At 44.4% G+C, this 119,370-nt stretch overlaps 2 protein-coding genes across 5 annotated transcripts; one reads left to right on the forward strand and one right to left on the reverse strand.

The window, feature by feature from the left end:
• Nucleotides 1-20,902: 20,902 nt before the first annotated feature.
• Nucleotides 20,903-33,939, forward strand: VIM (vimentin). Its single transcript, XM_033165113.1, has 9 exons — nt 20,903-21,551; nt 22,984-23,044; nt 28,823-28,918; nt 29,030-29,191; nt 30,909-31,034; nt 31,678-31,898; nt 31,991-32,034; nt 32,524-32,606; nt 33,574-33,939. Exons 1-9 carry the CDS (start codon nt 20,995-20,997, stop codon nt 33,610-33,612), a joined length of 1,389 nt encoding a protein of 462 aa, XP_033021004.1. The 5' UTR covers nt 20,903-20,994; the 3' UTR covers nt 33,613-33,939.
• A 10,841-nt stretch (nt 33,940-44,780) lies between these two features.
• On the reverse strand, nt 44,781-91,884 carry ST8SIA6 (ST8 alpha-N-acetyl-neuraminide alpha-2,8-sialyltransferase 6). Of its 4 annotated transcripts, none has more exons than XM_033165435.1 (9): nt 91,757-91,884; nt 91,374-91,484; nt 78,792-78,890; nt 66,294-66,380; nt 50,625-50,769; nt 48,948-49,057; nt 47,878-47,970; nt 45,460-45,934; nt 44,781-44,883 (listed from the first exon to the last, which is right to left on the reverse strand). In XM_033165435.1, the coding sequence occupies exons 1-8, from the start codon at nt 91,849-91,851 to the stop codon at nt 45,466-45,468; spliced, it is 1,209 nt and encodes a 402-aa protein (XP_033021326.1). In that variant the 5' UTR covers nt 91,852-91,884; the 3' UTR covers nt 44,781-44,883; nt 45,460-45,465. The 4 variants fall into 4 exon arrangements, with proteins under 4 accessions (XP_033021326.1, XP_033021327.1, XP_033021329.1 ...); XM_033165436.1 differs by having other exon boundaries at nt 44,781-44,889; XM_033165438.1 differs by lacking the exon at nt 91,374-91,484.
• Nucleotides 91,885-119,370: the final 27,486 nt, after the last annotated feature.

Genomic DNA, 119,370 nt, shown 5'->3' on the forward strand with positions numbered 1-119,370 from the left:
TGTTATACTTCTGCTGTATATACAGGTAGACCCTGCAGTGTGAATCACTAACTTGCTTGCGAGAGAAAGGGGACAGGTGGTCAATTGTGCAGGAATGGGGTGCTGGACTAGTTGCAGCATTTACACTGAAGCTGCTTTGTTTGGTGAGGGAACCCATCCTCTCTCCTACACTCTAATGTGCATAAAACCCAAAACCTTTGGGTCTTGCAGAATGCTGTGCACTGGACTTCGCAAGCCCCCACAACCAGATGTTTATCAGCCCTTTACAAGCTGTGATTTTGCCTGCATGTTCCTTACCTGCCAAACTTTGACAGTGGGGGGTTGGGGAAGATAAGGACCTGTCCCACCATGCAGATCCAGTTCCCCACCCCTGACCAAGATGGTGGGATTGTACATAAACTGGGACCAAGTGTATATAGCATTTCACATAGGAAGCATCTTATTATCCATTTTTTAAAAACAGTCTCTAGAGCAATAAATCCTAGTTTTCACAAAATAGCCGTTGTTGCATACCTATAGTTTTGACTGTGCAGAAAACGTTTTTCTTTTTTAAAATTAAAAAAACCCACCTAAGCTATAAAAAATGCTGTTACAGAAAAGTGCAACACACTACAAATCCAGAATACAATGAAATGCTTGTAGTGGTGGGTTTTTTTTTAAGCTTTCCATAGGATTGGACACAGCATAAACTGAAATATACACTCCTGCCAAACTGGCTCTTCCTTGCTCAATTGCAATATATCTGGAAACTTGTGTTTCTAATGGGCTTTTAACATCAATACAGATGGTTTTAGCAGACCCTCCAAGTGTCCCTATTTCCCATGGACAGTCCTAGATTTACAGAAGCCATCCTGGTTTCTGATTTGATCCCAGAACACCTCACTTTTCCTCAGGATGTCCCTATTTTCATTGGATAAATGTTGGAGGGCCTAAGTTTGGGGACCCCCTGTACTAACTGGTTGCTTTGAACATTTTAAACATATTGTTTTGCAGCTACATGGAACTTTTAGGCTATCTGGAGTGAAACCATTCATCATCTGAACAACTAGAGGTGTCCCAGAATATAGGGACAAAATGCTATTCATTTCTGAAACCTACATTTACATTGTAAGCCCACAGATAGAGATTTTGAACAATCGCTGCCATGCCTGTGAAGGCCACAATTTACATTTCTCTTCTTGTGGGATTGCTTCAAATGAAATCACTTACAATAAATCTAAACTTTAAGGTTGGGAAATTTCTGTAGTCATACAAACTGGAGCAGATGTAGAGAACTGTGTAGGAGAAGCATAGCCTTTTATGTGTTTTCTATTTTACTCTAGAGACATTTGAAGGGTTAAATGTCAATTGAAATTTAAATAGCAGATGACAATGGCATTGTTTGCATTCTGATCCCCATGAAAAATGTGTTGTTAATTTTAAAAAAAGAAGCATGGTAGTGTTGGTGTGTCTTGATGCTATAACATGTTCATATTAAATGCTTGCTTTAAAAATGTTGTACCTGGGAAGTGTACAACACTTCTCAATCCGGCCTGCAGACGGTCTGGGAATCAGCGTGTTTTTACATGAGTAGAATTTGTCCTTTTACAGGTATTTAAAATGCATCTCTGGGTTATTTGTGTGGCCTGCCTTGTGTTTTTACATGAGTAGAATGTGTGTTTTTATTTAAAATGCATCTCTGGGTTATTTGTGGGGCATAGGAATTCGTTCATATTTTTTTCAAAATATAGTCTGGCCCCCCACAAGGTCTGAGGGACAGTGGACCGGCCCCTTGCTGAAAAAGTTTGCTGACCCCAAGTTAGTATATGCACTTCTGTAGATACAGAAACATCTGACGAGCAGATGGTTGTAATTTCTTTGGATGGGTAAATCTTAAAATTAACTTGCTATGAATCAATCCGCTTGTTTTCTAAACCTTCACAGCCCATGCTTTCAGATTTTCCAGGTTCAAATTTCCATTCAGTCATAAAGCCATAGATAACTGGGCTACTCTCTCTCTCTCTCTCTCTCTCTCTCTCTCTCTCTCTCTCTCTCTCTCTCTCTCTCTCCATCTCAATCTAACCTACCTCACAGGGTTGTTATGAGGTTAAAATGCAGAAGGGGGATAATTATGTACACCCCAGGGGAATATAGAGGTAATAAATAAATCAAGCTGAGTCTTTACATTACAATACAATGTTGAAAAAACCCAACTCATTAGAGTGTTGCCATTGATAAGTGCAAATTCCCTTGGGCATTGCAAGTTTCCACATGGACTTGATGCTGACCAGCAACTTGTGAATGCATAATAAAGTGTCACATACACACGATCATGCTTTGGAGGCATCTATTTGTGGTTGTCTTGTCACTGGATTTTCACATGTCACGGGTCATTTGCCAGAAAAACTTTTCTCTGCAGTTTCCAATAGACATGACCATACGTGTGACATTTGCCCATGAAACATTAGCTCTTTATGTACCTCGCTTCAGAATGGTGAACAAAAATTGATTCATACTTTTTAGTGAAAATGCTTATCCAAGTTATAGGTAAATTCTTGAGGTCGCAAAACTGTTAGATGGGTCTCAGCATTTAAGACACAATAACAAGAAAGCATGCAAACTACCATTGACATTAATTAATTAATGTACAACACGCATACACATTTGTCAGAAGCACTGTCTTCCGTCATCTAACCAGGACAGGCAATGTTTGAGAACCTTTGGGGCTGTTCTCCTTACAGCCAAGAAAAAGCCCTGGTGTAGTTTGCTCCCAGCTGCAGAATTGCACCTCTAGAAGCAACTAAATTATCAAAGCACTGATGTTTTCAGTGCTGATGCAAACTACAGAGCTAAACCAAAAGAGCTAAACCCCACCCCCAATTATTGGAAGCCACATTTTAGTCTCATTCTTTTTATAGCAATGGTTTTACTGAGTAACATTGTTTCTTAAAAGTTCTTTTTTTCTGCCTAGCAGGAGAGGAAGGAAGTTAGTGGTGAAACTGTTTCGCTTCCTATGCTTTTTAAAAAAAAAAATGCAAAGAGAGAAAGAATAAAAGTATGATAACCAAGCGGTTTATGCAAGAGGAAAGGAATTAAGAAACAAGATTACATTCTAAAGGGGAGCCTTTTAACTGAAAACACAAGGTGGATACATTGCTTATGCTAGGCACCTTCCTCAAATTCTGCAAACAGTTATGCATCATAAATCATTACTTTCATCCAAGGGGAGTTTATCCTCCGCTTGCATTGTGTATGACAGATTATGTGAAAGATATACTTTCTGGGAGCACATGATACCGTATAAAACATCCCCCCTTCATATTTTCACTGATAAGTTGTGGTTTCATTGAAAACAGGTTTAAAACTCCACGGACATCAATTAAGTTATATTCTGAATATTTTGGTGGTGTTGCATAGAAGCAAGTGGACTAAAGATTATACCAATCCTTGTATAAACTTATAGCACATAGTGGAGCCCATCAACAGAGTCATGACTTCAGAGCCCACTTTAAATTTTGTGGCTGCGTTTGTGTATCAGACCTATGCTACAAGTTCACAAATTAAACATCCTTGAGCATCCAGGACATGGGAATACTTCCTGAATCAAGATGCATGAACCGCAAGAAGAGAAGTCTGACACTGTAAATTTATTTTTCTCAATACAATCCGAACTTTGGTAATGAAAGTCTGCCCTCCTATCTGCACAATCTAATTAAAGCATGCACTTCTATCTATGTGCAATCTATCATCACTTCTTTGAGAGGGGCCTCCGGTCCCCTGCGGACTGCCTTTGAACTCTTCCCTTGCCCTGCCTGTTTTTCCTGCATCTGGTGTCTATTAATTTGGAGCATCTCTGTTATCCCAGCTGGCCTCTCTATTTGCACCTGCTCTTGTTCACCTGTCACAGTCATGAGCAAACGCAGAATGTTGACATTGCCCAGAACCTGTTTGATTACACATGCACAATAGGAGTTCTAATGCCGAGGATGAAATTACATAACTTGAACCATTGAATAGAAAGATCAGCTGCTAGCATGGTGCACTGACCAACGATGCTAACATTTCCCCCTGAAGATGTGGCCAAATGCCTGTATTTTCAGATGTTAGATAGACTTTTTCTTCCAGACAGCAGCTTATTGCAGAATTGATGATGCAAGCATGCAGATTTCTGGTTTTGATTCAATAATAATAATAATAATAATAATAATAATAATAATAATAATAATAGTTGTTGTTGTCCTGTATACCTGAAGGAGCGTCTCCACCCCCCACTCTTCAGCCCAGACACTGAGATCCAGTACCGAGGGCCTTCTGTCGGTTCCCTCACTGCAAGAAGCAAAGCTACAGGGAACCAGGCAGAGGGCCTTCTCGGTAGTGGCGCCCGCCCTGTGGAACGCCCTCCCATCAGGGGTCAGAGAGATAAACAACTACGTGTCATTTATAAAATACCTGAATGCAGCCCTGTTTTTAATTTGTGACTTTGTATTGTATTTTAATATTTGTTGGAGGCCGCTCAGAGTGGCCGGGGAGACCCAGCCAGATGGGCGGGGGTATAAATAAATAAATAATTTATTATTATTATTATTATTATTATTATTATTATTATTATTATTATTATTATTATTATATTGTTTGTTATTTATACCCCACCCATCTGCTGTAACTTCACTTGTGCCTGCCACCAAGTATAACTGAGAAAATGCTACGCTATCTTACTGGACACACACACTACTTTTGCTGTTAGCTCTGTTAAGGGCTGCAGGGGTGGAAGTCTACACCGCTTGCTAATTGAAAGGCTTTGTGTAGGTGGGAGAATTGCATCCCCCCTACTTCTGCTTGGCAATGCTGTTGGAGTGATCTATTTTCAACACTTCAAAGACAGACATCACACTTCTGAGGGCGAAGAAGGCAATCACGTTAAAGGGGGGGAGAGAGATTAGACAAGGGAAGCCCGTGGGCTCTTCCCAGTAGGGTGTTACTGGAATTCATCAACAATACACTTTTTTTTCACAGATTTGTGTTTTGCACCATGCTGAGTGCCATGGACATGAGCAAGAGAAAGAGAAAAATAGGTTTCTGGTAAGGTCAGTCCACATCGGAACCTGACATTAACAGTTGCCCATTTCTTCTAAGAATTTTTGCAGAAGGGAAATTTTGTAACCAAACTTAGAAATTACTAGCATTGTGGGCTTGCAGGAAACATCATAAAGAAGGAGGGGGGGGGAACCCTTCCAACTGAACGAATGAGTAGCCGATTCTCCCCAAAGGACAACTTTGAGAACACAGGACCAGAAATCATTTGCCTTCTCTTTGGCATTTGTGCATGATGTGATATACTGCTTACTGGAATCTGCTTACTGACACGACAATATTGCAAATGTGTTGTAAAGACAAATGAAGCAGATGGGTTAAATCTCCCATGATTCTAGCAAAAGTACCTCCCCATCACTTTCATTACTTACTCTCTTTTGACTGGGGAAAGTGGAGCAGTGATTGCATTTATCTAAATTCAAGGAAGTTTCCTTAGGAATGCAAGCTCTGGAATCATAGATGTTTTCGACTCAGAAGCCCACTTCAGTAAATGGGAATATTCCGGCTGATGTCATCATCCTGTAATTTAAGTTACAGCTGATACTTCCTTCTTGGGCTAGGCAAATCTGCACAAAACTAGGTGGTCCCATCTTGGATTGTTAATTTGTCCAACTCTTCATGAATCAAGCAAAGTTCCTCTCGAAAATGTTTTCTGGTTTGGAGTGTGAAATGAGGTTCAGCATGGATAGGACCTATAAAATCTATGCATGTCCTATATCTGGGCTGGGGTAATTTACATTTTAGGTAATTTAAGATGGTCAGTGGACACCACTGTTAACTGCCATTTAAAGCAGTCTCAGCTCATCCTCTGCTAAAGTGCCAATAAACCATTTTATTTATGTGCTGCCTTTCCAAAGTTAAAACCATGCTCAAGGCAGCTTACAATATAAAAAAAATTACATAGCTACAAATGTAACAAAAATAGTCCTAAACAATAAATAAAACGTAAAAAGGACACAACCAATTTGAACAATTTACACATGAATATTAAGATGCAAAAAAGAAGGTATACCCCCCCCCCAAATACAAAAAATATATATAAACAAATTGGGAGTGGTGACAGAGAAAACATGTGGAAGCTACTCCTGTGCCAAGGTAAAATCTTCATCTTAGCCCCAAATCTGGTGCCAGAAGAAGAAGAAGAGTTTGGATTTGATATCCCGCTTTTCACTACCCGAAGGAGTCTCAAAGCGGCTAACATTCTCCTTTCCCTTCCTCCCCCACAACAAACACTCTGTGAGGTGAGTGGGGCTGAGAGACTTCAGAGAAGTGTGACTAGCCCAAGGTCACCCAGCAGCTGCATGTGGAGGAGCGGAGACGCGAACCCGGTTCCCCAGATTACGAGTCTGCCGCTCTTAACCACTACACCACACTGGCTCTCCTGGAAGGAGAGGCAACAGAGAGAAAAGGGGCACCCCACCCACTTTGAGCCCTGGACTCCTGCTATCTGTCCCTCCCAAAGGCACACACACCCAGTGTCTGGCACCAGTGCAGGAGTGGACAGGAGGGGAGAGAAAATAGATACCCCACTCACTTCTGACTCTGGATTAGGGATGGGGGGTGATATTTGATTCAGTCCTCATTTAAATGCAAACCTATATATTCTGCCCTTTCTGAAACATTATAAGAACCAAAACACAGCGCTCCTTTAAAATTTGTACTTCTCCAAGTTTTGCAATGCAGTTCTCCAGCCAAGCGACATGCACAAAAATGCATGGGCCGGGGTAGAGTGTGCATACAACTGCATATGAAAATAACATACAAAAACAACATTAGTGAAAATAACAAAACAAAAACCCGCATTATAGTGTATGGAAATGCTTTTTTAAAAAATGGATAAAGTGGGGGAAATTGCATGCAATCCTTAGGAGAAATTAGCACTAAAATGTTGATAAATTTTCATGGGAAAACTTTTATGGAAAATAATTATGATGATAAACTAATTTGGAAATCTGGAGACCTTAATTTAAAAGAGAAATGGAGAGAAGTAAAAACTGACTGATCTGCACATCCCTAGTTTGGACCCAATCCACCACTGCCCCTGCCCACTGACAACCACTCCAACCATGTACACAAAGGTAAAGCAGTCCTTGGTAGAAGGAGGGGGGAAGTATCTCCTTCCCTTGACACATAGGCTGGGTTAAAAGGGATAACAGAACAACATTCATGTCCTGTATACAGAGCAGCTCCACTGAGGGGCCTATTAGCCTCCATACCTCCCTTTGTCTACCAAGCCAAACAACCCCCAAATAGCCAGATCAGCAGGTAGCCAGTTTGCTAGTCCTCTTGGCACAGAGAATTTGGCTTGGGCACTTGGCATCAGGAATTGGCCGAAAGCACTGCCGTCATTTAAGGTGGCAGCCGCTCTGGCTGGCTTGGGGCATCTCAAAGGAAGAGGCAGTCATTGCCAGATAAGCAATTCCATTACTGGGCTCTGCCTCGTCCTCAGGAATAGCGTCATCATTTCCAACCACCTAACAAAAACATTCTACTGTTAGTTATGTTCTGCATAGGTGATGGAGGGAGGAGGGTCAGATCTAAACACCTTTCCTAGAAAATCTATTGGGCTGCTGCTTAACCACCCCCTTAAGTCAGATTTCTGTTAACCTTCCAAAATGAAATTAAACAGCAGTTGACTGCCAGTTCTCCTGAATGGGGCATATGGTTCTACCATTGCTCTGCACAACACCGTTAAAAATAAATTCCAGGCCTTCTAAAAGGGATGCAAATCTTTAAATCTGGATTGTTGTTGTTTTTTAAAAAGGTACAGAGATAGGAAACCTATGGTCCTGCATATACTTTCTTTCTTGGTTATCTGTTGCATTTATATCTCACCTTTCCTCCAAGGAGCTCAAGGTGGCATACATGGTTCTTCCCTCCTCATTTTATCCTCACGACAACACTATGAGGTAGGTTCATCTGAGAGGCATTGACTATCCCAAGGCACACACACACACACACACACACACACACACACACACACACACAAGCTTCCGGGCTGACGGCATTTGAACCTGGGACTCCCAGGTCCTAATCTGACACACTAACTACTGCACCACACTGCTGTTGGATTACAACCCCCACCATCCCTGACCAATGTGTCATAGCCCTGTCTCAAATCCCATTGCCAAACAATGGAGAGCAGAGCTGTATGGGAGGCGAGGCCAAATAAACAAGAGATATGCTTACCTGCAAGAATAGTCCACATGCGAAGTCCAGTCCATTTCAAGGGTTGGGCAAACAGCTGCCCATGTAATCCAACAATCCATGGGTCATGGAATCCAAATGGACATGAAGCCAAGGGTCCAAACAGGGAGTGAGGGGCAGCAAGGTAGAGCTGGGAATCACAGGCATTGTTTCCAGTGTCTGACTACTGCCAGAAGCCAGAAGCTAGCTGGTTCTCATCTGTGCCTTCTCCTGATCAGCTGCATGTAGAGTCACTCCACCTTCTGTACCTTCAGGCTGCTGTCTAGCAGGGGAAGCTGACTCCTGGCCCACGACACCATGGGCCATGCTGACTATGGTTTATGGGATCTGTAGCTCAACAACTTCTGGAGAGCTTTTGAGTGCCCATCATTGCTATGGAAGGAAGGTTCTCTAATCCTTTAAAAATGGGGATGGAAGCCAAAAAGAACAGGAGCTGTCACCTGCTAACTCAGTCCTCAGGGAGCTTCAACAATTCAAGCTGTTCCCCTCATCCATCTCCAGAGAACTAAATGAGAGCTGTTTTTCACCTACACATTTTTAAAATATACCATGGCCGTTGCAAAAAGGTGCAAGCATCTTTTCTGAATTGGTAGGGAACAGAACTAGCTCACATCTGCAATTGTGGACTGCAACAATCTAGCAGCAGCTTAGGGTGATACTAGATGTTGCTCATGTCTACATGTAAGTTTCCTGCATATTTTATTTTAATGAAAAGGAATCTCAAGTGGCTGCAGTTAGGACTTAGGAGTGGAGCAGGAATGGGGTGTGTGTGTGTGTGTCATTAACTATTTTCCCACTAGCTGCTTTTCTGATTAATTTTCTGCTCCAGAGGCTGTTTTTCATTTTTTTAAAAAATACAACATATAACAGCAAAGTTGTATTTATTTTAAAACAAAAACAAAAGTAACATGGTATAAATGCTAGACATATCTAATCTGGTCTTTAGCAATTGTCCCAAAAGGGCTGAGAGCTACATTTTCTATTTTTTTGTTGTTTCACTGAAGAGAGCAGTGAAGCAGGTGTATGTCATAAGGGACCTAGTGAGCTGCAAACCTTAAATCATTTACATCGAGCTTCTATTGATTGCAATAGGGTGATGCAAGTCATCTGGGGGTTGTAGCCATAGAAACCAAAGTGCTATTGGCCTAGGATAGAACAATGGAACTTGGATCTTAGTCCCACAGATATGCAATGCAGCATCGCATTGCCTTGACCCTCTGTTGCTGCAGCAGTAGCCTAAGGGCGGATATGAGCCGGAACGTCTTTTCCCAGGGGTGGAGATTACAGTGGCACCATCATAACAAGATTTGTGGCCTGTGCTCCACTCAGCAGCTTGAGCAGAAGGGTCCCCAAAGGCAGTTGGGCTGGCTTAATGCTTTTCGAAGAAAATGAAGCAATGTACATAAGCATCTAAACAGCTTCTCCCCCATCTATCCAAGTTAATTAAATCTAGAGTCTAAAATCATCTAACTACCCCAGGTTTTAAACAACAGCAGTGGGAGCCAGAATGCGGCAGCTAGACTGGTGACTGGGAGTGGCTGCTGAGACCATATAACACTGGTCCTGAAAGTCCTACATTTGCTCCCTGTACGTTTCCGAGCACAATTCAAAGTGTTGGCGTTGACCTTTAAAGCCCTAAATGGCCTCGGCCCAATATACCTGAAGGAGCATCTCCACCCCCATCGTTCAGCCCAGACACTGAGGTCCAGCTCCGAGGGCCTTCTGGCGGTTCCCTCACTGCGAGAAAGTGAAGTTACAGGGAACCAGGCAGAAGGCCTTCTCGGTGGTGGCGCCCGCCCTGTGGAACGCCCTCCCATCAGATGTCAAGGAAATAGACAACTACCTGACTTTTGAAGACATCTGAAGGCAGCCCTGTTTAGGGAAGTTTTTAATGTCTGATGTTTTATTGCTTCTTAAATATTTTGTTGGGAGCAGCCCAGGGTGGCTGGGGAGACCCAGCCAGATGGGCGGGGAACAAACAAACAACAAACAAATTATTATTATTATTATTATTATTATTATTATTATTATTATTATTATGTATCATGTGTAGGCAGGCTTAAGAGGAGGTAGTAGATCTACCAAGCTTCATCTGAATGTCTGCTATCTTTCCCACATTCTACATTACTACTACTACTACTACTACTATGGGATTCACTCTTACAAGATATAATGATGGCTACCCACTTGGATGGCATTCCAAGAGGATCGGACAAATTAATGGAGGAGAAGGCTAGCAATGGCTACTAGCCACTTTGACTATCTCTTCCCTGCACTCCCAGAGGCAGGATTAGGCCATTGAATGCATTGAGTTGCTGGGAACTGTAAGTGGGGAGAGCGCAGTTGCATTTCGGTCCTGATTCCAGGCTTGCCGTAAGCACCTTAACGGGCCACCGTAAGAACAGGAGGCTGCATTAGATGGGTCTTTGGCCTTATCCAGCAGGGCTCTTCTTACGGAGAAACAGCACAAGGGGGAAATATTACTGTTCATCCCCTTCCCTCTTTTTTGGTCTTCTGTTTCAAACTGCAGCCTTTAACACAACTGCTTTTTTTCTTAAAAAAAGAAAAGAAAAAAGTTTTGGAAGGAAAAGGAATCACATAATTTAGTGTACTGTGTAATTCTAAACCAAGGCTCTCCAACTTTCTGGGACTTTGGGAGACTGCCATGGGCACCACCCTTCTCTTCCCGCTCCCCACAACTGCTCCCCACCCCTAAGAGAAAAACGTGTCTGCACGCATGCACACACGCACACACACTTTGCTTTTTCATTGGGTCTGGATAAAAGTTAGATGGATCCTCCTGAATTTGTATGGTTTTGCACTCTCAAATTAATGGGTTACGTTGGTAGATTGTGCAGTAAACACCGCAGACCCAGTGCTTGCCAGCAGTGCAAACAACATTTATCTTAGATACAGATCCTTCTTGGTTTTTTTTTTTTACACAGGGTGAGAACAAAGCCACCAAGAAATCACAGAATACTTCTGTGACACAGAGGTAACCTACGACTGGGGGGTGGGGGGTGCCTTGTAAACTTTATGAAGATCTATGCCTTGGAGCTATATTCCTGGCGATCCCAAAAAGCACTGGAGCCCTGATTTGTACGGTTCAGTAAATGGAGATAGAGGTCATCTCTGATTTGATAGTGGTTTGGGGTCTGTGGAAAAAAATGTAAAATTCATGAGGATCCTGGAAATAGTAGCTTATCCCCTTACAGAACTACAGTTCTCAGCACCCCTAACAAACAGTTCACAGGATTCTTTGGGGGGGGGGTTGGAGGAAAATGTGCTTTAAATGTATAGTGTGCACACAGCCTTAAATGGCACATATACACATGCACATGTACCTTTTCTCCCCTTCTCAAGGACACAATTCCCCCTCCCCCTTCACCTCATTCTTTCTGGCGCTTCACTCCCTTTTCCTGCCAGCTCCTGTGGTGCCCTACTTTCTCGCCCCACCTCCTCCCAGTCACCCTGTTTCCTCCCCCCCAAGTCCCTCAGACTGCTCTCCACTTTCCCTCCCACCCCTTTCAGAGACTCTGTTTTATGTTCAGCTGCTCAAGTGCCAATCTGAGCCTTCAAATGCGAGTGAGAGCAGAAAGAGGAAGCGGGAAATGATATTGCTCTTCTCACTTCCTGCTTTAGTTCAAGGTCTTTTTTGGAGAGGAGGAAGTAACCACGGTGCAGGGTGGATGGGCTCAGAGGCTTCGCAGGCACCATGTTGCCTGCAGACCCCGTGCTGGAGCCCCTAGTTCTGAATTCATTCTAAAACACATTACTAATTTTAATGAATTATATCTGGACATTGTTGACTGGCCAGCACAGCATATAGGTGCAGATGTATTGAGTGGCGAAGCTGCATGCTCCGCTACTGGGGGTGAAGAGCAGGCGGGGCGTGGTGCACCATCCACAGGGGCATGGCACGCGTTCTGGGGGCGTGATGTGCTGCTGGTGGGGGTGTGGCGCCTGGCGTGCACGGGGTGCATGGCGCATGTCCAAGGGGACCGTCGCGATGGCACCCTACCAGAATAGTGGTGCCGGAGGCGGTCCGCTCCCTCCGCACCCCCGTTCCTCCACCAGTGGATGTATCTGAGGCAGCCAAAAGATCTTGATATCTGCAGATCACCTCTTGTCCTCCAATTATGCAACATCTGGTGAACGTATCATTTCATGGTGAAGGGTGTAACCTGGAGGCAGGGGCAGGGGCTGGTTCTGGGGAGGGGAAGCCCAACGTCCCTCCTGTTTATGCTTCTACCCCCTGTACCCACACATGCACACTGTCTAAATGTAAATCATAATGCGGTCCTTGGGGACACAGGGGCACTGTTACTTTACTTACATTGCTTTGTAAAGCAGAATTTACATTGCCGACACGCCATAAATAGCAAAAATAATAGCAGCTGTTGCTCGAGACAGATCAATATGAACATCTGCTGAAGCACTGACAAATTACCCTGGGTCCGGCCCTCATCATATTGGTGCACCAACACAGCTTGCAACATTTGCAGTGGTGATGAAACCCTTGCACTTTATCCTTCGTATTTATTGCAAATTCATTGTGACTCATAATATTGAGCCACTGGACTCTTGAGCAAGTCTATGCTAGTCAACGGGGATTATGTGGCATAAGGGTTAGAACGTCCTATATCGCAGCTACGAAACGTCTTGTGGCAACTCTTTCCAGAGGTACATTGGTCTGTGTTGGGTAAAATAAGGAAAGAATGGAGGTCAGAAGGCAGTTGGATAAGGTTCTTTCCGTTCCATTTCTGGAGCTTACAAAAGTAAAGCTGAAACAAAATCAAAAATTCTTTCCAGTAGCACCTTAGAGACCAACTGAGTTTGTTCTTGGTATGAGCTTTCGTGTGCATGCACACTTCTTCAAAGTAAAGCTGAAAGACCAGAGGAACTGAGCACAAGAAACCAAACACAATCACTATGGAGATGGCACCAGTATGGTTTGCGTAGAATGAATCATCTGGAGGGTGCTTCCTTTCTGAATAAGAAAAAGAGTGAGAGAGTCATAGATGTACACCAGACCAAAAAGAGAGAGAGAGATGGTTTTGAACAGAGGGGGGGGGGAAACCCCAGTCATTTCCGTTGCTAAATCACCAGCTTACTGCTCAGAGATCTGTTGTGTGTGTTTGGGGGGGATACATGGCAACCGGGAAAAAAAGTATTTGGTTCCATTTACTAAATAAATTATTACCAAGAAAGGAAAATAAATGTTGCTTACCAATAAGTACCAAAAGATTGAATTAACTGAGGTGTATTTTTTCAAGATTGGCACCTTGAAAGCTTTAGTGTGGGACAAATTAAACCCATAAACATGCACACACCAGTACTACTACCGGCAATTACATGGGCCATCAGCTCCAAGAATGTTCCTGAAGAAATGGAGAAGGAAAAACTTTTCTCCTACGCTTGAAGGAAATAACTGCAAGACCAACGCAGTGATCCAAAAAAATATAAACACTTATTTCCCTTGTATTTATTTCAGAACCTCCAAGTGTCCCTATTTTCCAGGGACATCCCCGATTTAAAGAAGCCATCCCAGTTTCTAATTTAATCCCAGAATGCCCTGCTTTTCCTTAGGATGTCCCTATTTTTATTGGAGAAACGTTGGAGGGTATGGAGTTATCCAACCCTCAAGCCGTCTGAAGGCAATCCTGTATAGAGAATGTTTTTTTTATGTTTTATTCAGTTTTTATATATGTTGGAAGCTGCCCAGAGTGGCTGGGGCAACCCAGTAAGATGTGTGGGGTATAAAGAGTAAAATTATCATTATGGAATGGGATGTTCCTATTTTCATTGGAGAAATGTTGGAGGGCATGTTATTTGCTATATCTAAGCTGCCATATCTAAGCTGGAAGAACAGTGGACATCCACAGGTTGGGTATGTTAACAGTGACAGAAATAAAGCAGACAGAAAATAAACTGGTAGTACTTTACTGAGGGTGAACCAAACAAATCAATGCAACATGAGGAGAAATATGCAGAGGTTTGCCTTATTCTACAGGCCTACGCAAGGGGGGGAAATAGGCATGGCCACAAACCAAGTAGAGTTTGAGTTACCTCAGAATGATGGAGCCCGTCTGAGTGGTTGCTAGGCAACACACAACTGTCTGTTTCCTTGATTTGGGAAACCTATACTGCAGAAATAGGGTTGGATCCTGGTCTTGCAGAAATCATGACTAACGTTAAGTCTGGCTACTAGTTTGTTTCTAACGGTTGCAAGATAGTTGGCTGTTGTAAGAAACATACTGAATCACAGACATGAGCACTTACCAGTTCAGAGGCTATTTGGCCTGAGAGGAGAGCCTGTTCTTTCGGTGATTCAGCAGCCTTGCCCTGATCCCTTTTTCTTTGGAGAGGATCATTGTAGGGGTTTCTTTTTCTTTTGCCTGTACCAAGAGTTTTGGGAGGCTCACAAAGGATTATAGCTCAAACTTGACAGCTTAACTAAAGAGCTCTCAAAGAACTGGACAGCTCGGCAAAATACAGTCCTGGGTGCCAGTACAGTTAGGCCCAGCAATGTTTTCTGTTCGTGTGACCTCTGATCCCCTCTGAATGAGAGAACAAAATGGACTACTGTATGGGGCTTGTGCTACCAATACTCCTTCAATTCAGGCTTGTCAGCTTTGTTTTCTTGACTGCATGACACAAATAAAACAAAATAAAGTTAGTCCAGAGGGCTAAAACAAATCTCTTTATTTAGTTGCAAAACAACCTTATTATACTCCTGTGTGTCCTATCTAGAATCAAAAGTTAGTCCTTCACATTGACAAAGCAGTTCTGGGGTGGGGGTGGGGGTGGGGGTGGGGGAACTCCAGACGAAACCGGAGCAATTCTCAGTAACGGAAGTCAAAAGTTTAAACTGGGCATCTGCTAATAAGTGGTGCCCTGCTGTCGGCACATCTAAAACCAGCACCATTTTTCTTCTGCCAAGGCCACAGTTTTTAGAACAATTGCCTTGGAGTGAGAACCAGCATGGTGTAGAGGTAGTTTAGTGTGTTGGACTAAGACCTGGAAGACCAGGGTTCAAATCCTATGAAGCTCACAGAGTGACCTTGGGCCAGTCACTTACTCTCAGCCTAACCTACCTCAAAGGGTGGTTGTGAGGATAACATGGGAAAGGGGAAAGGAACCATGTATGCCACTGTCAGCAACTTGGAGGAAAGGTGGGATATAAATGTATATAAATGCAACAAATAAATAAATTCAGCACCAGCGTATCCTTCAAGATGTGCCTGCACTACCATTTCCATCATCCCAAACCACCAATTAAAACAAAAATCCTGCTAGGACATTTGCAAAGCTAAGCAGGGTCTGGTATGCTTTCAAATTGGATGAGGGGCTGCGTGTTCACATCCCTGCATTCCAGGGGGTTGGACTAGATGGCTCTCAGGGTCCCTTCCAAGTCTACAGTTCTATGATTCTGTGAATGAGGCTGATGGGAGTTGAATAACACCCAAAGGGCTAGAGGTTCCTCACTCCTGATCTATCGAATTACCAGTGGGATGTGAAATTGTAAGGCTTAAGCCAGCCTTTGCCAACCCAGCACCCTTTAGATTAGGTGTAGGGGATGTTTGGTCCTCTCAATGTTGCTGAATGACAACTCCAAACAAGCATGGTCAAAGGCTAGGGGTGATGGGAGTTTTAGTTCAGCAGCATCAGGTGGCCCAAAGGTTCCCTGTACCAGCTGTTTTGGACCATGGCTCCCAAAAGCCCTAGCTGCCCCTATAGGAACACCATGAATGCATATAGCAACACTGCTCAAGTTTGACTGAGAAATTGTTCGGGAACAAGTTGGCTATGTTTGGGGAACAGAGTGAGCAAAGGCTGTGTACTGTGAAACAGTCAACCTTTGCATCAGCATTGCTTATGGATCAACATTCAGTATCAGCAGAAGCAACTAGGTAATGAATTGGGTAGTACATGGACTCTGGGGTTTGCTAAATGTGTCACAAGCCCAAAAAGTTATTAAGCCATAATGAAAATGGATATTTGGCCTTATAAGGTTATGAGCTGCCTCCGCTATCTCTTAAGTTGTTGTTGTTGTTGTTCAGTCGTTCAGTCGTGTCCGACTCTTCGTGACCCCATGGACCAGAGCACGCCAGGCACCCCATCCTCCACTGCCTCCCTCATGCCAGTCACTTCGAGAACACTGTCCAACCATCTCATCCTCTACTCTTAAGTAACTTTTGTCAAAGCCAAGGCATAGGTAGCTTCCAAGTGGGAGCCAGGTCAGTATTAAAGACAAGCAGAGAATTAGAGCAAACTGTTAGCTAGAAATTAATTACTGCATGTAATAATACAAATGGCCTCCTCACCCCATGATAAAAATCTTCCATGGTGCCTATTAAAACTTGCCTCCTAAAGAGCTTGTTTGCAGCCCTTTTCTTTTGAAGAGGGTACATGTCCTGAGTGCTTCGGGCTATTTTCCCTTCACACTTATTTTGCTGAGGTGTACACCAAAGGAACACTAAGAATCATAGAGTTGGAAGGGACCACAACCCCCTGCAATGCAGGAATCTTTTGCCCAACATGGGGCTCTACTGGCTTGGTGAACTTCTGTACAGGGTGTGAGATAGTGTCCAACCAGGGGTGGGGATCATTCGACCAACAGCTCTTATAAGGCCCAGCATGGGTAGAAATTTGGACCGCAAGGGAATTTCCCTCAATTCATGCCCACTTGACCTATACCTGGTGTGATATCAAGTGTGGGGCAGGTAAGGACACACTTCCAAAGAAAGAATCGCATTCTTAAAGTTGACTTCCCATTGTACCTTTGCAAGTAAAGCTCACTGATGCTGCCAATCAGCTGATCCATCGCCCAGATCCAGTTCCCCACTCCTGGCTGTGTGCTGTGTAATGTGATTGGGCCATGTGCTCCCTGATTGCCACAGGATTCCCCTGGATTCCTATGGGGCACTGTCATATAGGAAGAGTCGCTTAGAAGAGAAGATGAATTATAGCAGGCAGAGAATGGGTTGAGCACTTCCTTCCTGTCAAAAGCTGCTTTGGTGTTGAACATTTCATAACACCGTTGGGATTTCAACATGTTCATGGTCAGCTTGTATCTTGGTCTTCATAAGAGTTATGGAAAAGTAGGGCAGGAATGTGAAGGTCGTCTCCACTGCTGCAATTGCTGTTGTTTTGTCCACACACAGGAATAAGGTTACTCTGTCTCGTCATTTACCTTTAGCTATTCATATGCTGAAATTTCACAAATGCTATGGATTTGAACTGGAATTAGCGATGCATTATAAGCAAGTTCTACATGTGTAAGCAAATTGTCCTTTCTGTCCAATTCTCCCTGCTCTGACTCAATATACTGTATGTACCATTGCCATTACTGGGATCGACATTTTGCAATAGCTCCCGTGAGCAGCATTTTCAGCATCCATCCTTTTAGAGACAGTCAGAAGCTACATTTGTAGTGGCCTGACCAGAGCTGATTCAGGCTAAATGTGACACATGGCAGCAGCATGCAGATGACCAGCTCATGTGCCAAATGTTTGCAAGCAGCTGGAATTTGATTGAGGTAATCAGAATAGACCAGTAATGGGGATCCTCTGGGCCTATTAAGGCCTGCTCATTTGGGGTTGTATATGACTTCAGGTGTGGGGCAGATGAGTGTGGCTTAGCCAAAATAGCCTGAAGTCTAACAGGCCTGATTAGGCTCTTGGGCCAGAAGGTCCCCACCCCTGTCCTTCCTCACAAGAAAAAAAGAAACCCCTACCAGTGTTTCTCAAACTTGGGTCTCCTGTTGTTGTTGGACTACAACTCCCATCATCCCTAGCTAGCAGCACCAGTTTGTCAGGGATGATAGGAGCTGTAGTCCAACAACAGCTGGAGACTCAAGTTTGAGAAACACTGTACCGTCCTGAGCTCCCTCGAAGGAGCATGGATTATAAGAGCAATAATGACACATATAATAAGTTCAATATTTTTCATCTGTCTTTTAAATTGTAGTTTGCAAAGAAAACCATCTCAAGAGAGCCGTCTCAGGGTGCTTTAAAGATTTAACAAATGTAGAGGAGCACATGGGGGGGGGGGGGAGAACCACTTTTGTCAACTGCATAAATTATCAGTAAAGAATTCTGCATGAGACACTGGGCTTTTGTTTTCCACTGGCTAGCTATGTATGGTTATTATAATCTCAGGGGCCAAGTTTGTGTTGCTGTCCTTCAGCCAAGGATGTGGCATGTCAATACACCTCTTCACTGTTTACTGCGCTGAAACGCCCCTTGGCTGTAGAGATGAAGGCCAAATTGGACAAATTCCTTGGCGACTATGCACAGAAGTGGCACACCTCAGGCCCAGGGACCCAATGTTGCGCACACACCCCCTAGTCCCAGCCTCTCTCTAGACTGTCTCTCCAGACCTCATGCTTCACTAGCACTGCATCACATCCTCGCCAAGTGTTTTTGCCTGGCTAGAAGGTGCCCTTGAACTCTAATAATGCTTGGTTGGATGGAGGATAAGAGAACAGAGTGAGAGTGCATGAAGCTTACAGAACAAAGGCTCCTGCCTCTTCTGCCTCTGGCTCCACTCACCACTGCATCCAGCTCTCCTAAGATTTTCCAGATGGGAATGTGGCCCTCGGGGGGGGTGAAAAGGGTTATACAGAATAGTCAGGTATGCTAACTGATGGGAGGAGAAGCGGGAGAGAGCTATTGCTCTGCTTGCTCTGCTTCAGGCTTCTTAAATGCAACTGGTTTGCTGCTATAGAAAACAGGACACTGCCCTATGTGGACCTTTGGAAAGATCCATCAGAGATTTTCTTATGTTTCACTTTTAAGCCCCCTGGGGTTTACTTCAGAGTAAAACAAGCACAGGGCTGTTATGACTTATGCTGCCTCAGCAAAGGATAACCAGTTGCAGCAGAATCCATGTCAAAAATATGTACGTTTTCAGGGGGGGAAACATCTGTGGCTCCCTAGATGTTGCTCGTGAACAACTCCCATTGGCTAGGCTGGCTGGGGGTGAAGGGAAAGGTCTTTCCTGCAGGGTTCAAAGCTCACCCACTCCCATCATCATCCCATTGGCTGTTGGTGCTGACCTTTAAAGCCCTAAATGGCCTCGGTCCAGTATACCTGAAGGAGCATCTCCACCCCCATCGTTCTGTCTGGACACTGATGTCCAGTGCCAAGGGCCTTCTTGAGGTTCCCTCGCTGCCAGAAGCCAAGTTACAGGGAACCAGGGAGAGGGACTTCTCGGTAGTGGCACCCGCCCTGTGGAATGCCCTCCCACCAGATGTCAAAGAGAAAAACAACTACCAGACTTTTAGAAGGCATCTGAAGGCAGCCCTGTTTAGGGAAGCTTTTAATGTTTAATAGACTATTGTATTTTAATATTCTGTTGGAAGCTGCCCAGAGTGTCTGGGGAAACCCAGCCAGATGGGCAGGGTATAAATAAAAAAATTATTAATTATTATTAATTATTATTATTATTATTAGCTGGGCTAGGTAGGCACCCATCATCATCTGGGGGGGGGCACGTTCCCGCACCAATTTTTGCCACTAGCAGCTGGTTACTCAGCGAGTCCAACCGAGTTCAGCGGAGTTTGCACCAGGGCAAATACGCTGCCGAGTCTGGCGCACAGCTTTAAAGGGAAGTTGCAAATGCCCTTCCCTTTTCGGATGCGTCTCCAATCGTGCAGGAGAAGCATCGACCAGAAAAATGCAGCCCAACTGCAGCGAAATGTTTTTTGTTTGTTTTTTAAAAGGAAAAAAAGAGTGAGAAACCAGCCAGCCAAATAACGGCCCCAGCGCCTCAGATAGGGCCCCGGCTGGTGCCATGTGGAAAGGATTGATAATGACGTGCGCAGCCTCTTGCGTCTCTGCAGCGCCTGTCCCGAGGAAACCTGGCTCGCTTTTGCTCGCGAGGCAAAGAGGCTCCTTCTCCTCGGGCCGGCCTGGAGGCGCCTCGACACGCGGGGACTTCCCACAGCAAAGGGGAACTCCTTCGCCACTCAGCCCAGCACCTCCCTCTCTCGGATTCGTTTTCCTCGCTTCTCAAAAACTCTGCGCGAGGAAAAGGGGACGCGACGGTTCCCCCATTAGCTTGGGCGTCCTTCCCATCCCGCCCCCCTGGTATTCATCCTGCAGCCAGTTCCTTCCACTTTCCACAGGCCCCGATCTCCACGTCTCGCCTTCAACCTCTCCACATCTGTTTCTCGTTGGGATCCCTCCAACTTCTCCACCCCCCTGTTGCGGTGTCGTCGCCCCCCCCCGCGTTCTCCGCCCCCATCCTTTTCTCTCTCCCCTCCTCCCTCCTGCACCCTGCGCAGCCACAAATCAGGCGTTTGCAAGGCCAGGGGTGTGTGCACCGCCTTCCTCCTCCCCACCCCACCGTCGTGGCTTTTCTCCCCTATTAATCATCCCCCTCCCTCCCCTTGAGCAGGAATTGCCTTTGCTTCTGCTTTTCTTTCTTTTGCAATCAGAGATGGGCCGGGATTGTGGGGGACCAGCTTCGCCCCGCCCGTCCCGGGGGACCCCGTCGGGCAGCAGCGGTTGGCCGCTGCGCGGGGCGGGGCTTGGCTTTTGTTGGACGGGGCGGGAGGGCGTGACTGGCGTATAAGAGGCGAGCGGAGCCCGCTCGGCCGCTCTCCCGCGCCTCTTCCTCCTGCTGCGCCCATCGGCTGCCCTCCTCGACGGCGCTGCTCTCTCGCTCTCTCCCCGGGATTGCCCACCTTCCTCTTCTGGGATTACAACCATGAGTACCACCAGCAGCAGCCGGAGTTCCTACCGCCGCATGTTCGGGGGCGGCGGGCGGCCCAGCTCTTCGAGCAGCGGCAGCCGCTACGTGACGTCGTCGAGCCGCTACTCGCTGGGTAGCGCCCGGCCCAGCAGCGTCCGCCTGGTGTCGTCGGCGCCCGGCGGCGGCGGGGTCTACTCCTCCAAGGCCATGCGCCTGCGGAGCAGCCTGCCGCCGATGCGGCTGCTGGGCGATGGCGGCATGGACTTCACTCTGGCCGACGCCATCAACACGGAGTTCAAGGCCAACCGCACCAACGAGAAAGCCGAGCTACAGGAGCTCAACGACCGCTTCGCCAACTACATCGACAAGGTGCGCTTCCTCGAGCAGCAGAACAAGATCCTCCTGGCCGAGCTCGAGCAGCTCAAGGGCAAAGGCACGTCCCGCCTGGGCGACCTCTACGAGGAGGAGATGCGCGAGCTGCGCCGGCAGGTGGACCAGCTCACCAATGACAAGGCCCGCGTGGAGGTGGACCGCGACAACTTGGCCGAAGACATCATGCGCTTGCGTGAAAAGTAAGGCGCGGGTCCCCCTGACGGGGCGGGTGGGGTCCGTGGCGAGGGCTACGCTGGGTGAATCTGGGGCTGGGGTGGTTGAGTAAACTACATTGGCCCCAATGGGACTTGAGGTTTGAGTAGCGGCTTGCCCTGCCAGTCTTCTTGCTCTCCGAGTAGTGGCCGCGTCTGTGATGGCGCGCGCGCATCCTTTGCAAACAAAGGAAATAAGCTTCTCGTTTCAAAATGCCTGCAAATTTGTGTGAATGGAGCCAGGAGATTGATTGATTGGTTAACATTTACTCGTTCAGGTTACAGCCCTCGTTCTGTTTGTCTCCATCCATCCCTCTCCCCTTAGGAATGAAGTTGTCGCACCAGCGCTAAGCAAATATTAAACTCTGAGCGTTCATTCATTCCTTTAATTCAGAAAGCTTGTGAATTCAGTCACGTGGGCTGTTCAGAATGGTCACATTCAATTTGTGACTCTGGGAAGTAATCGCATGAAGGACTCGTCATGTGAAAAAGTTCAGAAAACTTTTCCACAGCTGAGACTGCGCTGGCTGGAGGCACTGAAGAGGCAGCTGGGCAAGCGCCTTTGTCTTAAGAATCTGCAGTGTGGTGGGTCCCGTCATTCACACACTGCAGCACAAAGAACAAGGGATGAAGTTCCATTCTTGTTTTACTCTGATACTCTAACAGGGCAATTCCATTAAAGGGGAATTACTTGCAAATAAACATTCAGATGTGTGGCTTATTCCCATGTAAGTGCGCATAGAATTGGGCTGCTAGCCCCACCCAGTTCAATAGACTTTGGCTTCAATTTGAATTTTTTGCTAGAAGCAAGGCCCATTGCACTGGGTGGGACTTTCTTCTGAGTAAACTTGTAGAGGATTGTGGTGCTAGTTGGCAATTCCTCACACTTACTTCTGTGTAAAGTTGCATAGATTGGATTGCACTATTCTAAAGCTCTAAAGTTGCATGGTTACAAGTGCCTGGTAATTTGCCACGTTGGTATTAGAATTATAAGGTCTAGATCAGGACTAACTTTGAATTTATGGTTTGGGGAGCTGCTGTAAACCTCCAGTTTTAACAAAATGTGAATTTGCAAGGTCAGGCAAACAATCCACAATTGTAGGTCAGCTCTCCCTCCCACTCAGCTAGTTGAATAAGTGGGGTAGCCTTCCCCCCTTCCCCCCTTTTTTGCTGGGATTATGTTTATTGGTGGATTTAATGCTGCTGCAACAGTTCTGCTCCAAGTCTGGTCACACTGTAATGAAAACTGGAGCCACACAAATGGAGGCATGGGGTGCTTTTGTGTGGAAGACCTCCTCCCCTCCCCACACTCTTCCCCTTTTTGCTTCTCTTTCCCTCATGGGTGTGGCTGACCATCAAATCTGAACTTAACTTAGTCAGCTTTTTTCATTTCCTTGAATGGGTCCTTTAATTTTTCCAGACTTCAAGATGAGATGCTTCAGAGGGAAGAAGCTGAGAACAACCTGCAATCTTTCAGACAGGTTTGTAATTTTTTTTTTACTCTGTTAAAAAGTTTTAAAGCATTAGTTAAATTCTAGTGCTTAAACGCTTACAAGTAAGAAGCAGAACGGAAAGCCACCTGGTGGTTGAAAATGGATAATGGGAGTGTTCTGATTCTTCGGTACAAATTCATTTGCCTTAGTAGTTCTTTCACTTCCATTGTGTTTTGACTCTTACAAAACAGTGTTTCTGCATTTTTGAGCAGTATTAAAAGATCATAAGAAGAGACCAGCTCAATCAAACCCAAATGTCAATCTAGACCAGCTTTCTGCTTTTGCACAGTGGCTAATGGGATTCCTCTGGGAAGCTGGCTACCTTTGTTGCTCCCCAGCGACTTACAGTCTGATGCACACTGCCTTTGTTCCTGGAGTTTTCACATAGCCACGATGACTAGTAACTATGAAGATCTATACTGGGGTAGCCAACATGATGATGTTGGCCTAAACCAATTTCCCCCAACCATTGGCCGTGTTGTCTGGGACTGATGGGAGTTGTAGTCTAACAACATCTAGATGGCACCAATATTGGCTAACCTTGATCTAGACACATTGTCATATAACAGCATTGTTGCATTCAGATGCTGAAGATGAAAGGACAGCATATTGCCGAAGGCCAAGTAGTAAGTTTGTGGCCGAGAAACTTTTTAACATAACTTGCTAGTCATGTCAGGCACTATGTTAACACCAGCTGTGTCCAGCTTTTTGAGCTGTGCTTGGATTCAGCAGAGGCACTTACAAGCACATAGCACTCTTGCAGGGGCCAATAATTGTTTGTTTTATCAACGTCTAGCCTGTTACCCAGAGAAGATCTGTGGAATCGGGTTTTTCAGATTGGTAAGGGTGAAAGGGAGCCATCTGTTCGCTTGGCTGAAAGGTATTAATGGTTTCTATGGGATTCACTATGGAATGCCGATGCAGGCATTAACAGCGACTGTGGTGGCAGCAGATTGAAATAATAGGAGCCTTTGTGTTCTGGGGGTGCTTATGGCAGACTGCATTCTTGCTGGATGTGTAATGATGCAAGCATATTTTAGAAACCCATAATTTAAAGCATTGGCCACTTGAGCTGGTCCAGTCTCTAAGTGATTATTGAACAAGATTGTCCACTAATTATATTGCTGACACGAAGACCGACCTAAAATCAACAAGGATGTTAATTTAGGACTGCATAATAAATAGTTCGGACATTCCTTCCGTCCCACTAGACTGGTTCACTGGGCATTTGAAGTAAATAGTGTTTGGAGCCTTTTAAACCTTAGCCATTTTGCTTTGAAAAATAAAGCTTTTCTGCGTACCTATTTTTAATACAATAACTAATTTTCAAACCTCTATTTCAAAGTAGAATGTGAGATGGAAACGGATCCTTTTAAGTAAAGCCATCTCCATAAGACAGTGAGAGTCTGAGTTTGTGCAAAATTCATGAAATAAGTTGCATTTTTTCAGTTAACTTAAAATAAAAATGTTTGCAACTTTGCTGACTACCCCCCCCTTTTTAGCCAGATTCTCAGTTTGTGGAAGAAACATCCTTAGCCCATACTCCTATATGCAACCTTGTATAAGCCCACTGAATCCTGTTGGAATTACTTTAGAGTTGAAGTAGGATTTGAGACTTTCAAGTAATAGAAGAGGAAGGTGAAATTGGGAGATGGCTGGGTACACAAGCATGAATGAGACATGTGGCTTGCAGAGTTGTCTTCTACAGTTACTGGTGTGAGCCCCCAGAGTGACCCTAAACTGAGTCCTGATACTCTCTTTGGATATGTCTAGTACTGCAGAGAGCTTCAGTCTCTGTGTAGCTCAGAGCTCCTTTGTGCTTGGCCTGATAGTTCCATTTGCATGGTTGTCTTCCTCTGAGTGTGGGGAATCCAAGAAGGGTGACTTACGGGATAACATAGCACATTGCTAGGACCACATCTGTCATGTGGGTATTCTCCAAGACTTCCACTCAGGCAGAAAAAGATTACCAAATACTGAGCCACCTTGACTCATTCCCCTTGCTTTGCTGGGACTCTTGATCTGTCCTACATGAGCCACATGACTGGGGGAAGCTATATATAAAGGGAACAGTCCACAATGGTGTGTCCTCTTTCCTCATGTGTTTGCAATGTTGATTGAGGATTATTTAGCCCAGACCCATAATGCAGATGCAACACCTAGAAGCTTATTCTGTTTTTACTTTTATCTCTGCCATACTGTAAACCTAAAGCGCACTGGCGATGTTCTAGCATTCTTGAGCACATGGAAGAATATGATAAGAGATGCTCATGCACAGAAGATGTAATAAAGTGAACCTTTGGGTACAATATCTGATCTGGTAAAACACCATGTAGGAAGCTGCATGCATTTTGCTGGCGAGACGTTACATTTGGTACAATACCACTGTATAGCTTAGGCATTTGCAAGAGAAAAAGCAGGATCTTGGAACAGAACTACTTAGGGTGGTGAAATCATTAAAATTCTTAACATTAGGCTAAGCATTGGCTTTTGGAAGCCCCTAGTCTGATTCCCCACTTCCACCTCCTAGCTATCTCCAGGTATGCTTAGGACATCTTGTGGGAAGGAAGAGAGAAACCAGTGTTGTAGAGAGGTAGAATGAAAGATACTTAGGGGGCATTTGACTTGGGACAGGGTCATAGCTTGTCCTAGACAGAAGGGTCCTGGATAAGCTCTTTGGCAGCAGGCCTAAAACAACTCTGCTGGAGTTCACTGGGCTAGCTTGACTTGATATAAGAGCTTCACATACTCAGGCTGGTCTGCCTGTAAGAATTGCTTCCTCATTTTACTGTGCATGATTGACAGATGGAGGCCATGGAAGAACCAGCACACACATCAAAATAGCCTAACTGCTACAACTCTGTGCAGCAGTGAAGTTGCCAGATACCTTTACAAGTTTAAATTAGTATGGATCCCAAATTTGATTGTGACCTCCCAAATATATGGGTTTAAGGCTGTGATTAACCGTGTGTGTGTGTGTGGTGTCAAGCTTCCCTCCCCATACTGTAATTTAATGGCTCAGAATGAAATCGGAGCTCACAATGAGCATTTTCAGCAAACTGTCTTTGAAGTCTGTAAAGTGAGACTTGAAAGAGGTGAGGATGTCCTGCTGGAAAGAGCTTAAGAAGGATAAGCTTCGTTCCCCTTGGTTGAAACATGGGGAAGGAAAATGTGCAATGGCATGCTAAATCCCTGAAGTTGGAGGGGGGGGGGCAAAGCTTGTATTCCATAAATGTCTTCTAAAATGGGTGAGAAACCAATGGCCTCTCCAGCTGCTGTAGGATTCCTCAGCTCCCATCAGCCCCAGCCAGCAGAGCCAGTGTTCATGCAATGATGGGAGTCGTGGTCTTGCAACCTCTGAAGCGTCCAGGGGCTCCCCACCCCAGTCATTGTCTTCAGGCATAAAACCTCAACTCTCTGTTACTCAGCAACGCTTTGTTCCTAACCAGCATCTCTTGTCTAGTGACCTGCTTCAGCACAATGCATCTCTTTATGTATATATGCAGTTAAGCTCTTAGCCCTCGGCACGTGTTAACTTGAGTAAGTAGAGCATAGTTACATAGAGTGGGACTCTGCTTTTACCTCTCCCTCCCCCAATTGTGTCACCCTCCCCCAACAATGACATGCTCCGCGTGTAGAAAAAACCACAGTGTGCAAGGAGCTCCATGCAGCTGGGATACTTGCATAAAGAGGTGTGCCAGGCATGTGGTGCCCCAACTTGCACCTGCACATGTGCTCTTCTATAGGCAGAGTGAACCATGTGATTGTTGAAGGTGCAACACCAGAGCTAAAACTGGCTCTTCTCTGCAGTCTATGTGATTATGCCCTCTAAGGTTCCTTCATAGCTCTTTGCTTTCTCCATAATTGTGTTCCACGGAGAGCCTGCACCTGTTGCTTATTGGACTCAAAGGAACTCCTTCCCCAATACTTCAAGCCCAGACTGTCATCTCAAGTCAAGCTGCAAGAGTGCCCTCTGGTTACACTGCATGTGGATGTATATATGTATTTAGTGCTAGCCGCAACTGGGCTAATACTTTTGTTGCCTGAGCTTGTGTTGCTTTCCCAGATTCTCAAATAAAAATCTGCAATAGCCAAGTTACTTTAGCATCGGGGTAGCCAATGTGGTACTCCCCAGGTGGTACTGATGGGAGTTGGGAGTACAGCAGCATCTGGAAGGGAGCACATTGACTACTGCTGCTTTAGCACCTGAGACCGAAAATCGCACAAGAACATCTCCCCTTTCTAACAGTAAAATAAATAACAGTTTGCTCGACCACTTATGACACTCCAAAAGCATCTTCTGGCAATGGCAGTCTTTCACTCTTTGCCTAAAGGTGTTGTTTTTCAAAGTTTTGAGGGGAGAGCGGGTCACAAACACTAGCCTGCATTAGTTTTCAATAGACCGAGCATGTTCATTTTTCAGCTATACTTGCAACAGGTGCCTTGAGAGGAGGATATGAATTCTTGCTATGGGCTCACACTTGTCTGGGATAAGCCGTGAGCTTTCAGGCATGAAATCTGATTTCTGAAATGGCATTGCTCAGTTCCTGTGTGAAATAACTGGCAGCTTTGCACAGTTGCAGAGAAAACAAAAGTAGGTTCTGAGATGAGCTCTAATCTCTTTTGCTTACTGCCAAGTACACACAACACAACATTATCTGCCTTTCTGTTGTGGCTGAGCCCTACTGTATTTTGCCGTCCTTCTCCAGCCCAGCTAATCCTTTGCCTGGAGTCTTAAATGACGCCAACTATCTCTTTTGTGTAACAAACCTGCTGTCCTAAATGGAATGTAATAAAAAAGTTCATGGACATTCATCAGTACCTTGTTTCAGGTGCATTAATATTTCAAATAACTTACCTGACATAATATCCTAAAGTTCCTAAAGTACTTGTATGCCTTAGATCCTGTTGCAATGAATTTAGTGTGCAAATAGGTTACTTTAACCACACAAAAACATGCCACACCATTCATTTCATCTCGGACTGCATACAACTTCTATCTAAACTAAACTTTTTTTTTCTGGTGGTCAACTGTGTTTAGTCTAAGTTGGCATCACCTAGATACAGTGAAGCTGGCTTTCCAGAAAAAAATATTGGAAAATTTCTGCTACTCCGTATTGATCTGATTCTGCATGTTTCAAACTGGTATTCATACGCCAAACTAAAAGTATGTCATACTAACTTTAAAGTTTTTTCAGTAGCCAAAAATAGTTGAACTGAAATACTGAATTAGTTAGGGAATTCAATAAAGTGCACTTGGTGTACTTAAAATATTATAATCAAAAAATTTATTGGAAATTACTGATAATGGAATGATTAAGACATGACATGACAATAGTATTTTTTTTTAATTAAGAAAACAATTGAAGGTGCCAATAAGATTTATACTTCCCTCTCCCTTGACTGAAAGCTGTGCAGCCTTTCTGAAGATAGCTCTCTAGAAAAAGTGATTGCAGTTTCAGATTTGACTAGACTTCCTTAATCATTAATTGTTATGAAACAATGACTTTCTCAAAATGGAAAATTGTATGCAAGGGGGGAAAGCTGTGGAGAGCTTTGGTTGGATTCTGTGCTGCAGACAATTTTCCATGGAGAAATGTCAAACCCCCACCTCAATTACTGATTGAAGGAAGGAAGTGAAATCGAGCTGCTTCTTATTTAGACAGTAGTTTGTTCATTGCAGACGTTTTTGCTCCATATTACAACATGCTCCCAGTTAGCTTATGAACGTTTCAGACACATTTCCCCCTGTTGTTCCTCCCTCAGGATGTTGACAATGCCTCCTTGAGCCGTCTGGATCTTGAACGCAAAGTTGAATCTCTGCAAGAAGAGATTATCTTCTTGAAGAAGCTCCATGATGAGGTAATTTTTGAACTCCCACCAGCTTTTCAGTGTGATTCCTTAGGGGGAAAATGAATTGCATTGGTAAAAACGTTCAATATCTGGAATGTCATCTTTTTTTTTCCCTTGAAGGAGATCCGCGAGCTTCAGGCCCAGATCCAGGAACAACATATCCAGATCGATGTGGATGTTGCCAAACCTGATCTCACTGCTGCCCTGCGCGATGTGCGTCAACAGTACGAAAGTGTTGCTGCTAAGAACCTCCAGGAAGCTGAAGAGTGGTACAAATCCAAAGTAAGCGAATGGCCTGACTATCACCGCCCCTATACACTATGTTGTTTCAATTAGAGGATTTCTTTTATTAAAGAAAATAGACTTTAGTTCAGCAGTTGTTCTACATTTTGTCATTTGGATGCAGAGTGCTAATCTTAGTTGTCTGAACATGAGGGCCATGGAACTATTAGGGATCTACAGTGGGCCTTGATACTACAGAAAGCCCTGCCTCAAAATGGCAGAATAGCCTACTGTAGATTTCTTTTAAAATAAAATAAAATAGTGTGTGTGTGTTAGAAGATAATATGTCCCACACTTTCTGTCACAAAAAGGATTCTGAGAGGTGGCTTACTTATTTAATAAAATGAGACCAATAAAAACAATCCATTAAAAATAAATCGTAATTAGTGATGAGAGCATTTCACTCTCGTTTTAAGAGAGGGACACTTACAAGCTGTTCTCAGCTCAGGTTGCATAAGGTGTACGCTGTTCTCTTCCCAACCCCCAGTGCCCAAAAGAGAATACCAGAAACAGTTAAGAAACAACTCATAGTCCCCGAGTAACACAACACAGAACTTCAGAAACCACGCCAGAACTGAATTGGGTGAACACGTGAACTTGGCAAGTTTGCCCAGGGATGCAGTCTTAGCTTCTTATCGTCAGCATTAGAATTCTTCTTTTAATTCTTGTTTATTGCCTACCCTTAACCAGCAGGTCTCGGGGTGGGTTACAACAATTTAAAATTCAGAATTAAAAACAGTTAAGACAGAATGCAGTTGTAGGAATAGGGTGGGCCATGAAAACGCACAGATTATATCTGTGTTAGAATCACTGATTTTATTTATATTTCAGGTTTGTTTGTTTTTTTAAAAAAATGTTGCTTGGGTTTAACCTCTTAGAAATTTTCTGTCAAGTAGCCTAAGCGTTACACAAAATTTTCTTTATATTTTCTATACTTTAAATTTAATACATACTTTCAGTTTTTAAAATAAGGGCGGTCCCTTATCACTTAATAACATGTAAAAGTTGAGAAAATGTAGGTGCAGCTTTGTAAGTTCAATGCTTCTAAGAATTATACCACATTTTTCCGTGTATAAGACACCCCCATGTATAAGACGCCCCCTATTTCTGGGGACTCCAAATTAAGGAAACACCCCTCAGCACTACCCATGTACAAGACAAGCCTCAATTTTAAACCTAATTTTTTGGTTAAAAAAAAACAAACCTAGTCTTATACACAGAAAAATACGGTATTCCCCATAAAACTAGAATCAAAACTTACTTTCTTTGTTGTTCTGTGACAGGATCATTTGTCTCTTTGTACTTTGATGTGTCTTGAAGGGATAGTTGCAGGCCAATAGCATTAAAAGAAAAGTATTGTGTCCTGTTGCTAAGGAGCATCGGGCGAGCTGCAGATGGGTTTGGTTATGTTGTTAAAAGCAGTTGGAATTCTGTAGGGACTTCTCTGCATGGTAAACAAATGTCTCGCAAACACATATATCGGGAGGTCACGTTGCAATTGTGAAACGAGCTCGTTAAAAAAGACAGGGTTATAGCATGCAAGTCTTCATGATGCGGAGCCTAGTCCATCAAAAGTAAGGTGAGAATCAGTTGGGTTCTGCAGATCAATCATGCCCTTTTGTACCAGAGTTTAATTCTCCCAGTCCTTAATTATGTGTCTTAACTAAAAAGTGGACTCTTGGAAAAGTTCATCTAGTTAACCTTGCTGTGGTGTTAGTTTGCAGATCTGTCTGAAGCAGCCTCCCGGAACAATGATGCCCTGCGCCAGGCCAAACAAGAAGCGAATGAGTACCGCAGGCAAATTCAGAGTCTCACCTGTGAAGTGGATGCACTTAAAGGAACTGTAAGTGAAAGATGACGCTTGGAGGGGAAGACGTTGGCAGGTGGTGGTGGTATTTTAAGAAGAGAAGTATGCTTAGGTCTGTATTTCTCAGCCATTCTTTCGGAATAGTGCAACTTAAATATTACATGTTTGTAAAAGAGTCCTTTAAACAACAAAGTTGGCATATGCCCTAACAAAGCTGCCTTACGTGGAAATGAGCCTGTGGTTCATCTGTCTCTGATCTCAAACTGGTGATAAAACTAGGGCCAAGATCTCAGGCCCAATTTTTCAATTGGAGATTCTAGGGATTGAATGTACTGCCTCGTTATGCATGTGATCTGCTGCTGGGCTGTTGTCTTTGCAGAATGTTCTGCACTCGTAAAATGAATCTAATTTTATTCTGCACATTCTTGTAGCAAGTGAAGGAGCCTTCTCTCTTCCATGTTTGCACTTGGGGACATATAAATCTGCCTTAACACTGAGCCAGGCAGTTGTATTTCACTCAGGATTGTCTACTGGAGTGTAAAAAAACTCACTGAAATTAATAGACCTTATTAACTCGGGTCCACTTGCTTGGATACAACCTATTGATTTCACCATTTTACCCATGAACTGAATGCTATTGCTTGAAGCCTCAGTGTATGCTTTTGTGAAATCTCTGCAGAATGAATCCCTGGAACGCCAGATGCGTGAGATGGAGGAGAACTTTAATCTTGAAGCTGCTAACTACCAAGACAACATTGCCCGACTCCAGGAGGAGATCCAGAACATGAAGGAAGAAATGGCTCGCCATCTGCGCGAGTACCAAGAGCTGCTGAATGTAAAGATGGCTCTTGATATTGAGATTGCCACTTACAGGAAACTGCTGGAGGGAGAAGAGAGCAGGTACTAGATTCATCCGGTGGACCCTCAGCAGGCATATCTGAAAACAGTCTCAACCGCCTTATCTAAATACGTCTTCTGTCTTCTGTTTTCAGAATCACAATGCCCATTCCGACTTTTGCTTCCCTGAACCTGAGAGGTAAGCAACTGCCATCTATATCTGGTAGCTGGATGTCCTTGGTGTATTAACCATTTTTTATGTAAATAGTACTAACATTGAGTTTAACTCGGCAATAGAAGGTCTCGGGTTTTGGCATCTGATGTATGTAAAGGGTCTGGGCTTCCTTTGATGCACTCTTGAGTCCTTGTTGCAATGCCCGCTTTGTATCAGATGTGTAATCTGGGGCTAGAATTGCTGAAGTGTCCTTCTCTGGGTGGTGGGTGGTCCTGCCTTTTGCCAGTGGGTGGGTGTGGATGGTCCTGACTTAGGGTTCACTTTGCTGTTTGCTTTTTCAAACATTGTTTTGTTGGTAACCTAAATGGAGAGCTTTCAAAAGGCCTGATATATCATTGGTTTTGCATAGCAATATTACCCAAGCACTGATCTAAGATCAGCATTGCCGTGGTATCTTTCTAACATGAGTGAGAATTCTCTACAGAGTTCTGACTGTGCCATTCTTATCTACAGAAACAAACCTTGAGTCTATCCCAATAGACACCCACTCCAAGAGAACACTTCTTATCAAGACTGTTGAAACTAGAGATGGACAAGTGAGTGCTACTAAAAATTACAGATGTGGGGTTTTATATATACATATTTACATTTATGCTATTAAACGTATCTTCTAGGGGTGTGGAACATACTACTTTAGCATATTGGAATATATTATGGTGGTAACCTTGCCTCTCTTCTGGACTGGCTGTGTGTGTGTACACACAAATACTGTCTAAATGGTCAACCTTTTATGCCCAGGATGCTTAATGAAAGTCGTGTCTGCCTCCTAATTTGTGAAGGATCTAGATCCTGCGTTTGCAGTTGATTCATTGGAATGGTTGGAGGGATAGCTACTGGTGACAGAGCATGAAAACTCGGATGAATAGGACTTAATTCTACAAGGATTCCGGGTTAAGACTAGAATCCCATCCAAAAGTCATTAACAAGACTATCTAGTCCTGATTTCTGAGCCCTTAAGTCAGGCTGCTGTCTCCATTCAAAACCTCCACAATGTGAATAATTTTTCCATTGATTGCTGTGCTTCAAATGCTGTGTGGTGTAGCAATTCCAAGGTCTGCTCTGCATTTGTTGGATACATTGGGCAGGTTTAAGCATGTGGTGACAGAAGGCCAGCTGTCTCTAAATTGCTGAGTTGCCTTGCTTTAAACTCCCCCCCTCCACCACCACCCTTTGCTCCCAAGTAGGTATCTTGAGCAGGTGGTGGGAAGCTGGGAAGGCTTTCTGGTGTCCCTCCATATGCTTTGAGGTAGCAGAGGGGAGGGCGAGGGGAGGTGGGAGCAATGTTGCACCAGCCTGTTGAGTTGCACCTTCGCATTGCTGCCTGTACAATCTGTGGACCATGTGGCAAGCCCAGATAGTGGTGTTTGTGCAAGTTTCCTAGTCCCTAGCTTCAAGTGGAAAATATTTCAAGCAGCAGTTAAGCTTGCCTGTGAAAGGTTTAGGAGCCGAGATCAATTGACAATTAAATACCCTTCTAATGCTTTACGATACTTGTCTTAATAGGTTATCAATGAAACTTCTCACCATGATGAACTGGAGTGAAGAAGAGAGCAGCGCATCTTCCTTGTGCCGAAATGAACCCCTTACCAGCAAAACTAAAAAAAAGAGAAACAGCTTTCCAAGTGCCTTTCTGCAGTTTTTTCCAAGAGCGCAAGGTGGTTATGCTAGAAGATATAGGTCTTAGATCATGCAAAACTGACTCTCTTGATGGATTAGAAGAGCTTTAAAAAAAGGGAGTCTAGTTCAGATAGCACTATCTTGTGCCGCAATACTGTTGTTTTTTTAAGTTTCTGAATTGAATAAAACTGCTTTTTCAGCACAGTATGATGAGCAACCTCTCACTGCTTCAATAAACATTTGGGAAATTGCTTTCTCATGTCCTCTTAATTTGCAGCAAGTTTTTTAGCAACAATCATAGATCTACTTTCATTGTAGCAGAAAGAAATGCTTCCAGGGTGTTTTTTTTAAATGGAAAACGCATGTGCACACACATTTACACCTGCTCTTTGAAACTTGATGTCTGTCAAGATTAGCTCTTATACAATAATTATACACTATTGAGGGGATAAATGTATTTTCCTTGGGGTATAAACACATGACTATTCCTTTTCCAGCACCCTCATTGTCACATTTGTTTTAATACAGGAAAAAGGTGTCTCACATTGATCTCTGTGTGTCTTGCGTGCCAGTTTTCATGGCTGGTTTAGCTTCCATTCATTTGCTCTTGCAGCTGAGCGCTTGTTTTGCTCACATCTGCTTTGTCTGCGTTGCACAAATTATTTCCCTGGTGGGCTTATGGTGCCAGCATCACTGGCGGAGAACAACGCTCAGCCCCTTGTTCCCTCCCAGCAGACTTTGGCCCTGTCGGGACCACACAGCCAATTGCTAGTTTGTCTCACGCAAGTCAAGCCTCCGGTAGTGTTAGCAGAGTAAATTAATATAATCATTTGTTGGGTGATCATGTGGCTTACCCCAGCCTTCGAGAGCAGGCCTTTAAAAATTATAAATACCCCTTTTTCTGTTTATTATGGAGCGAAAGCTCTTAATGATAGCTTGAGAACAGGTGGGCAGATTTTTTTTCCCCTTTAAGGACTGTGATTTAGAACAATATGAGAACCAAAAGGTTGCTGGGTCTTACTGCTTAGTTATTATAGCCATTGCTTACTATAGGCATTTAGCATTATAAATCCATTTTGTTTTTATTATGCCCTTTAAAAAAAATTCCAGATGTGCTTAACAATGAAAATGAAGCTGCACTGAAATTATGTCCGATTCCCTGTTTTTCTTAGTGACACCCATTCATTTTAAACAAACAAGCTAGACTGGATTGAATGTAGCTGGGAGGGCACTCTCCCATATTCTTATTCTGTTTTCCCGTTGTTGAAAATATCCCACCTAAGTGACTTTATAAAAGATACCAGCCTCCAATTACTTTTTTACTAAGCATCTCTTATCGGGCAACCTTTTCTTATCTTCAAAGCCACTATTTCTGATTGAGCAGCATTAACATTAATGCCACACATTAATATTTCATTTGTATAAATTGATATGAAAGGGGTAGGAGAGGAAAATATGGCATTTGAAGACCAATGCTCATATGGTGTCCACATGCAAATTATGTTATATTAACATTTAGGATGGTATTTATTCACTCCCTGTGAGCATGGCCTCTGTTTCAAGCCTGGCTTTCAGAATTCCTAGTGCTGGCTGTATTTTATCAGCCCTCCCAAATAGTCATCCTGTCTTTAGACACACACATACTAAATATATATCCATTCTGCCCTTCAAGTCAACATTTCCAGGGTGGTTTGTAATAACTAATAAAAAACAATGAAAACAGTGAAAGGCAGCACCAAAACAGCAGGTTGGGGGGGGGGGAGAGAATATACCTGAGATTAAAAGCCAGCCCACTCTCAAGGCTTATGCTTCACTGAACTCTTGGGTCATTGATTGACAAGGTTGAACAGGAATTCAACCCTCCAAAGGTGTTTTTTTTGGCCTTTTCCTCCATGATTCTCATCATGGCACTGGCTCAGGAGAATCCTAGGCCAGCTCCAGTGGCTTTCTGACCCAAGTGGCGATAGCATTTTGGCAGCAAGAACGGATTGCAACAGAGTCAAAATCCTTGCACTAATACAATTGCAAACTCATAAAGCCAAATAAAGTCGTGGCCTGTTTCATCCTGCAAAGGTGTGTTGGTTGTGCTCATTCCTGCTGCCCTCCTGGGCTGCCACCTGTGGCTGCCGCACAAACAACATGATAAATGTCAACTGTGGCGGATGTCATGTGCACACCACTTCCCAAGGCAGCGGTTGGAGAGCAAACAGGAGTGTCTGCGAAGTCAAATCACACGCACATTGCTGGAGAAAAGAAATGTGACAAAGCTGACAAATGTATGTGACTGATCTCGCCAACACCTAGTGGCACTCAGCATTGTCAAATGACCAGCACCTGGGTAGAAGGTACACCAGCAGCGACCCCTCATGCAAGCAGAGGACAAACATGTTTTAAGTCCATCCAAAGAAAGAACTAGATGTGATTCTAGCGATATTGTTTTCAAGAGCAAGAAGAGAGCTACCCATCAAATCCAGGTAAGAATGGAACAACATTGTGAACCCTGTTCTGAGCCTCCTCTTAGTTTTGTAGCCCACTGCAGGAATGCCTGCTTCACAGGCTTTCCCAACCTGGTGCCCTCCAGGTGTTTTAGACTGCAATGCCCATCAGGGATGACAGTAGCTGTAATCCAAACATGTCTGCAGGCCACCAGGTTGGGGCGGCTGATTTAGGTTATTTAAATACCAGGTGGAAACTTTTATTTCCCTGGGCTTTTCTTTATTATTTGTTGATATGTCATTGCTTTTGCCCCACTTTGCTCTTGGATTGTTTAACCGTTATTATATATTGGACAGTTAGCTTTATTGACTCTTTTTAAAGGGGGGGGGGGAGTTGTATGAATTTTTGAGCTCGCATTGCGGGAAAAGAGCATGAAACGTTTTAAATAAATGTAAGTAAGCACAAAGGCCACTAGGTGGCTGATGAGTCAAGGCCACTGAGGAGAGGCATCACCCAGACAAAGCTATTGAAGGAAATTAGATTCCACTCCGTTTTTCATCCTAGTTCCACATCCACACCACCCTGACTTCCACAGCCTACAGATGCAACCACAATCAGAAAATAGAAATTGCCAACAATCCTGACAGCAACTCTGTATTTGTCCTGCCATGTTTTTAACTCATCTTCTTGTATGCTTTTCATTTTCTTTCTCCGGAGGAAGGGAGATGTGGCGATTGCTATCAAAAGAGCCACGAGGTGGCACTGTGCAAAGACGTTTGGCTTGAACTTGGAGAAAGAAACACTGAATTGTTACTCCATGCAGGGTCTCGGCTCCCCCTTAATTCTGCAGCATATCCCCCACTCAGGCTAGGGTGTGTGGAGAAAGAATGCACGGTTTCAACTAGTGCCTGCATGTGCTGTGTTTTTGCCTGTGTCAATACGTGCAGCTGAAACGCAAACATGTCATTGATGCAATACTGGACCACCCACCCATATTTCCACTTTGTTAGTTGTTCTGCGATGCTTCTCCAGTTTTACTGCATTATTGCCATCCGGAGGGGCACTCTTGCACTACTGCACAACAAAGAGCTCCATCGTTAATGATTTTTCACTCTTTGTGAGCTGCGTGCTACAACTTCCCAGCATTGAGCATGCAGCTTCTTTCGTTCGTGCCCATCAGGAGCACTCCCCAAACACTGTCGAGTCAAAGACTGTAGCTGGGGGAGGCAGCCTGCAGCATCAGGCCAATTTCATGCTGGCACCAAGGAGGAAATATAGCAGGGGCAAATGTGTGTGTTGTGGGGTGGGAGAAAGGAGAAGTAGAGTGAGAAAAAGGAATGGCAGTGAGAGGCCATTCTATTCCACCTACTGGCTCTGACCCTGTCCTGCCCCCTAGGGGAAAGCAGCCCACAGCAGCAGCAGCAACAAAAAAGTTGCCCATCTACCCTCAGGATAGGAAAGTGCAAATATGAAAGGGGGGCGGGCGGGCAGCAAGTCGTTCGCATGGCAGACTTCTTGCCTCTTTCTTGCCATAGGACACTTTGTGTTCTCCTGGTTGACAGGAAAGCCCTCTCTGAATTAGAGACAATGTGGTGTAGAAATTATTACAGGTGTGTTTATTGGTTGTGGGTGTACCCCAAATAGTGAGGCGATGAAACCAAGATGATTGGGGAAATGCTCAGAGCTTGGGGGGGGGGGGACTTTTGATTGGCAGGTCTAGTTTTTAATCATGTGAATTATGCCCCCAGTGCACTCCAGTCAGTGATTTGAGGTGGATGTGAGGAAGTAAACACATGGGTCCATTGTGTCATGAGACAAAGGTTCTTGAGAGCAGAAGCAGGCAAGGCCTAGGCAGTGTGGCCTACGAGGCCTACACAAATCTTTCAAGCCTAACTGTTAGCAATGAAATGCTGTGTCAGTGTGACTCGTAACTCATCTTGGGTTCCCCATGTAACCAGCCTTCAGAGTCTGTGCTCAGTTTGTCATGTAGAGTGTGTGTGTCTCAGCCAGTATATTGTGTTGTTGCAGAGAGAGTGACTCCAGGACTCCAGTTAATCAGTAACTAAGATCTGTGCCTCTGTGAAGAGTCAGCTAGCTGTTATGAGCACTCTGTGTATGCTCTTTGACTATGCTGTTTGTGAACAAGTTTATTTTCTTCAGTAAAGTTTTATTCTGTTTATGAAGAAGACTGCTTTGGTTAATTTACTGCTGCGCGACACATTGTTCTCCTGTTGGGCCAGTCTCTCTCAGTCCTAGCCTACATTGCAGGATTGTCATGGGAGGGCATGCATATAGCCACAAGCTCCTTGGTGGGAAGGGGAGAGTAACAAGAAATACACATCAGGGGATATAGTATTTGGAGCATGTGCTCACCTTTTTGAGAGCTTTCTGCACAGCAAATCTGGGGGGGGGGAATTATTCCCTTGCCTCCTGTCCCAGAAACCAACTTTCTCATCCCCCCCCCCCCATCTTTCCGATGTGGCTGTTCCAAGCAATTGCTCCAATGCAATCCTAGCTTAACCAGCAGCAGAGAAACTAACATTTGCACTTCAGAATATTCGGCAATTATTTCATATCAACACGGCTAATAGCAAATTCCGTGGGGGTTTCCTAGATTTGCAAATGAGTGTATTAGGCCGTCAGTCAAATTGCACCTCATCAAATAAACATTTCCAGTAATTGAAATGATATGAAATGGCTTCTTTTGATGGGGGAAAATGCAAATATAATTTAGCAAAGCTACAAATCCACAGCCTCCCACTTCTGTGGATTTTCCATGGACGGAACTGTACATTTCTGTGTACAGACAAGCTAGTGGAATATCTCTCTCATCTGCAGCGACCCTTTCCACAGGGAGGAAATGACCGTCCAACCCTATACATTTGCGCTCCTACAGGAGGCAGTGATGACTATCAAACTGGCTAGCTTTAAAAAGGGATCAGACAAGTTCACAGAGGATAAGTCTGTCAATGACTATTTGCCACGATTGGGGTTATGCTCTGCCTCAACGGATCAGGAAGGCAGTATGCTTCTGAATACTGATTGCTGGGAACCATAGAATGGGGGCAGTATGGCCATATGCCGGTTGCTTGTTGACAACCGGGGGTGGGGGTTAATAAGAATACTGCCTTCATGTCTTGCTTATGAGTGGCCTAGAAACATCTGCCTGGCCAATGTTGGAAATCTTATAGGAACCTTCATATAAAGCTTTGGTTTTAAACTGGTGGGTTGGGACACATTATCTGGGGGTAGCCTGATCTAAGTAGCTTCCAGGTTGGATCAGTGCAAGGCCCTCTATAATGGGCCATCCCTGAAGATGACTTGGAAACTTCTATTGGTTCAAAAGTTAGCAGCAGATTACCGGCCGGGGTTTCCTTTAGCTCTCATGTAACACCTGTTTTAGAACAGCTGCCCTGATTGTCATTTGAGATGTATATTGATTGTCATTTGAGATGTATATTCTAGGACCCACCTTATTTCTGCGGTTGTAAGTTGTTTTAGGCTGTTTTTAGCACTGTGTTTCCATGTTGCAACCCATCCTGAGACCTCAGGGTGAAGGGTGGGTAAAATAATAATAATAATAATAATAATAATAATAATAATAATAATAATAATAATAATAATTGCAAAAGCAGCACTACCACCATACAGATATAGGGCAAAAAAGAGGGAGGGATGTTTGGTTAAAAGTGGTTCCTGAGTCTGAAAAGGCTGGAGACTCCTGCTACACAACCTACTCCATAAATTAACAGCCTCTTCTGTGGGCAGATTGCAATCAAGATCAGCACAGCAACAAAGCTTTATTATTTATTAACTTGGATTTGATTTGTGCTGCAATGTGTATGTGCATGCTTGTGGTTGAATGAGGGTCAAAAAACCCAAAGTCAAATGTCCTGGAAGTTCCCTGGATTATGCTTCACTAGGTTTTCTTATTTTGATTTTTACAAAAAAGGCTGACTGCTACTGAACAGAGCAAACATTTTTAAGGAATCAAAGCAGATGCTCCTCTCATTCCCCCCCCCCCTCATTATTTCTAGGACCGAGAGCATTAATTAATTAAGCAATGCAAATGAGAATTTCCCAGCAAATTTTAATCAGAGCTGTCACCTGCAAAAACAGTCTTAGGTGCTGATGGCACGGTAAACAATTTATTTCCCTCACTTGATTCAGGATGTGCTTAGCAGAATTTTGTCAAGGACTGTTAATATTCCCTCCCGCTGTTCAAACAGGGGAAACAATTTAATATTTTTCAGTGAGACAGTGGCCTAGTTTGCACAACTCAGTCCTCATACAAGCAAGAAAAGAAGCTTGGAAGTCACAGTGAATAGTTAACCTGTGAGCCAGAAATTAGAGTTCACGGCTTCCAAGCAAGACCTGCAAGCCAACTTTAATTATGGTTTCATATTCTGGGTTGTTTACAAGTCACTAGCTACCATTCTTGGTTTGCCCAGGATGGGAAGGCACGTTTGGTGTTCCCCATAAGAGCACAATATCTTAAGAGAGTTCGCTGCCCCCTCTTTGATGTCACTGGATGGGAAGAGAAGATCGTTTCAGTTCACATCTGAAGGTGAACTTACCTAATTCACACTGTTTGCACAAACTTCATCCAGCTAGTCCTTCCTGCTTCTGTCTTCTTTCCTCAGCATTCTCTTCTGCCTATAACAACTTTTTCCTTTTTTTAAGGGAAATTCCCTTATTCCGAATAGGATTCCTCGCAAGAAAAGGGAAAAGTTGACAGCTATGCCTATAAAGCAGAACCGGTCCCGTCCACACCTTTCCACTGGGGCTTAAACCCAGGCCGCGGGGGGGGGGGGGGTGAGGAGCCAAACTGCCTCACTGTGTGGTCAAGACTCATTGCACTGCTATTAACTGCAAGTTCCTGGCTTGTTTCCCTGCTTATGCAGTGGGAAAAGTAAAGGCGGCAGCAAAAGGGCTGTGTGAGGCTGGATGGAGTTTCAATCATGCAAACTTGGCCAATGTAAAAAAATTATTTAAGCTTATTTGTTCTCCAGTTAATCAAAGAAAAGCAGGAGCATTGACTAGTGGCCTGATTCACACATCCAAACAAATCCATGACTACAAAGCAATATCATGCATGTCTACTCGGAAACAGATCCTGATGAGTCCAAAGGGGCTTACTTGTAGGTAAGCATGCATAGGATTGCAGCCTTAGGGAATACTGATTAAGAGGAGGGGCATAGCTCAGTAGCCTTTGCTTTATATGCAGACGGTTCCAGGTTCAAGTCCTGGCATTTGCAAGTAGGGCAGCAAGAGACCCTTGTCTGATATCCTGGGGAGCTGCAGCCTGTCAGTGAAGAAAATATGGCCCCAGATGTGCCAATGGTCTGAGTCTGTGTAAAGCAGCTTCCCGTCTTCTTGAATGTCCAAGGTCCATAATCTTGCCTGTGTTTCCCTACATGATGTGCCATTGTCAAAGGCCTACAATGCTCATCGTTGGTTTTGCTACTGGTTGCATGGTTATGACGACTAAGCTGAAGAGAGGAAGAGCCACCAATGTTCAGAATCAGGGTGTATAAACCTTTCAATGGGTCGATGCTTCCATACAGGTTTTCAGGAAACCTAGTGGCAGAGCCCACCCAACCATTAGCCTCACTGAGGCAGTCAGCTCAGGCGGCAGGCTGGGGCAGCTGGAAGGGGTGGCAGACCTGGAAAGAGGAAGTCCACTTCTCCTTTGGCTGTGGATAGGAGTGGCTGCCATTGCCACCAACCCAGTAACCCTGAGGGAGACAGTCCCCCCCCCACTGCTGCCTGCTCCTGTCCAACCTCTTTTCTTCCCCGCTGCCTTCAGCATGCCAGGGCTTCCCTGGGCCATCTCCAGTTGCCCCAGGCAGTGGAAGAGGATGAAGCAGGGTGTGCAAAATATGTGTGTGTTGTGTGTGTCCCATTGTCTTGGGCTGACCCTGCCCAGTGATTCCATCAAGGTCCATGATTTGGGTTTCATTGTAATAAATGGAAGTTGTGCAAGAGCACCATAGCTAGAGCAGAAGAAATCCCAGGTGAGGCATGTTTTTCCTGTGCAATCCTATGCACATTTACTTGGAAGTAAGTCCATTTTGAAGCTTACTGTCTAGTAAGTGTGTTTAGGACTGAAGTCTTACTGATCTGGCTGAAGGCATGTGTATAATCTAGTGGAAGACATGGCTATAACAAGGCGTTGTTGTTTTTTTAATTTCCAAATAAAATTGCAAAAATATTCCAGTTCACATCTAGTTAGTGCAACATCCAATGAGTGCAACATCCACTGTATACACCATGACATGAAAGCAAACAGTCTTTGGCACTGAGGCACTTCATCAATACAGAGCATCAACGACATCATCTGGCTGACAATACAACTTTACCTCAAAGTACAATAAAATTAAAAACAGAAGTGTGACACAGCACTCCTCTCAATACATCACACAGAAAGAGAAGTTATCCATACATTAATACAGTCAGATGCGTAGCAACAGTTTCAAACAGACCATAATATCACATTTAGATTTTAAAGCATCAAATGTCTCCTGGCAGCACTGGACCTTTCGATGGGGGAGATTTCCTAGAGCAGAAGACTATCAATGGCTACCAGCCATGATGGCTATGTTCTACCGCTGCTGGGAATCCTAAGTTTGAAGAGTGCTGTTGTGCTTGGGTCCTCCTTGTGGGCTTCCCATTGGCAGCTGGTTGGCCACTGTGAGAACAGGATGCTGGACTAGATGGGCCATTGGCCTGATCCAGCAGGCTCTTATTATGTTCATACAGTATCATGAAAAAGGGAGATCCCAATACAGTGAGAGTTGTAGGAGAAAAGAAGTCGCAAGTAGTTACTACAATTTTCAATTACAGGTAGGTAGCCATGTTGGTCTGCCATAGACAAAAAAAAAAAAAAAAAATCCTTCCAGTAGCACCTTAGAGACCAACTAAGTTTGTTCTTGGTATGAGCTTTCGTGTGCACGCACACTTCTTCAGATACTATTCTTCATTTTTTTGCCCAAATTAAGTCCAACATAGAACTAGCCTCCATTTCTGAAATTGCTATGTCCATGTGCATGTGAAAAAGAACCCTCCCTAACTTTCCTCACTTAGGGAAGACTCAATTCACAGAGTTATTTCGGAAGCCATGCTCCTTATTAGATGACAGAGCTCTACAAATGGCCTGGAAATGTTACTCGAGGGGCATATGATGGCTTTTTATTAGGTAACATTATGGACCTTATTCCCTCTTGACTCATATTGATAGAAGAAAATTTAATCAGGGCTTTTAAATAATTTAATTCTAATAGGTAGTCAGATGAAATGAGCATTAAGAATTTAAACGTAGAAGCCCAGTGTGAAGCTCTTCTGTAAAGCATGCATCAGTTAGATACAGATGTAGCTTTTGAAAAATATACCTTGATTCACAGGTGCACAAGATGGAGCCTGGAACCACAGCAACCTTTCGTGACAGAAAACTGGTAAGTCAGAAATTGTCATGTGCTGATGGGGTCTGTGGATAGCTGCCCCATGTGGCGAGAACATGAAGTTCAGGTGGCAGTTTCTCTGGCCTGAACTAAAACTATTCACTTAAACTAGACAGAAAGGAACATGAGAAAGTGTCCTATTCCAGTTAGCCCTTTTGAGCAACAAGGTCTTCCTGAGCTCCTGGCTCACCAGAGAGTCCTGCCCACAGCCCCATCCTAATACATAGGCCAACTTTTAACCATCTAATTTTGTTTTACCTTCTAACTTGCCTCCCTCGATTATGTCATCTGTGTAGTCTATAATTTCCTCCCAGTAGGGCTAGCTTCCAGAACTTAAGTCTAGTTGGAGGCAGCATCACCTTGGAGGTCAAACTGCAAGGAGGTAAGCCATAGGCAGAGGGGAGAATTCTGTGCTCCTCACACAGGCAAGGGGAATAGTTTGCATGTCTCACCCGCAAGTCCCATTTGCTCTTAAAATTTAAACACTACACTGTATGACTGGAGGATGCCTGGCTTTCAACAGACAGATCTGCTATCCACACACCTCTTCAGCTCAACTACGAAGTGGGTGTGGGTGTCTCTTTAAACGCAAAAGGGGGGAAAGGGGAGGCGGAAATAAAATTGCTTGTATTTCCTTGTTGCCCTTTGTTGTTTTTAGACAGTCACCCCCACAATTCCAGCTCCGATGACACAAGTGAGAATAAAGGATAAATTAGCTGGCCTGTCACATCTTGTTCATGCTGCAAATGCTGGAGATGCTCAAGCAGGTATCCAAGCCCTTTCTCCGTGTTTAAAGAAATCATTATGACAAAATGTAAGAGAGCTGGAACACAGTCTTTTGGATACAACAATGAGGAGGTAAAACTGTTTGTGGGCTGCGGCGCTTCAGACTGCCAGCTGAAGATGTAACCACTTGTAATTGTTTGCAGATCAGCAAAACGGTGCAGTCATGTTATAGCTGCAAGATACTAAGACAGACCGCTTCTTAGATGGCATAAACAAAAACAAGAAATAGTTTTACAAATGTAACTGCCAGCTATCATCCTGAGATTTGGCTTTGTTCTCTCTAGTGGATGTTTTTGGGTTTTGTAAAAATTTTGTTTCCATGTAAGAAAAAGGGCAGGTTACAATAATCTAAAGTCACACACGCCACTATGGTAGGAAAAAAGGAAAAGACTGCCATCCTCAAGTGCAAAATACTTCTGAATTATAGTAGCACAATTTAATGCTCATAAATTGACATTTGATCAAATCCAAACCGCAGCGGTGCATACAAATTCTCCTCTTAGCAATCATCACTCTGGAAGTGAAACAAGAAAATACACCACTATTATTATTTTGTGAGCAAACCGTACCACATGTGCATCACAAGCTACAGTTGGCATTTATCTGCCTCTGGGTTAAAAAGGGTGAGGGGTTAAAGAAAAGTCCAAATGAATAAATCAGCTTTCATCACTTCACTGATGAATGAGCAGTCAGACACGTCACTTCAGTTTTGTCTCAATTTAAAATCCCATATTGCTTCTCTGGCATTTGGTGATTAATCAAATATAACATAATATTGGCCACTCTCTCTTTTTCTTTTAAAGCAAGAAATGACCCCCTTATAGGGCTGCCCTGCAATTTACATGGCAGGCTCCATCATTGCAAGAACATTCATTTCAAGCTGTCATTTTCTGCCTAAAACATTTGAAGTGGGGAAACTTTAGCCCTCCAGATGTTGCTGGATTGCAACTCCCATCGTACATGACCACTGGCCATGCTGGCTGGGGCTGATGGGAATTGTAGTCCAACAACATCTGGAAGGACACAGGTGCGAGGCATGGGACTCCCCCTGGCTTAATGAAACGCAGGGCATCCCCACAAAGAAACCTACCTTGGCCTAGTCAGTTAGACATTTGCCAAACTGCAGCTTGAGGATACCCCTTCCATGGAGCTGGAGAATCTGGCTGTACTCTTTGGGCATTGCATGGAAGCCGGGCTTGGGTAGCTGGTTGTCGTAGTAGTGGTGGCTGATAGGCGTGCCCTCGGTGCTTTTTGAGAAAGGCCAGAAGCCATAGAGCTTCACGTTCTCGCACAGTTCCACAGCCGCACTGGTGATCATAAAGCCTGAAGACAACCGATAGGCTTTGACGCCCTTAGTCCTCCAGAACTGGGCAAGATTTCTGAGATATCTGGGGTAGAAAAATATGGCCTCCTGCTTTGCGCTGAACTCTTTCAGAGTTTGGTGCACTTTGAAAGAAGCTGCTGTGTTGCTCCTGAAGGAGAAGGCAGGGAGCAAAAGGAAAGCTTCACCATAGCTTGCAATGTTCTCCAGGAAGGTGAGCTTCTTTTCATTCAGTTTGTTATATCTGCAGAGACGCAAAGACATGTGAAAATTTTTCATCAGTACAGATAGTCTGGGTGCGATTGAGTGGGGTCCATTATTATATTTTATAAACCGCTCACCATTGGAAACAGAATGAGAATTAAACCCCAGCTGTAAAAACAACAGGAGCAATATCCTGTTCAGTCCTGTGAGACTCTAGCTGCATTCACATGATATTTTGTTCCATTTTCCTGACATTTCCTTAATTTTCATATTATATTTGAGCTTTCACATAATGTAAAAGCCGCTTCCAGAAACAGCATAGGATATAGCGCAATTCCATATTATTTGCAAACTGTTCCCCCAACTCTGGAAGCAAATAACATGGAAAAGAAGACTAAATGTTGTTCTGTAAGGAGCCAATCACCCCATTTCTGTTTATTTGCTATTTCTTATCTAATCAACAGGGTTTGTATGGCAAAACTAGCTGCTGTACTGAGTTATGGTGGTGGTGTTTGTGTGCAATGCTAAGCCAAACCATAGTTTAGCAGTATATAAATTTAATAAATAGTAACAAACTCAACAACAAGCAAGTGTGGTGGTGCACAGTAAGAAAAACGAGGCCACTTCACTTCTCTCACAGTCCTGCTGCTGCTCCGCTACTAAGAAGTAAGCTATGGTTTGTCTTATGTTATGGATCATGAGTGCCTGAGCTCATGGTTTCCCCCCCACAAAGTAACCACAAGCACTAAACCACAAGCTTGGAGCGAAACCACATGACTGGATTCATTCGTAACACTAAAGCAAACCATGGATTAGCTCTCAATGGTGTGGCAAGGGAGAAGTAGGTGTGTGTGTGTTTTTAAAACTGTGCACTAGCATGATTGCTTGTTCATGTTAAACCATACAAAGTTTGGCTTAGTGCCACATGTTAGCTAGGCCAATACTATGAGCTACTTGGAGACTTTCTCTCTCTCAAGTGGTTTATATAATTTCTATGCACACACACACACACACACACACACACACACACACACACAGTGAATGTGAAAGAGAGCAGATTCTGGAAGCAGAACCTGACTGCCATTTAGATCTGCGATGGCAGAAGTCCTCTGCAACTGATCATTTCAGAACCTTTGCAAAAGCAATCTGTCCCACCTGCTGCAGTCTGCTGGAAAAAGGGGAAAGAGACAAAGGAGAGGCTGAAAGAGAGGAGAGAAAATGGGGGTGGCAGAAAAAGAGAGAGTGAAGGTTCAGACTAAGGATGGGCAAAACCCTCATGTTTAGTTTCTCGTTTTTCCAATCTTAAGTTCGGTTCTTCATGTATTAACAACAGACCGTTGTTTCATGTCCTCATGAAAATTCAGTGTATCTTAGTGTGAATTTCTCCTAATATACATATTTTTGTACATAGTTTATGCCAATGAGCACATTTTTTCAATGTCATTTCCCCTAATATTTGCATTTCTATGCACACCCCACCCTGGTACAAATTACTTGGCTGGAGCACAGCATTGCAATATTTGAAGAAGTGTGAATTTAAAGGACGGTAGTGTGTTGGATAATGTGAATTAGGTAGATTAGCCTTGAAATGGGAACTGAATCGAATTCCCCCCCAACCCCTCGTTCTGCCCCCCTGCCCCACCATTAGCATGCAACCCACCCCCCGATGACCACCCCTGATTTAGATGGTGGCTATGACTTTTGTAAAAACCGTCCTAGCCTCACAGCTAAGAATTTGTGGTAGCAAAATATCAAATGGCTGCTTTATTCCTTTCACCAAAGCTTCAGCTCATTCGAAAAGCACAAAAAGCTTAAGGGCTTTCAATCTGCATTAGGCTGCCAGTTAAAGGGGAGCTTGGGACCACTAATGAAGCAATTGCAATTCAGTGGCTGTAGTGGTGACATGCCGATGTGTTTCTCTAATGGAGAATCAAGCAATTAAACACGAGTCACACACACAAAAAACATTGCAGTCATACTCACTTCTGTGCTATGATGCTCGGGTTGACAGTCACGAGGTTTGTCTTGTTGCCAACATCTTGACTGATGCTTCCCATTGTCGGGGGGAGGTTACACCTGAAGTTTTACAAGAGCTGTTTAGGAACCACTTCAAGCATCCCATTGTTACAGCATCAAGACATCTCTTAGACATGTCACTTGAGTCTGGTCCCTACAGCTGCAGTCCTAGGCACACGTAACTAGGAAGCAAGCGCTATTGTCTGCAATGGGACTCTCAACATGCATCTGCTGTAAATATCGTACACACAGAGGCAAGGTAAGGGGCCTGCTTCAGGTGGCAGGATCCACAGGGACAGCAGATCCTGATGTAGATATTTACACACACACACAACAGTGGTGGGGAGAGACAGGGCAGCAGGGTTTGCTAAAAGACCAGCATTTTCTCTCTACTGCCGTGCTTCTCTTCTGTCCAAATTATTTCTAGTGGAGAATAGGAGATCCTTCTTTCTGTGCATCTATACACATAGTAGCCATTCTCTAAACAAAAGCAAACCTAAGAGTTAAACTAGATGTGGCACTAAATGCAGATACCATTGCCAGGTTTAACAACAACAAACAACAACAACAACATTTTTGTCTGAACCACAGCAAACAGGGAGGGGGTGTTGAATTTCCTCTCTCTCGCTACTATTAGCCTCAGCTCTCACAGACCCTAAGAGAACAGAAATGTCACCTAGGAACTGACCACAAATATACTCGTGTAAGCTACTTGCATATTTCAGAGCACATTTCTGCTCTTCAAAGTGGCCAGAAATTTGTCCTTAAGTAGAAATCATGCACTTCTGATAACACGTCTGAGGCTTATGAAAACGGGCAAGAAAAACTGCAAAAATAAGGATGCTGGTGTCACGAGTGCCTATGTCCCTGTGCAAGCTATTGCATGCGTCAGTTTGGAGTTTCTTTGTTGTTCAGTCGTTCAGTCGTGTCCGACTCTTCATGACCCCATGGACCAGAGCACGCCAGGCACGCCTATCCTTCACTACCTCTCGCAGTTTGGCCAAACTCATGTTAGTAGCTTCGAGACAGTTTCTTACCTAAATACAAAGTCGGATTTATCAATTTCTGCTCCACAGCTGGAGTTCTTGAGGATCCCCCCATTTCCAACCACGGCACAGTTCTTGAATGGGTAATCCAGGGGCTGTGACTGAAAACAAAAGCAACGGGTGCACTCTGTTCTTGCATAGCAGAACCAAGAGTTCATAAGTCCTGTGTCCACCATCACTAATTCTAATAGGCTGCTATAAAAGTTATTTATTGACCATTGGTCTGAAAATGATGACGGAGCCTTCAAAACTTGGGGACGCTGGAATCAGCCAGATATGCCTAGGAACACAGGAAGATCTCTTTATACAGGATTTGGCTGCTATTCCTTCCAACCCATTATTGTCTACATTGACAGTAGCTCTCCAGGGTTTCAGGCAGGGGTCTATCCCCAACCCAACATGGAAATGCCATGGATCGAACCTGGGATCTTCTGCATGCAAAGCAGATGCTCTACCACTGAGCTATGGTTTCTACCTGGGCCCTGAGATCATCAGCTGAGACCCTTCTTCTTCAAGGGGCCCCGCAATCTGAGATGCAGAGGGTGACTCCAAAGGAGATGACCTCTTCTGTGGAATGTCCTTTCCAGAGAGGCTCACCTTGGTGCCTTTGTTAACATTCTTTAGGCACCAAGCAAAAAAACATTTTAGAGCCCCAGGTCTTTTAAGTTCTACTCAGAATAGTAATTACTGAAATTAATGGACCCAAGTTAGTCATGTTAATTAATTTCAGTGAATCTACTTTGAGCAGAACTCACTTTGAATTCAACACATTGATTATACTTTTTAATTTCTATCTTAATTGGAGTGTTAGGGTGGTGGCTTTCAACTGTGTGGGGGTCATTTCATGGCTCTCTATATCCTAGACATTTGCCTTAAACTGTGTTAATTTCTGCTTTGATGTGGTTGTTTCGCTTTACACGTTTTTTTGACTGGGCTTCTTTGGGAACTTTGGTTCTAATTGGCCCATCACCCAGAGAACTCTGGCTATTGGTTTACTGATAAATGAAGAAAAAGAGAGGAATATTTAATAGAGCAAAAGAAAGTATTGAGGGACTCCACCACAGAGGTTTCCTGTAGATGCCCCACTTTATTGAGTATTCATCTTGATTTGCTTGCATGGAGGTTAAACTATGCCGACTTCATTGTCTGTTTGTTTGTTCTGATTTATTTGTGGAGAGCTTATATGGCACAGAGCATTCCTCCTGCTTTCATCCTGAGCTGCTTATTGGGTACTAATACATCTCCCAATTAATCATTCATTCATCCCACCCTTTCCAATGGATTTCCCCATCACTTTCCTAATCACAAAAGCCCATTGTTGTTGATTTTTTAAGTGATTTGTTGCACTAGGGCAGGCATAGGCAAACTCCAGGTGTTTTGGGACTACAATTCCCATCATCCCTGACCACTGGTCCTGCTAGCTAGGGATCATGGGAATTGTAGTTCCAAAACATCTGGAGGGTTGAGTTTGCCTACGCCTGCACTAGGGCAACAGATTGCTTTAATCCACTTTAATTACACAAGCCTTCATTTCTTGATATGTGCCTGACTCCTTCCTGCAAAATACTGAGTCTGGAGGCACCCACAGAATACCAAAGGATTGAAGGTGTGTGTGTCTTTTAGATTACATTTTTATGGCCATGAAACCATCCAAGGGGCTCTTATTACCTCAGGCAGCATCCTGAATATATCCTCCGTGATGTGAATGGTTTTCTTGTTGTCCACTTCATAACTCATGTTGCTTCCCAGCGGGGTGTTATTTTGAGAAGCGATAAAGTTGTGAGCAGCATCGCAGCACGAGGCAAGCTCTGACCTGCACAACAACAACAAATAAATAAATGATCAGCATAATAAATGTTGTGGAGGCGTCAAAGAAACATAAAACAAAACCAGCTTTATTACTCATGGCCCTTGGCGGCACCCAGTGCATCCGATTGTAATAGAGGAGGGAAGAGGAGGGATGCAAGACCACGAACAGCTCTGCTGAGAAGCCAGGCTCCTCTCTCCATCACCTGTCACCTGGCAGAAGCCGCCCCAAGAGACTCCAGTAAAGGAGGAAAGAAAAGGGGTGAGCCCCCCCCCCGCCATCCATACAGCAAAGAGGCATGTTTTTTTCTTTGAATTTTTCCACGCCAGATAGTCATCAGAAGAGCTTGGAACAACGAACTTGCACCTGACTTTCCTTATTTCCTCCTCCCTTCCAATCCACTTTCCTTTTGTGTCGTATCCTTTTAGGCTCTAAGCCTGAGACCGTACTTTTTTTCCATTTTAGCTGATCAACACAACACTGAAAACTCAACTTCAAAGATGCTCCCTTTAACTGATGGTCATCAGATTGTGAGGGGTCATTTATGCCTCCATTTGCCCTGCTGTTTTGGAAAACAGCAACTAGGTTTTCGATTGCTGTTCTGATTTAGTGCTAAACATTGGGGGGGTTGCGGGGCGGGGGCGGGCAGCATCAGGGCAAAGGCAAAACCACTTGGACGGAAGTGTGGAAAACCCCTCAGTTAAATGGAGGCCCTCCTAATACTACAGCATTTGCCCCTTTGCAGAAGAAGTTTGCATTCGAGGCGCCAGGGAAGTGCTTTGAATACAAAACTACTTCCCTGGAAAGAAAGGAAGAAATTCCATTTTTAAACTGAACATTTGTGTCCCTCACTCCCCGAGAGAGTGCTTGAATTTAATGTAGGAAGTGCTTTGCATCCATGCTGCTTCCACCAGCTCTCTTGGTTGTCTGTTGTACCAGCAATTTTTTTTTTATTTAAAAAAATCATCCCTGCTTTGACCAGCCCAGTCACTACCATGAAGAATATGGTGCAAAGCTGCCAATGTTAAGTCATGGCAGAAAAATATGAAATTGAACCCATGAAGTTGACCACTTAGATGCAGCTCTAAGCTAAATTCCTGCTTTCAAAGGGTATTCTGGAGTGTTCGCATGCAATCGAGAGAGAAGTTCAGGGCAGCACATTTGCACGTTTGGGCTTTCAAGATCTCAGCTTCAAATGAAATGCCTTTGTGACGGATAACATTCATTAGCAATGATGGTGCGCAGCTCTTCTTTATTACCCGCAGCATAAAAGGGAATGCTTCAATATAATCGGAAACGGTCTAGCATAAAAGAAGATTTCAGAACTAATAAGAAAAGAATTGTTTCTAATTAATGTTATGGTTTAGCTAATGTGATAAAACACAGCCAGGCAGTGTGATATTAATGCAATGCAACGCTGTGCCACAGAGGGAATAACAGAGGAGTAGCTTGAAATTATTCATTTTTCTTTCTTGAGAGATCAATAAACACAATAAAACTTGATGACGTTCTGCAATATACACATTCTCATTGGGGGGGGGGGAATCATATACAATGAGTAGAGGTCCCTTCGGTTAAATTCCCAGCAACTCAACCATCCTTGACATTGGACTTTGCATGAGATTATTATCGTTTATAATGCTTTATGAATCAAATAAGTTGCTTTTCGAATCATTAAAATGTCCAAAGTCAAGCAAAATAAAAGAACAGAACAGAAGAAACACTAAGGTTTAAAACAAACACAAACTCATAAAACCAGCGACGACAAAATTTTCATTAAAATAGACTCAGGCTGACAATGGCACTCTTATTAAACTGAAAGGTTTTCACTGCTGGCAAACTCACAGGTTGTGTGAGGCAGGCAGCATCAGACCAGTTCTGATGTTTACAGAAAAAAATAGCATTACTGTATCTAATGAGCAAATACCTTTCTGTGTACCCTGGAGTTATTCCTGCTGTTTTTGTAGACTGAGCTCGTCCGTCTTATATCTCTTTCTTGAAGCCAGATGCTATGGATCAACTTTGCATGTTACAGCACAAATTGCAATTTGCTCCATAGCTATTGCCATGCAATTTTATTCTTGTTAAGGCAGAGCTGCCCGATTCTGTCCTGCCAGGTGATGGTGCAGCTAGGTAGGTTTAGGCCCTGGACTTCATGGTCTTAATAGACAGTTAAGACAAGTTACACAGCCATGTATATAACTACAGATGTGAAGCACCCAAGCATGTAAGATGGCATCGCTTTACATTCCAACCCAGGCATAGGCAAACTCAGCCCTCCAGATGTTTTGGGACTACAACTCCCATCATCCGAAGCTAACAGGACCAGTGGTCAGGGATGATGGAAGTTGTAGTCCCAAAACATTATTCCACACCATTAATTTCAGTTGAAAGGATCGTTCATTTCAATACAAAGGAAATGCAATGCAAATGGGGGGGGGGACACCTACAATTACGTATCATTTGCAGACTGAAAACAGCAACAGTGAAAATACTGAGCATATTTGTTGGATTGATTTTCATTCTGGATATGGGACAAACAAGGCAAAATGGACAATTTCAGCTTCTGTTTCCATTGGGATTCTCTGAAATCTCTAAAGCAGCAAATAAATATTTTTTTTGTCCTCCCAACACCACCATTCTGTACTTGACAACTGTTTCTACATTCCTGATACGTTGGAGAAAGAAAGATCAAGCTAACCATGATTTGTTAAAAAATAAATAAATGAAGTTTTGCTTTTTATTTTTTAAAAATTCGCTTAAATCACAACACCATCACGACTACAGTTGGCTTCCGATTAGCCTGATGCTTAAGCACATTTACCTGGGAATGAGCATCGTTTTGCTGTAGGTATAATTTTAAAGTAACAATAACAAAATCATCTGTAACCATGGATGTGCCTAGCTGGCCAGCCCCCCAAGTAAAGAAGAAGAAAGGGAAGAAGAGGAGACCAGTCCCAGTCCCAGGGGGCCCTGGCACATCCATGCCAGCCAAAGTGATGTTGTGGGGTCTGTTTGCCACAGCCCTCATCCCCTGCTGCTTTCTGCACAGTCATTTGGGTCCCCTGTGCTGTGGCTCAAGGTCCAGCCTTCGCTGCCTCCCTGCTTCTGGGCTCAAGAACACAACTGAAACGTGTCCAGTTTGCAGCACAGCACAGAATGTATTCTGGAATAAAGCTTAAAATACAGGCAGCGAAAAGGAAGAACACATGTAACAATGCAATATTTATCCCATTTATTTCAAGGAAAACCACTGATTACAGCAAAGACAACAAAGGATCTTGTGGCACCTTAAAATTCATCATGGCATAAAGCTTGTGGTTTATGGCGGCTTACGCCTTAATGAATTTGTCAGTCTTTTAAAGTGTCAGAAGAAGACTCTCTATTGTTTTTTGCTGCAAGAGGCTAACACCCTCTGGAAATCATTTCACTAATTACAGCCCTCAGTATAAGCTTGTGGGACAATTAGAGTAATTCAGCCTTAGGAGAAGCTTGCTCACCATCAGTTACCGTATATAAATGACAGCCATACAATCTTTTAAGAAAGAACTGGCGTTCCTTGCTTGTTGCACTTGCTCAGCAAGTTTGCCCAAACGGTCTCTCAAACATTTATTAATCCACTGCCGTTTAGAAGCTTGCTTCCAATGACATGCTATGCACGGCTTCGCTGCTGCATTCAATCGACTAAGAAGGTCTTTAGGCAGAAATTCAGGCTCATTAGATGCAAAATGATGGAGAACCATGGCTTTGGGAGTTACCTATAATCTAATGCTTTAAAAAAAATTATGGCAGTAACCAGCAGTTGTGGTCACTTCTAGATGGTCTGTTTACTGAGCATTCATCCTGATTTCTTTGCAGGGAGATTAAATGACATTCACTATTTATTAAACATTCATTTGAATTGGTTTTCAGGAAGGTTAAATGGCGATGTGGCAAAGCAAGGATTATCTCACATGTACCAATGCATTTTCCCATCCCTTTTCTTATCATGAAATCTTATCTTTTAGGGAAGCAGGTTTGTTGTGCAAGACTTTAACGACACAACCTGAATTTAACAGTATGTGATTGAATCTCACTCGAAAATACTGATGGTCTGCAAACACCCCACGTTCCAGAACTCCCACACTATTGGATATTCCTACCAAATTGGATAGTCTACATTCTGCACATGATATAATGGTATTAGGGCATTTAAAACATCCACAATTATACTGACACCATTATAAATGTGCTCCATTTATTCTATTACGGGGAACCCATTGCTCTGTCCCAACTTCTGCCAACCTCATAGTTCGAAAGCACACCAGCGCAAGTAGATAAATAGGTACTACTGTGGCAGGAAGGTAAACGGTGTTTCTGTGCACTCTGGTTTCTGTCATGGTGTTCCGCTGCGCCAGAAGCAGTTTAATCATGCTGGCCACATGACCCGGAAAGCTGTCTGTGGACAAATGCCGGCTCCCTTGGCCTGAAAGTGAGATGAGCACTGCAACCCCATAGTCACCTTTGACTGGACTTAACTGTCCAGGGGTCCTTTACTTTTAACTTTTATCTATTATGGGGGTGAGGATTATGAGGTAAGGAACTTGAAGGGGGGTAATTTAAAGAAATGCTAAAGGGGAGAGTGCTAAGAAGCCCCTTCCCATTGTGCCTCCAGGGTTGTATTTTGCAAAAAGTAGTGATGGGGGCTAATTTGCAATTGGGGGAGGGGGATTGAAATATGGACTCCTGAAGTTCAAAAAGGCTGATCCTTTACTGAAGAATCATAGCTCAGTAGTAAAGCACAAGCATGGTGGGCAGAAAATAACAGGGTCCACTAGTGGACTGCGTGGAAGGGCAGAACTGAGAGCCGAGTCACTGCTTACCAGGAAGGGGGGAAGAGCAGGAAGTGCAAGGAGGTAGGCACAGCACAAACACAGCGGCAGGAGCCCGCCTGCACCATGCTGACCTCCCCACCACCTCACCCCTTCCTCTTTCCTTCTAAATAAGCAGCAGTGACTCAGCTTGTTGGGAGGTAAAGTGAGTCCCACCAGGCCACCTGCTTTTGCCAGGGTCAATCCCAGGGTCAATGCCTAGCATTTCCCGGAAAAGGGCATCCCATACCCTGGTGATGGCTCATAGCCCTGACTCGGTGCAAGGCAGCTTCCTCTGCATCTGCGCATCATAAGCCTCTGATGCAAACAGTTTTGAAATGTCAGAATCAAAGGGCACAAGCGGGTGTTCCCTTTCGTTTCAGTCCAGGTGCTTTCCAATCGCATATTAAATGGGAGAAGTCTGGTTTTTAGAGCAAAGGGCCACAGATGAGAGTTGCTGAGGCTTCCCCAAACCTGCTTCTCCTTCTCCCCACAGCCTGTCCCTTAAAAAGTACCGGTACTTTTCTCCCAGCTAAGGAGGCGTGACTTTATCAGTTTTGGTTTCCTATCTGTTTCTCATCCCCGCCCTGCCCATCTTAAATTCAGTTCCCACATTTCTACATCAGATTTGCGGGTTGCTGCTGTTTTGATCCTCATGAAATTCACCAGTGTTTTAGTGTGAAATTCTCCTAACAAGACACTTTTTTTTTGCAAGCAGTTTCCTATCACATTCCATTTTTGTGTGCTACTTTCACAAACACGCACATTTTCTATTTTTGTTGACGTTACTTGGAAGGAGACCTGCATTGTAAAATTCAGACAAGTGTGACTTTCAAAGGATGGTTGCATCTCGGTCCACTTGTTGTTTTGGGAAAAGTGAATTAGGTAAATGTGCTGAATTTCTTCCCTCCCTTTTGCCTCCCTGCCCCCCCCCCCAGCTGAACTCACTCTCCCAACTCTAGCTCAGCTTCGGAGAAAAGCATGTTGTTGCAAGTGCTCAGTATACCCTCACAAACTTTCCTTTCTCTAAAACCTGGACCCCCTTCCCTATTTTGTGCACGACTGGACTAATGTGGGCTTAAGTAAATGGGTCTCTTTCCATAGGATGTAGATTGTGTCTATAATTATAATTATTATCAAATAAGAGTATGGGGAAACTACACAGAACTATACATTACATTTCTAAAAAAACATCATGCAGCTGTCTAAGGAAGAGTGGCTTTGGGAGATGCTGGTTTTGAATGGAGATGTGTTGGGGGAAAGAGTACTTAACCCGTGTCCTCTGTGCTGCTTCTGGAATTGCTTCCCCCAAGATTACTCCCTGCCCTCCCCATACTTCAGACATTTGTAGGCAAATGCAAAACTCCCTGTGGAACTGTTGGATGAGGTGGGAAGCAGCAGCTAAGTGGGGTTATAGTGGAGAAGTGGCTGGCAGGGAAAGGGATAAGCACTCCCCCCCCCCCAAGGCTGATTTGGTGCTTAATATCACCCACACCCAAAGCTACTTTCCTCCTGCTGCTTTTGTTTCATGTGCATCAGGTTCTGCCCTCAACCTTTCCTTCCTGTTTCAACAGTTGCTTTAGCTTAGAATTATAATGGCCCTGTATTTAGGACAGAAACAGACACCAGAAATGTAGGTTAATTAGTATGTCGTGTGGTTCACTGAGCAGCCGGAGAGAATTGATTTGTGACTGTGCTCTGTGATTGACATTTTCCCCTGTTTCAAACTTTTGGTTTTAAATTATGTGTCAGGGAACATTTGCTGGTGATGGATGTGTCAAGCCCTCTCTGCATGCTCACCACTTCAAGCTGCTCATTAATTAAATATTGGTCTTCTTGCATGTTCGATACAGTGCCAATAATAGATGGGAAGGTGTGACAGGCTTCAAGAAAGCAAGTCACTAACATGGTGATTATAGCAGTGTAAGCCCTTTACACCCTGTTAATATTTAGAAGGAACTGTGAATAGCTTTGATTTCTTCTACTTCCAAGTTTTATCTTCAGGTCTGTATTTATGAACTTGCTACAGATGTGTCTTGGCTGTCCTCCTTAGCCTGTTTAGATCCAATATAAACTCAGCCCACTGTGTTCATGGTATTTTTTTCTGCTGTGCATGGGAGTGCAGATCCCACACTGATGCACATATCTGTATGCCTTGATAGCTCTTGCCTAATGCCAGAAAACACTGACAGAGCTGTTTGCTGGTGGCTTTACCTGTGCCTGGCAACAAGCATTGATGATCAACATGCAAAGCCCAAGGTCTGTCCTTATCATACGCTGAGCAACACGGCAATGAGTAATAAAAATTAACAAAAGCTGACTTCCGGCGAGAACGCCATTATCGGTGGTTGAGGGTCGTCTCGGCTGCGAGACGACCCTGGCTTCCCCAGGGGCTAGGAGCTCCGCTACCGCGCAGCGGGCTCCGATAAGCCGAGGGCCGAGCGTCCCGCAGTTCGGGCTCTCCAGTGGGCCCCATTGCGCTGACCCTTTCTCGGGTTCCCCTTGTAAAAGGGGCGCCCGAGTGAAAGGGCAACGGTGCGGGGCTGTGGAGGTTGCCCCAGCCGGGGAAGCTAAGTGGCGGCTGCCGCCGACGGATGAGCGCCTCGTTCTGACTTAATTGGCAAAAAAAGAGGAAGAACCCCGTAAGCTGTAAGTACAGAGTTTAATTGGCTACAAAATTGGATTAATTGGCTTTTGGGGAGAAACGTTAAAAAGGAAGTCCGTTTCTCTCCCTGTCGATAATTAGAATGTAACAGTGTATCTGGCTGTTGCTGCACTTGGCTGATACAATGTTTCTATGGATGTTTGTTTGACAAGTTTGATCTGTTAAAAACCCCTGTTAGGGGAGGAATGAGACTTTTAAAGCATTTCCTCTCAAAGTCGGTGGAATATAAAGAGACAACTTTTTGCACTCTGATTAGGGGGAAATGGCGGCTGCAACTTGAGACGTGAAGATGGAAAAGTACTGAACTTTGTTATTTCCTGCCTACTTCTGCCTTTTTTGGTTTCGCTTTTAAAATGCTTGAAGACCCGGGAATGACCCAAGGACAAAAAACAATGCTCCTGAAACTAGAACTGTTGAATCAGAAATTAGAACTGTTGAATCAGAATGTTACTGGAAGATCTTTTGAGATTGGTAATATTTTTGAGAATTTTGCTAAGGAACTTAAAGAAATAACCAGAGAACAATATGCAGTGCCCATGCAACTCCAAGAAGAAGAAAAACCCTGTTGGCGTGAGAGGCCCAGGGTGGGACATAGACACATTATAACAGCTTTCTGGGGTGGGAGCCCAGAAATGCAGGAACAAAAATTTTGGGAACTACAGTTAAAATTTGATTTCAAGACTGAAATGGAGATGCTGGATCGCAATGTATCATATTCTTTGAAGAGCTCTGCAAGGATGCTTTGGGACAAGGTTTTGGTTCTGAGATACAAAGCAAAAGATGACATTCTGGACAATGGTTTTGGAAAGGGATGGGGGGAAATCCGGTGGGTGATTGCGAGGGGGGGGGGAGAAAAAATGGCAAGGAGAGGGGTAGGGTGAAAATCTTTGATGTTTAATCAGGAAGGCTTATCACGGTACCCCGAAGTCAGAGAGTGAAAAATTGATTTGGAATAGAGAAGAGATACTTGGATTGTTTTTATGAAGGATATTGGCTTAATTTTTTATAAGGTAAGAATTAGAAATACTAGCAGCAGTCTTAGTGGAATAAGAGATAGATAAGGTTATAAGAAGTTAAGATTTGTATTAAGAAGTTGTTTTTTGATATTTAGATGATAAATGATATAAGATTTAGAGATGAAGATTATGAATTTAGGTGAAGGAATTGTTAAAATTGATAGAATGTTACTAAAGTAAACTAGAACTGAAAGCAGAGGAGAGAACGGGGGAAGTCCCCTTAATTAGATTGGAAATAAGATTATAACTAAATTGATGGAGTGTTGGTGTTCCGGTGTGTAGGTATGTATTTTTTTTTTGTCTTTTTGTTGTATTTGTTATTTCTTTGTTGTGTTTGTATTTGTCTGATGTGGAAAACCAATCAATTTTTTTGAAAAAATAAATAAATTAACAAAAGCTGACTGGCATGCAGTTTGCTTATTTTTATTTCAATGTCTGTCGTTTCTTCCCTTCCTCCCAGCTGCCCAGTGGGCACAGCACTTCCCCACCCCCGGGCACCAGCAACCCACGCTATGCCACTAGCTTTCTCCCCTTTTCAACAATACTTAAAGAACCAATTCACCCTGTTGCATGGAGTCAGTTTGCAAAGCCAGCCTCGTGTTTAGGGATGGCTCATCTGCACATGGTCTATATACCATGGATAGAGTGTTGGAAGTACAACAGGAGAGATCATCCAGTTAGTAAACTAAGGGTTAATTCTGTCAACAGTCAGCCAACTGGTATTTGTGTTGGTGCCACCTAGATCAGACCACTTCAAGTAACTCATGCCTTGACTGGCTGTCATAGCTGTCAACTTTCGGATCTGAAAATAAGGGATCAGCAGCCTCACGTGACAGTCACATGACAGTGGTGGGCGAAGCCAGAAGCAAAAGTGGGCGGAGCGAGGAGCCGAGAGGCGGCGGGGCGGAGGCGGCGGAGTCCGGGTCCCTCTAGTCCCGGTTCCCGTGCTGGGGCTCGGCGCAGCACTTGGAGGAAGAGGCGATCTTAAAGCGCCGGGGAGTCGTTGCCCGGCGAGACCGGGAGTTCGCCTCCTGCCCCCTGCACGGGCTGCAGAACAACCAAGAATGCTCCCCCCCAAAAAAAAATTCCACCAGCCGCCCCGCTTACCGGCTCCGGAGGGAGGCCGCTCTCCCGCGAGGGCTCCGCTAGGCAGAGAGGAGCGAAGTGCGCTCGCCCTCCTCCAGCGAAGGATCCCCCCTGTGCGGCTCATCCTGGCAAGCGGCACGGGAGCGGATCGAACCCAGGCGCCGATCCCGCCGCTTTAGTCTCCTCTCGCCCAGAGAACGTTGCGACCAATCGCAGGGCGCGAGGGGCATGTCCTTAACGTGGGACCACCCACGCGCCGCCGGAGGGCTCCGTTCTCGCCCCACCCCTCGGTCAGCCAGAGGGCCAATCGCGCCGAGCGCAATAGGAATGGCCCAACCCGGAAATTCAGAGTGCGGCCACAGGAAGCGCTCCTCTCCGTAACTGTGCGCTGAGAAGGGAACGGCCAATGGCCTGGCCAGCGCGCCCACAACCCGGGGAAAAACCGGGATTTTGATTAATCCGGGATAAAAGCGGGAAACGCGTATAAAAACGTGAGAATCCCGGCCAATACGGGATACTTGACAGCACTGCTGGCTGCATAGTTCGGACAGTTTCTCCCCTTGCATGTTTTCCTGCTATGAACAACGCCTGACCTAAGAAAGACCAACCCCCTCTGTTTATACCTCCTTGTGCTATACACTGTTCTTTACTCAGTAAAGTTTTATAAATTTCTTTTCTGTCAGGACTCTGCATTATTCAAATGATTCCACTAACATGGGGGACCTTGGGCCACATCACCTATACCTAAACCATATTTTACCAGCTCTGCATTCTCAAGTGCTTTTGCTTGACCAAAAAGTGTCTTTTAACTGTGAGAATGCCTCTTGCTTGCCTGGATGGAGAGAGATTCATGTGTGCATAAGAGCCAACTCCTAGGGGCCAAGGTCCCTTCCTGCCTCAATAAAATATTTGAGGGTCCCCCCAAAGTTGATGGGCATTGTCATTTAAATGGTGTGTGCATGCCATGTCTTGAAATCGATTATACAGGGCATGGTTGTTTTGAATCCCCCCCCCCTGATATTTTACTCAAGTTGGCACCCCTGTGTGCATGTGTGGAAAATTTTGGCTTCTGCTTGGCTGGAACGCAGCCTACTGTAGAAAAGGTTGGAATCAGTTGCCTCGTCCACTTTTGCTTCTGACCACCCCCAGAGCTGGCATGTGACCACCTCTGTAAGTTTGTCCACAAGAGAATGCTCCCCACCTCTGGCCTATCTGCATAAAAGCCTGCAAGTGTCAGCCAAAAACCTACAGTTGACTTCCAGATGAAAGCCAGGCGCCTGCTGTGCACATCATATTGCATGTGTGAAATTACACTTGGTTGGAGCATCCTTGCACAGGCAGTGAGAGGCAGCAATGGAAATGGCGTGGATTGCCATTTCCAAGCATCATCTCCGCTGGCTCAGTGCCTACGTGCTGGGAAGCCAGAAGAAATGAGAAGAGTCTCAGTTATGTCACAGCTGTAAGGAGAGCAACTGAGCAGAATCCTATGGGCATCTACCCATTCATTACTCCCAGGTAAGCATGTAGAAGACTGCAGCCCAAGGGTCACGATGAGCTTCCTCTAAGCAGCAGTTTTCTTTTCAAGACATTTCCATTGCGGAAACAGACTCCTCAAGAATGTTGGTGCCCCAGATGGTTGGTTGATCTACTTCTCTAATGGGGGCACACAGACATCAAGCCACAACATGTGTGTCCTCACAATTACTGAGAAATTCAGGGGATGTAGTCGGTTCTAACAGGAGAAGCCTGTTTTCTCAGATGTATTAAAAGATCAGAACTCTTGCCAGCCTCTGATGTGTTGTCAAAGCAAGATCTCTGTGAAATTTTAATATCCTGTTTCTGAAAAGTGCAAAAAGGAGAAGAGATTTTTTTGGGGGGGGAGAGTTACATGAAAACAGGCACTTGTTAAAGAAACATTTCTCCCTCAGAACCACCGGCAACTCAGTTGGTTATGTATGCAGAAACAAAAAGTCACACTGCCTCATTCTATTAGAAGAAAAGCAGACCGAAAACAAAAACCTTGGATTCTGCCTCATTTTTTTAAAATTATCTTCCAGTTGCAGAACCTATAGTTTGAGTTTATATTTAAAAACACAATTAAAATAAGTAAATCTGCGGGTTGTTTTTGAAAAGCAGCTAATTGGTAACCTTCTACAAAGATAATGTCACTGCTGCTGCATGCGAGTTATAATGAAACGGCTTTTCAATCTGTTTATCTGGTACTGTTTAAAATTAGCTTCCATTGCTCATTGCCACACATCTGCATCAAGAGTTTAGGGGCATGACCCAAAGCGCATCAAACTCAGAGGTAATAGTCCCAGTAACTTCAGACTTCAGTGCAGCTTAGAGCATTAACCACAGGGCATCACCCTCGCAAGCTGGCGCCTCTGGCATGCCCAATTCTAGTTCAGCTGCTTTGCAGAGTTTCGCCCACCCCAAAGTGTTAAGAACATAAGAAGACGCTGCTGGATCGGGCCAGTGGCCCATCTAGTCCAGCATCCTGTTCTCTCAAATGTCTGTGGCCAACCAAATGTCTGTGGCAAACCAGCAAGCAAGACCCAAGCACAATAGAACATCCCTTCCTGTGGTTTTCAGCAACTGACATTAAGCAGCATTGGGGACTCTGACCTAAGGTTACCAGATTTTTTTCAATGAATCCAGGGACACTTCAAACAAACAAACACTATACGTTCAGGACGTTGATGCTGCAGCGATGGAGGTGGCAGAGGGAAGAGAGGTTTCACACTGCCTTTCGGAGCAGCCCCATCCCAACTCTTACTTGCGTGTAAGCAGGAGGGGGCGGAGATTCCTCAGCTGGGAAGGGAGGCTTCCCGTTGCCTATCTGAGAGATCCCTGCCCCCTCCTGCTGGCACGCAAGCTCTGATACAGCGTGAAGTCTCCCTTCACAGCTGAGAGATCCCCACCCTGCTCCTGCTTGCATGCAAGTAGTAGTTAGGAGGCTGCTCCGATAGGCAGCATGAAGCATCCCTTCACAGCTTAGTTGCTGGGGTCAGGGAAGGTGGAGGCAGCCTGGAAGCTGCATCTTAGAGCCCCTGCACCACCATCATATGGGGACTTCCGAGCAGCTCCTGAAGCCAGCCAGAGCCAACTGCTAGGGCTGCTGAGACTGCCGCTGCTGCATTTCCCAGGGACATTAGATGAAATCTGGGGACATTCTGAGGATGGAATTTGTCCAGGGACTTATTCACAAATCCAGGAACTGTCCCTGGGAAACAAGGACCTCTGGTAATCCATCTCTGACCATGGAAGCAGAGAGGAGCCATCAGTAGCCCTCTGTCCCATGAATATGTCCAATCCTCTTTGAAAGCCATCTTAGGTTGGTGACAATCACTCTCTTCTTGTGGGAGAAGAAGAATAAGAAGAGTTTGGATTTGATATCCCGCTTTATCACTACCCGAAGGAGTCTCAAAGCGGCTAACAATCTCCTTTCCCTTCCTCCCCCACAACAAACACTCTGTGAGGTGAGTGGGGCTGAGAGACTTCAGAGAAGTGTGACTAGCCCAAGGTCACCCAGCAGCTGCATGTGGAAGAGTGGAGACGGGAACCTGGTTCCCCAGATAACGAGTCTACCGCTCTTAACCACTACACCACACTGGGGAGAGAGTTCCCTATGCGCTGCAGAAAGAACTACTTTCTCTTATCTGTCTGGTATCTTGCAACATTCAGCTTCCGTGGGTGTCAATGCATTCTAGTTTTATTAGAGAGGGAGAAGAACTTTTCACTATCCACTTTCTCTAGACCTGCATATTTTTATTGACTTTTATCATATGACCTCTTTCTAGCCTTTTCTCTTAAAGAAAAAGTCCCAAACGCTGCAACCTTTCTTCAAAGGGGATTCGCTTCAAAAAAAGGAGAGAGACTTTCTGTTCCCCATCAGGCAACGGTGTTTCCACCTGTCTTGCCCCACCTAGCCGTTCCCACATTATGACTTGGAGAACAACAGCAGTAGCAGCTGGGAAGAAATGACTCCAGGGATTATTATTTTTATTAAATAGTTTTATAAATTGTGCTTCTTTGTTTCTCAATCTGATCCTTGTACACGGTTTTGTGTTTTGTGGTATTTTATGCGTTTTGATTTGCTGTTACTTTCATTGATTATAGATTGGTAGTTCTTTATTGAGGTTGAACTGTTTAATTATTATTTGCTGATGTTTAATTTTACTGTTTACTATTAGATTTGGATGGATTGTTGAACGTTGCTTTGTTTGATATAAGTTGTTTATTTTAAAGTTACTGTGACTTTTATATTGGATCAGATTCTTACTATTAATGTTTGATTTTTTAAAATACGCTTTTTATTAGTTTTCTTACTTAACAAACACACACAATAAATGTATGTATGGTTTTTTTGGGTTTTGTTGTTTTGGTTTATTTATGATGTTCGATGTTTTATGATGTTTTTATGTCTTGGAAGCTGCCCAGAGTGGCTTGGGCAACCCAGCCAGATGGGGGGGGGGTATAAATGAATTATTATTATGATTATTATTAATCTCCTTGATCATTCTGGTCACCCTTTTCTGAACTACTTCCTCTATAAAGATGGTTCTGTTCTTCTGCAAACAGTTAGGTCTGCTGATACTTTCCTAATGTACTATACTGGGGGGGGTGCTTCTCCCCCCACCCCCTGGCTACATAAGGACTACCACTCAGGGAACTAAGATCTTTGTTAGTGTATATCAGATGTGTCCCATATATAGGACCTCGGAGGTCTTCCACAGCAGTAATCTTCTCATCAGCAAAGAACATACTCTTTAAGGATTTGATAATTATGCTAGCTAACAGCTGCTAGAATAATAATTGCAAAACGTTGGAATACTTCTCTTCTTAATCTCCTTGGTATCAGGAACGATGTCAAATTGCTTTAATGGAAAACTTTGCCCACAAGGTTAAAGTGCAAAGGCACGGATGGAAGACAGATAAATTTCCTACGGTTGCCTAGAAATCTATGGAGCCTGTGTCATTGTTGAAAGGCATATGCCACCCATTCTCTATAGGTAAAGAATGAACACTGCTTTGAACCCACTGAAGTACCTTGGGTTAATTCTGCTATGCATTTCTTTATATACTGAAGGTATTTCGCTATTTAATTTATATCCTACCTTCCCTCCCAAAGCAGCCCAGGGTAGCAAGGTAGACAAAGCTATGGATTGCGATGGATAGGAGGGGGGTGGGGTAAAGGATGATTATTTAAAGGGGATATTATAAAGGCTGACCACGGAACTCCGAAACCAGAGGGGAAACGGTGTATGAGACTAGAAGAAACATTTAGGTATTTGTTAAGATGTGATTTATTAATATCTGAAATTGGAATCAGAAGGAATATAGGCTACAGTATTAGAAAGTTAAGTTAAGAGAGGATATAAGAGGTAGCGATGTGGAATTTGATTTTTTTTTTTATAAGAATAAGATCTAAGATATGTTGATTATAATTGTAAGATTAAGATTAGGTGTAAGAAAGAAGATTTTACAAGGTTACAAAGTTACTAAAGAAGATTAGAAATGAACGCAGAAGAGAGGACGTGAGGAAGTCCCAAACTTAGGATTATAAAAAGGATAAGGATGGATAAATAAGTGTCTTGTTTGTGTGTATTTTGTATTGTTTTTTTGTAGTGTTTGTATTTGTATATGTTTATTGTTGTTAAAATCCAATAAATTCTTATTTTTTTAAAAAAGCAAGGTAGACAAAGCAGTATTTCTATTCATTTCAGCTTTTGCACTGCTGAAAATTGCCCTAATATAGCATTCTATTCCCAAAGCAGCAAGAAACAGACAGCTGTATGTTCTGTACAACAGATATAAAAAAACCCCACGATTTTGATTATTTCAGTATATCACATTTTCATAGACAGCTCTCCTGCGGACAGATTTGTATAATTAAGGAAACAAACTTACCTGAATCTGGCATACTCTTGGGGCTTCTTCTTCCATGTACAATTCTGTAGTTTCCCAACTATCTGCAGATAATAGTCTTCAGAATATCTGAAAAGATTAAAATAAAAATAGGGATGCATGTGCATCAAAAGCATACTTTTTTGCCCTTTAATACATGGTGTGGCATAGACCACATCTGCGCCATGCGTTTTTAGCATCCTTATAGCATTTTAATAGCCATGGCTTCCCCCCAAAGAATCCTGAGAACTGTAGTTTGTAAAGGGTGTTGAGAATTGTTAGCGGCAACAATTCCCACAGAGGTTTAACAATCATTCCCTCTTCCCATGGATGAAAAGCTGCTTCCTGATCTCAGAAACAAATATGTAAATTTTGGTTAAAAATCCATGCTGCTTTGAATGGCGCAGTTCACCATCTTGATTCCAAGTGGCATCCAATTCTATAGATGAAAACCTGCTCCTTGATCTCAGGAATAATAATGCAAAATTTGGATATATGGTAAGGTATCTGAAGAGGTGTCCAAATGTGCAGAAATCAGATAGACAAAACACTTTCCAAAATACACAGCAGAAGATGAGCAATGGTTTTGAATTAAGCCGAGCAGGCAGGTAAAAGGTCAGAAAGTGATGCGAGCTCTTCCAGTTGGGCATTTCCAGCTGAGCTACATGGACATTGCTCCACAGATCTCCACAGTATAATGGAATTGCTTCTGAAGAAAAAACCTGGCAGCCCTACTTAAAACAGCCTCTCTGAAACACACATCTCTTCCCGCGTTTGTGCCACAGATAATCTCCTTCTTGTTGAACCAGGTTTTTAAACATTTATGATGTTTGGAGAGACAGGCAAGCCTTGTGAAGCAACATTCCGCCCTGCGCTGCCTTGAATGTTCATTTATTTATTTCTTGGGCTCTTTCAACAGCTTCCCTTTTGTGTTCAAGGCTGTTCAATATTTTTGTTGCAAAAAATGAATGTTTGTCTGCCGAGACGCTTTCTAAGCAGAACATCACATTCAGATGCAATGAGCCTCACTGGCAAAGGCCTCACAAAGATGCACACCATTGAAATGTTTTGCCCCTTGATAAAGCATCTTGCAAACAAGACTTCATACGGATTTGAAAAACAAATATTCTGTGTGTTTGCCGCCAGTGCTAATTCCCTTTGTGCCTTGAAAGTGCAGCCATATTGAGTTAAGAGACGCTTACTTCCAAGTGGGTACATACCCTCCAACATTTCTCCAATGAAAATAGGAATGTCCTATTCAATCATCATCACCATCATTTTATTATTTATAAACCCATTTGACTTGGTTGCCCTATCCACTCTGAGCGGCTTTCAATACCCAGCTGATCACTGTACTCCTACAGATCCCATCTCATCAGGAAAACCCTTTCCATGCAGTGTAGGAACTGGGCCTTGAATGTGATAGCACCCGCCCTCCAGAACTCCCTCTCATGATATACAGTATCAGGCAGGTGCCATCTCCATAGTCTCTTCAGTCCCCATTGAAGACCATCCCTTCCAACGAGCCTTATCTCTAAACCACTGAGCCTCTTGGGCTTGCCAGTCAGAAGGTTGGCAGTTCAAATCCCCACGACAGGGTGAGCTCCCATTGCTCTGTCCCAGCTCCTGCCAACCTAGCAGTTTGAAAGCACACCAGTGCAAGTAGATAAATAGGTACTGCTGCGGAAGGAAGGTAAACAGTGTTTTCATGCACTCTGGGTTCCGTTGCATCAGAAGCAGTTTAGTTGTGCTGGCCACATGACCCGGAAAGCTGTCTGTGGACAAACACCGGCTCCCTCGACCTGAAAAGTGAGATGAGCACTGCAACCCCATAGTTACTTTGACTGGACTTAAACGTCCAGGGGTCCTTTACCTTTTACCTATCGGTGAAGATCATTTAAAAAAAGAAAATATTATCAGTATTGGCCTATGAATGAATGAATATATATATGTGATTTATTATTTAGGTTTTTGTTGTTGCTTCAGGGTGTTTCACAGGAAGTGATTCGTGCATGAAACTGTCACCATTTCAATAATGGTTCTCTGGGGCTGATGTTCTGCTGCAGGCGTTCCATTATTGGCTTCAGTTGGTAGGCACCATTTGCTTCATCCTGGCTGTGTAGCTGGTATGGCAGAGAACAGTGGACGTTTGGAGGGGTCGCCAAGGATGGGCACTTTAACATGATAATTGCCAGCATGTTTGCGAGTAGGATCTGGGGAGTCTCACTCTACTCTTGACAACCCCCATGCTACTTATTGCCAGCCAGCAGAGTTGCTCCAGCAGTGAGTGATTCCCAGTGGTCTCCTAGGACTGAGTCCCCAGCCAGTGTTGTTGGGGCATAAGATTGCACAAGAAACTTCAAAAAATATATCCAAATTATATAATTTGTTGTTAGAATGGGAGACAAAGGATGAATTAGTTAAAGAATCAATGATTAACTGGGCAATAGATATTGGAAAGAATATTATGTTAGAGCAATGGGAAAAATTATGGAAAGAAGATATGAATTTTACTAGATGTAATATATTGAAAGAAAATTATTTGAAAATACAACATAGGTGGTACTTAACACTGGATAAAATAGCCAAAATAAATTAAAACTGCGGAGATGTGTGCTGCCGATGCAATGCAGGAAAAGGCACCATGATACACATATGGTGGAATTGCCCCAATATAGTCCGATTTTGGGAAACTGTATACAACGAGATGAAAAGAATGTTTAAATACTCTTTTAAAAAAACACCAGAAGGTTTCCTACTGGGAATAGTACCAGACAGTTTAAAGAAGGAAGATAAAACATTATACTTATATGCAACAGTAGCCGCAAGGTTACTGATAGCAAAAAATTGGAAAAGTGGAGCAATCCCAACAAAAACAGAATGGCTTGCCAAACTTCTGGAATATCACAATATGTCTAAAATAATGGAAGAAATTGGAAGGACCACAAAAGAAAGGGCAGACAAAGATTGGGAAGCGTTCAGAGGATACTTGAAAAATTATGTTGAAAAGTTAAATCTCCTATTATAATGAACAAGTTCCGTTACAACTATTGGATACTAAATAAGTTAGACAACAAAGGGGAACTGTAAATAAACAAGAAATTGGAATGATAGTGTGTTAGAAGAAAGAAAAAGAAGAAATAGAAAGAAATTACAGCTGAGTTGAGTGGAAGTCATGCACAGGGTGGGGGGTGGGGTGTTAAAAGGTGGTGGGTAGAGTGTGATGAAGATAAGGAAAGTATGATGGAGTGTTTGGTTTTTAAGATGTTTAAAAATGTTTGTAGGTTGTGTATGTCTGGTCGGTAATAGGTGTATGTATTATAATTTGAAACAATAAAATAAAGTATTTTTATTTTATTTTATTTTTAAAAAAAGATTGCACACACCCTTACTTTGAAAAATGTACACAGGTCCAACTTAGATGACTTGCAGTATATGTATACAGGAGTCCAGCTTTTCTTGGTCCCTTCCCCCATTTCTTTTTTAAATGCATCTTTCCCTTAATCCCAATTAAAGCAAGCTGCTGAAATCAGGGAGCTGGAATAGGGAAAGATGTGTGAACCTCTCCAGGCGTATCAATGTTTCTCTCCTATTTTAGAGCTGGGAAACCAGGACCCTGCACTATTTTTGGAAGGGGTGCAATGAAAATAAGTTAGTACTCTACTTCAGGGCCACCTACATTTGGTTCAGGGCTGATGTTGCTCTGTGAGTTGGAGGACAAGGTGGTGCCCCCCCCCCAAAAAAAACCCTATAAAGTCCAAGACTTTATGTTATCATTTACAACAGCTTGACAAGCAAATGCTTGGGTTTTATTTTTATTTTTTTTAGTTTTTATTTGATGGCTTAAAAAAAAAGTAGCCACATTTTTGAAGAACCATAATGTACAGAGACGTTTTTTAACAGTGCAATCCTATAGCACAGCCCTATTGAGTGCAACGAGACTTACTCTCAAGGAAGCATGTGTATAGTATACTTACTCACAGACCTTCCAAGTGCCCCTATTTTCCAGGGACAGTCCCGGATTTACAGAAGCCACCCCAGTTTCTGATTTAATCCCGGAATGTCCCGCTTTCCCTTAGGACATTCCTATTTTCATCAGAAAAATGTTGGAGGGTATGGAGTTATGTGACCCCCCCCCAGCCAAGGAGATAAGTAAATTACAACCTTTAGAAGACATCTGAAGGTAGCCCTGTATAGGGAACTTGTTAAAAAAATTAATGATTAGTTTTGTTTTTATATGTGTGCAAAGGGTGAGATCATCTGAGATGACAGGACAGGTGGCTGCTCTCTCTGCCTTGAAGGTCAGGCACCCTTACAGCACATATAAAGATAGCAGGACATGCAGCCTTAAAGCCAAGAAGCGAGGGACTCTGCTGAAGAGTTTTCTTTCTTCTTTTTGCAAAAGGGACACTTGGCAAAAGAGAGACCCAGAACAAATAGGATGAGGAGAACAGAATTGTTCTTAAAATAAACACAGTTCAATGTAATAGACACTGACGCATTGTAGCTGATAGACACATCCAACGAAGAAGATTTCTTTAAAACAACCCCCCTCCCAGTCATTCCAACTTAACTGATTTTACTAAGCAACCACTTACATAAAAAGTATGGTTATATTAGCTGCAGGCTGCAGTTCAGCCAGGGAGAGGCAGAGAGAGAATTAGTTGGCTGTGGGGAAAACCGCTTGACAGTTCCATTCTTTGATGCTGAATATCATCATATAACACAAAATAATTTCACTTAGAAGATTGAGGCCTGAGGGGCAAATCTTGATAAATTATGGGGAAAGACTATAAAGCTGATACAACAGAAAATACAGTGTGTGTGTGTGTGTGTGTGTGTGTGTGTGTGTGACTTGGGGCAATTATGCTGTCGAGGGGAAACTCCTGCACAGTTCCAAAAGCAGACTTCTGCCTCAGGACATCAGCAAGTTGGAGATCACAAAATGAGAACAACTGTCAGATTCTGGAAGAGATGTCATTGGACCGGCAACGTATTAAAAAGCCACAGAGCCAATGTCTAGCTTCAAAGCACATCAAAGCACTCCATTTAGACTCCAGCTCAATGGTCACATGAAGGACCTACTGAGAGAGGGGGGAGGGGAGGTAGGGAGCCTATAATACATGTACCGTATGTTTGTGTGCTGCTCCGGGGACTCCACGAGGGGCCGTAAGGCAGGGTATAAATAATTTTAATAAATAACAAATTTATTCACTGTGAGGGAATAGATCCTGAAGAATAAAACTCAAGAAGATGGATTATACCATCTCATGTTCAAGTAGAACATTATATGGATAACAGAGATTAATCTAAAAAGGTTATTGGAGATTCTTGTCTAGTGTGGACGTTGCACAGCTTCAGAATCCTTCCAACTATGTAGCATTGAGCCTGTAGAAATATCTGGCATGGTCACACCATCCATTACATTAAATACAGGAATATACAGCAGTAACTTAATCCTTTCCGGGAGTCCGTTCAACTCCCTGAACCATTCAAAAATGAAGGCGCAGCTTCCGATTGGCTGCAGGAGCTTCCTACACTCAATTGGAAGCCCCGTCGGACGTTTGGCTTCCAAAGAACGTTCGAAAACTGGAACACTTACTTCTGGGTTTTCAGTGTTTGGGAGCCAAAACGTGCAAGTACCAATGCATTCGAGAACCAAGGTACAACTGTATAGACCAGGGAACAGACATTAGCTCAGCATTGGAGAACACAGTTTGCCTCTCATCTCTTGTTACTTTCCTTGGGACCCCCCCCCCCCCGTTTACTCCCTGGCTCTGTTTCCTCCTCCATTTTCTCCTCCATGCTCACTCACACATTCCCACTTGTTAGGGCGCCAACAAGTTGGCGTGCTGAAGTGCAGTGGTCAGAGTCAGATAAGCCGAGGTTGAACAGTCCGGGTCAGAAGCCAGCTGAAGTCAGGTATCAGCACGGGGTCAGGAGAAGCCGAAGTCAGGAACAGTCCAAGTCAGGAACCAGCCAAGTCAGTCAGGAACAAGCCAGGAGTCAGGAACACAGGAACAGAACAAGCAAGAGCAACCACGCCCTCAGCACAGCAGTTGCAGATGCTAGCGAAGGGAGCAGCCGGCCTTTCTTAAGTAGCCGGCCTGTAACCACGTCTCTTACGAGTTACAGCTGCCTCCAATTGTTCCCTGCGTCTCTCAACTCTACGCTCTAGAGCTGAGAAGGGGGGAGGGGAGGGGAGGGGCCCTGCCGGTTTCTCTCCTCACAAGGGCCTGATTCTGGCTCGACTTCTTCCTCCTCCTGTTCTGGTCTTTCCCCCTCTTCATCTGACTCTTCCTCTTCCTAGGAGTGCCGCCACCAGTCTTCTCCAGGTATGAACTCCTCCATTTCCCCAGGTTCTTCCGTGGGTGCAGCCTCGCCGGGGGGGGGGGGGCTTGCCACTACTCCTCCTCATCTGGCTCAACCCTGACACCACTCCTTTCTCCATTCCAGCTTGTCTCAGTCTCTCTTCTTCGTTCTTCTTCCTTCTTCCTAGCTTCCAACTCATCCACAATCTCTCTGCTGCTGCTGTCCTTTTTGATCCATTTCTCTTCCCATATGTCAGTTGACCTGCTCCTGTTCTCCCTTCTCTTTCTCAATGGCTGGGACCCACACCGAAGGCATCTCTTGACCCCACCTGTATCTTCCACCAGGCTGAGCAGTGCTGAATCATCAGTACCTTCTTCCCACTTCATCCCTTCCTGTAACCTTCCAGCTGGATCACCCCAATGTCTCCTCACACATGATTTTATAGCAACACCAGCTCCTGAAAGAAACTTAAGTTCAGAAGGGCAACTGGCGCCCTTGAGCGACAAATCTCTCACCCTGAAGAAGCTAACTGGAGATGGAAGCATGATAAACCTTGACAATGTACTGTTCCCTTAAGCTCTCAACACTTTCTATCTCAATTCCTCCAAGTCCCATTTATCTTGAGGTTTAGAAGTGATTATCAGCAGCTTTCCTGCTTCTGAAGAGTCCTCGTCCTCAGCAATAGTCCTTGGTTGAGTCATTGTCACTTTTGTGACACAAAAGTTGAATAAAAGGAATTAAGAGATCAAAGCTTCTTGCAACAATAGATGCAGCAGCACCCACTTAAAATTTTCTTATTTTTACCCAACTTTTAATCATTAGTTTTTAATTAAAGATTTTCTTGTGCAACAAACAAATAAACAAAATAAAACTAAACTTAAAAAAGTACATATATAGTGTTTCCACTTTCCATTCATAGAATCTTTTTCACAGTTTGTTTTCTTTCAGTATGAGACACTGTAGTCATATACACAGTGCAGTTGGGGGGAAAGAGAGAGGGGGGATGATGATATTTCATTCTATTGCATAGTGTTTGTGCAGGGTTTTAGTATCAGCATCACGTGGGTAGGTCCTTTATTTAAATATTTGTTTATTTTTTGTGAGCATTGCAAGAGATCCAGAGTTTGGTTGGTTGCATTTGGTTAGTTGCAGTGTAGTTTGGTTGTATGTGTGTGTGGGGTGTGTGTGGGGTGTGTGTGTGCTGAGTCAGGTTAGCCATATTGATTCGTATGCTGTTGGTGGGGGTGGGGTGGGGATAAGTCATAGCCTTCTTGTGCTGTATCTATAATGAAGGGGGATCCATACCAGGGTGAAGGCATCCTCCATTGCTTGTCCCCCATGCTAGTGAACCAACAATTTTCTACCCAACTTTTTAGTCAACAGAGGCTTCCAAACTGGCTATTTATCTGTAGCCAGCAGCAGGTGGTGAAGAAAACAGATCCTAATGTGAAAGAAACAAGATACCTTTAAGTATTGTATTGCTTTAGACGTTTTACTGTCAATCCACAAAGCCCCTCAAATTGGGCAGGACTGAGAGTTTTGCAATGTTTTATTGAGGTGGTGTTAGAATCAAGCATTAACTGCACGCTGCGCCGCACAATGCCCATTCAATACCAGTTAAACAGGAAGAAAGAAAATATCTTCCATCTCCTACCATAGAATCATAGAATCATAGAGCTGGAAGAGACCACAAGGGCCATCCAGTCCAACCCCCTGCGAAGCAGGAAGCACCATCACAGCATTCCTGACAGATGGCTGTCAAGCTTCTGCTTAAAGACCTCCAAAGAAGGAGACTCCACCACACTCCTTGGTAGCAAATTCCACTGCCGAACAGCTCTCACTGTCAGGAAGTTCTTCCTAATGTTTAGGTGGAATCTTCTTTCTTGTAGTTTGAATCCATTGCTCCGTGTCTGCTTCTCTGGAGCAGCAGAAAACCTTTCATTTTTGAACATGAAATAGCTCTGCTTGGTCTCTAAGTGCCTGTAATTATTTAAGACAGCTGTTCTTTCTTTCTTTCTTTCTTTCTTTCTTTCTTTCTTTCTTTCTTATAAGATGACAATCATTTATCCCATCAGTGCTCATGAGATTACAAACGTATTCAAAATGCAACCCATTACGAACTGGGTGTTTCAAGTGGAGTGTTTTGCTTCAAATGTGGGTAAATGGTACATCCAGGACTAATGTCTCCAGATGCAGCCTGCAGAAAACGGCGCACAAGGGTAAACAGCAGGCGACAATCTTATAGCGATAATGGGTGGAAATATAACTAAACCATGTAGCTAAATTACTTAAAGGTCATCAAAACTGATCAGCTAATCAGACATTTAAATCAATGGAAATTCCATTTACGTTGGCAAGGATCTACTGGAAGGGCACACAATGAATTCAGATAATGAGGAGATGTGTATGAACAAATATAAAATGAAGAGGCTTAGTGAAAAAGCCTATGCTTTGCATGGTTCAATCCCTGGAATTTCCAGCTGAAAAGAGCTCAGTTAGCTGGACCAGCAAAGACCTCTTTGCAGTACACTCCCTGCCAATAAGTCTAGACAGGGCTGTCTGATTAGTGGTCTAATTCAGTATATGGCAGTTTCTTACAGTCTTACATAATTCCAACAATTGATCTGGTGAAGGGATGGTGAGGTGACCTCTGCTGAACTCCAATCTCCATTTTGATTTCTGAGCCCCCAGTAGCCTACATAATGGGGGCAAAACAAAGTATGTATCTTGCCTAATAGCTTTTGAAAGTCATATCCTCCATCAATTGGCCAGTGTGCGGCTGCTTTCTACAAAGGGAGAGGTCTAACCATGTCAGTGTTGGGCACTCCTGCATACACACACCTCTTTCCAGCAAGGAGTTCATGACCTTGCATTGCCTTTCTCCAACTCTCCCAACAATAAAGCTGTGGCCAAAGTTTAGCATTTCCCATCTTGGCCAGCTGTTCTCGTTGTTGTTGTCATTCATTTATATACCACCATTTCATCCAAGGAGCTCCAGGTGGTGTACACGGTTCTGCCCTCCTCATTTTATCCTCACCAAAACCCCGTGAGGTGGGTTAGGCTGAGAGGCAGTGAGTGGTCCGATGTGACTGACCCAAGGTCACCCAGTGAGCTGAGTGGAGATTCGGACCCCAATCTCCCAATCTGGCTTTCTCACCATTACATCACACCGACTCTCTAATGGGCTTGGGTAAGCTGAGTGACTTTGCTTGCAAATTCAGTTGCCTTAAGGAGCCACAGAAGCCTTCAAGGAGGAACTAAGTAGCTCTGAGGGACGATGGGAACAGCACACAGCTGCACACCACAATGTGGAGGGTGGAGATATCTCCTTCCCAACCAGCATATGTTACAAACTCATTAGGAAGCAGGCGTCTCCTTAATGAGCATGGAATCCGCTGATAACAGACAATTCCTACATATATTGATGCCAGAGACTGAACCCATGGACCCCTGAATGCAAGGCAGATGCTCTGTCACTGAGCTACATCCTTTCCCCCATTCATGCCTTAAGCATGGCTCACCAATATGATGCCTGTGAGCACACATGTGCTATAATAGGTATCCCTTGACACCCACAGGCTCCCATCTCAACTAATAGTCAAAACAAAATAAAATAAAAAATTCTTTCCAGTAGCACCTTAGAGACCAACTGTGTTTGTTCTTGGTATGAGCTTTCGTGTGCATGCACACTTCTTCAGATACACTGAAACGGAAGTCACCAGACCCTTAAATATAGTGAGGGAGTGGGGAGGGGTATTACTCAGAAGGGTGGTGGGAATGGGTGATAGGCTGATAGGTGTGGAAAACCTGTTGATGACTCTTAACGGCTGCAATTGGTCTTGCAGGGAAAGGCAAGGGGTGAGATGGCTAAAGATCTGAAGAAGTGTGCATGCACACGAAAGCTCATACCAAGAACAAACTTAGTTGGTCTCTAAGGTGCTACTGGAAGGAATTTTTTATTTTATTTTGTAAAGATGGCTTTGTCATGTATAATGAGATAAGAATCCAATGTCTTTGTTCAGACCAGGTTTCTCCATGGTTTTAAGTTTGGTGATTAGTTGCTAATGTGAATGTCTCAACTAATGTGAAAGAAGCCTTCCTTGGCCAATGGAAAGGTTTTCTTTTAAGCCTAATTATGCTATGGGGAGAGGAGGTTGCAGCTGGAAAGCAGCGAGTTGCAGCACAGAGTTGGTGTCCACAACAGTTTCTATGGTTTGCAAATATGCTCATGGGTTGGCTATCCTTGGTCTTAAGGATATAGGCAGGAGTTCACCCACACCCCATCCTAGCAGCCAGGTATTGCACCAGCAAACTGCTCCGCTAACTACTGCAGAGTTTGCCTGTCACCATAGCTGAGCCTCTCTCCTTGCTCCCCGCTCCCTAGTGGTGGTCCGGAATTGCAGAATGCGCCCTTGCAAAGGGACTACTGCTTTGATATGCTGTGCTGTGTGCTCTTCCATCACATTGCGACTCGTCAGAGCAATTTGAATGTGAGACCTGACCTAGAGGCATCTCATTCAACTGAGGCAAACTTTTAAATGTTATCTGCTGTTCAAAACACTTTTTTTAAAAAAGGAGAAGCCTAAATGAAAATATCGTCTTGATGGTTTTTGTCCTAATGAAGGATTTTGGAACGCTTGAAGTCTAATGAGAAAAAAAGGAATGGGGGGGGGGAGAGAGAGACTTCTCAGGAGAAGCAGTAAATGAAATATCTTGCTGAAATAGTCATTGTTGCTTGTTGAAACATGCAGTATAAAAATCAATACACAGAGAAAAGAACACAAAACACTGAGAGTGTTTGTCCTTGTGCACCACTGCATTAACATTTGTGGATAGCATCATGTGAGAGGACATGGTGGGACAACCTTTATCCCTTGGGGTAATCCGTCAGGGACTGTGTGCTGACAGTGGGCAGGGCTGAATCCAGTGGTAGAAGGGGGCCGGAGCAAAAACAAGGCAAGACCACCTCTTTTGTTCTCTGCCCCCCCCACTTTCTTCCAGCCCCCCTTTCCACTCTCACCCGATGCTTCTTCCTTCCCACCCATCAGACTGCTTGCAAAAGACTTTTTGAAATTAGAGCACAGGTTGCTCATCTGTTGTACAGTGCAACCAGAAGTTCTGGGCCTAAGAAAGGGAAGAAATCAGAAGTAATATGCTTGTTGGGCTAGAGAAAAACAACAGCAAAGAACACCATACGCCCAGGAACTCTGGGACTTGAAGTAGACAGGGACTTGATGTGAAGCATCAACCCTTTTAGCTGACCAGCAGTATGATGCTCCTAGATTGGCCAGGGTGCCATTGATAGTTGCTGCTGGGGTGGCTGGCAAAGTCAATTAAATAATTTAGTCCAGAGAGAAAAGAAATCCTGACAACACATTGATTAGGAACACAAAAACAGTATGGAATTTGAAAAAGAAACAAAGAGGTTTTTTTCTTTTTTCGTTGAGGTCTTGTACATAGCAGGGAGACATTCGACCAAACATACAGAGGAAATGCTACCTCAGAATTACACTGCCAATAATGTCACATGCTACCTCAGCAAATATCATTCCATTCTGCCTTGTTGCTTAAACAAACCGCCCACCCCCAAACTTGGTTAACTGACATATTGATAGCAGAACTAACTGTTGAAGTTACAAGAAGCACGATTCCTGCTGTTGCACTTCCAACAGAAATTAGATGGCAGTAGCTATCAATTATCTTCCCCACAATTCCGCAGGGTGATACTATATCGAGGACATTGTGCGGGGGAATTTAAATGGTAGTTAGACCCAACCTCCCAGTGGCCCAGGACAGGCATCAGCAGTGGGCTTTGGGAGTTGCCCCAAAATGTAAATTATATAAATACTGGGAACCTGGAATTCTACACCTGCCTCTTTCATGTGCACTTCAAGCTCCAGTTCAAGTCCTTGACTCCAGCTCTTGTCAGTGGCCTGAGGGACTCAGGTTTGGAGATTATGCATTCCAGGTCTAGATTCAGGTCTGGCCACTCTGCGCTTTGATCTGCAATCTCAGTCAGTCTTGTAACCCATTTCTTTACAATGAGACTCCACCATAGCCCTGGTTTTGCAATGAGCATCTCACCCGTGGAACTACTGCCAACACACCTCTGGGTATCCTGGGTTGTGTTTAGCAGCTGTATTTAGATGCAAACCAACTAAATTTAAGAACAGAAGCAGACCTCCCTACCTTTTTTTCTTGATAGATGAAGACCAATTGTTGTTCCACAACTCTTTGCATTTTGAGGCTTGCTCAGCCTTCTGAATTCCAGTCTGATTGGGAGCCGTTCTGTTAACATAAAAGGGAAAATCAGTCTTTGAAAGAATAAAAATGGTCTTGGCAGCAGCTGCACAATGGATGGCTGTGAAGCAAAGATAAGCAGCAGCAGCTCCAGCTTGGGAGGGGAGAAAACTAACGATGGCAAAGTCTGTTTCACTTTCATTCTGTGATTTCCATCCAGAAGTGGGCTGCTCTGAGTTGCCACCAGAAGCATATTTTATTATAAAGGGGGGAGTTTTGCTTGCATTGTTCAGTGTGTTATGTTGATTTTGATGTAAATCAGAAATGTATATATAATATATATATATATATATATATATATATATATATATATATATATATATATATATATATATATATATATAACCACACACAGCTTCAACATAATTGCATTTCAAAAAGGCATGTCTAGGTAAAGGTAAAGGGACCCCTGACCATTAGGTCCAGTCGCGAATGACTCTGGGGTTGCTGCGCTCATCTCGCGTTACTGGCCGAGGGAGCCGGCGTACAGCTTCTGGGTCATGTGGCCAGCATGACAAAGCCGCTTCTGGTGAACCAGAGCAGCACACGGAAACGCCTTTTACCTTCCCATCGGAGCGGTACCTATTTATCTACTTGCACTTGACGTGATTTCGAACTGCTAGGTGGGCAGGAGCAGGGACCGAGCAACGGGAGCTCACCCCGTCACAGTGATTTGAACCGCCGACCTTCTGATCAGCAAGCCCTAGGCTCTGTGGTTTAACCCACAGCGCCACCCGCGTGTTATGTTGATTTTGATGTAAATCAGAAATGTATATAATATATATATAAAACCACACACAGCTTCAACATAATTGCATTTCAAAAAGGTACGTCTATTTTAACAATAAACATTAATGGCTTTTACAAAGACCCAAGATGCTCATTTCAAATATGAACGTGCATTTCAAATAGCACCATTAGAGCTGTATTTGTTACCTTTAAGGCAGATTCCCTTGACAGAACTCAAGGCCACCTTCCATTTGTATCATGTCAACACTCTGTGCTACTTTGCTTCTGCAGAGTTACTGCTGTGTGTGCTCTTAAGACAGGGGTGGGGAACTTGCGGCCCTTCAGGTGTCCAGGGATGATGGGAGTTGTAGTCCAACAACATTCAGAGGACCAAAGGCTTCCACCCACTGCTTTAAACCTACTTTCTAGGCCTTTGACTTCAGGCAACCACCGCAATATGGCAAGAAATGCTCCACACAGAGAATCTAATTTGCCTGCATTCTCTTCAGATATTAGGGCTGTGCACCAAATTCAGCCACAACCAAAATATCTGAAGGCCACCAAGTTGGCAAATGTTCTCCTAGGCATCCCACCCATCCCCACCCCTGGCCCTAACCCCCCAATACTCTAAATCACTTCTGTTCATCTTATTCCCCTGAATAAGTTCATGGTTCTGTCAGGTGGGTGGAGATTTCAGGATCAGAATTCCTCTTCCCCTTCAGCCTTGGTTCTGCCTTCAGAAGGAGACCGCTGTTCATTCCCCTGGCAATGACGTCTCCAAATACATAGCTTTCATCTTCACAGTAGGAATGAATGACAGGCACGCAAGAATACAAGAGAAAATAAAGTGCCACACTAAAAATAAAAGTGGTGTTGAAAACTGGCTCCAAGACAGACACACAACCATAAAAATCAAACACTGAGTAACTACAGTGGTACCTCTGGTTACGTGCTTAATTCGTTCCGGAGGTCCGTTCTTAACCTGAAACTGTTCTTAACCTGAAGCGCCACTTTAGCTAATGGGGCCTCCCGCTGCCACTGCGCCGCCAGAGCACAATTTCTGTTCTTAACCTGAAGCAAAGTTCTTAACTTGAAGCGTTATTTCTGGGTTAGCAGAGTCTGTAACCTGAAGTGTATGTAACTCGAGGTACCACTGTACTCTGAATGTATCTCTATTAAATAGCTTTAATGGGACAGTGCAAGCAGACCAAATCAACGTGCTAGAATGCAATGGCACGAGTTCACAGCTATCCCAGCATGAGGTTGTGCAAGAATTGCAAAAGTGTTATGCTGTCATGAGAAGCATGTGCGCCCGCTCAAATATTTTGGAGAGGGTAAAGCAGAAATGGGACTGAAGCAAAGAAGCTCCACCTTCCACAGCCAACAGGCCTTAGAGTGTCCTAAGAGTGGTGACAGGCTTTAAATAAAATCCATCATTACTTATAGTAGAAAAGCAAATAGCCCAGTGTCACTCAGCTCAGTTCTGCTCCAGTCTCCAGGCCACCTTTCATTTTGCTCTTGTTCTTCCGGTTTTTGAAGCCATTCCTGACATTTTGTGCTTGGGAAACACACAACATGGATCTCACTTTCAGTTTCCTTCTGAGTGCATGGGAGTGCAAAGACTGCCAACTGGGGGTGGGGGGAGGGAATGAAAGCTAATAACATGAAAAATGAGCTCTGTGTGCTGCAGTTCCTCTGCGGTAGCCAATGATTTCCAAAAGCTGGGTAATATTATATTTCCTGGTCCAATGCTTTCTTACCCAATCACAATATAATATCCAGTCTTCAAAGGTTGGGTGACTTTGACCTTTTCTGCATATTAGCATTCCCTTCTTTGAGAGCCTTGACTCTCATACTGCCTAAAACTCATTACTTCTAGTAGTCTTACCATCTGGATTTCAAGTGGGAAGTCAAAAACTGTGCCAGCTCACAATACATGCTCTTTATATTCGCACTCTTTCCCCTCTCCTTTCAAAAACTATTGGAAAGAGCTGATAGATCCCCTGATTGCAGGCTAAAATTCTCCTTCTGGACTCTACACTTGTCTCAAATGCCTGGCACTATCTTGGCACATGGGCAGCTGGATCTTGGCATACGGACTGGATAGACACTCACGTAGTTACTCCAACTATGATCCTTCTTCCCCAAATGCAGGATTCACCTGCTATTACAGATGGGGGGTGTTGTTTAGCTTGAGGGACGCTTTCCCTTCTTTGTAACCATTCTGGGGCCACATTGCAATGGAGGGCAGGCCCAGAGGGGAAATGGGTGGAAGAATAGAAGTATGTCATACCTTTATATTTAGGCTACTTTCTGCACATAGAAATCTCTATCACCCATCCCAGGCAAACAAGGGGCATTAGCCAAAGTTCAAGGACTCATTCCAGCCATGGGAAAACACTCTAGAGCCAATGAGGGGCATGGCCTGGGGAGAGGCCTAGGGGCCAGGTAGAAAGAACTGGAGGGCCTCATTTGGCTACTGGCCTGAGGCTCCCTACCCCCATATTACAGTTTGGATACTCCCCAAAGTGACAAAATATGTATACATTTTTACAATACCTTACCATGTTCTTCTGTTTCTAACACTGCTATTCATTCTCTCCCATTTTTATTAAGTCAGCTACTCTATGGCCATTATAAACCAATTGTTGTTCCCCGATAGGATACATGCTTTTAACTTCTTAAGTATTCTGCCACTAATTTTGTCGAATTAGATAATGAGACTGCATTGCTGTTTTAGGGTTCGTGACACTTTGATTAATAAGGTAATATGCAATCTAAATGCTCGGTGAAATGGACTGTAAAATCTTAAACGGCAGAAGTAACAAATTGTCTTCCGACATTAATCACAGCGACTATGTAAGAGGTTGTCTGACACTCTCTTCCCACTCTCCCCCCCCCCTTCCCCCAATGGAATTGTCACTAATGTTTTGGGCCAATGAAAGGTTACTGAAGCCAGACATCACCAGCAGGCATCTCCTTCCCATGCCCCATGGCTGGCTCAAGACATTTTGCTGCCTGATGCAAACATCAATATGGAACTCCTATGAATGTAGGAAGCTTCCCAATATTGAGTCAGACCATTGAATTGAACCTAGGACTTTTGCATGTAAAGAAGATGCCCAACCATTGAACTACACTCCTTCCACCACAGTCCATGTACAGAAGCCAACTGCATTGGCAGTTGAATCTTTCTTTGACATTAGCAATGGGGGAACATCTGAGGACAGCAGGCTAGTAGACCCCTAGTGACACATTCAGATCTGCCTTCCAACATGTTGCTCCTACACACCCCACCCAGCAACTATTGCCTGTGGCAGTTGCCTCATTCTTCCTAATGGTAGGGACAGGCCCAAGCAAGATCAAACCTTCAAACTAGTTAAGCCACTGGAATAGGAATTAATAAGCATATTTAGCATTCTGCATTCAAGTTTCTGCAGCAAATCCAGAAAAAAATCTCAGGACATTTTAAACAAAGCCAAGCTGGTTTGGGTTAACTGAAAGTAAAGTGCTTCCCCGCTCCTCCCCACAAGGCCAATAAAATTCATTTAGCACCTAAGGCAGAAAATCCCACGAGTATCTCTCCACGTTCCCGGTCAGTCAAAATACGGTCAAACAATCAATTAAGTAACTAACAGTTTGCTGCCAATTCATGGCAATCAAAATCAGCGCCTGAGGCAGCTGTCTGATTCTGCCTAATGGCAGGGCTGGCCATGCCTGTTCAATAAACTTATCAGCATGGCATATTTGCCATAAGTAAAAGCTCCTGTGCATTAACCAAAGTTCAAGAACTCATTCCAGCCATGGGAAAAGAAGAGACTGACCCTTGGAAAATGCTGTGGCGAGGATCAACAACAAGTCACTCTCCTCTAAGGCAGGGGTGGCCAACTGATAGCATGTGCTCCATAGTCTTGCAAACAGCAGTGCCACCAGGGCCAGATTCTGAGACAGAAGTCCAGGAAGGCCCCTCAAATGCAACAGTGGCAAGGTGGGACGACCACATTTCAAAGGAAAGTAATTATCCCCTAAAAGACAGGTCCTTTGTAAGGCCATTAACTCAAGAATCTAAAATTACTGAACTATGCCATTGCTTGGTAATAAGGTTATGTCCACAGAGACTATAAAGCGAAACAAGGAAGCCTCAGGCCTGTGATCTCCCTCCTCTTCAAGCACCAAGCTTATTTTCTTCTATAACTCAGGTGCAGCAAGATTATATGAGCAAGCTCAGTGAAAAGAGAGCCTAATCAAATCAGAACTCTGCCTGGAGGGGCAAGAACACTACTGAATGCCGAATTCAATTGATAGCTACTCTGGGTTCAGCAGCTGGCGAGGATGGGATGAAGTCCTCTTCCCCAGAACCCCTCACTCATCTGTGCAGAGCATGCTCAAGGCGGGTGAAACTCTGCATAAGGGAACTTGGTCATTTCTAAAAATGAGACATCACACTGCATGTACTGCAGCAGAGGACTCATTCACATTTCCGTTTGTCTTGTGATTTCATGTAATCAATTCCTCTCTCTTTTTTAGCTTTCAACATAGGCAAAGGTAAAGGGACCTCTGGCCATTAGGTCCAGTCGCAGACGACTCTGGGGTTGTGCGCTCATCTCACTCTATAGGCCGAGGGAGCCGGTGTTTGTCCGCAGACAGCTTCCAGGTCATGTGGCCAGCATGACTAAGCTGCTTCTGGCAAACCAGAGCAGTGCACAGAAACGCCGTTTACCTTCCCGCCAGAGTGGTACCTATTTATCTACTTGCACTTTGACATGCTTTTGAACTGCTAGGTTGGCAGGAGCAGGGACCGAGCAACGGGAGCTCACCCCATCACAGGGATTCGAACCGCCGACCATCTGATCAGCAAGCCCTAGGCTCTGTGGTTTAACCCACAGTGCCACCCATGTCCCTTGCTTTCAACATAGAATACAATAAAAGTCAAACTAATCTAAATAAAAATAAGACAACAGGAAAAAAATAAGAAAAGGATAAAGAAGAAAAAGAAAACAATACAAACCCCTATATCAAGGTTGCATCTTAACACTTATTTCACACAAAGGAGGGTGAGCCTTCACAGCTTTCCCCTGCTGCTTTCCCCGGAAAAACCCTCAGAAAAACTGATTGACGTTTGTTCCAATTTGGCAGTATACAGTGGGTTTTCCTGGGGAAAGCAGTGAGACAAAAGGAAGACCTCTCAAATCCGTGCTTAGGAATCATGGGACAAGTGTGGATGCGCCTTAAGCTCTGCTCTGAAATAAACCCACTCCTGTCCATGCTCTGGTCTCTTGCTGTGGTTCACAGGGGTCTTCTGGCCAGCCAGGACCCAAAGCATGGGTAAGAGTCAGGACCATGGATAGCTCACTGTGCATTCAAGATCAGGCCAGGCAGCAGGCAGCAGGCCTCACAGATTTGCTTGACGTATCAAGAGCCAACTGCAGATCTATGTGGTCCTGCTCAGCAAGGTGGGTGCCTCCAGCTCTGCTTCCTCCAAGCTGGACTGGGGAAACTGCTTGGGCTTAAAGGAGTTGCACCTTATTCCAAAGGTATGTGCTCCAGAAAAGCTGAGGTGCCTTTTGTCCTCAGACCCAGGGAGTACTTTTTGAACAGGCAAGAGACAGGGTGGAAGATGCGGCCTATGCAACTAGATTAGGGGAAACAGGAGCAGAGAGGTAGCAGCTGTGGCATGGGAGCATTAAGATCATGCAGAGTAATGTACAGGGTTGCGCTGGGATGAAATTTGGCACAAAGAAGCCAAGCCCCAAGCTCACCCACAACACAGCCTGAGGGAGAACACTGACTTGATCACGTTGGCAAACTTAATTTCCATAATGGGGTCCACAGATTCTTCAAGAGTATTTCTGCGTTTGGAAGACAAGCATGGTCCCTGCTAAGTTCCACCTCTCCTGAGCTTGTCAGGGGTGTAGAGATGTCATTCAGGAAGAAAAGAGGAGTGGAGATTATTTATGTGGTCTGCTTCTGCCCCTTTAGCAGAAGAGATGTATGACGGACAGAACAGAGGTATGACTGGCAGCAAGTGAAGCCCTCGTTCACACCATACATTTAAAGTGCTATGATACCACTTTATACAACCATGGTTCCTTCCCCCAAAGAATTCTGGGAGCTTCAGATTGTGAAGGGTGCTGAGAGTTGTTAAGAGACCGCTGTGCCCCTCTGAGAATGACAGCTCCTAGAGTTCTCTGTGGGGATTGATTGTGAAACCACTCTGAGAATGGTAGCCCTGGGAGGGGAACAGGGTGGGGTGTGGGTCTCTTAACTCTCAGCCCTTTAAAAAAAAACTGCAACTCCTAGAACTCTTTGAGAGAGCCATGACTGTTTAAAGTGGTATCATAGTGCTTTAAATGCAGCGTGTGAATGTGGCCATAATCACCTATTCATTCCTGTTAAAGGGACAGCTATAGAAGGGAGAGTTCAGAAATCAACACCCCTGCAGGAGAAATGTGAGGATAGCTGGCCAATGCTTTCCGGTATATCATTTCTACCAGGTGCAACCCAGAAAGGCTATTTCATAATGTGTCTTAAAGACATAGTCTAGGAGGAAATAAGAATGTTAATGATGGCAGTCAATTTAGGGCAGCTGCCAGCCTTGCTGAGCAATGTATATTGCAGTCCATTACTTATGTGCTAAGTAACTATTCCCATTCTTTGTAATAACTATTTTACCCTCAGGGGTACAACGTTCTGACAGAAGAAAGAACATAGAGGTCTCTGTAGCACAGTTAATAATTAATTACATTTGGTTAATTATTTCACAGCTTCTCCAAAAGGGTCTGTTGTTTGTAGACAGGAGCCATGAGAAAAATAACAATCACATAAGCACACACAACCCCTGTTTCTTGTGTCCGCGCACAAGCCAGGCCTTTGCTTGAGCTGCTGTGATGTCACAGAATGTTTATAAGCACTCTAAGCTCTAAAGGCAAAGTCTGTCATTGTGGAAGGTCAAATATCAGGGCAGGTGCTGTGTGGGAGGTACAGTGTCAGTTTAGGAGAAAACACTTCTTGCCTGGCCGAGTGCCTGGAGAGGTTGTGTGGTACAGGGGAGCCGTCAAGCAAGAAAGTAGAAACAAAATAATAAAATTGGGCAGAAGTGGGCATAGAGGATATGGGGGGCATAGATAAATGGGGCGTAGAGGAATGAGATGAAGAGATAGTCAGGAGACAGAATGAAGAAGGTGAAGAGACAGCTCACACAGGACCTAGAAATAGGACTGGTGGCATGCTGCTGGGTAGACAACTGGTAGAAAGAATTTCACACCATCATTTTGCTGGAAGTGCAATAGCAGAGATCTTTCTGTTTGGAACTCAGGTGTTAATTCTGGTATTGCTTAGCAACCAGACAGAGTGGCATGCTCTACAACGGCAACAACAGCAACAGCAGCAGCAGCAGCAGCAACAACAACAACTTTATTATTTCTACCCCGCCCATCTGGCTGGTTCACTGAGGTGGCACATGTCCTGAGAGTGTTTTCCTCTGTATATCTGTCAAAACAAAATCGAAAATTCTTTCTAGTAGCACCTTAGAGACCAACTGAGTTTGTTCCTGGTATGAGCTTTCGTGTGCATGCACACTTCTTCAGATACACAGAAGAAGTGTATCTGAAGAAGTGTGCATGCACACGAAAGCTCATACCAGGAACAAACTCAGTTGGTCTCTAAGGTGCTACTAGAAAGAATTTTCGATTTTGTTTTGACTATGGCAGACCAACACAGCTACCCACCTGTATCTGTATATCTGGTTGAACAAAACAAGGACTGAACCCCTCTGTTCCTGTCTCTTCAAATTATGCACCATTTTCCTCAGTTTTCCTCAATAAAGTGTTAAAAAGATTCTTTTCTCGCTGGACTCCATCTGCATTACTTAGGTGACTTTGCTACCACTTCTACAATAATCAGCCATAATTTTTAGCCAAATAACTCTAGCGCATTATATCGATGTAATGTTTCATCCCTGGAAACAGGTCCTTTCCCCTATCTATTAGTCAGTTAATCTCTCTTGCCTGCCTGCACATTACAAACTTTAATGGAAACTGACAGGAGAGTCAAGAATGTTTGGGGGGGGGGGAGTGTAAGAGGCACCACTTCTGTTTGTGTGTCCTGCAGTTCAGCACCTGGAATCCTGGTAGGGAAAGGCTTACCAGGAAAGGCTTTTGTTGTTGCATTGCTACTCCTGTGGTTGCTTTTTTTGTCTGTGCAAAGCATTTTCTTACCATTGCTTCCACACAATTAAACGCTAGATGTAAGCAAACAAAAGGGACTTTTTTAAAAAGCCGGTGGGGAATTTATATAAGTGGATCGACAATTATTGCCCCTGGAGGTGTCCCCACAGTGTTCTACAGAAGTGCAGCAAATGTTGAACATTCAATCACAGAATGAAATAAATATTGTCGGTCCTTCACTGCTTTTGAACCCTAAAGTACTTTGAAAATACAGGAGTCACAGAAGGCCAAAGAGTCAGGAAAACATTCTATTTTACTGTAAAAGAGTTTTGACAAAGAAAATGGATGTTCTGTGCCATGGCTTAAAAAGAAGAAAGAAAGAAAGAAATCACTGTTCGGCTTAACTTGGCAAATCCTTTATTAATTGTAATGGAATAAGACTTGTAAGGCCTCCGTTTATACCTTTAATCAGCATCAAAATCTAGGTGGGAAGGCTTATTTGATATTGGAAGTGCTGTAGAAGTGAGCGCTTTAGTAATAGAAAAATGTCAGTTGAATGCTGGGAAAAAAATACTTCCAAAAGGCACAGATCAGCTGAGGAAACAGCTACATAAGAAGAATGAGCCTCGCTCCCAGGAGACTTAAAACCAATGCAGAGCAGCCTATAATGTCAGGTTGAGGAGAATTCTGTCACATATGGAATTGAACACCAGAGTGAAGTAGTGGTTAGGGTGTTGGATCAGGAGCTGGGTTCAAATCCCAACTCAGTCATGAAGCTCACTGGTTCAAATCCCAACTCAGTCATGAAGCTCACTGAGTGACCTTGGACCAGCCACCATCTCTCAGCCTAACTCAACACCCAAGGTTGTTGGATAAAATGGAATGTGGGGGAACCATCAACACCACCTTGAGCTCCTTTGAGGAAAAGTGGTATGTAAATATATAGAGAAAGCCCCCAACCCACCCAAAATACAGGGGAAGAATAACCTGTACACCTGCCTGAGAATCAGAACTTGTTGCTAGCGTCAGAAAAGGGATTCAAATGTGGAACCATCTGCTGCTGCTGAACCATCAATGGACCACCCACCCAAAGGCAATAACTCCTCTCCAAAGCCCTGATCAAAATGTTAGCAGGCATAGTGTGAGTTCATCCACCAGTGTTGTAATGCAAGGCTCCAAACCAGATAACCCACCCCTGACATTCTGTTCAGCCCTCAGTTAAGGGATGGAGTTTGCATGGTGATCAGCTCTAAGCTCGATAGACTTAGCACTGGTCAGGTCCCTGGCTGTATTGATCTTGCCTATAGAGTCTATTGTCCATGCACTGGTAACCTCCAGGCTGAATTACTGCAATGTGTTCTATGAGGGGCTACCCTTGAGGTTGATCTGGAAGCTGCAACTGGTGCAAAATGCAGTGACACAACTGTTCATTACCGCCATTGCTGGAGAATTTGCACTGGCTGCCAATCAGCTACCAGGCTATGTTCAAGGTACTGGTTTTAGTGGATAAAACCCTATATACAGCTTGGGACCAGTTTACCTGAAAGATCGTATCACCCCTTATATACCCAAATGTTCACTGTTGTGGGAATGTTTTGGGATGCAGGAGAGGATATATTGTTTAAGATATCCTATTCCAATTTGTGTTTACAAGTCCCAGAAATTAGCAGAGTTCTCATTCTCCCTTTAAACACACACACAGCAGATAGCTTGATCAGGTTTGTTAAAACCTCTGTAATAAATGTCCTGGTATTGTCCCCATTAATCCCTCTCAAAATAAGACACTACACAGTCTTCTATAAAAGTATAAAACGTTTACTCACAAGATATCATCTGTTCACAATTGGATCCCAGACAGCAGGCTTAAACTTAGTAAAAGTAACATTTACTCAGGAGACTGTTCCATAAGGGAAAACAGCTCCTTTGTCCTCTTAGCAGTACAGCTTCATTGAGAATGTCGTCAAAGAGAGGAGGATGGAGTGTGGTCCCTGTGGTTTTGTGTTAACCTGCCCAGGTGAGACCACACCCATCTCCTGTTACAAAAAGGAAGTCATCCCAGCCCAGGGGAAACAGCGAGTTCCGACTGGCTGGCCTAGAGTTCCCTTTCTATGTCCACTCTAGCAATGTTTTGTTTGACTGCTCCTGCATTTTACCTCCCACAACTGTGCTCTGAAGTATCTTCTCAAAAAGCCCATTCCAGGCAATACAGCATTTTGTTGTTATATGAATTACATGAATCTCAAGGCAATCTACAATCCTACAAGAAAAGCTACTAGGTTTTAAAAACAGTATAACTAAACAATGGAAACAGAGACCCAAAAGAAACCTTACCAACCCCATCCAGCTGGAAAAGATTGCCCACACAAGAATGTTTTCAATCTGAATTCTCTCTTCGTGCGAAACTTTTTCACAATCTTCCTCTTAAACCTGAATCTAACTGGCTATTTACAGTACAATCATATTTATGTCTACTCCATAGCAGTCAACCCTCTCTGCTGTTCCCCATTGCTATATACATACCTGTCAACCCTCCCTGCTGTTCCCCAATGCTATATATAGTAAGGGAATTTCCCGCAAAAAAAGGAAAACGTTGACAGCTATGGTCTACTCAGACGTAAGGCTCTTGGTTAAATGGGATTGGGAGGTTGGTATAGAGTTGTGGTCACAAACTGCTGGGATTCTAAAATCAGGCAGGGGTTGGACCTGAGAACTCTCCAAAGGTTAAATTGTGCGAAACTGTTCAGCTTACTCTGGTGACATTTCCATTTCTGCAAGTTTTCACACCAAAACCTAAAACTATTTTTGTTTTGTTTTTATGCTGTGGGAGTTTAATGAGCGGGTTGAGGAGACAAGAAACTTCTCAAGAAAAAAAATTTACTGTGGTCTAGTGGATCACAGCTAAAGTGTTTGAAAGAGAAACACCTGAGCTTGAGGATGGTGACTCACAGCAGAAAGGATTGAAGCGAAGCAAAGATGATGGATAAAGTAAGTAAGAAAGGATAAAGAAAAACAAAGAGTGGGGGCAGAATATCTTCAAAGCTGAAGATGGCTCCTCTGCTAACCTAAACAGGAAAGAATTCTGATTTCATTTTTTCCTAGAAAGGAATCTAGTTTCCACCACCACCACCACCAGTTACAAATTTTGAAATGAACAAACGATTCCTTGTGCTGCTTCGGTTGCAATATATCATCAACACTTTAAAATGCAAATTTTAAAAGCAACTGAAATAATACAGGGATAAGATAATCTACCACCAAGCTTTTCACCGCTCTTGCTGAAGCCAAAAGGCACGTTACAAAAACAATGTTTTGCAAAAGAAAAGAAAAGAAAAAGTAAGGTCACCGTATGTTGACCCCTGCGAGTTGGGGTCCCGAAGTGAGAGCAGGACAATCAGGGACCAACCACAATATCACGAACTCGTGGGTGTTTTCAAGATGATCGGCCCTTCTTGGAACACCGCTGGTCCACAATCCAGATGTTCGCGGCTGCTTTTGTCACGCTGGACCAGCGCAACTCTCCCAACACAGAGGCGACAAAAGGCGTTTCAACAACAATAACACAACTCAGCCTTTTTACCTGTTGGTGGCCAACGGAGGCTCCAGCTGGGCAGATGTCGACGGCGCCCGGAGAGATCGCATCACCCTGGGGGTGCCCCCCGTCGTCGCCCTGACCTCCTTCTCCCAGCCCCTGGAAAGCAAGCGAGACAAACCCAAGTTGGCCAGCCGAGAGCATAAAGTGGCGCGAGGAAGAAGCCCCCAGCCACAGCAAAACGCCTCGGCACCTTCGTGCACCCCCCCCCCCCACCGCCAAAAACGCGCGCGCCCTGCCTCGGGGAAGCCTCCCTTGTGCAGGGAAGCTGGAGCTGGTCTCTCTCCCCAGTGCCCACCCCCGTGACTTCATCCCCGCCGCGAGGGATCCCGCCACCCCCAGCAGCCCCCCAGGCAAGATCCCTCCAGTACCTCGCGCCGCCGGAGCCATCGGCGGAGAGCCACCCGAGGCACAGGCACAGGAGCAGGCTGCCCAGCAGAGCCGCCAGGGCAAGGACCGCCCGCATCGCCGCCGTGGGGAGGAGAGCGAGCTAGCTGCCTGCCTGCCTGCCTGCCTGCCCGCCGCGGGATCCGGCCGCCGCCGCCGCTGCCCCCGCCCGCCTGCCTCCCACTGCAGCGAAGGCGACCCCGTCGGGCAGAGCAGGGGCGGCGGCGAGCGGCAGAGCAGGGTCGGCGCTGCTCGGCTGCTCTCGCCCCCCGCCCCTCGCTCGCTCCCGCCTCCCTCGGCGCCGCCCCCCAACGCCGCTCTGGCTCCGCCCCTCTCCGGCTCCTGGCGGATCCGCTTCGCCTCCTGCGGGGTCTGGGGAGGCGGGCTGCCGCCGGAGGGGCCTCAGCTCATCCCAGCCCCTCGGCAGCCCTAGCCAGCCGCTCAGACTCTCTGCTGCTCGCAAGGCTTGTGTCGCGGAGGCAGCAGGAGGAGATCCGGAGAGAAGGGGTGGAGAAGTTGCAGGCAGGGTGGGGGGTCGGGGGGATTTGTGCTTTGGAAAGATCGGGTCGGGTCGGGTCGGGCGAGCTCTCCTAGCCACAAGACCCGGGTTCATTTGAAACGGCAAGGGCTGCCTCTGAGCATGTGCAGAGAGTAAGCGGAGGGCCAAAGCAGACGGGAACTCAGCTGATGAAGGAAGAGGCAGGATTGCTCGCAGCCCAGGCGGAGGGTTTGCCAACCCTTCCCCTCTCAGTGGGCGGCTAGTGGTAACTGTAGGGGGGTAGGTGCGACTGCTCGTGGCCGCACCCACCCCCCTAAAGTTACCACTAGCAGAAGAAGCGGGGGGGGGGGGTTTGCTGCCTTAGATCTGCCTCTTCCAGCCCCAGTCCCCCCCCCCAGCAAATCGCAACCTAGGAGGATCTATGTTGGGGAAATGACAAGGTGGGGAATAGGAGCCAATCCTAGGGGTTGAGGTCCCTTCGCCCCAATAAAATATTTGAAACCCCCCCCCCCCCATTGATGGGCATTTCCATTCAAATGGTGTGGTATGCGGGGCAGCGGCAGGGCTTACCTGGGCTCCCCCAACATTTTATTCAAGTTGGCACCCCTGAGATAGGGAGAGCAGAGTCACAAACTCCTCTTTTAACCAGAGAAGGCACACCATTGTGCCCTGTCCAGTTAAATTCTGGGGACCTCCAGGGAAACCCTCAAGGTAAGCAGCCGGGGTGAAGGCTTTTCCCTGCTTCATGGCTTGAGAGCTTTGACTCTTTGCCCCGCCCTCTTGCTTGCCATACATGTTACATTCAAGGGCTTGTGCCTGTGATTAATTTTTACTGGCTTTTAATGACTGTATTGTTGTGCTATATTGTATTTTAATTGTGTTTCAGCACAGAAAGAGGGGAAATGTTGGCGGGGGGGGGGTGGACAGCCCCCACCAGTGCTTTCGATTTATAGGATGACACATTCTTCTAAAGAGCAGGAGGAAATCTCAGGTGGTGATTTGTATTACATGTGTGAAAACGTGCCTGCTCATGCAAGAAATCTTGCAGGATATATATATATATATATATATATATATATATATATATATATATATATATATGTATATGTATATGTATAGTGTTGTGAGAGGTTCGTGACGGGAATCTGATAAACATTGTGAATGCTAACACCAATTGCAATTCCCAGAGTCCCTTAAGGGAAGCCATAAATGGCATGAGAAGAGGCTGATGTGCCGAAAAAACCTGGAGATGCCAGAATGTCCTGGGCGGCTTTTATGAGTGTCATCGAATTTTCTACAATACAGTGATGACACTAGGCAATAGATATTCATCAGGGCGATCCAATGAAAGGAACTATGTTTTATTCCTGACCTTCAAAGGTGTCTGTACAAGGTGGGAGAAGGATTTTGGTGCTCCAGTGAACATCTATTTTTGGCATATCATAAATTAGGAGTCCACCAAGTACCTATTCAACTGGGTGTGTGTGTGTGGAGCTAAGTCAGTCCCAGGCATAACCTGCCGAGTGGGCATTTTATTGTGCCAGCGTATGAACTTAAAGAGTGGCAGAATGGTAGATGTCCTGGCTCCCAGTTGCTGAAAAAACAAAAGCCTTGAGGAAGGATTCTTTCCCAAGGTGTTAATGTTTAGATCACTTTGGTACATATGCAAATCACTGGTTTCAGGCAATGCACCTGGTTAATCCTAACTACAGCTGCAACAAAGGCGGGTGCTTTAACTGCCCAAACTTTGGACGTTGTTGCAACACCATCACACACCTTTGGTATAAGAATGAGGTGCACCCATCTTAGGGCAGTAAGTTTTTCTGCAATCTCTCACTATGCCTAGCAAGCATAGTGGATCCTCCTGGACCTAGGTGAAGGGGGAGGTGACTATGTCTTCTGAGAGGTGGCCAGGATTGGTGAAACATCACCTTCTGGGTATCTGAAAACGCCAGGGTGGGTTGCAGAACAAGCACTATGGGTGTGACAGAGATGATGCTCTGACAACCCTAGAGAGGGAGGTGGGGTTCCTCCATCATGGGGATGGATGAGGCAAGAGAGCAGGTTGGGGGAGTACACACACTCACACACATACACACCAAATTCCTGGGCTTTCAGTGTTGGCTGTGATGTGAGAAAGTGTTGCATTCTGGTATAGGCAGCAGTTTATAAAAACACATCAAGCTGGAGAGAGGTTCTTGGCTGGTGTCTGTCTGGATCCAAGGCTACAACTATGGGAGAAGCAAGACCCTCTTGCAGTATTAATGCTGCAAACCGCTCCATCATAGGCTCAGGTTGTATATATGTGTGAAGAAACCATCTATCATAAAGACACCACAGTCTCAGCTGTGCCTCATTTCCAAAAGGAAACAGGAATCCTGGGTAAGTCACCAATAACCCCCTAGAATCTCGCACCACTGGGAGATTGGGGCAGCATGCAACAATAGTATATTTCAGAACAAACTCTGGCAAAATTTAGTCATGCAGACAGATCTGAGTGTCTGGAATGTTCAAGTTGGTTTACAGTAAATTTGAAATAGCTACAGGGCATTCAACAAAGCAAAGCAGAAAGAAAAGGAAAAAGTCTATGGAGAGATTAAGTACATAAAATGAGTCCTGCTGAATCAGGACATTGTCTATCTAGTCTGGCATTTTGTTTCCAGCAGTGTGATCAACCAGCTGCTTCTGGGAAAATTACACGCAGGGCATGCAGTGAAGTCATTAGTCAAGTCATTAGTCATGCCAGCTCTCCACTATTGTCCATTCCCAGCATCTGACATTCAGAGGCCTGCTATTTCGGAACATGGAGCTTGTGCGACAATTCAGCTATTGCAGATGCTGAATGGATTTCCAACTGGAGTCCACTTGTATGTGCCTTTGATAGGTGGGCAGCCTATCTCATGCATGCTTCCTCCATAAGAAATATGACTGGAGGCACTTGTAATGAAGTGCAGAACAAGCTCGTGTTGGCAGTCATCAAATTCCAATTGATTCAATGGAATCCCTGATATTTCATTTATTTATGTAACAAAATGTATAGACCACTTGATTGCAATGAAAGCTGTTTACAAGGTAGGTGTGCCTAAGATTATGGTCTCCTCTCAGGTCCATTTCTATAGGCGTTACGCAGCCAACTACTGTATCAACTGCTCAAGGAGGAGAAATCCCAGTTCCTTGGATACCTTCAATCAGAACCCCCCAATTATATTAATATTTAGCTATTGTGCTGCTGTGCAGTGTCATAAAAACAATAGGTTTGAACAAAGTGAGAGGAAGCATGGTAAAAAGGCAGATCACCTGACCTGTTGTGAATTATGAAGGATGCTATTTTTAGAACCCTATTTTTAAAGTACATCCACTTTTCCAACTTCAGCTGATTTGAAAGATGAAAGATCTCGGGGAGGACTGGCTCTGCCGTAATGGGAAAGTGAGTCAGCAGATGCACAGGGGTGGGGAGACAGAATTGCAGAGTTGGAAGGGACCACGAGGCTCATCTAGTCCAACCCCCTGCAATGCAGGAATCTTTTGCCCAATGTGGAGAAGGAGCCATAGCTCAGTGGAAGAGTAAGCAGATGGTCCCAGTTCCAGTCCCTAGCATCTCTAGGTGGGACCCCGCCTGAAAACCTGGAGAGTGACCACCAGTCAAGGTTCCAAGTACTGAGCTTGATTGATCAATACTATTAGGCAGCCTCTTCCTATGGCCCTATGACAGAGGTGTGTGTGCCTCATGGCTTGCTATACATACCTTAAACAGAAAAATGTCTTGGTCCAGCCATGCACTGAAGACACTGGTAACTGGAGTCCAAGCTGTCATCTCATTAAGATCTATAGGAGTTTACCCATTGGTTTTCATAAGACCAGGACTGCCTCTGAAGATGCATCTTGAGGAAGCCTTCTGGTGAGCAAATGACTTCATTGAAGCTCTGCTGGCCTTCCAGCGATTGTAGTCTGTAGAGGGCAATATCTGGGCTGATGCAGACAAAGGGAAGGGGCCACAGCTCAGTTCTCAAGGAGGACAGGCCTTAAATGCCAAAGATCCTTGGTTCAATCTCAGTCATCTCCATCCTAGAGAAACCCCAACTATGTTGGGAAAGACCACTGCTCACAATCCAAAGAGCCACAACAGCAAACAGGATTGTGTTAGACACCCCCAGAATTTAGCTATCAGCATCTTGTCTGGGTTTTTTTTTTATCAATTGATTTCTATCCTGATTTTTGACCCAGAAGGATTCCCAGGTTGTTTACATAAAAAAATATGGAAACACAGTAGAGTTTTTTAAAATGGAAATGGTTTCTGAAAAATATTATCCGTGGGTTGCTGAAATTTAAATCCTAAACTGGTAATTGGGAGCATATCTTGCCGGAGCATGAAGAGCTCCAAGTCTATTTACAAGAGCTGGTGCTTATCTGGGTCTCTTCCAGACTGTCACTATTTTGTGGAAGAGATTTGTCTCATTCCAGACATTTAGGTTTGACTAATTAAAGTGAATTAAAGAGTTCTGGTGCAACAAATCCACTTTTAAAAAACAACAACACAACAACAACAACCCACCAACATACTTTTGAGATCATAAAATGCACTGAAATATGTGGGATAATAATCAATCGGCAGGAAGTCATATACTGTAATCTCCACACAAATAAATCAGGGTGAATCTTCAATGAAGACTGGGCATTGTATAATCTCTGTGCAAGCTTTGGCCAAGCAAAGTAGGCTGAAAGTTCACTGGACAGGTCATCTGGAGGAACCTCGGGGAATCTGAAGGACTGCTGTTTCCCACGTCAACCCGCCAGCTGCTATAAATCCCAGTATACTGGGATCACCTCCAGAAGCTCTCCTCCAGGGTATCCTGTCACTTGAGGAGACCCCTGAGGATGACTTCCATTTGGAGAAAAGGGATTCTCCATCACCCCTGAGTGCTGAATGTGTGCTCCTTGAAAAAAGCTGTAATCTGGAAAGACCCCATTGCTACACAGTACTGGGTGATGCTGCAGCTGCAGTTGCAAAATAGCATTGGCTTTTACAATGGGGGAAGCATGTGTGTTCTCCATTTCAGTGTAGAGGATGGAATAAACCTCACTCCTGTTGTCAGTCATATCGACCCCCTTTTGCTGCTTTTCATCCCATGACAGCTAAATTGCTCAGCTTCTGAAGGCCTATTTGGGAAGCACTCAGTGAAGTGTGAGCTATCATCTAACAAAGGAAACGAGAGAGGCACCTGCATCCTATTGTGCCATTCCATTTCTCCACAGGCCATGGGGTCCATGGACCATCAGTGATCTAACTGCCACTGAAACTCCTATCCCTGAAGCTGTCACCTGCGCATGTGCTGTCATCCACGCATGTGCAATGTCGCTACCTCAAATGTACACACAAGGTGACTGTGGCTTGGGTTTTGCTTTTGGATTGAAGCTGCTTTGAGGGGGAATGCATTGAACATGCATTGAAAATTGAAATGCATTGGAAAAATATCTCTCTCAATATTTCCCAAGGATAGCCCTGTGTCGTGAGTACTGTCATGGGTACACAGATTCAAAAGCCAGCTGTGGGTGAATAAACAGTCTGAGTTTCAGAGTTTTCTTCCTTAGCCAGTATACTATTCCAAAAGCAGCAAGCACTGCAAGATCATCTCTCCAGGACCTGGAGCGTGAATTTGCTTCCCCAACCTCTTCCTCCCCATCCCCCTTTCCTTTCGAGTCATGTCTTTTACATTGTGAGCCTGAAGCTGGGGGAGCAGGGGGGGGTGTTGTCTTTTCTGCTGCTGATCTTCTGTAAGCAGCCCTGGGTGTGCTTTAAATGGATAAATTTAAGTGCCTTTCTCAAATAAATAAGCAAAGAAGTTAGACGGATGAAGAATACTGTCACAACACACATACAGAGGTTGCACAGAAAAGGCACAGTGCTTGCCTAGCTACTCAAACGTGCCTTTTTCATGAAAACAAAACAAAAAATGAATCGTGTTTTAGTGGGCTGTGGTTTGGAATCTGGTGGTGCATGGATCTTGCTTGGTCTAGAAGTACTTATTTTCCCCAGAAAGCAGACAAGCTGCATTGAACCAGCTCCCTGCCCATCCTCATCCTGCCCCATCACACTTAACTGCCTAGAGGTGAGCTTTTAGAAGACAGCATCACGCTCAGATCACACATGGAGGCATATGAAGGGATGGAGGAGAATTCTAAAGAGAGAAAGCAGCATGAAACGATCAAGCACAGCTCCACTCTACATCCCCAAAGGCCAGTCTCTCCATCATTGGATTTTTCTGTATACAGTACAGTATCCATGCACACACTCTCACACACACACAAGAAAAAACGAAGAAACAAGTACGAATTTCATTATTTCCTGGCAATTCCAGACATCCTACATTAGCCTGGGTAGTGAAGGGCTTGTTTGTTTGTTTGCTTGCTTGTTTTCGCATATGAGCATTTGCAGCACATCTTCCAAATCCGCTCGGCTGTTCCTACACACTCGCAGTATGACTTCTCAAGGAATCATTATGAAGCACACTGTGAATGCAAATTAAGCAGAGCACATCACACTCCAGCAGATCCTAACTGGCCAGTGGCATGATATTGAACTCCAGCCAGGGCAATTAGTTCTAATACTGCCATTAAGAGTACAAATTGACATGATCAAATCAGCTCTGAAACAACCCATTTCAAATTACAGCTCCCCAGTCCTTTTCAACGCGCCATTTTTTCCTATAGGCACTGGCTTTGCAGCCTAGACTGGGGAAGTGGAGCCCAGCTAAAAAAGAAACAGTAGTTTGTTTGTTTTATTTACGGTGCTTTTGCACTCCACTTCAGACCATCAGCTGCTTGCAACAGTCAGTAACCAGGCAGTCCCTGCTGAAAGGCCTATACCACTTTGCATACTGCTACTCAAAATTATCTATAAGCACTGAACAACCGAATTGCATAAATATGAGCATTCAGCATGCTAAAAACAATCCAGCAATCCAATAAAGGGATAATACAAAAGCTGGTTACACTTCAGGGGAAGCTCGGTTAAGCGAGGCATTTTTAGCAAGCATCTAAAGGATAAAACAGAGGGAGCTTCCTTAATATGAATGGAAAGGGAGCTCCATAACACTGATGGGAGCTCCATAACACTGATGCTGCAGCACTAAATGCTCTGCTCCTGTTGGCTAGAGAACAGGCATAATATGACACTGTTAGACGCACCTCCATTGATGAACATAGTGGGATAAAATGATCCCTTGGGTAAACTGGTCCCAAGCTGTTTAGGGCTTTATAAACCAGCACCAACACCTTCCATTTGGCCCACTAGTATGTCAGCAACCAGTGCAGATCCCTCAGCCAGGGAGTTATCTGCTGTCCACCACACCCATTAACAGACAGCTACTATGTTCTGTGCCAGCTGTAGCTTTCAGATCAACCTTAAGGCTGGTCTCACACAGAACACATTGGAGTAATCCCATCTCAAGGTAACCAGTGCTTGGACCACCAATGCCTGAACATGACACATAAAGGAAAAAGGACTGAGAGGGAGGTAAGGAAGGAAGGCTGGTAAAACAAATTCAGCCCAACACCTTTCCTCACTTGCCTTAGAGATCATCCAAACTGCATGCCCCTCGCTTTACAGATTGCCCAGACCAGCACCCCATCCCCTCACAAATCACTCAAAACCTTGATTACAGGATTTGATTGCTGAAGCTGAGGACACCCAGTCCACTCACACATCATCTATAGTGCAGGCCAGGGGAGTGAAGGGAAGAAGGACCTCTTCCCACAAGCAGCTGCAACAGGGGATCTGACCTTCTCCCACAAGCAGCTGCACTGATCTGATCTTCTGCTTTCCACCCTGCCCACCTCCATCTACCTGTCTCCAGTTACCTCCTCCTCCTCCTCACCTCCTTGCTGGCCTCAGCTACTCATTCGCTTGCCTGCCTGCTCAGTCAAACCATGCTCCTCCCCTTACAGCTCTGCCAAACTGCGGCCCAGGCAAGCTGCAGAGGAACAAGCAAGACAGGCTGAGACAGATCCCCAGGATCCATTCTGCTCTGCTGTCCTCCACCTCGGCTGCTGAGGTCAAAATATCAGTGTCAGTATGACATGCACAATGGCAGCATTCTTGTTTGGGAGCTGTCCCAGCCTGTCCTGTCCTGTTAGTAGCCACGCAAACTGCAGCATGAGAACAGCCTTACAATTTTATTATATAGTAAGATATATGCATCCGATGAAACATTTGTCGTACCTTTTACCATTGCTGATTATTCTGTTTTCTTTTCTTGATGCTTATTTGTTAATTTATGTCATTTGTTAGTCTAAAGGGCATTCCACATAAGGGGAGCTGTTTATTTTTACATGTAATTAAAAATGTCTACAATTAGACATTTGGAGATAATTTGGGGATAAACACATAGGCAATTTGCTGCTGGGAGTGTCCACCAGCCTAGCTGGTCTATCCGTCTGTTCCAGGTATTTGCTAATGCTGAGACATTAGTTCCTGGTGCCAGTAGCTTCACAGGAGGGCCATTACAAGCCACCCCTCTGTGTTGGAGTTTTCTGGCAGTTGCAGACCCCCAACTATGATTTATTGAAAGTGTGTGTTATCTAACTTGGAGCAGGCCACATGGTGAAAAGGAAGGATTACAATGATTATTTGTTCTGAGCTGTGAATATGCAAGGTGATTTCAATAGATAAAGCCTCCATGACAAAGGGAAATATAAACAGCCAGCCTTCTCAAAGGCAGGCAGGTCGAAGCCTGGGCCATTGTTAGACCACTGTTGCCATCCCTGCAGCTGAAAAGTTTCCCCAAATGTATAACCTCCCAGTCGCTGAAGATTTTGTGCCTTCAGTATCATGTAGGTGCTAATTTCTGTTGCTCCAGGGATACCTGCTTTTTGGCAGGGCAGCTCGTATAATATTGAAATTTGCACTCTAATCCTATACATGTTTATTCAAAAATAAACCCCACTGAATTCATTGGACTTATCCCCAATTTCATATGCATAGGATTCAATTCCAGCCTTGGGAATGCAGCCTTGGGAATTACACACACTTATTCCACTTTCTTAACTTTGAAGTTGAAGAAATATGAGGAAAACAGTAAGTGACAAGACATTACTGGCTGCAACCCAGAGAAGATTAAATGTTTCCAACAGTGTAATCCTATATATGCCTTCTCAAAAGTCACATGGAATTAAATAGAACAGTGCAAGCCTAACCATGCCTACTCAGAAGTAAGTCCTACTGAATTCAGGTCAGTGGGGTCAGTGCTAGAGCCTTATCCCCAGCAGGGTGTGATACTATAACTGACTTGACCTCCTAACACCAGCATCACTGCCACTTATTGAGCTGGGGCACAGCAGTGAGGCCTGGGTGGTGCAAATCCAGTGCTGCAACTGGTGTGCCCACACTGCCCTCTCCCAACATTGCCACCACCCTGTCCTGGTAAGCAGCAGGGATGCCAGGGCTGGGAGGCCAGGTCTGCTGCCACGGCCCTCATCACCTGCTATTCCTGCTCCCAGGTAAGTAGGTATATGGTATAGCCTAGGCTGCAATCTTATTTCCACTTAGTTGGGACCAAGTCCCATTAAACTCAAGGTGACTTGTTTCCAAGAAGACACATAAGGAATCGCACTGCAAATCTCTTTGAAATCAATGGGCTTCAAACCCTGAGTTAATTGCTGAAATCCCACTGATTTTCAGAGGAAAATGCAACCCAAATCAATTTCTTAAACACATTTACATAGAAGGCGCTGCCAATTATTTGAATGGATTCCCCACCCCCACCCCTGCATATAGGCCTACTTAGGATCAAACCAGAGTTTTCGTGTTCAGATTGGTTTTTTCATACACCAGTCGTCTGGATTTATCAACTTTGACTCTGTAAACAAGAAGCGTCATATGCCTTCTCCAAATTGAATTTAATAAGGTACTCCCTCAAACCTAAGAGATTATATTGTACCAACACTTATACAAGTGGGGCTTTTAGCATAAGTCCTAATTGCAGTCAGAAGATTTGGCTTGAGTTAATAAATCTTATTATGCACTATTCAGTAGTTTGAATAGTTTCTGGAGCCTAATTGCCTGCGTCCCACCAGTTAGTCATACGGACAGCTCTGCTCATCTGAATTAATTAGACTCAGATGTTAACCTGCTGTGCAATGTATAACTTCCGATGTTTGACAATTGCTTCATGAATAAAAGTCCATCCCTGGGCCTCCTTGATGTATAAGTAAATGTGAAGTATATGAACCATTTCCTTTTGTTTGTAGCAGCTTCTTCCAGAGTTCAGGGGGCTAATTTTAACAATTGTATATACAGTGAGTGGATGGAACAAAGAGAAATAGATGCAGTGCTAGTGGCCTTGGAGAGCATGTTTAATATGGGCAGGATGAGGCTCCTCAAGAAGAAATAAGTTATGGCAGATCAGAGCCAGACAAACAGCATTTACTTCCTTGAGATCTCCTGCAGGGTCATGTCTTGTCATTTTGGTTGGGTGGTAAACATTCAAGGATGCCTCTGAGACAGGGAAATTTACTTTATTCAGGGCTAGAGTTGTCATCTTCTCAGGCTTTGGTCCTGCGACTAGCAGCAATATCCAACTAACACATCCCATTAGTGCAAGGATTTCTGCTTCCGCCATAGGACATTCCTCCCTCTCCTTCCCTCCTCCCTATGCACATCCCCTGGCCTCCCCAAATTTGCTCTAGAGAGTTGGGGGAGCCTCTAGAACAGATTTAAGGGGTACATGGGGAAAGGTGAGGGAGAGAACATTCTGTTGCACAAGCAGAAATCCTTGCAAGCAGAAATCACAACATTAAGTTTCTGAGATTCATTTTAAGCATGGCAGACCCAATACATTCTGCTACTCATGGCAGAAGGCAAGAAGATGTCCTACCCCATCCCATAAACAGAAGCTGCACAGAGGGGCCTGAAAGTTGCCCATTAACAGCACTTGGGCAGCAGATTGAGCAGGTACACAACTCACCTGGTCCACCATTTTTTAAAAAGTAGCTTCAAAAAGTGTGCCATGTAAAAATTATTAGCAAGATCATAGCAATTACCCATACCTGTTCAGGGAGATTAGAACGATAGTCATTTTCTTAAAGAGTTATATTTGTTTTATTTATTTAAGGAGACAAGATTTGTACAAGATAATGTTAGGACACATATATTAGCTATGGAATGTTGTGGGTAAAAGTTATTTATTCTAGCTGTGTTTATAAGATGTGGAAGAAGTAACATGCTTTGTATCACCTTGTCTTGAATTTTCTGGTTTGTTCTCTTTCTATACATGTAGTACAATCAGCTTTATTGGAAATTACTAATAGTGGATGAGAAAATACTGCACAGACGGAGAACTCCTCGCTTTCAACACTCATCATGCATGCATGCAACTCAAACAAACAAGCTCCTATAGGAGTGTCAGTGAAAATGGACAGTATTTATAGGTACAGCAAATTCTGTTCTTTCGGCTTTCTCCAAGATGTATTGCCATCATTTAAGAGTTTTGTGCAGTTGTCAAGAAATGGAGCAGAAGGCACAGACACTTGTGGTGAAAGCCACTAGCTTCGAAACTGATAATCTGAAAAGGGGGAAGGGTGAGGTGCCTTTAGACAGGGGCGTAGGAAGGCTCCTCGGTACCCGGGGTGGCGACCGGAGGCACCCCTGGGGGCGGGGCATCGTGGCGTCACATTGTGACGTCACAACGCAACGTCACTGCGGCTCCAGCCCCAGCAGCGGGGAAAAAACCCTTTAAAAAAAAGCAAAGCGAAGGCAAGCAGCCTGCTTGCCTTGGCTTTTCTTTTTTTTGAAGGGCTTTTCTCCCCGTTACCGGGCAGAGCAGCCCACAGGTGCGAGGGGCGGGGCGGGCCAGCGAGGATGGGGTGTCACCCTTGTGTCCTGACACCCCTCCTCCTCGATGGCTGCCCTGGCAGCTCTGCCCTGGCAGCGGGGGAGGAAAAAAAAGGAAAGCAGTTGCCAGTGGCTGGCTAAACCAGCAAGTGCAGCGCCGCCGGTCACAGGGGGCAGTGCCCCCCACCCCAAGTGTCACCCCCACCCCAGGGCGCTACCCGGGGCGGCACTGCCCCCCCACCCCCCTCGCTACGCCCCTGCCTTTAGTCACTATAGGCATGAAGCTAATCGTGAAGAACTGATTTTGCAAAAAGCGGGATGCATTAAGGATTGTTCTGTTACCTACTGCCCTGCTAATGGACTGCAGCTGTTTCTGATCTCTTTGAGTCATCTACATTAATCTGAGGGTGTATTCAAATGCACAAAAGGCTGCTTTAAATTCAGCCACGGGGAGTAGAATGATCCCTCTCTCTGGTCAAGCTCCTAAACCTGACATGAGAAAATCAGCACAGCCCCCCCCCCCCATTTATGCCTCTGTTAGCTGAAATTTCACCATAGTTCAGCATGGTGAACAACATTGTCGTTAAGCAAGGGTAGGGAACCCACAGCCCTTCATAACTTTTTGGACTCCTGTTCCCATCAGCCTTGGACATAATGAACAATGGTCATGGATAATGGGAGTTGTAGTCCGGTACAGGGCAGAGTGTCATATACTGAGGGGTGCATAGCAACAGACCTGTACCGTATATGTCACATAATACATAATACCTGTATATGCCGCATTGCACTCTCTAAGATAGACTGCTGCTGTGCATGGAGGATGCTGTCCCACTGCCCACATTGAAGTAAGATTCAACTGCTAGTTCAGTCAGTTGTTGTATGTGGAGGGGGAGGCAGTTTCACCTTTGCCTCAGGCAGCTGAAAGTTTTGGGCCAGCCCTAGACCAGCAACACTGGGAGGACCATCACTTTTCAGTTGTTCCAGAAACACAAAATGGCCACAGCAATGTGAGGAGAAGCCTGTGCTCCCCGGCCTCTGTGAGGAAAGAGTCATTTGTCAACCTCGCATCACCACATAAAATTTTCAGGTCTTGTCAAGACAAACAGTGCAAGGTGAAGGTTGGAGAATCTGGCTGGTGAGATCCAACTGAAGGACGATTCCTCACTGCCATGAACGGGCAGGACAATGGGGAAGAGGAAGAGGATCTCAGCAAGGGGTGCAGCCATGACTGGGACCCACCAGGTCAACATGGGGATGGGAAAGGAGAGGTTGGGGTTGTGAAAGTACACACAGGATAACAGAGGATGGCAAAGAGGTGGGGGTCAGTGTGCAGGGACCAGAAGAGCAGGGCCCCTCATCAGAGCCAGAGGGATCCCTGTCTCCATGAACAAGGCAAGCTCTGAGCTGCAGGGAGCAGTGGGAGGTATGCTCTGGGAGGCAATCAACATGCAAGGCATTAAAGGGAAGCAGAGCTGAGGCGTTCGGTCTGCTCAAGTACCCATGTTGAGGGAACTTGGCTTGGATGCTCCTGGGCCTCTATGGGACTGTGCTTCGGGTTCGACTCTGGATTTGGCTTACTTGGATTGACCCCCAGACCGCTGGTCCTGGCTGTTGAACTTTGGACTTGATGTACTGTATATGCCAGTGGGAATTGCCTGCAGGTAGGCCAGGGGTACAGGACGCTCATGGAATAAACACTACATGGCCATAATAAGCCTACCACTGTACTAGGGGTACGAGGGGGATAAATATAGCCTGGTCTTTTTTCCTGTTCCTTTAATGGGATTTGATATGTAGGAGATTTATTATTTTTAAATAGCATGGAGGCAAATATGCTATTCATCTGCTAATTGCAGCAAGTTAAGGGGCAGCTGGAAACTCACCCTTTTGGGTGCAACTGCTCTATGTGGTGAACCCTTTGGTAGTGAAGGCTCTTAGGCTCCTGACTGTTCCTGCCTCCTCAGACAGGAAGAGGCAATAAAGAGAGGAAGTGTGGTGCAGTGGTTAGCGTGTTAGACTAGGTCCTAAGAAACCAGGGTTCAAATCCCTACTCAGCCATGAAGCTCAGTGGGTGACTTGAGGCCAGTCACTCATGCTCAGCCTAACCTACCTCACAGGGCAGTTGTGTGGATAACATGGGGAGGGGAAAATTATGAATATGCAATAAAATGGGTGGGTGGGTGGCTTTGTGCTTTGGATTGTGGCTTTGTCTGAGGAACGTTGGTCTTCCTGGCTTTGTTGTGTCTTGGTGTGGTCTCTGGCTCTGGATCCTGCCTTAACACAAAGACCTGAACGAGCTGAGTTGCTTCAAAAGCAAACCATGTAGGCGGGAATATAGCCAAAGTGATGCCCTCCCGATTCTATTGGGCTACAGTTCCCATTATCCCTGACCATTGACCATGCTGGTGGGAGTTGGAGTCCAATGGCATCTGGTAAATGACGTGTTTCTTAATGTGCCTTGACTTCCCTTCATTGCCCCTGAGAAATTAGTGCACAGGGTCTTTAGAAAGAAATCCCTTCCAAACATGACTATTGCAGTCAAACTTCGGAACTCGAACGGCTCCGTTCTTGAACGTTTCAGCTCCCAAACACCAAAAACCCAGAAGTGCTCCAGTTTTCAAACTTTCATTTTCCACTTTTTTCTGTTTACTTTGCAGCCAGCCCATTGATCCTTGGTCTTCCGGAATGGATTATGTTCTAAAACTGAGGTTCCACTGTATTGTATTGTATTGTATTGTATTGTATTGTATTGTATTGTATTGTATTGTATTGTATTTATTAATTATTAACTAGATAGTATTTATTTATACCCTGCCCATCTGGCTGGGTTTCCCCAGCCACTCTGGGCAGCTCCCAGCACATATAAAACATAATAAAACGTCAAACATTAAAAACTCCCTGAAACTCCTGAGGTGCCATTGTGACACTTTTAATAAAACAAAAGAAAGCTATTGTGCCGTTGCCATTTTGCACACCATCCATCAGTAAGGTAAAGTAAACACTAGATGGCATGGTAACCGTTCCAAACCAACATGCAGAGCCGAAGCTTAGTAAACCACTGAGCCAGATGGATCAAAATACTTCAGTTAGGAGAAACAAAACAGCCGCTGCTGCCGATCGATGGATCAGTCTATTTCTAGTCCATGTTTCCCCCCACATATGTTCATTTCTGTTCTGACACATTTCCTGCAAATTTTCTTTTTTTAAAAAATGTGTGAAAATTCACATTTAAATGGGTATTTCTTGTGTGTTTTATCATCATCATTATGCATATTGTACTACTTATTATTTGTTTTACAATTTGTATTTGATTTAATGAAACAACAACTCACAAATGGCACAAGCTAGGGTCCTTGTATATAGATTGCTCTGTTAGATCACTTATTACAATTTATAAATGTGATACTATCAATTTGCAAAAATACACACACACACACATCTACTTTCTCTTAAAATGTATTGCATCTCAAAACATGCATTTCTGAATGTGTTTTATGTCAGAATATGCCTGTTAAAATGCATCTTGATTCTTTTTTTGAGCTGAAAACCACCTCGTGATAATTGGAGAAGTGAGGATCCAGCTGATTTTCAAATCTTCACATTAGTCTGGGAGTTGCAGAACAGTTCAGTCTACATAGAATTTGTAAGGCAGAAGCCACATTATCTTGTGACACAACTTCCAGGAGACAAATGCCAATCCTGTAGTGGCTGGCTGGCTCCTGACCTTTGTTCAGTAGGCTACAATCCAACATGGTAGAAATTGGAGGGTTCTTCTACACAAACACACACACACACACACATGGTTGCCATATTTCAAAAATTTAAAATCCAGACACAAAAGTTGTTGAGCTTTTTTTGGCAGAGTCATTGAGGGGAATAGGGCTTATGGATCGCTGCATTTGCTCCCCAGGCCTGAGCTTCCCCACTTCTAATTGAAGGGGGAAATTGCACTATCCCTCATTAATCCTTTGTGTAATTCTTGCCACACATATGTGAATTAAGATCCCCTCATCTTGGCACTCGCATTCAGATTTAATAGTGCAATCCTATGTATAGTCAGAAGTAAGTGTCATTGTGCATAGAATTGCTTCCTCAAAGCTCTGTCTCCTCCCCCTCAAATATATATAAACACGAGAAGAATGCTAATAGACGCTGAAATGCAAGTTTAACTCCAGCCACCAATAATGAAAGAACACGCAAGAAGTGTACGGTATTGACAAACACAGGTTGCTTTTAGGAGAAACTTTAGAAGGAGTAAAGCAAAGCAACAACTACAGCGGTACCTCAGGTTACAGACGCTTCAGGTTACATACTCCGCTGACCCAGAAATAACGCTTCAGGTTAAGAATTTGCTTCAGGATAAGAACAGAAATCGTGCTCTGGCGGTGCAGCAGCAGCAGGAGGTCCCATTAGCTAAAGTGGTGCTTCAGGTTAAGAACAGTTTCAGGTTAAGAACGGACCTCCAGAACGAATTAAGTTCTTAATCCGAGGTACCACTGTATTTTAATTTTGTCTCTTCTCTTTCCTTTTCCTTGCCACCTTTTCCATTCTCTCCAAGTCATAGGCTACTGGTGAAGCAGCTGTACTTGGAAACCTGAGATGGGGCAGCTTGAGAGAGATCACAGAACTTTTCTTTCTGAAACAGAATTACATCATGCCTTAATCTAGGAAGACGGTTCCATTTGCGATTGGCATTAATATTGAATATAGCTGGGCTTCTTTCTGACATTGGCAGATTGCTGCAGGCTTCGCTATTACCATTAAATGGTCCCAAATCTTCCTTCTGTCATCCTATAAATATTACCATTTCTGCTGCTGGCTTGCCAAAAGATGAATTCAGCACTCCAATTTTGCAGCGTGATAATAATTTAAAGTAGCAGTGAGATTTTAATTAATGTCTTTCAATGGAATAGCCTGCTCAAGGGGCCTTAGATTCCTGGAGTTGAATTATCAGTTTCCTTCTTGAAATGCTGGGCATTGAGGTTCCTAATCTGCATTACAGGTGGATGGCTGACTTTAGCAGTTATTAAGAAATACATTTTTTTCCAACAAAAGACATAGAAGGGCAATCTTTTGTAGGTCTCCGTTTGTTATTTTTCATGGATGGCACCTTCAAATGCCCCATCAACTTAAATTTAAGCTATGTACATTAGTGGCTTCAAATGCAGCAAGGTAGTTTCCCCTCACTATGTTGCATTCTTAAGTTGCTGTGGTGTACAGACCAGACAATGCATGGGGATGTCTTTACCCTAATCCCATTACCTGATTTGTTTCCTTGGGCTGAACCTCAGTCACTGAAGCCATGATCTGCACATGTGCAATGGCTGCCTGAACTGTGTACTCCTCAGCTTGGCTGCAGCTTCCATTTTCTAATCGGATGGAAGCTGGTTTGAGGGGAAGTGCAGCAAACAGTAGTTTTTCCTCAGGATTGCGGCTAATGTCATGCGTATTCCCACCAACAGCGGGAGCACACAGGAGCCGGAGAAAGCCATAGTGTGTACTCAGCCTGAGGTAAATTGACAGCCAAAACTGATGCATCTCTACTTGGAAGGAAGTTCCACTGAGTTCAGTGGGTAAATACATAGCAGGGATGGTCAGCCTATGACTTTGGGCTACATCAGGCTTCCTCAAGCTCGGCCCTCCAGATGTTTTGAGACTACAATTCCCATCATCCCTGACCACTGGGGATCATGGGACTTGTAGGCCAAAAACATCTGGAGGGCCGAGTTTGAGGAAGCCTGGGCTACATGCAGCCCTTGGCATAATTTAATGGGTGTTAATGTGGGGATCTTGGAAGGACAGAAGCAGGGCAGGAGGAGAAAAATGGAAGGAGCCAAAACAGATGAAGACTTCTGCAAGTGATTTGTTCAGACCTCTAGCAAAAGCAACCCCGGAGAAGGTGTGAGCAGAAAAGGGGGGAGAGAGAGCACAAAAAGTGATGGCACCCCACTTTTGGCTCTGGGTCCTGGACAATGCTAGTTTTGGGTCTGCCCACCAGTGGCATCATGCATTCCCCGCCCAAGAAATGTAGAGAACCAAATTTAAGAAAAGAAAAAATGAGAAACCAAGAGAACCAAAATGGACAGATCTGTCCCTCCTTATTGTCAATGCTAAAGTGGCACAACCCACACTCAAGCAGGCTTCAGAGAACTCACACTTTTGCAGAAGTTGAAAAGACATTGTTTTGAAATGTAGCAGAGGACACACAAAGGTGCTCAGTGAGTATGGAGCATGTTCAGTGGACACAAAATCTGTTGAAGGAAAGAAAGACAGAAATATTCAGGAAGAAAGCATGGCTGAAACACTGAACACAGGTTCCCAATGCCATTGCAAATCCCACTTGTCAAGCCTAAACATTATAGATAAACATATCTGCCATTTGTCTATCCCTTTTAAAAACAAAACAAAACAATGGCATGTGGACATACTCACCACCATATTTTGTTATAGTGAATGTCCTACAGTAATTATGTACTGAGCCACTGACAGCCACAGACAGGCAAGAATGGGGAACTAGCCCAACACAATACATGAACAATTCTTAAAATTCTAAGGGCCCTCCAGACATCCTTTTTATTGTGCACTCACAATTATTTGTGTGCTCATTGTGGTCCTGAGATGGTCACGTGTGATCCTACTTTAATACTGTTTGCACCTGCAAAAAGTTTTGGGGCGGTCACACTGCTTCATTTCTGATCAGCGGATATTCCATAACTTTCTGCTGAAATTTCATAGCCTTTTATACTACAAATGCTCTGGCTTATTTTTGTCCTGTTTTTGTTTCACTATAGGCCCTTCAGAGAGCAATAAGGTGGTAGCATTGGGAATGCATTGCAGAACAAGCTGAGACAGAGCAAGTCCACCACTAATGCCCTATTATTGGGTCAAGAGCGCGTGGCAGAATATAGAATACAGTTAATGCAAAAAAATACCTGGCTGAAGGGGCCCTAAGGAAGGTCAGCTCTGGCGTCGTCACATTTCCACTTGTCATTTTGACTGTGGAGATGGTGCTATTCTCTTCCCATAAATAGAAAAAACACCTCTTGCTGTGGGAGACGGCATGCCGCGGCATGAGAATTGGTATTTTAGATGGATGTGTCAGAAGTCTTGTGGTGTGAAAATCAAGCATTGAAACGATCCTTCACACTGGACCATCCATTTTCAGAGCATGAGACTTACAGTAAAATGTTAGTGCCTCCATTAAACCCCCTCCCCCCGCCCCCCCCCGCCCCCGTGACAACAGCTGTCAGCTTAGCCTTTGCTGGGTGCTGTGATTCAGGTCTCAATTCCAAGGCAGTAAATGAAGTGCACACTGTTAAAATCCATTTCTCAGTACAAACTGCTGCCAGCTTTACAAGCTGTCTCTGCAATTAAGAATATGTAAGGTGATCCCCTGCAGAGAGGAGTACAGTAGCAATGAAGGGAATGAAGTCAAGTTGAATCCTAGGCCAGCAAATAATTTTCTCCTGGCAGGACTCGGTAGGAGACACAAGCAGATCATGAAGCCATAGCTAACTGGTGACAGTCTAGACTTGTTCCACTCCACTCCAGAGCTCTCCAGAGCTTTTTTTCAGCTGGAACTTGCCAGATCTTAGTTCCGGCACCTCTTAGGTGGGCACGGTTGCCATTTTAAGAGAACGAGGGAGGCGTTTGTTCCGGCCCCTCTTTTTCTAGAAAAAAATAGCACTGGACCTCTCAGTGGCATATGTGAACATTCCCTTGCATTTTCAGATGTCATTTCATACAAAGTAAATTTCTAATACTTTTAAATATTGAGAAATAAGGGGAAATGTGCAGGCAGCATCTAATTGCTAACAAAGAAGGCATAAATGTCAGGGCCGCCCCCTGCTATTACTAGGCAAGGTGATGTGACCACCACCATATGGAAAATGCTGGGTGGTGTGGAAGGGCAGTGGCAGCAGCCCCCAGACATTTCTCCTGAGGCCCCACTCTTCCCCTCTGTTGGAAGACAAAACTATGTGTGCTAACCTTTCCTGTGCTTCCTAAGTTAGCCTGTTGCCCATGGGTTCACGGGAGATGCAATCTGTATGTGGATTGTGGAGGATGTCACATTGCCCTGTGCCTCAGGCAGCAAAATGTCTTGGTCTGACCCTAGAAATCTGATTCCTGCATTCCAGCCAATGGGGTTGATTTGAATAAGTGGTGCCAACTTGAATAAAATACTGAGGGGGGGGAGTAAGCCCTGCCCCACATAATAGACCATGAGACATGGCGCTGACACACCATTTGAATGACAATGCGTATCAAATGGTGGGGGCTCAAATATTTTATGAGGGGCAAGGGGACCTCAGCCCCATGGAATTTAATACTATACTGTGGTTTGATGATATGTGAGAGCGCCTTGGGCTCATTTGCTTCCTCCTCTCTCACCTTGTGGCTTACCCGACTTTCTCTTTCACAGCAATCCAGAGTTTGTTGGACATCTGAAGTGGGGAAACTATGCATTGCACAAACCACAGTCTGCCTGCAAATCAAAACTAGGTCTTTGAATTCATGTTTGCAGGGGGAAATGATTTCTGCAAACCAATGTTTGCCCAGTTTGGCTGTAATGAAAAACTATGGTTGGCTATGAAAGGGGACGTCGAGGAGAAGACGGGTCAATATGGGAAAGGCAAGGGGAAGGAACATGAGCCTGAAATGTGAGCCTGACTTCATATTATGTCTGTACCAGCTCAATAAGGGTTATTGGATAACTTGACGTGTGTGTGTGTGTGTGTGTGTGTGTGTGTGTGTGTGTATTTTCATCCATTTATAATGCAGCTCCATTCCCCCCCCCCCCGAGTGCCCTTGGACTCCATAATGCATTTCACATAACTGTATAATTTACACCTAAATTTCTCGCTTAAACCAAGACTGTCATTATCACAACTGTCTAGGATGATTTCTAAAAGTCTTTGAACCCATTAACATCCGGGGCACAGCTCCCTATTAGGTTGTGTTTAGAGGATGTTAGATTGCAAAATAAATATTCTTTACCCACACTCTTGTTTATGTGATCAGACTTCGGGCATTTCACCCTACATTTTTGACTTCTTGTTACATTACTTGCTCTTTGTAAGCTGCTCTCTACGGGGGGGGGGGGGCGCTACGGTTCCCAGGATTCTCTGTGTTGAGCTACATGCTTGAAATGTGCTTCCCTGGCTTATTTTCAGCACCAGGCAAATTTTCAGTGACTGTCATGTGACTCTCCACTGCTGGCCCAAGACACTACCAGGATGAGCACTTGGAAATGTTTTACTGCACCCTTCGGACACAAATTTATGCCTCCATCTATTCCGCAGCATTATCTGAAGCAAGTTGCTCAATCCTACTGTGACGTAGGACCAACCCATTTCATCTTCAGTCTAAGGAAGACATTTCCGCCCAGTTTTAATCAAGGGCAGTGGGGGTGGACCTGTGGCCCGGGTATCAAATGTTTCAGAAACTCTGGTATAGTGCCTTTTAGCAGTGCTTGTTAGATACCCCTCCGTTCACTGCTTCTGTTCAGCAGACAGTATTAAGTTTCTGTAGTACACCATGTAACATTCTGCATGTCCTCGAAGGCATTTACAAATATCAAATGAGGGAGAAAGAAATAAGGACTTCAGCACCGTCCAGTGTGAACTTACTTCAGTTTTATCTCCCCTCACAGAGTAACCGATACAATAAATCTATAAATATCTACCCTGATTCAAAAGACAGATTTGTGTGTTTAATAGATTCACGTTCCACTTCTTCAAGAGACTTTTTGAGGTGTGTATAAAGCATGAATCAAACATTTATAATAAAAGTAAAGTTAAAGAAAAAAGCAGGAGGTAAAAATGGCTAGCAGCCGAACATTAAAACAAGTAACTCTAAAATGCAGAGATGAAAACTCTTAAAAGTAGCAAATAGAACTCCAAGTAGCCTGAACAAATGAATACTTTTACTTGGTACCTAAAACTCATGTAGGCAGTGCTTTTTTCTGGGGGGACGCAGGGGTACGCATACCGCTAAACATTTTGTGAATCTTTGTACAGTCATACCTCAGGTCGCGCTCACTGCGTGTTGCGTGTTTTCAGGATATGAATGCGCCAAACCCGGAAGTACTTGACAGGTTATTACATACCTCAATAGCAGTCATTTTGCATTATGCCACAATACCTTGGTGGTCATTTTGAGACTGGTGCCCATGATGCTTTCTCAAAATGTGCCCACACTGGCTCGAAATATTTCGCAACTCCTGTACCGTGTGGCCATTTCTAGTTCCTCACCCTTGTCTACAAAATGCTTCCCAGAATGTCCCTTCTGTGCATTTGTGTTGGTAAAAAGTAAAACAAATTGGGAAACGTCATTTGCTGCTTTAATGTGTAACAATTTGCTTTCATTAAAAAAAAAACTTGTCTGTAGCCTCTCTTTATGCAGAGCAAATGCATTAGAATATGCACAACTACATCATACGTTAAGAGCTAGCAGTGACAAGACATTAGCAAGATCTCTCAAATTCTGCAAGAGCTCCTCTAATAGGAAGTGCCAGGCTTTCCATTATCATAGCTCCAATCCACTCTGCCAATCTACTTTATTTTTGCCCTCAGCCTTAATGTACAGAATGAATGAATGAATGAATGAATGCCAGGACAAAAGACAATCGCTGAAAATATTCCAAAAGAAGACTCTGAATTGGTATTCAAGGTCATGATGAGAGCTATTGTGCAATTTATTTCTGACTTGCCTAGTCCGAGATTAGGGATGGATGATTCTGTCAATGCAGGTTTCGCTGTTTTCCAGTCTTAAGTGCAATTTGTCACATTTCTGCGTCAGTTTGCAATTTTCCTAAAAAAAAAAAAGCCCCAACCAAAATTGGTCAGCATTTTAGTGCCCACTGCTCCTGATGTCCTCATTTGTATATGCAAGGTTGCCTAATATGCACATTTTTGCATTTCCCCTCTGATATAATGCATTTAAATGCTTTTTTCAACAATATGTGCATTTTTATGCCCACTCTTCCCTATGATGCATGCTTTTCTAAAGTTTTTGGATTGTAGAAATGCTTTGCAGATTTCAGAAAGCCCCTTCTGTCCATAGCAAGGGGGGGGGTTGCAGGCACCACGAGCCCTGAGCCATTGGTTGAGCCCCGGGCACGGTGCTGCTCTGAGTGACCAACCTGGTCGCTCTGGGGGCGTGGCTTGCTGCATTTAAGCAAGCCCGCGGCCGGGGCTCAATCTCTTGCTTCCTGCTCCCAGCCGCGAAGGTTTCCCCACCCACCCACCCTTTAGGCAGGTTTCTCCTGACCTTGCTATGGACCTTGGTTGGTTGCCGTTGAGGGGCCTGGTAGGAATTTTCCCACTTGGCAAATTGGCTATGGCCTGGTGGTTTTCGCATACCTCGTAGTAATTCGTCACAACTTTGGTTTTGGCGGTTAGGCATTGGATTATCACTGGAAGGCTGAAGGTGGGGGGGGAGGTTGGGCCATCACCTCCCCCGAAATGATGAAGGGTATTCCGTTAAAGGAGTCCGGGGGCGTGGCCCTGTCCGAAGCCGTGGAAGGTGAGGGCCTAAGCCACGCCCCCATCGGTGGCCCCAGGGTGAGTTCCTAGTTGATGTGCAGCAACAGGGTTCCCCTATCAGTGGTTAACCCTTCCTGGACTCCCAGAACAATGGGCTGGAGTAAGATACATTCGGTTAGATCCAATGCCTGGGCCAATACCACTCAACATCCGTAACCAATAAAGTTGTGGCCTTTCTATGCCCAGTAACCTTACTTATTGTGTCCTGAGTCTTTATTTCACCACGGGAGGGGTCGGGTATCGCCATGCAAAAGGGTGGGATTTCTTTCGGTTCACATATTGCTTTGGGAGGCGTGCATTGGGTAGGTTTGTATTGAAGTGAGAACCAAACATATTTCCTCATCCTTCCTGGCCTTTCGTTTCTGGTGCGCCAGGAATGGATGCCTCCCTCGACATCACAGGGAGAGACAGATGGAGATAAACAAATATTGATGGGGGGAACTCATTACCGGTATTTGAATTCCTCTCTGGGTGGGAGAGGAACTTGGCTCCACCCGCAGATTGCCCTGCAGTCTGGCACTTGCTTCCCCATGGAATGCCAGAGCAGGCAAAGGCACTGGGCACAAGGAGCACTCTGACTACCACGACACCCCCCCCCCCAATCCATTCCTGGAAGCAGAGGGTGTCCTGCTAATTGGATTTTAATTGGATTAAAGTACAGGCATATGCTAGAAACAATAAGATTACAAACTGCAGAACAACAACCCAGCTGCATGGATTTAAAGGCTTGAATTGAGATTGGATTTTATTGGGTGCCAATTGACGGAGGGGGGAGGGGAGCCCATGGTTTGTTTATCCAAAGTCTTTTTTTCCTACATTTATGATATGGCAACGCTCCCCGGAATGCAAGTTTAAAAATTGTATGCGCAAGTGAGGTTACAAGAAATTGGATTATTAACAAACAAACAAAAATGGAACAAAAATGTGTGTGAAAAAGGGAGAAAGGGGGAAGCTGTGCTCTGTGAAAGAATTATGCTGAAAGCAAAGAGCCAACCTACTCTCTACTATCTACAAAGGGAACTGAAAAAGACTTGGAATCTAATCTAACCTGAAGGCTAATTGGTCATAAATCTTCAGCTGTAAGGATGAAAGGATTCTGTGGGCTGTTGAGAAAGCATGCGGGGGGCCACTTTGCTGATCAGAAGGTCGGCGGTTCGAATCCCCGTGACGGGGTGAGCTCCCGTTGCTCGGTCCCTGCTCCTGTCAACCTAGCAGTTCGAAAGCACGTCAGAGTGCAAGTAAATAGGTCCCACTCCGGCGGGAAGGTAAACGGTGTTTCCATGCACTGCTCTGGTTTGCCAGAAGTGGCTTAGTCATTCTGGCCACATGACATGGAAGCTGTATGCCAGCTCCCTCGGCCAGTAAAACGAGATGAGCGCCGCAACCCCAGAGCCGTCTGCGACTGGACCTAATGGTCAGGGCTCATAGAATCATAGAGTTGGAAGAGACCACAAGGGCCATCCAGTCCAACCCCCTGCCAAGCAGGAAACACCATCAAAGCATTCCTGACAGATGGCTGTCAAGCCTCTGCTTAAAGACCTCCAAAGAAGGAGACTCCACCACACTCCTTGGTAGCAAATTCCACTGCCGAACAGCTCTCACTGTCAGGAAGTTCTTCCTAATGTTTAGGTGGAATCTTCTTCCTTGTAGTTTGAATCCATTGCCCCGTGTCCGCTTCTCTGGAGCAGCAGAAAACAACCTTTCACCCTCCTCTATATGACATCCTTTTATATATTTGAACATGGCTATCATATCACCCCTTAACCTTCTCTTCTCCAGGCTAAACATACCCAGCTCCCTAAGCCGTTCCTCATAAGGCATCGTTTCCAGGCCTTTGACCATTTTGGTTGTCCTCTTCTGGACACGTTCCAGCTTGTCAGTATCCTTCTTGAACTGTGGTGCCCAGAACTGGACACAGTATTCCAGGTGAGGTTTGACCAGAGCAGAATATAGTGGTACTATTACCTCCCTTGATCTAGACGCTATACTCCTATTGATGCAGCCCAGAATTGCATTGGCTTTTTTAGCTGCTGCATCACACTGTTGACTCATGTCAAGTTTGTGGTCTACCAAGACTCCTAGATCCTTTTCACATGTACTGCTCTCAAGCCAGGTGTCACCCATCCTGTATTTGTGCCTTTCATTTTTTATTTTTTTTTGCCCAAGTGTAGTACTTTACATTTCTCCTTGTTAAAATTCATCTTGTTTGCTTTGACCCAGTTGTTTAATCTGTTAAGGTCATTTTGAAGTGTGATCCTGTCCTCTGGGCCACCCCTCCCAATTTGGTGTCATCTGCAAAACTTGATCAGGATGCCCTCAAGCCCATCATCCAAGTCATTGATGAAGATGTTGAATAAGTCTGGGCCCAAGACAGAACCCTGTGGCACCCCACTAGTCACATCTCTCCAGGATGAAGAGGAACCATTGATGAGCACCCTTTGGGTTCGGTCCCTTTACCTTTATAACCTGGTATTTGATTAATTTGTATTAATAATTGTATTAACTGGATATGAATTGGCATTGTTATAATGGGGCTATTATTGGAATAATATTGGAAAACTAATTATTATTATTTTTTAATCCTCATCCTTCCCTATCTTAACTACAAAGCCCTATACACCCTGAGAGCAGAATACCCAGGAGATCACCTCATCCCTTATATACCTAGCTGATGGCTGCACATTGCAAGAGACAGCCTCCTACACATACCATCTCATTAAGAGGTCCATCTCATGCAGAGGTAAGCTGTACAGTGCAGGAAGTGGGCCTTTAGTGTGGTGGCCCCTGCCCCTTGAAACTCCCTCCTGTTACACATCAGATGAGTTGCTGTTTGGTACCTACAGTTTTCCTTCCTCTTTCAACAAACCTTTTAAGTGTATGTATTTTTCTTCTTATCCCAAGGGAAGGGAGGGGAGCATTCCTTTGCCCCTAGCAGTACACTTTCTCACACACAACCTGGTACCTAGCTCATCACTGAAGCTTCTGTTCTGAGAGAGTCTAGAGAGGAAAGGAGGAAAGGTCAAGCAGCTCAGCTTACTGATGGACTGATGCAGAGATGTGGGGTGGGGGTGAATTCTCTGTGCAGCACTGTACCTCATAGCCCTGCGCTAGTCTTTCTAATGTCGTATTGCAGAGATGCCGGCAATTAGTGGGAATGGGGGAGATGAGCTTGCTCACCCCTATGACACTGGCGCCTATCTTGGCAAGATAACAATGTCAACATGAAGTGCTCTTTAACCACAGAAGCTCAGTTATGTGTAAGGCCCTTGTCAGTTCTTCTGGGAAGTGCTGGCATTTTATATCAAACCAGGAAGAATTACATTAGCTGCCTTTTTGCTTCTGAGACTAATTCATTCCATTTAGGCTCAGGTAAAAATTAGCAAAGAAAAATTGAGAGTGTTTTTTTTCCCCATTTGTATGATCTACCAGAGTCTGCCACCTCTCTGTTCTACCGCTTGAGACAGGGATGGTGAACCTGTAGCCATTCAGATGTTGGACTCCAGATCCCATCTTCCTCAGCCAGCATGGTCAGGGAGGATGGAAGCTGTATTTCAACAACACCTGGAAGAACAATTACATGACCATTCATCCAGCCTTACTTCCTGCCACACTCCTCATGCCCGTGCTCTGCCACTCCAGCTTGAAAACAGTAGCCAAGACCTGTCAAGATCCTGGCCAATCTCTTGGAAAGACCTTGGAAAAACTTGGGGCATCAGGAAGAACCTC

Source organism: Lacerta agilis, chromosome 12 (assembly GCF_009819535.1).
Source record: "Lacerta agilis isolate rLacAgi1 chromosome 12, rLacAgi1.pri, whole genome shotgun sequence".
Lineage (NCBI taxonomy): Eukaryota > Metazoa > Chordata > Lepidosauria > Squamata > Lacertidae > Lacerta > Lacerta agilis.

Excerpts from the sequence above, each read along its gene's own strand:
- VIM (XM_033165113.1), top strand. The coding sequence starts at position 20,995 with ATGAGTACCACCAGCAGCAGCCGGAGTTCCTACCGCCGCATGTTCGGG. Across the intron at positions 21,552-22,983 it reads ATCATGCGCTTGCGTGAAAA|ACTTCAAGATGAGATGCTTC; the intron begins GTAAGGCGCGGG and ends TAATTTTTCCAG. Across the intron at positions 32,035-32,523 it reads TGCTTCCCTGAACCTGAGAG|AAACAAACCTTGAGTCTATC; the intron begins GTAAGCAACTGC and ends TCTTATCTACAG.
- ST8SIA6 (XM_033165435.1), bottom strand. The coding sequence starts at position 91,851 with ATGCGGGCGGTCCTTGCCCTGGCGGCTCTGCTGGGCAGCCTGCTCCTG. Across the intron at positions 66,381-78,791 it reads TCATCTATCAAGAAAAAAAG|ATATTCTGAAGACTATTATC; the intron begins GTAGGGAGGTCT and ends TAATCTTTTCAG. Across the intron at positions 49,058-50,624 it reads TATTCAGGATGCTGCCTGAG|TCACAGCCCCTGGATTACCC; the intron begins GTAATAAGAGCC and ends TTTTGTTTTCAG.